Source organism: Schistocerca cancellata, chromosome 1 (assembly GCF_023864275.1).
Source record: "Schistocerca cancellata isolate TAMUIC-IGC-003103 chromosome 1, iqSchCanc2.1, whole genome shotgun sequence".
In the NCBI taxonomy this organism is placed as follows: Eukaryota; Metazoa; Arthropoda; class Insecta; order Orthoptera; family Acrididae; genus Schistocerca; species Schistocerca cancellata.
Window position 1 is genome coordinate 575,301,261 of NC_064626.1, and position 144,179 is coordinate 575,445,439.

Genomic DNA, 144,179 nt, shown 5'->3' on the forward strand with positions numbered 1-144,179 from the left:
TCCACAGTACATCGATGTTGTCGCCAGTGGTCGGCGGAAGGTGCACGTGCCCGTCGACCTGGGACCGGACCGCAGCGACGCATGGATGCACGCCAAGACCGTAGGATCCTACGCAGTGCCGTAGGGGACCGCACCGCCAGTTCCCAGCAAATTAGGGACACTGTTGCTCCTGGGGTATCGGCGAGGACCATTCGCAACCGTCTCCATGAAGCTGGGCTACGGTCCCGCACACCGTTAGGCCGTCTTCCGCTCACGCCCCAACATCGTGCAGCCCGCCTCCAGTGGTGTCGCGACAGGCGTGAGTGGAGGGACGAATGGAGACGTGTCGTCTTCAGCGATGAGAGTCGCTTCTGCCTTGGTGCCAATGATGGTCGTATGCGTGTTTGGCGCCGTGCAGGTGAGCGCCACAATCAGGACTGCATACGACCGAGGCACACAGGGCCAACACCCGGCATCATGGTGTGGGGAGCGATCTCCTACACTGGCCGTACACCACTGGTGATCGTCGAGGGGACACTGAATAGTGCACGGTACATCCAAACCGTCATCGAACCCATCGTTCTACCATTCCTAGACCGGCAAGGGAACTTGCTGTTCCAACAGGACAATGCACGTCCGCATGTATCCCGTGCCACCCAACGTGCTCTAGAAGGTGTAAGTCAACTACCCTGGCCAGCAAGATCTCCGGATCTGTCCCCCATTGAGCATGTTTGGGACTGGATGAAGCGTCGTCTCACGCGGTCTGCACGTCCAGCACGAACGCTGGTCCAACTGAGGCGCCAGGTGGAAATGGCATGGCAAGCCGTTCCACAGGACTACATCCAGCATCTCTACGATCGTCTCCATGGGAGAATAGCAGCCTGCATTGCTGCGAAAGGTGGATATACACTGTACTAGTGCCGACATTGTGCATGCTCTGTTGCCTGTGTCTATGTGCCTGTGGTTCTGTCAGTGTGATCATGTGATGTATCTGACCCCAGGAATGTGTCAATAAAGTTTCCCCTTCCTGGGACAGTGAATTCACGGTGTTCTTATTTCAATTTCCAGGAGTGTATTTTCTTCAAGTTGGGGGCGAGGTAACACTTGAGGAAGCAGGATGTTCGTGACGTAAATTTGTGCCGTCAGTGTTGCTTCAACCACTACCAACCCTGACACCTGGAGTAACACTGCTGTGCGGCACCAAAACATTGGAAGAATGGGACATCCTGCCAGGTCGTAGCCATTCTCGCCGACGATGACCATCCTGCGTAGTGCAGAACTCATTGCTGAACGCTGGGCGACGCATTCATCAACAATCCATGCTTTCCGCTCATAGAACCACTTCAAACACATATTAGCGATTGTGATGCAAATTGCAGTCTTCTCAAAGGACGGTAATTCTCTAGTTCGGCAGCTGTTAGTCTCTGACCAAAGATGGGGGTGGCACAGAATGTTACAGGAGTCCATTTTATGGGATGGCAGGTGCAGAAATGAAGGGTTTCGGTGTGTTTTCGGGCATAATGCAGCGATCCTTTTGTGAACGCATCCCCGCTATCGCCTATTACTGCTCAGTGTTGGTATGCTGATAAATTTAATTTTTCCATAAAGTACGGATAGTGCTGATATAGTACACTGATGAATGTACTTTCATTTTGTGTATTTGGTGGGTGTAGAACTGGCTTGATAAATAAATTATTCGGAACGAATGTTTAAAAAGGAGCACTGATTATGTATCACAATCTGTTCCATCCCTAATATGTTCATAAAATAATAAGTTCAAGTTTCTGTGAGTGAGATCAGAAGTGGTATCTGAAGCTTTGGTTAATTGATTTAAATGAAATAAAGTTATTCATTACATTTTATAAAAGCCATCATGAGGTTCATATTTTAAGTAGACCGGTCAATTATATAGATAATCAAAGAAAGAAATAACGAAATTATGGGCCTGTTTTCTATAGCGATAAAGTAATGTGAAGTATTTCGTATTGTGACCCATGCCAAAATTAAGGATAGAATCACGTAGGGCCATTTCAACTGTTCGGCCCTGTTTGCATGTATCCCCTTTTTATTACGATTGGAATCCTTCAGTTGGCTACCCAGCCTAGAATAATAGAGAGAATAGTAACAGTTGTCTTTCCAGTTTCCTATTCGAGCCGTGGCGCCATTGGGTTAGTAGACTGTTCTGTCTGGCGCGACTGGCTCAGGTGTAGTATCGACTATCCCTCTTGCAGCTCCATTGCCAATACCACTATGAGGAAAAATTGGTATCTGTGGGTTGTGCCCTTAGAAGGTCTTTGATTTCCGATATATATGCGGGGTTCGCTGGCCCGAGAGAGAAGCTCGAAGTTTGGGGATTGGCGGTAGCGTCGCGACAAGAAAAGGCCACAAGGTCCGAGCGGCCAAAGCCACGAGCTGCACAAGGAGGGCCTGCACAGAACGAAGATACCGGAGTACTTCACTGGGGTCAGCGTCGATTACAAGCAGCAGGCCGACATTTCGTTGGTTGGTTGGTAACATTCGTGTCGGACGACCGCTCGTGGCCCGGCTGCCCACTTCTACCTGGCTTTCATCGGCACCACTAAGTAACCGCTGCGACGCACCGTGGATCCATGCTTGCTGGTAAAGGGGAGTAAGATTCTGTAATCCTTGTGGAAATTTGCTTCTTTGTCTACCTGCCCTCCTTATTATTTTCTGGTTTGTACCCGACCCTTAGATTTTTACTCGGTCGGCACTTTGGTCGTAAATATAGGCAGTAGTACAGTACTAAGACATTGTCACTTGAAAATTTGTCCCGCTATTATATTGCCTTTCCTTACTGGTTTGTACTCGATCATTAATGTTCTAATTAATTATATTTTGGTCGTAAATACAGTCGGAACAATTGTACTAAGGCACAGGTTGCCGTTAAACAAAAGAGGGACCTTGTGGTTAGATTTAGCTGTTAACCGGTTCAATTCTTTGATTGTAATAGCATTTCTCAATCATTAGTCGTAATCTGAACAACCTGTTGTACTAAGCTGTTCGTTTCTGTGTTCGAAAGAGCGGGTCATTATTGGTGTATTTTAGCTTGAATGAGTTCTCTTATAAGTGTTCACAAGTAATGTTTTAAGACTTTCCTTCGGAGCGATCTTAATAACTGTCAAGCAGTTTAACCCTGAAAATATTAACAGCCAACTGTCATCAGGGGTTTAGTCAGTTGTCAGAAGGGATGGGTTGGGGTCCAGTCTCACCTCGGTTGCCGATTAAAATTAAGAGGTGGGTTGCTTTGAAGTAAGCCATATCATTGTCATATTGTTTGCTAATCTGCTTAGCCTTTAAGCATAGGTGCGCATCTTAACCCCGAACCTTTCGACAAACAGGTTTCAAATTAAAAGTTAAGTGATTTGTTTTGAGTAACTGAATCTTGTCATCAATGGACTTATATAGTTTTCATGTGTTGCAGAAGGGCATTTGATATGACAGACTGTCTACCGCGGTACTAAACACCGCTGATAACGGGCGGAGTGCAAGTCCGGACGTCTTGTAATCATTGCCATATTGTTTGCTGTTATGCAATACAGCACTTCAGATTTCTTTTGCAAAGATTAAAAGCTTATTCAACTTAGGGTTTAAGGTCAAAAGAATTTCACAAAATTGTTCATTTTGTTAAAGAATATTTTATGGTTAAATGCTTCGATTATCTGTAAAACACAGTTTATATGTTGTTAAATAAACAGGTTGTGTGAAAAGAAAGTTATATTGATGGGACCTCCCTTCCACGTTTTCCTTAAATCCAGTAAGTACCACGTATCACAGTTTCAGCAGTATCCGCATTCGGCTTATGGAAAACTTTTGAAGCAAATCATTGATTAGCAATTCCTAGTAGGGTGCCAAACTTTAGGGCGGACTACGTTCTCGGAGAGCTGATTGACTTTTGATGGGTTCGCGTTACTTTAAAGTAATGCCTTTAACGTATTGGGGTGTAAGTAGTGAATAATTCTGTGTGATGGTGTTTATTTTGTCTGTTGCGTATCAACGAGCGAGAGCAGAATATAGTAGGGACGCATACTTTCTTTGTGACTGGTCGCGGAATAAATTCCGTATAACGTCCAGCCCACAGGAGAAGATGCGTTTGGACTACTCTGCGTTGCTGATATTTGAGTATCTTACACTATTAAAGAAAAAAGAAATGTACTGTTCTAAATGTATGAATTGTTGTGAGATTGTAAATCAACTATGATGTATTCATCTGCTGAAGTGTAAATTTAACGGCATTGAAAGTATTACATTTGACTATGGTAAAAAGTTTTGTTATATATTGCGTGGTATTACTTACATCTACATACACTTCTGCATCTATTCTTCACCGATCACTATGAACTACATGGCAGACGGGACTTCCGTATTGTGCCAGTTATTAGAGCTTCTTTCCGTTCCAGTCACGTATGGAGCAGTATTCTAGAATGTGTAGAAAGAGTGATTTGTAAGCAATCTCGTTTGTAGACTGACTGCATTTCACCAGTATTCTACCAATAAGCCGAAGTTTACTGAGCCTATGTGATCGTTCCATTTCATATCCGTTCAAAGTCTTACAGCCAGATATTTGTCTGAGTTGACCGAATCCATCAGTGGTTCGTTGGTATTGTTGCCATAGGGTACTAATATTTTTTTTAAGTTTAAAATTTTAGATTTCAGAGCATTTAAAGCTTGTCTTCAATATTTGCACCGCTCTGAAATCCTACCAAGATCTGACTGAATATTTGCGCAGTTTTTTTTCAGACAGTACTTACATCTGCAAAAAGTCTCAGCTCCTTACTATTATTATTATTATTGTTGTTGTTGTCTTAACTGTCAATAATACACAACAAGAACAGCCATTTCCAACACACTTGTCTGGAACGCATCCGAAGTTAGTTCTACATTTGTCGATGACTCTCCATCCAAGATGACATGTTTCTCTACCAAAAAAGTCCTCAACCCAGTCATAAATTTCCCTTGATAGTCCATGAAATCGTACTTCTGATAATAAGCGTAGCTACTATTCCGTATCCCTTACTCAACCTCTTAAAAATGTTTCAAATGGCTCTGAGCACTATGGGACTTAACTTCTGAGGTCATCAGTCCCCTAGAACTTAGAACTACTTAAACCTAACTAACCTAAGGACATCACACACATCCATGCCCGAGTCAGGATTCAAACCTGCGACCGTAGCGGTCGCGCGGTTCCACACTGTAGCGCCTAGAACGGCTCGGCCACCCCGGCCGGCTCCACCTCTCACTTTTTTACTTCTGGAGTTAATTTTATTCGGCTTGTGGTTATGGAGTGGGAGAGGGAATAAGCACTTTTATCGTAAATGTGGCACACCGTGGATCAAATTATTGCTTTTCCACATCTGCTCTGGATAAACATGTAGGGAACATTCACTTGCTACTGTAACGTAATCAAGAAAGAAAGAAAAACTGTATCTGAACTCACTACCTTGCATCGTATTCAGGAAAGAGAGTAATGAAATTCAAATGATCGTTACAGCACTGAATGTTGTTTACGTTATGCAGTGGATTTTTGAATACTGTTAATTAGAATAGGCGCGCGGCTAGCCCGCGTTCTCTTAATCTCAGGGAAAAAATGTAAAATATTGCTTTAGTTTCACAGAGCACACCCTGTCGCAAAATGTGAAAACGATATAATCATAACAGTTATTCGTTATAATTTATGCGGCCGCATAGAACACGTCGCACAGCACCTTCGAAATCAAACTGAGAAATGCACTGAATAATGTGATACCGTCTGCCGACACTACTGTAAGCTGTAAGAAAAGGTTAAATATTATGTTACTTCGCTTTACCGGCGAGGCGACTGCGATGCCTGAAATAAATATTTTTTAAATGTGCCGCGTCTGCGGCCGTTGCCCTCGCAGATTGGTATAGCGCCTTCCGATAAATTAAATGCTGAAAATGTCTAAATTATTTACGGGACGAATGGCTGGCAACTTTACAAATTATTTTATTTTAAAAACATATTTGCTCAAACTATGTATATTTAAACAAAAATGCATTAATTTTACACACCTTTTTACAACAACTCGCCTAATCGCGGTTCTCAAGCTTCATGAACAAAAGTCTCACGGCTAGCATATACATTTCCTTAACACGCGAGTGTTACTCGTAACGAACCCCAAAGAGAACAGAGAGATTATTACAATGCTTTTTACTATTTATACATGTACTGAATTGTCCTGAGACACAGATCATAATCACTAATTCATTTAACAAGATTTTCAAAGATATGTCATGGATTCAAAGTTAAAAAATGCATAAAACGTCAAGTAATTATGAATGTTCTACATACACACATAGTACATTCGTGAAATGTTTACACAGTCTTGCTTTATTGCTTCACTTGGTCGTGTTTAAATTATTTCTCTTTCGCCGTGTGCGTGGCACTATATCGATACATGTTAACTGGTGTTACACACACGGAAAAAATTCTATCACACGCTTTTTATGACGACTGGCCAGGAGACGCTACACTACATTACAGAGCCAAATGCTTCTCAGAAATCGAAAAATACTGCATCTACCTGATTAACTTGAGTCATGGTTTTCAGGATATCATGTGAGAAAAGTGTGAGTTGGATTTAACAAGATCAGTGTTATCGGAATCAATGCTCGTTGGCACGGAGGAGCTCGCTCTGTTCGAGATACCTCATAAGGTTAATTCACAAGATTTTTACTATAAATACCCATACACCAATATACATTATCGGTGAAAGAAGGATCCGAGGTTATTTAAAAATTTGTTAGAGTAAAAGTCAGAAGACAATAGACATCTCCAGATAATTTATTTTACGTAAACTGACATGAGCAGTGAAGTAATTTTGAAGCGATTGAAGTAATTGTTACCAAATATAGGAATTTAATAGTACAGGTTATACATCCTTATCCATGATTTTTAAGAAGATGCAGGACCAAAGATTATTATCAAGCTTAATTCAGTAATAGCACAGTGGATGAAATATATGATCTATGGAATATCTTTGGAGCAACAGAATCAGAGTGGCCCCGTACATTTTCATAACTGTAGGAACTCAATATGACGAAAAGAAAATTTTTAACAATAAGAAGTTTTCTCCTTGCATTAGCTTATTATGAGAGACTAAGTAGAACCTGTAATAATGGATGAAGAGAATAAGTCACAAATATAGGTATGAAGAAATGTTACGGAAAAAAATCTGTAAATGGTGGGCACTCTGACCTAACGAAGTGAGATGTGACTAGGTTTAGCATCCGCTCCCGTTGCATTTACCGGCTTATTGCTAACGCAATGAAGAACATAACACCACACTCGGCGAGCTGCACTTTAATCAGTCAGCAGTGCAATATCTGGTGAACGCATCAGATAGCAGATAACTTTCATTGCACCCTTGGTGACTTAAACGTATTCTGTTGCTGGTTGCTGGGTAATGTATTCCTATGTGAAAATAACACTCTGACACGCTAACAGCCGTCACAAATCGAAGCACGTGCAACATTGTCATGCTTTAACGACTGATTCTCCTTGTAAGCTGCTCTACAGACTACAAGGATCTGCGGAGGACGATCGTTCGCCTCCTTAGAACATCGCCTTATAACTCACAGACACATGTGATAAAGTACCACGTAAACAAATTGGCCGAATAGTAAACAATCTAGTGCATTGTGTGAAGTTTGCACGCACCACGGAGACAGTCAGTTAAAAAGTTAATATAGACATTAAGCAGTATTGATGAGCTACTGTGCCATATCACTGTACGAGCGCCCACCAAGGTGAGTAGCCTCAGGGTGTGATACCTGGGATCCCGACCTGCACAACCATATCGGTGGTTTCAAGAAGGCTACGCCACAACTGGGGACCTTTATTTGCTGGTAAACATAAAGCTTTGACGTGTCCTTTATTATTCGGGTAGAAATCAACCTGTTCAAGAAAATCCAAGAAGAACCACAGTCAACAGTTGTTGGTGACAAATAGGCAGCTAATCATCCATTTGTCTTATATGTAATAAGATAATGAACGTAGGGTAAGGAGGCGGAAGGGTGTAAATAAAAGATTTTTTACTATTGTCGCAAATTTTACTGGCTTATGCTTTCCCTGTTATTACTAAAACACTTTCAGAGCACTTCACATAGCTATTATGCAACAGCAAAAAATGACAGCAGTGTTAACAGTGACACATTTCATCATTTAGCTTTTTCTGCAATGATAATACTTCGTTTACAAAAAGCTATTTACACTGGCGTTAGATAAACACAGTTTTACAAAAATCTCATTCTACATTGGTGTAGTGGCGTACCTCAGCGTTAACCCAACAAACTTTTTTGTAATACTTCCATACCTGTATTGCTGCTTCCTCTGTTTTCGGTGTTATTTGATTAACTTATGGACCTACAGGACCCCACTCTTTGCACGTAGCTGCCGGTTCCCCACTCCAATTTTCTTAATGGAATTTTGTCGCGTGCGAAAGCAAATTGAATGCGTTGCTTTTTGAGGTACATATAGAAATTTTTAGTGGTTGATTACAGACATTATATTCCCCCAGAGAGAGAGAGAGAGAGAGAGAGAGAGAGAGGTAGTGATTATTATTGTCCCAGTTGATAAACGGGATATTTTGCCAATGGGTTTTCGGCATGTAAGCTGGCTTCTCTGTATTGAATTCAATACTGAAATGCATGAATTTGCGCGGTAGGCGTCAATCTAACAATAAGCTTGGTGTTCCTATCAACACAACTGCTGCTTTACGAGTTATATTTCTTTCGGATCTCTGTATAATTCGACTCCTATCCCAATTCCTGAACTCTGGAGATATTTTCACGTGTCTTACTCAATTAATCGCAAGATTTCCAAAGTTGATGATTTCATCGATTTCCACGAAGGGCGCGGCTCTCGGTTTTAACGGAAATTGCATGTTCCTCAAAAGCAAATGCGTTTAATGTTCTCCTTTTCTTTGCTACTTGGCTTCCCATCCCCAGTCGGCAGAAATCGGAAGACTTCGGCAAAATATCACATCAGCATCAGCTATAGTCAACCCTTGTAAATAACAGATTAATCCAGTGTCAACCATTGCTGACTGTATGTGCTTCACGTATTTTTGCAGGAACTGTTGTTTACATTGTAACAATGTATAATGTTATAATAGGCTTATATTCATTTACAGAGAAATTTCAGCTTCAGTTATGGGGGTGCAAATTTGTACGATAAACCTGCTCAAAGCACAAAATTTCTACATTGCAGCACTACATGACAGAGGTAGAACTCTCACTTACCAAAACCTCCACAGCAAGGAACAAAGGTTAGACTTTAACGTCCTGTCGACGACGCGGTGTTCAGAGATTAAGCAGAAGCTCGGAGAGGAGAAGAATAGGGAAGGACCCACCAAAAGACCATGCAATCTGACGGGCTCTAGATCAGTGGGTTTACAGATCTCTTTTGCATGAGCTGGGAATGGTGTTACAGAATGATATTTGAGTTTATCCTGAGTGTAACTTTTTTGGATCGGTAAATTTTGGTGGTGAACAAATTCAGAAATGGGATTGACTTTTAAGAATCAATCGAGGACATTTCTATCTAGCGTTGGATAGGACATTACCCATCGTTAAACGATATAATGAGGCAAGGGTTATCTTGGTATAGAAAATGTGTGCTTGGTGTGAACGATTTCTACGTATACAACTCTGTTTGGCAGGTATGGAGAGGTGTAGTATCAACACGCAACAATTTAACCTCGATGAATTTTACGTTTCTGAGGTTGATATTTCCAGCCAATAACGAAATTTCGGTTCCTTATGTTATCATTGAAGGAAGAACTACTGATAAGATGTTCGATTTAGCGCATCTTCTTTAAGCAGTAGACAAATTTTATGCAGTATTTTTAATGTTATTTTTTAATGCATAATTTGACATGATGTACTACGCTTTATTTCTAAGATAGGTTTGTTCCATTTGTAACGACTTCTATGTCTTGATTAATTCTTTTATTGATGGTTAGGATGGCTTGGTATTAGTTGACGTGTATCATAAATTATCCATTACTGGATGTTGTTTTCTAGACGTTCTTGTAATTTTCGAGTCATATATTTTACCTGCGAACTTCTTCCGTGAAGAGTTCTGTCATCAGCAAACAATCTATAGATGTCGAAGTTGTTGCAGAATGTCATTAGCACAATTTGAGTTCGGTATGGCCCTCTATATCTACATGGCAGTGTTAGACCTCTACCAAAACGAGAAGCAGTATCGTGAAATGATAAACTGCAGTCTAGGTAGGCCTTGATTCTGACGTAGGTGAATTCCGACACTTGCTGGTAGATGTTTTTCAATCTTACACGACACATAACACGATCTTCTCACAAAAACCAACACTGAAATGCGATTTCTGAGCGAGAAACCCACTATATGACTTTTCCTTATATACGTAGTGTAGGTCATTGCGCTACATATTCGCATATCCAAACATGTAATACACGTGATACCCATTTGCCAATTTCACATCTGTCGTAAACCGCCTGCATGGTATTGCTATTTTAAAGGCCAAATTATACTTTTTGTTAAGTTTTTAATAATGTCATATTTACTAAAACGGTACACCGTGACGTTTTTAAACTGGTCTGGAGGAGAGGAAGTGTATTAGTAAAAAAATGTAGAGTGCTATTTAAAAAGACATACTATTGTTCATATCTTACTAACGAACGAAGAGCGAGAAAGGCAATCATGCAAGTTAGTGTCCCCCTGATAGCGAAACAACGTTTCCATGATATATTTTTATTTTGCTTCTGGACAAAAAGTTATTTAGTATGGTAAAGATAAGTAGGACAAACTATAAATGTTCAACTAATACAACCTTTACGAAGTGTAACCTCTTTAATCTTAAACTAAGAAATGGTACTATTCCATGCCTCACTATCTACTGCTGCCCATGACAGGTAAAGCCTGCAGCTTTCATGGTTCTTTTACCCCAGTGGTCGGTCGGTCTTCCTTGTGAGTTTCGTCCTTCTCACGGAGTCCACTCTAGTACTGCCCCCGTCCATCTTCCGTCGTTTCCTCGTGCGGTATGTCCTGCCAAGTTCCATTTTAGAGCTTTTACCCTTTCACAGCATCCTGAAATGCTAGTATTTCACTTATTTTCCGACCTTTCATAGTGATACCTAAGAGTTTCACAGCCATATGGTAGTATAGGAAAACACACAGTTTGAAAATTACCAGTTGTAACTTTGTTGGCATATTAGATTTAAAAACTGTTGTGTTTTTTCCATAAACTCTCAGCCTAACTTGATTCGGCGGAAAATTTCAGGTTTTTATGTTTCCTTGGACATCAACTAACTTTGTCAGATAAATATATCCGATAGCACTTTTAGAGAGTTATTGGTATTTGTTTTGGACACATTTATCTCGAGGCCCACTTTTTCGCAGATAGCTGATAAATCCTTTATAGAGGATTGCAAATCTTCTCACATTGTTGGTTAGGACTAGTATATCATCTACAAATTTCAAGATAGTAGCTGTTTTTCTCTTTTATTCTAAGTCCTCTTTTTTCTCAAATAATTTTGAACACAGCCATCCCAAGGCGTGCTGTAAGTGATTTTGGGGACATAAAGTTAACCTGTTTTACTCCTCTTCTAAAGGGAAATTCCCTCATCTGTTTTCCTATGATGACAGAAGCCATCATGGTATCATAGACGTTATATACTATGTCTACATACCTTGTTCCCACACCTTGTTTGGTCAGAGCCTTTGTAACTGCAGTGTGGCTGACAGAATTAACAGCCTTTTCAAAATCTAAAAAAAACTGATATGCGCTGATATGAAACTTCCGGGCAGATTAAAACTGTGTGCTGGGCCGAGACTCGAACTCGGGACCTTTGCCTTTCGCGGGCAAGTGCTCTACCAACTGAGCTACCCAAGTCGTGGGTAGCTCAGTTGGTAGAGCACTTGCCCGCGAAAGGCAAAGGTCCCGAGTTCGAGTCTCGGCCCGGCACACAGTTTTAATCTGCCAGGAAGTTTCAATAGGGAGTAAACTCATGGGATGGTAATCCTTCAAATTGTGAATGCTTCCTTTTTATGTAGAAAGACTGTCTTTACTTTGCTGTGTTTTTACATACAATCACTCACCTACCCACCCATACCTACCACTCATACCTACGCACCACACCTATCACTCTAACAACATCCACATATCCACCAATAGCCACACACCACATATATCCACTCATGTTCAGAAAGAAACAGAACACCTTCATTAACTAGAGATAGGACACTCATATTCACAAGACCTATACATTAGTATGTTCTGCGGAAATGATTAGCATTTGAACCATGTCAGCCTGTGGGTTCAGGTTCAATGTCCATACCGTTGCACAACACCACCCACCGGTAAAATACGCCTGTGGATCTAGTTGTCGCTATTAACCGAAAGTAATGGACTGGAGTGTCTTGAGCAGATGTGGAGGATACCTCGCAGACATATGCTCAAACTGTACCGTCAATCAGTGATTTTGAAAGAGTGTGCATTATTGGCATGAGACAATGTGATGCATCCATCCAGGAAATTGCTGCAAATGTTGTACCAAGTGTTTCGGCAGTGCAACGGGTGGATGATTCACGGCAGACCGTAGAACACGACGAGATGGGTCAGGTTGCAACACTGCATCACCCAGGCCACTCTGATTAGATCGACACCTCATCCGAATGGCATTTCAGGACAGATGTGCGTCCTTCTCAGCTCTGACGTAAGAGTGGAACAGCATAACACATACTATCAAGGGTCACAGTCCGTCGCCGTTTATTATGGCACGGGTTACATGTGCACCGTCCGTCCACTTCTCCGCCTGCCTTTGACGAATGTTTTTGGACGAAAACAGGTTACGATCATTTGAAAATGATGGCCACATTTTGGTTTGCTGCAGACATGGGGAGTTGCATCACAGTGACTGCATTCACGTAAGACATACAGCGCTGACTCGAGGCCTTAAGGTGTGGGGTGCTATTGGGTACGAACATAAATCATCCTGCGACCTGTATCCATATCCTTTCTGCACAAAACCCTAGACACCATTTTTCACCTAGCCAATGCACGACCACTTGTTGCTGCACGAACATGTGCCTTCTTGATGTCACAGGATGTCAGTCTTTTGCTCTGGCCCGCCGGATCACCAAACTTGTCACCAATCGAAAATTTGTGAGATATGGTGAAATGACAGATGCAGCACTATGATCCAATGCCGGCTACCACACATGAACTTTGGAACCCAGTGAATGCAACATGGATGGCTCTACCATAGGATGCCATTCGCGCCTGATATGCGCTAATGCCATCTCGATGGAACAAATTATCAGCCTACTAGGCAACAGGATGACGATCAGTTTGGCTTTTGGAAAAGTAAAGGTAGAGTGGACGACCAAGAACGAAGTGCTCGTATTAAAAAGGGTGTAAGACAAGGATGAAGCCTTTCGCTCCTACAGTTCACTCTGTACATCGAGGAAAGAATGACGGAAATAAAAGAAAGGTTCAGGACTGAAATTAAAATTCAAGGTGAAAGGATACCAATGACACGATTCGCTGATGACATTGTTATCCTGAGTGAAAGTGAGGAAGTATTACATGATCTGCTGAACGGAATGAACAGTCTAATGAATACACAGTATGGACTGAGAGTAAATCGAAGAAAGATGAAGGTAATGAGAAGTAGTGAGAACAGTGAGAAACGTAACATCAGTATTTCATGAAATGGATGAACTTTGTGGTGCTACAGACGAATATTGAAAATTAGGTGGACTGATAAGGTAAGGAATGAGGAGGTTCTACGCAGAATCGGAGAGGAAAGGAATATTTGGGAAACATTGATAAGGAAAAGGGACAGGATGATAGAACATCTGTTAAGAAATGTGGGAATGACTTCCATGGTACTCTAGAGGGAGCTGTAAAGGGCAATAACTGTAGATGAAGAGAGAGATTCAAATACATCCAGCAAATAATTGAGGACGTAGGGTGCAAGGGCTCTGAGATGAAGAGGTTATCACATGAGAGGAATTCGTGGCGGGCCGCATCAAACCAGTCAGATGACTGCAACGATACTCACTTCTGCAGAATGCACTAATATACATATTCTGTGAATATAAATGTCCTGTCTCTAGTCGATCAATGTGTTCTGTTTTTTCTGAACAGTGTATCATTTCTCCTCTCACCCTGTCCATCTCCTTTCCTCCTCTATCATTTCCCCTTTCTCTGTCCATCACCTTTTCCCCCATCACTTTGTACTTCTCCTGCTCTTGCTTCTCTTTGTCCATCTATAACTCCTTTTTCTGTCCTTCTCCTCTCCCCTTTCCCTGTTTTCTCCTCCTCCGTCTCTCTTTCTGTGTCGTCCTACCTCTTCTCTCTGTCCATCACCTCGTCTCACCTGTATTTATCTGTCATCTCCTTCCCATCTTTTTGGCCATCACCTATTCCCTCTTCTTCTTTCCACCTCCTCTTCTTACCCCACATCTCTGTTCATCCCTGTCTTCTACTTCCCTTGTTCACCTATTTCTCCTCTCTCTCTGTTCATCTCCTCCTTCCTCTGTCCATCTCATTCTCCCCACCCCCACTCTCCGCCCATCTTCTCTTTCCTCTGTCTGTCCATCCTCTCCTACTCCTCTCTCTGTCCACCTTCTATGTTATCCTCACTACAGTGGAACACGTGGTTATTACCCCCATAGTGCTTCTTGCTGGACAATAGGAGTTATCTGTACCAAGTTCAGTTGAAATCGATCAAGGGGTTTAGGAGGAGGTGTTTAACACCCACTCACGCACATACACACACACGTCTTGAGGGACATCAGTTTTATGTCGTTGTAATCTGTTGACTGGTATGCATACAAGGCAGCACTGACCATTCGGTACAAACGGTATTTTAAAAGAAACGGTACAGCGTCGGAAATGAAAGAATTGGGTCAAGAGTGCGTGAGGGAAAGTTCTAGTCGGTAGCACGGCGGCGTATGGGCGGGGTTTCCCCGCCTTCAGCGCGGATGTTGGCGGTGGCGGCGGCCGTGGCGTGCCTCATGCAACGAGTGCGCAGCAGCGACCCCCGGCGGCCTGCCCGGAAACTATCCGTTTAGCTTCCCGGAGATTAACCGCGCTCCGGCGATCAATCTTAATGAAAAATCCCGCCGCTTATCGGCGCTCCAGGATGGGAGCAGCCGGGCAGCCTGCTTAGTATACTGGCGCGGCCACGCCTCGGCGCCGATCCGCTGTGGGCAGCGATGCTTATCTGGTGTGCGGCTTGAAGAGTCCTCACTTTTCAGATTCTCTTTTGCGTGCATCTGAGTGTGATGAACTTTTTATGTGCTAATTCTTTTATTTTTTGTCACCACATATTCAACAGTTTTGGTGTAATCCTCATCTGTTCTTGTACTAATATATTTTAATGATTATTTACTTATTTATTCATTCAAGGATCATCTCACAATGAGATAGTATTTGTGAACATAATGCAGTAAAAGTAAATAGTTCACAGTACATACACATATAATCCATAAAGATGGTTTTGCGAGGACATCACAGACGGACAGCTGTGCCCTTGCTAAAAGGAACCATACTGACATTTTCCTGAAGTGATTTAGGAAAATCACAGAGTACTTAAATCTTCTTTCCAAGAAACTGAGAGATAAGAAATGGCCGAGAAGATGATCTGATTTAAGGTAGGTAAATGACATCAAAATGCTCGTACATGCAAGCACAGCATGGATGCACGTTATTGGATATACGAACGCAAGAGGCCTCTGTCCAACACGGGACGTTGGATGGCTGATAATGCTGAATCGTCACTGCCAGTTACACTAGACATTAGTTCCAGTCCTATACAGACATCTTGCATTTCTCGATTCCAAGTGTAGCCAGTTCACTGTGGTTATTGTTCACAAAGTACTTCATGGGAGCGATCTTACATACAGAAATCTCTCAGCTCTGAATCTGAAGTACCTGTATCCTCTAGTATTGATAACGTCACTATCAGTTGTGGACAACTGAAACGTTAACCACGACTGGTTAATGGTTACAATCAGCGCCAACTCGGTTTAGCTGCTCCAAAATTTTGGAAAAGACGCGAAGCATTGCTTGACAGCAGAGTTTTGTGAATTTCTACCTGCGGAGCATTGGACATTACGATGCTATGTCACGGTAAAACAGATACGGATGCATCCTTAGAAGACGTTTGAGGAGAGAAGGAAGGAGCATGAGCCAACGCTGCACAAAGGCGGGTCAGAAAATCGGACGTGGTGTTTTTTAAAAGAACTAATCTGGCATTCGCCTGAAATTATTTAGGGAGACCACGAAAGACATGAATCTCTATGGACGTCTAAGATTTGAACTCTGTTCCTTCGCTTGCCTGTTTAGTGCGTTTACAGCTGTGATACATCGGTCAGTAGTAGCGGAAGACTGCAAACAGAGAGTTTTTGTAAGTCCGTCCTTATGACTGGAGGTTTGGGGGAACTACGGCCGTTCACTATTGTAAGAAACCGAAACACCTACAGCCGTCCTTATGATATCATTTATTGTGTACCTGCCAGTTGGGCTCTTCAATGCATCACCTTCAGGCCTTAGTTGATGCTGAAGGGGTTGACATCAGCCGTATACACGATGCGTCAGTGGCCAACATAACTGATTTACGCAGACTGCCTGCAACTGTGATGTCGTCTCTCCAACCATCAACTGTCAGATGGTTGGAGAGACGACATAAGTTACCGGTAGTCTGCGTAAATAAGTTATGTTAGTCACTGACGCATGGTGTATGCGGATGGTGTTAACCCCTTCAGCATCAACTAAGGCCTGAAAATGGTGCGTTGAAGCGCCAAAAATGGCAGCTACACAATAAATGACGTCATAAGGACGGCTGTATGTGTTGTCAACAGAGAACTTCTCAAAAGTTTTCTCCGAGTCAATGATCATATTCGTGAACAGCACAGATCTAAATAAATACGAAACGTGTAGACAGCATTGCACCTGAACATATCTCCGTAAGTTTTTTTGCCATATCTTTATTGTTTTGCTTACAGACGTTATTTGAGGTAGCCGTAAAATGGTGTTTGAATAAGTGGAGAACTTATAAAAAATACTGGCGAGATCTCTAATAAGTTCACCTAAAGACTACTGAAACGGTATGACTGGAAGTTATTATGCAGAAGGATGTAGCCGTTTGTTAGACAGTTTTGCTACGTGTTGAAGCACTTAGTTGAACTAAGAGTGTACCTGTAAAACATCAAACAATGAATTCATGTGTCTCATCAGTTTTCCGCTGAAAGTTGGACGGATGAAGAGCCAATAGCACTTTTTCAGCTCCATTTCCTCCAAGCAGCGAACTTGCTCCATAAGACACTGGTTTCGCATTCGGTACTATGACGGCTTCAATTTCCGTTCAGCCATCCAGTTCTAGGTTTCTCACCGCTTTTTTTCAGATGCTAAAGTCAGATTCTGGGATGATTCCTTTGAAAAGGACGCGGCCTTTTTCCTTCGATACAGAGATGTAGTCTTTCGCCCCTACAGTTCAAACTGTACATCGAAGAAGCAATGATGGAATTAAAAGTTCAGGAATGGAACTAAAATTCAAGGTGAAAAGATATCAGTGATACGATTCGCTGTTGATATTGCTATTCTGGGTGAAAATGAAGAAGTATTACATGATCTGCTGAATGGAATGAACAATCTAACGAGTACGGAATACGGACTGAGAGTAAATCGTAGTAAGACGAAAAGTAATGAGAAGTAGCAGAAATGAGAAGAGCGAGAGACTTAACATCAGGATTGACGGTCACGAAGTAGAGGAAGTTAAGGAATTCTGCTAACTAGGCAGTAAAATAACCAGTGACCGACGGAGCATGGAGGACATCAAAAGCAGACTAGCAATGGCAAAAACGGCGTTCCTGGCCAAGACAAATCTACTAGTATCAAATATAGGCCTTAATTTGAGGAAGAAATTTCTGAGAAGGTACGTCTAGACTACAGCATTGTATGTTAGTGAAACATGGAATGTGGGAAAACCAGAACAGAAGAGAATCGAAGCATTTGAAATGTGGTGCTACAGACGAATGATGAAAATTAGGGCCGGCCGAAGTGGCCGAGCGGTTCTAGGCACTTCAGTCTGGAACCGCGCGGCCGCTACTGTCGCAGGTTCGAATCCTGCCTCGGCCATGGATGTGTGTGATGTCCTTAGGTTAGTTAGGTTTAAGTAGTTCTAAGTTCTAGGGGACTGATGATCTCAGATGTTAAGTCCCATAGTGCTCAGAGCCATTTTTTGAAAATTAGGTCGACTGATAAGGGAAGGAATGAGGAAGTTCTGCGCAGAATCGTCGGGGACAGGAATATGTGGAAAGCACTGACCATGAGAAGGGATAGGATGATTGGATATCTGTTAAGACATGAGGGATTGACTTCCATGGTATTAGAGGGAGTTGTAGAGGGCAAAAACTGTGGAGGAAGACAGAGTTGGGAATACATCCAGCAAATAACTGAGGACGTAGGCTGCAAGTGCTACTCTGAAATGAAGAGGTTGGCACAGGAGAGGAATTCGTGGTGGGCCGCATATCACACCAGTCAGAAAACTGATTACCCCCGCTCCTTCCCCCCAAAAAAGAAAAAAAAACTGTCCTGCAGTAGGCTAGAAAGATTACGATGGGAGAGGTGTAAGTAGGTTTCCATCGTACAAGAGTATTGTTACTATAGTCTCGACACTCTACTGTACACTGTGCAGGATGCCATATGAATCATCGGTAATGTGTGCTGTTTGTAAACTGTTCCAAGTTCTTAAGAATTTTTGTCATGAGTGTGATATATATGGGATGGTCCATTGATCGTGACCGGGCCAAATATCTCACGAAATTAGCATCAAACGAAAACACTACAAAGAACGAAACTTGTCTAGCTTGAAGGGGGAAACCGGATGGCGCTATGGATGGCCCGCTAGATGGCGCTGCCATAGGTCAAACGGATATCAAATGCGTTTTTTTTTAAAAATAGGAACCCCCATTTTTATTACATATTCGTGTAGTACGTAAAGAAATATGAATGTTTTAGTTCGACCACTTTTTTCGCTGTAATAGTCACAAACATATGGCTCACAATTTTAGACGAACAGTTCGTAACAGGTAGGTTTTTTAAATTACAATACAGAACGTAGGTATGTTTGAACATTTTATTTCGGTTGTTCCAATGTGATACATGTACCTTTGTGAACTTATCATTTCTGAGAATGCATGCTGTTACAGCGTGATTACCTGTAAATACTACATTAATGCAATAAATGCTCAAAATAATGTCCGTCAACCTCAATGCATTTGGCAATACGTGTAACGACATTCCTCTCAACAGTGAGTAGTTCGCCTTCCGTAATGTTAGCACATGCATTGACAATGCACTGACGCATGTTGTCAGGCGTTTTCGGTGGATCACGATAGCAAATATCCTTCAACTTTCCCCACAGAAAGAAATCCGGGGACGTCAGATCCGGTGAACGTGCGGGACATGATATGGTGCTTCGACGACCAATCCACCTGTCGTGAAATATGCTATTTAATACCGCTTCAACCGCACGCGAGCCATGTGCCGGACATCCATCTTGTTGGAAGTACATCGCCATTCTGTCATGCAGTGAAACATCTTGTAGTAACATCGGTAGAAAATTTCGTAGGAAATCAGCATACATTGCACCATTTAGATTGCCATCGATAAAATGGGGGCCAATTATCCTTCCTCCCATAATGCCGCACCATACATTAACCCGCCAAGGTCGCTGATGTCCCACTTGTTGCAGCCATCGTGGATTTTCCGTTGCCCAATAGTGCATATTATGTCGGTTTACGTTACTGCTGTTGGCGAATGACGCTTCGTCGCTAAATAGAACGCGTGCAAAAAATCTGTCATCGTCCCGTAATTTCTCTTGTGCCCAGTAGCAGAACTGTACACGACGTTTCTAAGTCGTCGCCATGCAATTCCTGGTGCATAGAAATATGATACGGGTGCAATATATGTTGATGTAGCATTCTCAACACCGACGTGTTTGAGATTACCGATTCTCGCGCAATTTGTCCGCTACTGCTGTGCGAATTAGCCGCGACAGCAGCTAAAACATCTACTTGGCCATCATCATTTGTTGCAAGTTGTGGTTGACGTTTCGCACGTGGCTGAACACTTCATGTTTCCTTAAATAACGTAACTATCCGGCGAACGGTCCGGACACTTGGATGATGTCGTCCAGGATACCGAGCAGCATACATAGCTCACGCCTGTTGGGCATTTTGATCACAATAGCCATACATCAACACGATATCGACCTTTTCCGCAAATGGTAAACGGTCTATTTTAACACGGGTAATGTATCACGAAGCAAATACCGTCTGCACTGGCGGAATGTTACGTGATACCACGTACTTATATGTTTGTGACAATTACCGCGCCATCTGTCACGAAGCGAAAAAAGTGGTCGAACTAAAACGTACGTATTTCTTTAAGTACTACACGAATGTGTAATAAAAATGGGGGTCCCAATTTAAAAAAATCGCAGTTGATATCCCTTTGACCTATGGCAGCGCCATCTAGCAGGCCAACCATAGCACCATCTGGTTTCCGCCTTCAAGCTAGACGAGTTTCGTTCTTTGTAGGTTTTTCGTTTGATGCTTATTTCGTGAGATATTTGGACCGGTTACTATCAACGGACCCCCTGTATAAACGAGAAAAATCCTTCGGGTTTGAGCGAAAAAACTTTCATTTTAATGTTACGTCAGAACTTTAATTTCTGTATTCTGAAAATATGTTGTCTCACGTCAATCGTTTTAGTAAAAGACCAGAAATTAACTTTAGACGGTAGAATAATTTCTATGGCCGTCCTATCGCCCTCACTCCCACCCTTAAGTACCTTGGCGTCGCCCTCGACCGTCGCCTCTCCTGGACCCCCCCATCTGCGGACAATCCAAGCCAAGGCACGCTCCCGACTCCGTCTCCTCAAGCTCCTTTCCAGCCGTACGTGGGGTCTGGGCCCCTCCACCATCCTCCACACCTATAAATCCCTCATCCGCCATATCCTTTGTTACGCCCATCCGGCCAGGATCTCCGCCCCCCCCTAACTTTTATAAATCCCTTCAAATCCTTGAACGCCATGCTCTCCGCCTCGCCTATCGCATCCGTCTCCCCTCCCCCGCGCGGATCCTGTACGATCTCATTCCGTTCCCCCACCTCCTCCTTTTCCTTGAAAGGATACAGATCCTGTACACCTCCCATAAACTCGATCCTCCTCACCCGCTTGTGTCGCCCATCCTCTCCCACCCCCGCCCGCTGCCGCGCCTGTATTCCCATGTCCCACTCGGTCTCCATTCTCCACCCTCCTTACCCTCTCCCAAGGTGGCTTCCGCCAGCTCCTCCTCCCCTCCATCTACTCCTCCTATCAACTTTGATCCTCCCCCCCACACACTGCTCTCCCCTCTCCCTCTCCCCCCCCCCCCCACCCCTCCGCCTCTCTTGGCTGGTCCCCGGACTCGTACACGCACAGTGGACTTTCGCGCGCCGGAGATCATCGCCATCAGTGTCTCGTTTGTGTGCCTTCGTTTTGTGTTTAGTGTTCTTTCGCCGTCACGCCACCACTGTTCACGTGTGCCGTCGCAGTCATCCGTATTATGTGCGCCGTGTCAACAAGTCTTAGTGTTTTTTCTTGTCCAGCATGAACGGCTTCATGTTTGTTGTTTTTTGTATCTACATTTTTTTGCCCGCCGTTTTTATTGTATTGTCTGTGCCACCTATACGTCATATTATTATACCACTCAAGGCTGAAGAGCAGCGTAGTACGCTGCTGACAGCCTGCCTTGTATGAGGTGATTAAAAAAAAAAAGTAGAATAATTGTTTTGTTATTTTTGGCACAGGTAAGCTTCAAATATGTAGAGACAGAGGGAGAGCGACAGAGGGAGAGAGAGAGAAACGATATTCTACAAATAAGAAATGAAGTTTGTGGTGGGATGAAATTCACGCTAGTATTCCATCCGTGATTGAAGATAAATATTTAAGTATCCTCGTTTAGTTATTGAAACAATTTACACTATCTGCAAGCAAAATCTTGCATGTATTGAAGCTTTTAATTTTTAATCAATGAACTACACCGCTGAATTTATCACTTTATAAAGAAATCATTCTGGGAGAGTAAAATCATATCAGAAATGATTATAAATGTCATAGCTTTCGACTAAAATTATATGTAACTCCCAAATGATCGCTACCACGTAGCCCGTAGACGAGAGATTTCTGATAAAAATAATCGTATTGTAAAGTGGTTCGCAACAGAATTACTGGACGCTATATAATATCTCCTGAATTACAGTTAAACGGACAGACTGGCTTATGCCATCCGGTTTTATAGTTGTTACTGGTGACCTCACATCTGATTAGGATCACAAAAATCCTGGATATTGTCTGTTAATGACTGAAATTTGTCATGTAACAAACTGGCCAATACAGCAGTGTGGAACCATGATTTTTTAACAATTTTAACAAGTTGAAATACCGACGTCTCCTAAAAAGAATATAAGTAATGGTCTCCTTGCAACTTTCCGTGTCATCCCCCACCATTGGTCGGAGAGTACCTGCAATCGCACTAGAGAATTACCGGTCCAGGCGAATGCTGTCGTTGACGCTACGACACAAACGGCTATGTTTGGATTGGCTCCGTGACCGGGAAGCATAAACTGCTGTTGAATGTCGTCGTATTGTGTTCAGCAATGAAACGTGGTTCTCCTGTACCCCGAATGATCATCGTCGGCGAGTACTGTGGCGACCTGGGAGGCGGTCCCATTCTTCCACTCTTTTGTTGCAGCTGTCGCAGCTGTAAGTGATTGAGGCAACTCTGACGCCACAATGGTACGTCCTTACGTGTCTCTCGTGCGACAGTATCGTGATGCCATTTTTTAACAGGACAGTGCTCGCCCACACATGGCACATGGTATTGAGGTACTCCCTTGACTAGTAAGATCCCCAGATCTGTCCCACATCGCGCATGTTTGGGACTAGCGCGGACGTCAACTCCGCCCAAGTGATACACTGAAGCTCCAAAGAAACTGCTACACCTGCCTAATACCGAATAGCCCCCCCTCCTCCCCTCCCGAGCACGCAGAAGTGCCGCAACACGACTTGGAAAGGGATCGACTAACGTCTGAAGTAATTGAAGTGTTGCTGGAGGGAATAGACATCATGAATCCTGCAGGGCTGTCCATAAATCCGTAAGAATACGAGGGAGTGGAGATCTCTTCCGAACAGCACGTTGCAAGGCATTCCAGATAAGCTCAATAATGTTCAAGTTTGGCGGACTGCGGAAGAATTTAAACTCAGAAGAGTGTTATTGGAGTAATTCTGGACGTCTGGGGTGTCGCATTGTCCTGCTGGAATTGTCCAAGTCCTTCGGATTGCGCAATGGGCATGAATGGATATAGGTCATGAGACAGGATGCTTACTTACGTGTCACCTGTAATAGTCGTGTCTACACGTATCAGGGGTCCTATATCACTCCAACTGCACACGCCCCACACCATTACAGAGCCTCCATCAGCTTGACGGTCCCCTACTGGCATATAGTGTCTATGGATTCAAGAGGTAATCTCCGTACCAGTACACGTCCATACGCTCGATGTAATTTGAAGCGAGACTCGTCCGACCAGGCAACATGTTTCCAGCCATCAACAGCCCAGTGTCTGTGTCGACGGGCCTACGTGAGGCGCAAAGTTTTGCGTCGTGCAGTCATCAAGGGTACATGAGTGAGCCTTCCGCTTCGAAAGCCCATATCGATGATGTTTCGTTGAATAGCTCGCACGCTGACACTTTCTGATGACCCAGCATTGAAATAAGCAACAATTTGCGAAAGGGTTGCATTTCTGTCACGTTGAACGGTTCTCTTCAGTCGTCGTTGGTCCCGTTCCTGCAAGATCTTTTTCCGGCCGCAGAAATGCCGAAGATTTGTTTTAGCACATTCCTGATATTCACGCTACACTCGTGAAATGGTCCTACGAGAAAATCCCCACTTCATCCCTACCTCGGAGATAGTGTGTCCCCCGTCGCTCGTGCGCCGACTGTAACACCAGGTTCAAACTCACTCACATCTCGATAACCTGCCATTGTTGCAGCAGTAGCCGACCAAACAACTACGCCAGACACTTGTCTCATTTTGGCGTCGCCAACCGCAGCAGCGTATTCTGCCTAATTACATATCTCTGTACTTGAATACGCATGCCTACACCAGTTTCTTTGGCGCTTCAGTGCACTATCCACAATATAAATGACCAGTCACATTAACTGTGGGTCAGCTTGCTTCAGGAAATTATGCAATTGGTTTATGACGCACTTCTCAACCGTATCAGTGCATGCATCCAGTCCAGACAGGGTGCAATGTCGTGCTGATTCGTGAGCTCATTGTACGTTCCTATTTTCATTCTCTAATTTTGCTCCATGCTGTAATTATTACAGTAACATCATATACACTCTCACCCAGTGATGTTTCATTTCGTTTACTCTACGCCTCCTTTTTGGAGGTTCGCTGTCTTTGTCAGCCAGTGTAATTCATTACGAATCAATCGGCTTACAAAACACTCCTTCTGTCGATTCTTGAACGTGTAATTTGTTAGTCAGGAGCCCTTGTCAGACTGCATCGATAGAAGAGATCGTGACGATTCAACGAAGAGCGACGCTTTTTGTAACGGGTTGGTTCATTAAGTGTGAGGGCTTACGGACATGCCAATCAGTCTCAAGTGGCACACGCTACACGAAAAAGTTTTTGCATCACGGAGAAGTTTACGCTAAAATTCCGAAAACGGCCGTGCCAAGAAGAGCCACTCAACGTATTACTTCCTCACAGGTACATATCGTGAAATGGACATGACGCGAAATTGAGAGAAATCGGATGTCATGGGAAGCTTATCGGCGGTCGTTCCTCTGACGCATCATTCGCGAATGGAACAGGAAATGAAGGAAATGGAAGTACCCTCCATTACCCACTGTAATTTGGCTTATAGAGTACATATATAAATTAAAATTTTGAGTAAAATTCTCACAGATGACACCGCTTGATAGTAGTGCGTGACTGAGCAAAAAGCAATTAACAGATAGCGCCCCTTTCGTCATGTTGACATCAAACTGACGTTAATCAAACGAGACTAATCTCCTGTTTACGAGTTTAATTTTGAAGTATAGCAAGATCGTCAGCTGAGCACAAAATGAACTAATTGCAAAATTAGCGCCTGGTTATACGACTCTTCGAAGTGAATCGTGATCACGTGCATTAACAACAGCGATAGCAATTGATTGTGAGCGCTAGAGCCTTTGTCAAATGGAAAGAAATGTTGAAAGCGCACTAGTAAACAACTGTTTCATAGATGCCACCCATATCCAACGTACAGCCATTACACGTGAGAAAGAGAGCACTTAGAATAACCATACTGTCTTGGGCATACCTGAAATTAGGTATTAAATATTAGTACAACAAGGATGGGGCGGGGGGGGGGGGGGGGGCAGGATAGGCAGCAGGTTTCCGAAGGGAAAATTCAGGAAGTTCTATAAGATTTTACTGCCTTCGAAAATGTGATTGCTTAGCACATAGCGTATGTTAAACAACTATAAAATAACAATTGAACCGGGTAATCTCATGTAGAGGAACCAGACAGCAACATTGGATAATACGGGTTCAGAAAGAACATTAGGGACTGCCCCAGGCCTGTTATCACAGGTACTGTGCGCACTGAGTTGCAATAGATAAGAAATGGAATATGGGGCATTATCGTTCCGACTTCCGTCCGGTCTAACTGTGAAGTGGCGTTAATAGCGTTGAAGACAGTAATAATCTGGTAGCTACGACTGCATGATGTGCCAACATGTTCAAGTGTACATGAGTAAACAATTTACACAGTCTTCAGGCAATCATAAAATGGCCGACGTGGAAATACACTTTCTTTTTAAAGAAGTTTTTTTTAGTGGTGAATGTTGTAATGTTAATATAACTGTGATGCAGTGAGGGAAGATGCAGCTGTTGTACTAAAAAACAGTCCGAAACGTACTATTAATACGAAAAAAGACTGATTATTTTAAAAGCAGATATTTTCCGTTTAAGCTGCTAATTACAATGAAATTCATTTGCTATTGGTCAGTTTGTACGTCAACGCCATATTCAAGTATCAGTACACAGCCACAGGTACTGGCAGTAGTGCTATAAAACATCTTAATAAAATTAGCAAGCATAAACGAAAAATGACTACTTCTAAATGTTTTAAGTCATTTTCAAGTAGTAAGATGCAAGCAACATATACACTGAAGTTAGACATTCTACTGACAAAAAGCATACGTGTGTCACAGTAAATCTATGAATAAAAAAAATTGAAAGGGAGGTGGGCCAATGTTTTTTGAAATAATTTCTCTAAGAACAAGAAGCAAAGCAGATTAGAGGAAAATTTGACGTGCCTTTGAATGACACTCGAAATCATTTACAGCAAATAACTTGCCGATTGAGAATTTAAAATATATTAGTAAAGAGTACATGATTCCTAGCATTATTCAAAGGTGTGTCACATATTTTTCTAATCTATTCATTTCCTTTTTTAAGACAAGTCATTTCACAAATCATTTGGCCACCCTGAAAAAAAAATTTTCTAGTTTTGTTCAGAAGCCATGAAATACAGTGTGTCCGTATTAGGTATAAATAATATAGAATGTAACGACTAGGGTAGTAATTGAGATATTTATTGACGGTGTGTTTATATAAGTACGGCAACTCAAAATATTTATTTATACTTCTAATATATCTCGATATGTCCCATTTCATTCTGAGTTATCGTACTTATGGAAGCATACCATCAACAAATATCTCAAACACTTCTCAAGTTATATATTGAAGATGTCGCCGAGAGAAGAGTCATTGACTGAATGCAAAATGAGTCTATTGATCCAGTACTACGCGTTTTGGCGTCTGCCATCATCATACGTCCTGAGAAAGCAGACTGCTCACGTGTGTCAATGACTTTTCTCTCAGCGACCTACTCAGTATTACGCAGACTACATACATTTTTCAACATGGTCGCATGCTTCCTTCGTGACTTAATGTCACGGCTATGTTACGTGTCAAGTTATTACATTTTATTTTATTATATGCTGTATTTACCACAGAGACTCTGTATAAGATTGTGCCGCGTGTCGAATCCTTCCGCTAAGTTTTGGTATTGTTCGACTTTGTGCCCGTCTGGTGGAATCGCTCGTTGTGTAGAATCTCTTTACCAGAGAGGCTTTTGGTGCGAACGCGGTCGCCGATGCGGCGTGGCTCGGGCAGCGAAGCAGTCTTGAGTTAGCAGCGGCATGAGGAAGGTGGCGAGGTGGGCACAGTGTATGTCATAACGGGATATCCTCCTCTATCATTACTTTCCCTCAGCGGTAGTTGTCGATACCAGTATTATTTTTCAAATTTTGGACAGGTCAATATTACCTCAGCTGCTTTTCTGAAAATTTCCATATAATTTTACACTCAAAATGTTATATTCCAAGCTAAAGTTAATGAAAAGGAATTACTTTATTTTCGGTGTTACAACCGATAAATACTAGCTCTGAATGTACAGTAAAAATTATTTTTTAGAATCATTTAAAATTACGAATTATTTGGCACAATTAAAAATTTATATTATTAATTACGCAATCTAGTACTGTTTATTTCTGGATTCATTTATGAAATAATAATCGAAATTAATAGAAATTCATTTGTCAAGAAAAATTGTAAACCCTTTGGAATATGGTTATTACCGCAGAGTGAAGTAGTATTAAGCATGCCTCTGATGTGATCGGACATGTTTTTGTTTTTTGGGCGAACAATGTAATCTCGGCTTTGTTAATGTGAAAATTCAAAAGACTGTATGATATACTAAAATGTGTCAAAATACAATAACGTAACAACAAAAATTCTGCAACAACAATCTTAAAATTTATTTAGATCAGTTCAACCATGAGGACCTATGTGAGAATTTCAGCTTCAAGAATCAGACCTCTAGAGAAGAAGAACTGGAGCCAACTCTACACGAAAAGCTAAGTAAACCAGAAAGTTTATTGTGATCTTCGCTCCTATTTAATTGTTCATAAAAGACTTTGCTTATTGTGGACAACATCTGGAATCAGGAAAGAGGGGGGAGATTGGAGTGTGCCAGAAAACGACTTGGCCGCACCTGGAGTGATAGCGCGGCCTGGTTGTAGCAGAAAGTCGTTGTTTGGAGAGCTTTATCTGGAAAGGAGCTCCCCTTTTGCATGCAAAAGCGCTTCGGTTGCACAATTCTGGTGTTGCCCGAAGGAGATCGGCGGTTAAAGCAACGGCTGGAGGTCTGTACAGCCGTCACTATACTCTCGCTGCATTTACACACTAGTACTGGATAACTCTGCGTGAAGCTTTTACTAACGAGTACTTGCCCATCTGTGTGCTTTAGTTGTTCGTCTTGCATAGCTGTAATTCAGTCTGCACTTGTGGGGCGTCATTAGTTCCACTATATCGTGACTGGCCATTTGTTTGTTTTAACATTTCATGTTACTAAGTTGTAATTGAATTTGCCCTGATGGGGGCTATTATTTGGTATGGTTGTGTCGGACCAGTGGTAACTGAAATTTTTCAGGTCTTACCGCGCCAGTTTAATAATGTGCGTAACGTATTGTCAGGAAGTGTGCGCAAGACTGACGTGTGAAATAAAATAAGATTGCAAGATTGCGGCTCTGTAAGCTCACTGAGGTAGCAGCGGATGAATTCTAATGCTGCAGATTTGTTTGTGACTTATGTAATTACCTTTTGTAACTGAACAGTTTACGTTTCTTAATTTGGCGTTCACCTGAAAGTGTTTTGCACCTAAACGTGTTTAGACATTTTTTAGTATTCCTGTAGAGTAAATGAGCAAATTTTAAATTTTGTACGAGAAAAACTGTTGGTTACAAAACTTGTGATAATGAGGCGCGGCTGTAATTTGTTGTTGAGTATTTAAGTGCTTTTGTTAAAATGGATTTATCTGAATATTGTGATTCTTCAGTTTCTCCACGCGTCTTTCTTGCTCGAACAGTCCACGGGTGTACTGTCTGTCCATAGTGTCCAACGGGCACAATATTTCGGCGATCACACATGTCGCCATTGTCAGGTGCGCTGACGAACTGAGCTCCTTGCTTTGTGTCATCTCGAAGCCGGCTTGAAGGGTTAGCAGGTCTAGCTGCTTTTCCTTCTTCTTCCCTGGTTTGATTTTCTGTTCATCGCGTCTTGGTTTGTTTCTTCTGGTTTAACACGCTTTTTTTTCCTTCCTCTTGCAGCCTGAGCAGCGTTGCTACTCTCGTAGCAAGTCCGGCTGTCTTGTTGTCTCTCGCCAGTTATTCTGGTTTCCCAGATTCCTTAAGAGAGGATTCGTAGATCTTCCCGTGTCGGCATAGAAGTGTCTCGCCGACTGCTTGAAGCGGTCCGTCAGCATCGGCACTCCCGTTAGCCGATGTAGTTCGGCCGTGCTGAAATCACGCGGAAGCTGTAGTGCCAGTCTCAGGCACCTGTTCTGCATCTTCTGAAGACTGCTGATGTGCGTCTCGGCGGCATTCCCCCTCACCACGGCGGCGTATTCCAGCACGGGCCTGATAAGTGCCAGATACAGCGTCTTTCCGCAGTGTGGAGACAGTGTGGTCGTGGAATTGCGGAAGGGGTATAGGAAGCGCATTCTACCACGCGCCTTACATCGTATTTCGGCGTTGTGCGTCTTCCACGTAAGGCGCCATCCAGTGTGACGCCCAGGCAGCGGCCGGTATCCAACCATGGGATGGGGCCTCCCATGATGCGGATCGGTATACAGGTATACGTTTCTTCGTGAAGATCACAGCCTGGCTCTTCGTCGCATTGAACTTGAGCCGCCACTTGTTGGCACAAGCTCCGAGCTCGTTGCAGGCTATTTGTAATCTTCCTCGCATCAGATGTGGGTTGATGCTCTTGGTGTACAGGGCTGTATCATTGGCATATAGCCCCGTCTGCAGCCTTTGCGTTCGCAGCATGTCTGCCTTGAATAGGGTATACAAGAGGGGCCCCAATACTGAGCCCTGTGGGACTCCGGCGGCTATTTCCCGTGCTGTTGAGGTCCCGTCTTCTATCTTCACGTGGAAGGTACGTGCCGCCAGGTAGGAGTGGATCAGGCGGGCGTGTGACACCGGAACTCCCTGTACTAGTAACTTGCAAACTAGTCCGTTGTGCCACACGCTGTCGAAGGCGCGGGAGACGTGTACTCCCTCCTCTGCTCCAGTAGTCGCAGCAGTTAGTGTGCTGTCCCATGCCCCCTCCGGAAGCCGAACTGTTCGTCGGGAAGCAGGCCTTCCTCTCCGACGCGGCGGTGCAGTCTACTGACATATATTCGCTCAAATGCCTTTGAAACTGTAGGTAGCAGTGTGATAGGTCGGTAATTTTGCCCCAGACTGTTATCTTTTCCAGCCTTAGGGAACGCCACCACCTCCGCATTTTTCCTGGCGGGGGGGTAGTGGCATTGAATATTTTGGTGAGCAGTTTCAAGGCCTCTGGGGGAGACCTCCTTCAGGATTGCGCCACCGACGTTATCGTACTCACCCTCTTTTCGCTAGTCGAGGTACCGTAGCTGCTGCTGAGCCTCTTCTTCCGTTGTGGGTTCGATGGAGTCCTCAGGGTCTTCTGCCGCGAGGTATACACGGAGCCTATCTTCCACCATTCGGATGAGGTCGTTATCTACATCTTCTTCAACTAGCCTGAAATTGGCCGCGAAGGTATCGGCCAGTACCCCAACTTTGGCGTCAGGCTCGGCCACTGCATGCTGTCCGACGTGTAGCGGCCGGACTCGTTGCCTCCTGCGAATTAACTGCTTAGTTGCTTGCCAAGCAGTGGCGTCTGCGATGTTCAGGGTCGCTATCCTCCCAGCCCAGTCCCTGTTCCTGTGTACCGCGACCGTGTACTGTATGGCGCGGCGCATTCGGTTGATCCGATTTTTCGTCGCCGCCTGGAGGGTGATGTGACAATCTCGAACCAGTTGGTTCTTCTCCCGGATCGTCTGCAGGATATCCGGCGGTAGCTGACGGGAGATATCCCGCGGCTTCTGACGCCTGTGCTGCGTTGCTGCATCAGCCACTCTGATCGCGAGATGTGAGAACGCTGCGAGTGTGGCATTCACGCCATCAACATCAGGATCCGGTACTGCTGCGAGCGCCTCTGCTAGGTGCACCCGGAAGTGTTCCCAGTCGTTTATTGAAGTAGGTCTTGCGTCCTTCAGGTGGTGCGGCTCCGTACGTGCTCAGATCGAATATCTGTGACAGGTGATCTGAGGACGGGCACATGTGTCGTTGCGACTGCGTCCTGGGTCACCCCTTTGATGATCGCGATGTCCAGGAGATCCGGGCGTCCTGTCTTGGGATAGTGTGTAGGGTGGTAAGGCCCCAACACTATCGCGTCATTATCTGTGGCCACCTTAAGAAGCCTCCTGCCGCTGATTGTGGTGACCCTGGAGTTCCACACCGGTTGCTTGGCGTTGAAGTCGCCGCCGATAAAGATGTTGCCACGCATTGACAACAGCGTCTCGAAGTCCTGTTGTCGTAGTAGTACTCTAGGCTTCCTGTACGCGGCAATGAAGGTCACTGGACCCACTGAGGCGTTGACTCCGACGCCTGTTGCTTCTAGATGACTCACTTATAGTTAGGTGCCCTCGCATTTACGCCGGGCTTTAGTCATGTCTCACACACGAGGCACACATCCACGGCGTCGTCGCGTAAAAACTCCTAAATTCGCCCTCCTGCTGCCTTATGCTGTTTGTGTTCCATACGCAGACGGTGAGACCTATGATGTGATTTAGGCATCATGGGTGTTGTTGGCTTCTCTTGAGGTGGCCGCAATCAGTGCAGACACGATCATCTACGGTAGTTGGAGTAGCAGCTGTTTGAAATCCCGCAGCATCTCTCGTAGTTCTGCGGCCTCGGTGGTTACAGTGGTGGGGCGGTGGTGATGGTGGTGGGGCGTAGGTGGCGACCTCACTTCTTCGCGCCCACACGTCTGGCCGCCCCTGCTCGGAGTCTCGTGCTCATTCTCTCGATTGTCTGGGAACGCCTTCCGCTGCGCGGGTAGGCCGCTCCGCCTGCCGCGTCTGCTCGGCGTGTCGCTTTGCCCGTCTTGCAGGCGTTTCCCTTGAGCCACTGCCGCTGTCGCCGCTGTTGCTGCAGTAGCTCCGACGACGGCCCCATCCGACCCTTTGCTTACGACGGACCGGCCAATGAAGGTCCAGGGGGAGGAAGGAAGGGAGATGAAACGGCGTTATGCTGCCAATGCCTCGGCGGAGGCCGCAAGTTGTGGGGGAAGTCGACGGCCGGCGGATACGCTACCTACGACGTCTCGCTCTGGGAAGACGACGGAAGAAGAAGACGCAAAAGCACGAGACAACGCTGATGGATCGGGTACCTGCTATGCGACTTCGACCTCGGTCGAGGAAGCTAGTTGTGGGGGAGTCGCCGACCGGGGGATAACACATTACCGGCTGCCACACCCTGTCCGCAACCTACAGCAACCCGTTCCCAGAAAGGGAACGAGAAGAAGCAGAAGCGCACCATTACTATGGCGGGAGGCAGGTCCTCATACGCAGTAACGCGTGCACTCGAGTTGGGCGGACCAAAGAACGCCACTGCCAAGATCAAGATACACGAAAGGATAATTTCGCCCACTGAAGACCCAGTCTCCTGGCCTGAAGTCGGGTCACGAAAGCTGATAGTCTTCGCGGACACCGTTCAAAGGACGGCCCAGTTCATGCTGGGGAACGACGGAGAGGAAGCTGAAGACATGGAGGACGTGGAGGTGGAGGAAAGTCGCACTAAGAAGCACCCGGCGGAAACGCGTCCGGAAAGCTACCGGAAACGTGTGACAACTGCCGCTCCCACCACCGTACCGACGCTGCAAACAGGTAGAAAGGTATCGTCGAAAGGTGCAAAGCCCTTAAGACAATCACTGACGCCATTTTATTTCAAATACCCAAACGCAAGAAGATTCGAAGAGCTGTGCAGATGGCCACTGCTGCAGGCATGGTCGTCAAAATCCGGTTTGCTGAGCTCGAAGGGAAGGAGGAGGAGGAGACAGCAGACCAGCCCAGCAAGAGAAGCCGCCATCCATCATGGTGAAATGGCCGGGTTCCTTTAAAAAAGTAGAACAGGGGATCCTCGCGGTCTTCAAGAACAACTTTACTACGAAGACAGCAAGTCACGATATGTACAGAATCGTGACACGAACCGCGGAGGACTACAAAAGCGTTACTAACCTAATTGACAGCCGTGGTCTAAACTGCTTCACGTACTCGTCGGAACCTACAAAGACGCTCAAAGTAGTCTCCCGACGCCTGCCCTTCAGTATGGACCCACAGTACCTCAAGGCCCACTATAAGGATAGTATTCCGGATGAAGTCACCGAAAGACAACGCAGACATACTGCTCTTCCAGTCCATACTGAACGACACACAAGAGCATAGGATGATCTTCCAAAAAACGAGAGTGGGAAGTGTCATCGGGGTCACAGTTGAAAAACTGAGGAGGCGGAGAGGCCCTCTTCGATGCCTCAACTGCCAGGGAATCGACCACTTGGCAAAATACTCCAAAATGTCCCCACGCTGCGTAAAGTGTACTGGTGAGCACCTGAACCGGGAATGTTCGTTCCCGATCGAGAAGACACCCACGTGCTGCGACCGTAATGAAGAACCCGTCGCCAGCGTCCGCGGCTGCAAAGCCTTCAAACAAGTAGCTGCAAAAGGGCGGCAGACACCAGCGAGGAGAGTTCAGCCGGGACGAATTGAGCTCCTGAGGGTGGGCGGCCGTCTTAAATCCCCTCCCCTCGTAAGGTGTTCTCTCCGCGGCCCACGCCCGCGCGTCAGCGGTTGCTGAGAGGCTGGCGTCGGCGTCTGTGGTGGCGTCGGTGTAATTGCCTCGGCCGCCATAGTCGCCCGTTCGTTTCCTTTGCTGAGCGTCTTTTTAATTAGACTCAGTACTGGTTCCCATGCCCTGCTGAGGTTGTAGCCGCAATCTCGGTTGATGAGTCCGTCCCTGGTACGAATTTCGAGAGCCTCTCTAACGACGTTGTCCCAGTATTTCGATGTCTGTGCCAGGACCCTGGTATTTTGGCAATCCATTTCGTGATTTTCGGACAAACAGTGCTCTGCGACCGACGACTTGTTGGGGTATCCAAATCGAGTGTGCCTCTGATGTTCTTGGCAACGATCTTCGATGGTGCGCACTGTCTGTCCAATATAAGTCTTCCCACATTGTCACAGAAAACGGTATACGCCGGCCTTCCGCAAACCGGCTTATACCAGATTCCTCCTCGTCTAACGACTCTCTGGGGATTAGTTGACTGATAGGTCTCCACAGAAATTCTGCAAGCACCTATGAATATCTGCAATGCTCTGGTTCTCCTCCAAAAGAAACTCAATTACAGCTGTCTGCTGGAACCATTCTCCGTCGTTACAGACACCATTTTCAGGGCTACGTATGATGCCGCTACCTATCGGAACTTCATAAAACTATAGACATTGAAGCACGAATATTCCACGATGCCCCACACCAAATCCTGTACTTTTTCAACTGAAGTTGGCCGAGGAAAAATGTATTTCATTACTTATTGAACACCCCTCATACTTGTTCTTGTTGTTGTGGTCTTCAGTCCAGAGGCTGGTTTGATGCAACTCTACATGCTACTCTATCCTGTGGAAGCTTCTTCATCTCCCAGTACCTACTGCAACCTACATCGTTCTAAATCTGTTTAGTGTATTCACCTCTAGGTCTTCCTCTACGATTTTTACCCTCCAATCTGCCCTCCAATACTAAATTGGTGATCCCTTGAAGCCTCAGAGTATGTCCTACCAAGCAATCCCTTCTTCTAGTCAAGTTGTGCCACAAATTTCTCTTCTTCCCAATTCTATTCAGTACCTCCACATTAGTTATGTGATCTACCCATCTAATCTTCAATATTCTTCTGTAGCACCACATTTCGAAAGCTTCTATTCTCTTCTTGTCCACACTATTTATCGTCCATGTTTCACTTCCATACATGGCTACACTCCATATAAATACTTTCAGAAACGACTTCCTGACACTTAAATCTATACTCGATGTTAACAAATATCTCTTCTTCAGCCATTGCCAGTCTACATTTTATATCCTCTCTACTTCGACCATCATCAGTTATTTTGCTCCCCAAATAGCAAAACTCATTTACTACTTTCAGCGTCTCATTTCCTAATCTAATTCCCTCAGCATCACCCGATTTAATTCGACTACTTTCCACTATCCTCGTTTTGCTTTTGTTGATGTTCATCTTATAGCCTCCTTTCAAGACACTGCCCATTCAGTTCAGCTGCTCTCCCAGGTCCTTTGCTGTTTCTGACAGAATTACAATGTCATCGTCAAACCTCAAAGTCTTTATTTCTTCTCCATGGATTTTAATACCCACTCCGAATTCTTCTTTTGTTTACTTCACTGCTTGCTCAATATACAGATTGAACAACATCGGGGAGAGGCTACAAACCTGTCTCACTCCCTTCCCAATCACTGCTTCTCTTTCGTGTCCCTCGACTCTTATAACTGCCATCTGTTTTCTGTACAAACTGTAAATAGCCTTTCGCTCCTTGTATTTTACCCCTGCCACCTTCAGAATTTGAAAGAGAGTATTCCAGTCAACATTGTCAAAAGCTTTCTCTATGTCTACTATTACAGAACATCTGTTGGATCAGCTGAGAAGAGGGATATGCTACATGATATTCAGTCCCCTTAATCTCCAGACTTAATACACATCCCAGTGCTTGATTACTTGCATCAAAAGACAGAATAATTTGTAATTGATAATCTGGGAAGGCCAACATAGGTTGTTGTTAGCAACGCTTTAGCTGCTTGAAAGCTGTGTTACAGTCAGTGGTTCAAATGAATTTTACTCCCTTGTTGTGTAAGTATGTGAGTGGACATACTACGTTAGTGAACTGACAAACGAAATTTCTACTACTGTTTACTATATCCAGGAAAGAGTGCAATGCCTCCTGTGTGCGTGTTGATGGGAAATTCTGTACAGCCTCTAAAGTAATGGAGTTTCTCCAAAACGTTCTTAGCTGACCACATGTCTCAAACATATATTTTGTGGTATGAAATAGCATTTCTTCAAATACAACGTTAGGTTATTTAGACACTTTCTTTAATCATACCACATTTTCCTGTGGATCTTTACAAAACTTGATAATGTCATCAAGGTAATCATGCATTGTTTTAGTTTTAACCCTCACAACAGTCCACCTAACAAACGCTTAAATCTGGCTGGTACATTCTTAAATCGAAATGGCATACACTAATATTTGATAGTGTGGTAAATGCAGTCTTAAGACGATCTCCTGGAGCTACTTTCAACTGACGGTAGTCACACCATAACTTTATGATATTGAAGTTCCAGTAGTGTCTCAAGTTGTGCAACTTTTCTATGGTGTTCAGAGTTGGGTAAAATTCCATAATTGTGCATTTATTCAGGTACCTGTAATTACAACACTTCAATTAGGCTTTTAATCTGTTAGTACTCTATTTTGGTAAAATCATTGCTGGTGCTTCCCAAGAGCTAGTGATTTCTTCAATGATCCCATTCCACAGCTAGCGATTAATAAATCCCTTTCCCACAGTGGTGACAGGGTATCAAACGAGAATTTTGATAAATGGCAATTCATTCCCAGTTGGGATTCCGTGCCGTCTTACAGGAGTCACCAGTAAAACCTAGAGTTGATTAAATAGGTATTTTTATTCTACCAGCAGTTATTCAATGTCTTTTCAAGCTGTTGTCACAAAATGTACTGCTTTTCCTTGTAATATTGTGAAATTAGTGGTTGGTTCTGCTTAGATTCCGAATCACCTCTGTCCAAATCTTCATTCTGTGAACTCCACGTTGTTGTTGTTGTTGTCTTCAGTCCTGAGACTGGTTTGATGCAGCTCTCCATGCTACCCTATCCTGTGCAAGCTTCTTCATCTCCCAGTACTTACTGCACCCCACATCCTTCTGAATCTGCTTAGTGTCTTCATCTCTTGGTCTCCCTCTACGATTTTTACCCTCCACTCTGCCCTCCAATGCTAAATTTGTGATCTCTTGATGCCTCAGAACATGTCCTACTAACCAGTCCCTTCTTTTTGTCAAGTTGTGCCACATACTCCTCTTCTCCCCAATTCTATTCAATACTTCATCATTAGTTATGTGATCTACCCATCTAATCTTCAGCATTGATGACTCGAAAACTATCTACTCTGACGACAACTCCCGTCTAACTCCTGTATGGATACCATGCTCCAGTACACAAAATAACATTTCTCACTTTGTTCCTCATTATTCTCTTGTGAATCCACTATACATAATGTATCCGCAGCTAAACTGGCTCCTGTGCCTATCCAGACTAAGTTCAGCTTACCTTGCGATACTGTAACCCACGAATCGACGTACAGTGCTTGTGCTTGCGGTATAAACGTGTCGCCTTGGCCCTAGGGTAAACCTTGTAGCAGTCCAGCGCCTTCGTTAGCTTACCAAAAACAGGAAGATGTCCTATTGAACTCCATATGTGCCATCTGAGCTCGATTTCAGCCTGATGTTTAAGCAAAAATCCTGTCACAGTATCGTGCAAGACAAGACTTTCACGTCAGCTTGGACTTTTCTCTACTCTACTCAAAAATTCAAAACCACAAATTCCAGTATATCTACACTCCTGGAAATGGAAAAAAGAACACATTGACACCGGTGTGTCAGATCCACCATACTTGCTCCGGACACTGCGAGAGGGCTGTACAAGCAATGATCACACGCACGGCACAGCGGACACACAAGGAACCGCGGTGTTGGCCGTCGAATGGCGCTACCTGCGCAGCATTTGTGCACCGCCGCCGTCAGTGTCAGCCAGTTTGCCGTGGCATACGGAGCTCCATCGCAGTCTTTAACACTGGTAGCATGCCGCGACAGCGTGGACGTGAACCGTATGTGCAGTTGACGGACTTTGAGCGAGGGCGTATAGTGGGCATGCGGGAGGCCGGGTGGACGTACCGCCGAATTGCTCAACACGTGGGGCGTGAGGTCTCCACAGTACATTGATGTTATCGCCAGTGGTCGGCGGAAGGTGCACGTGCCCGTCGACCTGGGACCGGACCGCAGCGACGCACGGATGCACGCCAAGACCGTAGGATCCTACGCAGTGCCGTAGGGGACCGCACCGCCACTTCCCAGCAAATTAGGGACACTGTTGCTCCTGGGGTATTGGCGAGGACCATTCGCAACCGTCTCCATGAAGCTGGGCTACGGTCTCGCACACCGTTAGGCCGTCTTCCGCTCACGCCCCAACATCGTGCAGCCCGCCTCCAGTGGTGTCGCGACAGGCGTGAATGGAGGGACGAATGGAGACGTGTCGTCTTCAGCGATGAGAGTCGCTTCTGCCTTGGTGCCAATGATGGTCGTATGCGTGTTTGGCGCCGTGCAGGTGAGCGCCACAATCAGGACTGCATACGACCGAGGCACACAGGGCCAACACCCGGCATCTTGGTGTGGGGAGCGATCTCCTACACTGGCCGTACACCACTGGTGATCGTCGAGGGGACACTGAATAGTGCACGGTACATCCAAACCGTCATCGAACCCATCGTTCTACCATTCCTAGACCGGCAAGGGAACTTGCTGTTCCAACAGGACAATGCACGTCCGCATGTATCCCGTGCCACCCAACGTGCTCTAGAAGGTGTAAGTCAACTACCCTGGCCAGCAAGATCTCCGGATCTGTCCCCCATTGAGCATGTTTGGGACTGGATGAAGCGTCGTCTCACGCGGTCTGCACGTCCAGCACGAACGCTGGTCCAACTGAGGCGCCAGGTGGAAATGGCATGGCAAGCCGTTCCACAGGACTACATCCAGCATCTCTACGATCGTCTCCATGGGAGAATAGCAGCCTGCATTGCTGCGAAAGGTGGATATACACTGTACTAATGCCGACATTGTGCATGCTCTGTTGCCTGTGTCTATGTGCCTGTGGTTCTGTCAGTGTGATCATGTGATGTATCTGACCCCAGGAATGTGTCAATAAAGTTTCCCCTTCCTGGGACAATGAATTCACGGTGTTCTTATTTCAATTTCCAGGAGTGTATATTACTGCTGCCTCCACCACTCAACCTGCAACATGGCAGGTTGAACTATTTAGTGTCCATGATATCCAAACTTGCCTTTGACATCTATGGTATCATTTCCAACAGAAACTTACGCTTTCTTTTCCCCATTAAGCCGTTTAAGCAAAATTATGCCACTGTTGTTGCACATAGTTTAATCATGTTCACATCTATGAGAATGCCACAGAGCGTGCGTTTAATGGCGGGATGTCGTTAGCACCCGTATCCACATATATCTGCCTCTCACAGATACTTGATGACATTCATGTTCCAGGTGTCCTATCCATCAACACTTCTTGCACTGTAGGTCGTGCATTCCTGCCATATATGATCCAGTTGACCACACCGAAAGCACGTGGCTGCTGTGTCGAAAACGACCGTTTTATCCCATGTTCAGGTCATCACATCAGTTTTTGCTAATATCAAAACAGTTGTTAAGCTTTGTCTAGCTTCTTCAGAAACTCTGTTTTACATTCCTTGATCTTGGGCCAGTAACGAAACAGGAAAGTCTCCAGAGTGAGATTTTCACTCTGAAACGGAGTGTGCGCTGATATAAAACTTCCTGGCAGATTAAAACTGTGTGCCCAACCGAGACTCGGACTCGGGACCTTTGCTTTCTTTCAGGAGTGCTAGTTCTGCAAGGTTCGCAGGAGAGCTTCTGTAAAGTTTGGAAGGTAGGAGACGAGATACTGGCAGAAGTAAATCTGTGAGGAGCGGGCGTGAGTCGTGCTTCGGTAACTCAGATGCTAGAGCACTTGTCCGCAGAAGGCAAAGGTCCCGAGTTCGAGTCTCGGTCGGGCACAAAGTTTTAATCTGCCAGGAAGTTTCATATCGGCGCATACTCCGCTGCAGAGAAAAATCTCTTTCTGGAAACATCCCCCAGGCTGTGGCTAAGCCATGTCTCCGCAGTATCCTTTCTTTCAGGAGGGCTAGTTCTGCAAGGTTCGCAAGAGAGCTTCTGTGAAGTTTGGAAGGTAGGAGACGAGATACTGGCAGAAGTAAAGCTGTGAGGACCGGGCGTGAGTCGTGCTTCTGGAGCTCAGATGGTAGAGCACTTGCCTGCGAAAGGCAAAGGACCCGACTTCGAGTATCGGTCGGGCACACAGTTTTAATCTGCCAGGAAGTTTCATAAACAGGAAAGTGTCCAGTGACCTTTGCTTTGCCTCATGCAAGAGAGCCTTATTAGCACTACATTTTCCTTTAACTCATTGGTGTTAGCTTTGTGCTGTCTACGAAACTTTCTTTGGATTTCCCTTGTCTCTGGAATAACACATCCAGCTGTTCCCTATACTACCTATGAGTATCAGTGTGCTCCCTGCCGCCGTTGGATAAGCAGCTGCCAGCAGCAAGTCGTATACTCTTAGCTCACTTATTTGTTACATAGTTTAATTCTTAATTTCTTTGCGTGTTTTTGGTACTTGCATTGTTTAATTCATAAATTTCGGGCGTATTATAGTATTTGAGAGTTGTAGCATCGCGTTTTAGTACCTGAATAGTGTAAGGTCGCGTAGTCTCCTTCCGCCGCCCAGCAGTGTGTCAGCAGTGCGCAAGTATCAGCATTACTGCATTTACTAGGCAATCTTGTATTTTAATAACCGTTTAAATTTTGTGTCGAATTGTTTGTGCTCTCTGTAGATTAGTTCAGACGTTCTTTGCACAACAGTTTTTAGCATGGATAGGAACTGCAACTGCTGTGTTCGGATGCAGGCTCAGTTGGCATCCCTTCGCTCCCAGGTTCAGGCAGAGTTGGCTTCGGTCACACAGCTTGAGGCTGTTGCCAATGGGCATTACTGTGGGGGTCCGGATGGGGGTTTGTCGGGGACGGCCAGCTCGTCCCACACATCCCCCGATCGGTCTACGACTGTGGCTGCCCGGGATACTGCCCACATTGAGGCTGATCCCTCACCTGTGGTAGAGTGGGAGGTCGAGGTGTGGCAGGGGGCGAAAGACATTCCGGTGGGCTGAACGGAAGGCCTCTCCAGTTTGTCTGACGAACCGGTTTCAGGGTCTGTCTCAGGCTGATACTGATCTTCGGCCGGACATAGCTGCTTGTCCTGTTCCAGGGGTTGCCCCTCAGTCTGCAAGATCCGGGCGGTCGCAGAGGGTGGGCTTACTGTTAGTTGGGAGCTCCAACGTCAGGCGCGTAATGGGGCCCCTTAGGGATATGGCAGCAAGAGAGGGGAAGAAAACCAATCTGCACTCCGTGTGCATACCGGGGGGAGTCATTCCAGATGTGGAAAGGGTCCTTCCGGGTGCCATGAAGGGTACAGGGTGCATCCATCTGCAGGTGGTAGCTCATGTCGGCACCAATGACGTGTGTCGCTATGGATCGGAGGAAATCCTCTCTGGCTTCCGGCGGCTATCTGATTTGGTGAAGACTGCCAGACCCGCTAGCGGGATGAAAGCATCGTCGACAGGACTGACTGCGGACCTTTGGTACAGAGCCGAGTGGAGGATCTGAATCAGAGGCTGAGACGGTTCTGCGACCGTGTGGGCTGCAGATTCCTCGACTTGCGCCATAGGGTGGTGGGGTTTCGGGTTCCGCTGGATAGGTCAGACGCCCACTATACGCAGCGAGCGGCTATACGGGTAGCAGGGGTTGTGTGGCGTGGACTGGGCGGTTTTTTAGGTTAGATGGCCTTGGGCAAGTACAGAAATGGCAACAGCCTCAAAGGGTGCGGGCAAAGTCAGGACATGAGGGGACCAAGCAGGAATCGGTATTGTAATTGTAAACTGTCGAAGCTGCATTGGTAAAGTACCGGAACTTCAAGCGCTGATAGAAAGCACCGAAGCTGAAATCGTTATAGGTACAGAAAGTTGGCTGTAGCCAGAGATAAATTCTGCCGAAATTTTTACAAAGGCACAGACGGTGTTTAGAAAGGATAGATTGCATGCAACCGGTGGTGGCGTGTTTGTCGCTGTTAGTAGTAGTTAATCCTGTAGTGAAGTAGAAGTGGATAGTGCCTGTGAATTATTATGGGTGGAGGTTACATTCAACAACGAGCTAGTTTAATAATTGGCTCCTTTTACCGACCTCCCGACTCAGCAGCATTAGTGGCAGAACAACTGAGAGAAAATTTGAAATACATTTCACATAAATTTACTCAGCATCTTATAGTCTTAGGTGAAGATTTCAATTTGCCAGATATAGACTGGGTCACTCAGATGTTTAGGACGGGTGGCAGGGACAGAGCATCGAGTGACATTATATTGAGTGCACTATCCGAAAATTACCTCGAACAATTAAACAGAGAACCGACTCGTGGAGATAACATCATGGACCTACTGATAACAAACAGACCCAAACTTTTCGACTCTGTAAGTGCAAAACATGGAACCAGTGAACATAAGGCCGTTGCAGCATCCCTGAATATGGAAGTTAATAGGAATATAAAAAAAGGAAAGAAGGTTTATCTGTTTAGCAAGAGTAATAGAGGGCAGATTTCAGACTACCTAACAGATCAAAACGAAAATTTCTGTTCCGACACTGACAATGTTGAGTGTTTATGGAGAAAGTTCAAGGCAATCGTAAAACGCGTTTTATGCAGGTACGTACCGAGTAAAACTGTGAGGACGGGAAAAACCCACCGTGGTTCAACAACAAAGTTAGGAAACTACTGCGAAAGCAAAGAGATTTTCACTCCAAGTTTAAACGCAGCCAAAACCTCTCAGACAAACAGAAGCTAAACGATGTCAAAGTTAGCCTAAGGAGGGCTATGCGTGAAGCGTTCAGTGAATTCGAAAGTAAAATTCTATGTACCGACTTGACAGAAAATCCTAGGAAGTTCTGGTCTTACGTTAAATCAATAAGTGGCTAGAAACAGCATATCCAGACACTCCGGGATGATGACGGCATTGAAACAGAGGATGACACGCGTAAAGCTGAAATACTAAACACCTTTTTCCAAAGCTGTTTCACAGAGGAAGACCGCACTGCAGTTCCTTCTCTAAATCCTCGCACAAACGAGAAAATGGCTGACATCGAAATAAGATTCCAAGGAATAGAAAAGCAACTGGAATCACTAAACAGAGGAATGTTCACTGGACCTACTTATACCTCCCGAAGAGATCACGAATGTTAAATGAGAGAGATTCGAGCGCGGACGGAGGCTCTCAGACAGTCGTTCTTCCCGCGAACCATACGCGACTGGAACAGAAAAGGGAGGTAATGACAGTGGCACGTGAAGTGCCCCCCGCCACACACCGTTGGGTGGCTTGCGGAGTATAAATGTTGATGTAAATGTAGATGTATTAATTTTCTTGTAATGTTCCGACAGACATTTCTGTAAGTCCTCGAACTTCTCTCATCTTCTCGTGATACACGACATAAGTTTTAGCATCGCCTTTCAAGTTAAACAGATCATTTAGAGCAGTTTCTTGGTCGACCAGCCCCTCCAGCTTCGTAAATGCCAGCAGGGTTGTCTACGAATGTCAGAAAGTTTTTTCCGATTTTTTGTGAAAAGGAATGACTAGGATGATAGTACTGCCGTATGGGATGGCCAATGAAAGTAGCGGAGGATTTGCCCAACCTCCCTTCCCTTAAAGCACACTATTGCTTCCTCAGCTTAAAATTAACCAAACATAAGCCACTTAATCTAGCAAACACTGGAATGCCTCCTGTGTATCATCCTCAAAAGCGCTCTACCGGTAATTGCAAAACCTATGCACTAGGACACAGGAAAACAGATTGGAAACGGGTAAGTAATACTCAAAGCTGTTTGTGTAATCATATCACTTTCGCTTTCACCTTGCTGTTAAGCAGTCAAGTCCCCAGTCAGTCTCCTTTCAATTATCAAAAAAAAATTGCTGGTATGACCAACGTACATTTAAATCTCATAATTGTGCCCCATATTTGCGTTACTTGTTGTGATGAATCTTGTGCCACATGCAATTTCATTATCTTTGCAGTTATCCCGTGAGGTCTTGCAGTTGCTGTGAAGTTGCGCCCCTCATTCCCGCACAAGGTGACGTCCAGCGACGTGATTAGCCATGTCACAGCAAAGTTCCAGTAGATCCCCTGGCTCCAGTGTAGCATCTTACTATTTCTCCTGACCCCAAAGTGTAGCACCGTGGGAAGGTGGAGGGTGGGAGTGGAATTGTAGGCTTGTCATGGTGGCTATTCCGACATCCCCACTGCGAGCGTGCATTTATTAGACTTGGTCATGGTACGCCAATGCCCCAGATCCATGTCCAGCAGCCAAGAGGGAGTTCGCATCCATAGTGTTTGGTGGCAGTGCACTGTCACGGTTTCGGCCACAACTGTTGTTATCTGTGCAGCATGGCTCGGAATGAATGTTCTTGCTGGGCAGACAACTGACGCCAGCTCACTGCTGGGTCAGCGCTGGGAATGCAGCTGTGCTTCATGGCCACATGGCAAGTGGATGGTGTACCTAGCCAGTTCATAGCGGCTTGCAGCAAAGGCAGTGTCATCTAGGGAGCGTGCTTCAGCAGCAACATCTGGCTGACAGAGTCCCTAAGCAGGCAGTGGCTAGTAGGGTCCCACTTCAGTCATCAAGCCATGACTGACAGAAAGAGAACTATATGACAAGTAGCCTGACTGAATAACGCTGACTGACGCAGATGGTTGTACCAACGGACGGTGATTGAACGACAATGCTTCTCTGGAAACCATAGCAGTTGCCCATTCAGCGGCTCTCGTCGATTCAATTCCGTTAACGAGCTTATTGGGATCTACATGTAAAGGCCCAGACATGATGTGTTGTTCCCTGTGGTAAATGGATTGTCAGACCATGATGCACAACTGATTAACTTACAAAACCTAACAGTGTATACAGTTCAGAAACCATTAAGTAAAAGTGTGAGGTCGCTCAATCCGGTATCTATACAGCACTTCAGAGAAAGCTCAAGAAATGTTAAGTGGGGAGATGTTTATAACGAGCCAAATGCTAATGATAAGTGCGACATATTTCTTGATAAATTTATATCCCTCTTTGCACATTCTTTCCCAAAGAAAATTACTAAATGTAACACCACACACTTTTCAAAGAAACCTTGGATTACTACAGGTATTTAAGTGTCTTAGAAAGAAAAAGAAAGCTGTATGAGACAGCAAGAACTAGTAAAGATCCTGAAGTAGTTTTACACTATAAAAATTATTGTAACTTACTGAGAAAAGTTGTAAGGAAATCAAGCAATATGTATGTCAGAGAAGAAATTAACAACTCTGGCAATAAAATCAAATCAGTATGGAATATTGTTAGAAGGGAGACAGGAGAAGTAACCATTGGGGTAGGTAGTATTACTGTTAAAGAGAACGATACCATCCTAACCAATAATACACATGTAGCTAATGTATTTAACAACCATTTCCTAAGTGTAAGAGAAAAAATTGGTAAGAACAGTTCAAAAGAAAAAGCTAGGCAGTACATGGAAGAGAGTGTTTTGAAAAAAAAATTTGTCAGATTAAGTTTCACCTAACAACCTCTTGTGAAATAAGTAAAATTATTAAATCTCTGAAAAATAAATGTTCTGTTGGAGTAGATTTCATCTCTAATAAGATATTAAAACAATGTGGAGCAATTACAGCTGATGTTCTGAGTCACATATGTAATGCATCGCTAACTCAAGGTATCTTCCCAGACAGGTTAAAATATGCCGCTGTCAGGCCTCTCTACAAAAAGGGGGACATCACAGATGTCAGTAATTATCGGCCAGTATCCCTGCTTACAGCATTCTCAAAAATCTTCGAGAAAGTAATGTACTCAAGAGTGGTTAGCGATCTCAACAGTAATGGGATACTTAGTAAATCACAGTTCGAATTTCAAAAATGCTGTTGCACTGAGACAGCAATATACACTTTCACTGTACATATAATAGAGTCTTTAATAGTAAAATGTCAGCAATATGAATTTTCTGTGGCTTGTCCAAAGAATTTGATTGTGTGAACCATGACATTATGTTACAGAAATTACCATTCTATGGTATAAATGGAATAGCATATGAGTGGTTTAAGTCATACCTACATAACAGAAAGGAAAAAGTTTCCTTATATGGGTCAAGTGATTTAAATAAGTTTGTCACTTCATCTAACTGGGCTGAAATTACAGTAGGTGTCCCACAGGGTTCAATTATGGGTCCCATTCCGTTCTTGATATATGTGAACGACCTCCCTTCCTATCTGAAAGAGGAAGCTGAACTGACACTATTTGCTGATGATGTTACAACATCATTATTAATCCAGTAAAAGAAAGTCCAATTGAAAATGATACAAATAAGGTCTTTGGAAAAGTCATTAATTGGTTTTCTGCAAGTGGGCTTGCTCTAAACTTCGAAAAAACACAGTACATCCAATTTTCTGCTGCAAAAAGTACAGTTCCTTCAATAAATATAACACATCAACAGAAGCCAGTAGACACAGTAGAGCATACTACGTTTTTGGGTGTACATATAGATGAGAATCTTAACTGGAAATTTCATATTTTGGATCTCCTAAAACGTCTAAGTTCAGCAACTTTTGCGATCAGAATAATTGCCAATTTTGAGGATATATAAATTAGTAAGCTAACATACTTTGCATACTTTCACTGTCTGATGTCATATGGAATAATATTTTGGGGTAACTCAACATTTAGAGAAAAAGTATTCATTGCTCAGAAGAAAGTGGTTAGAATAGTGTGTGGGAATCATAGTTGCGCATCTTGTAGGCATCTTTTTAAAAGATTGGGAATTCTTACAACAGCCTTACAATACATCTACTCACTAATGAAATTTGTTCTCAACAATATGGACCAGTTTAAAAACAACAGTGACATTCATGATTATAATACCAGAAAAAAGAAAGACTTACACTATCCTTTGCTCAACCTATCTTTGGCACAGAAAGGGGTAAAATATGCCGAAAAAATTTTTTTTGACAAATTACCCGATGAAATAAGGTGTCTGACAGACAGTAGTAACAGCTTCAAAAATAAATTGAAATCATATCTCCTTGACAACTCCTTCTATACCATAGATGAATTCTTGAATAAGAATAAATAAATCTATAAATATAGTATATGCGTTTTGTGCCATTTAAGGGAATGGGGTAAATAATAGAAATATTAATCTTTAAGTTTGTATTCTAATATATATATATAAATTGTTTCATATGTGCATTTCTTGTGCACTTGACACGTTCCACATCATAATAGCTACCATACCGTGTGATTGATCAATGGAACACGCAGCCAACTAACTAACTTAAGTGGACGTCCAAAGTGTGACGTGGTGCCTCTGTTATAATGCTGAAGTGTCTTCGTGGATTATGTTAACACCGCTGGTCATATCGACTTGGTAGGGCCTGATGGTTGATGTAATGGGTAATGTTTAAGCACCGGCTTTGCAGCAGTCGGCGAGTAGCTATTAGGTCATCAGCAGATGACGTGTAAACGTTAGCTGGTGGTGTCAAGAGGACCTTGCCTGAGGGTGTTTTGTACAACTACCTTTCAGCTGTCTGGATTTGTTGCAGCCCAACTGCTTCTGCTGTTTTTAACGTGGGATTTCATGAAGTTATAAAATTCAGTGAGGGGTAATTATACACTCCTGGAAATTGAAATAAGAACACCGTGAATTCATTGTCCCAGGAAGGGGAAACTTTATTGACACATTCCTGGGGTCAGATACATCACATGATCTCACTGACAGAACCACAGGCACATAGACACAAACAACAGAGCATGCACAATATCGGCACTAGTACAGTGTATATCCACCTTTCGCAGCAATGCAGGCTGCTATTCTCCCATGGAGACGATCGTAGAGATGCTGGATGTAGTCCTGTGGAACGGCTTGCCATGCCATTTCCACCTGGCGCCTCAGTTGGACCAGCGTTCGTGCTGGACGTGCAGACCGCGTGAGACGACGCTTCATCCAGTCCCAAACATGCTCAATGGGGGACAGATCCGGAGATCTTGCTGGCCAGAGTAGTTGACTTACACCTTCTAGAGCACGTTGGGTGGCACGGGATACATGCGGACGTGCATTGTCCTGTTGGAACAGCAAGTTCCCTTGCCGGTCTAGGAATGGTAGAACGATGGGTTCGATGACGGTTTGGATGTACCGTGCACTATTCAGTGTCCCCTCGACGATCACCAGTGGTGTTCGGCCAGTGTAGGAGATCGCTCCCCCACACCATGATGCCGGGTGTTGGCCCTGTGTGCCTCGGTGGTATGCAGTCCTGATTGTGGCGCTCACCTGCACGGCGCCAAACACGCATACGACCATCATTGGCACCAAGGCAGAAGCGACTCTCATCGCGAAGACGACACGTCTCCATTCGTCCCTCCAATCACGCCTGTCGCGACACCACTGGAGGCGGGCTGCACGATGTTGGGGCGTGAGCGGAAGACGGCCTAACGGTGTGCGGGACCGTAGCCCAGCTTCATGGAGACGGTTGCGAATGGTCCTCGCCGATACCCCAGGAGCAACAGTGTCCCTAATTTGCTGGGAAGTGGCGGTGCGGTTCCCTACGGCACTGCGTAGGATCCTACGGTCTTGGCGTGCATCCGTGCGTCGCTGCGGTCCGGTCCCAGGTCGACGGGCACGTGCACCTTCCGCCGACCACTGGCGACAACATCGATGTACTGTGGAGACCTCACGCCCCACGTGTTGAGCAATTCGGCGGTACGTCCACCCGGCCTCCCGCATGCCCACTATATGCCCTCGCTCAAAGTCCGTCAACTGCGCATACGGTTCACGTCCACGCTGTCGCGGCATGCTACCAGTGTTAAAGACTGCGATGGAGCTCCGTATGCCACGGCAAACTGGCTGACACTGACGGCGGCGGTGCACAAATGCTGCGCAGCTAGCGCCATTCGACGGCCAACACCGCGGTTCCTGGTGTGTCCGCTGTGCCGTGCGTGTGATCATTGCTTGTACAGCCCTCTCGCAGTGTCCGGAGCAAGTATGGTGGGTCTGACACACTGGTGTCAATGTGTTCTTTTTTCCATTTCCAGGAGTGTATATCTAGAAGTGTTTCTTTTAAATTGGTCTCCTTCATTAGTATGTCTGCTTACTCGTCGTATATTTCTTTACTCGTGATTTGAGGCATGAAATGTATTCGCAGTTGTGAACACAGAGAACCATCATCTGTGTAATGGAATGACGACAGTGAAAATTTGTACCGGACCGGAATTCGAACCCGGATTTTCTGCTGATCGCGAGCAGTCGCCTTACCATTAGGCTATACGAACATGACTCACAGCCAGACCCAAACTTCCATATGCTATCGACCTATACTCGTACATCCTTTATGTATATAGAGGGGAGACCGTTTACTTGAAAGTTGCTTGCCCGGTGTCGGCAGACAAATACGATTTAGCAGTGCCCGTGTTATTCCGAATTACGACGCAGTATTTCATGGGACATGCACGAATCGTGTTTGGATAGCATAATGGTAAGGCGACTGTTCGCAATAAAAGGGAAATTCTGGTTTGAGTCCAGGTCCGGCACAAATTTTCATTGTCGTTATTTCTTTATACAGCTGATGGTTTTCCATATTCCCAACTACGAATACATTTTATATGTTTCATGACGGTTGTAATCGCGGCAGTGCTTGTTCCTTCAAACATGCATGCATGTCCGAAGGAGCATTGCATCGTAATTCGGAATAACAGGCACTACGATTTAGTATGTGCTTTGAGCCTGGACATATTACGTTGAATGCTCTTGCACTATTTTGCTTGTGCCATTATTCAACGTTATTCCTCAGTTTTTTGTTGGCTTTGACTTCAATATGTACAATCTGTAAGTTTTAACGTTATTTCAGTGTCCCCGTCCATTGAGTACTTCTGTAATTCGAGCATAGCTGCTGTACATAGCTAACTGTACATTTGTAATGAGCCTAGCACAATACAAATTGAGGTCTAGTTTGGTACCTGATATTTTCGGCATTTCCCTTACTGGGGAAATGAAAGTCACATGCTGCACGTGCTGACAAGTGGTGTCGTTATTATAGATGCAAAAATACTCGGCTATTATTGTGTATCTCATACGAACTAGATTTGCTGACATGAACCGAATGGAAGAAAGGGATAAAATAAATGAAGATACAGTAACACCAAATGTTACCAACGAAAACAGCACAGAAATGCTTAACCCACATTGTAATGAGTATGTCGTGACCAACGAAAATTTGTGTCAGATATGGTCTCGAACATGGATCGCGTGCTCATCGTAGTTGCCGTTGTCATTATGCATTCGAACATGCATCCCGGCCGGACTCAAATTTTCATTTAACTGATGTTTCCGAATGCTACCGGCGGTTCTCCCGTGTGGGATAAATGGAAATAACACTACTGTGCTGCTGTTATCAAATATATACAATATAAATTAGTTGACACATAACAATTATACAATGCAAATATTTACAATCTTCCATCTTACTTAAAAAATTATAACTATGTGTATTTATTCTGTTTCAACTATTAGACAACACAAAAAACCAAACAGATGGTGCAAACAAATCAAAAACAAAACTAAATACTAATGCTGGAAAAATATATCATTAATCCCTTTATTCACAGTTTCAGAATGTTGAGTGTTCCATTCTGCTATATTATGTGCCGGCACTGCTCTTTAGAACCATCTCTACAATGGCACATAGAAGCTGACATGACGCAATGATTCGTTTTCTCGATCACCACCACTCGATGGCCAAAAGAAAAAGAGCTCGTGTTAATGCATTCCAAAACTTCCCATCACCGTAATTGATATTTGCTCTTACTGACACGCTGATATATCCTTGAGTTCGCTGGCCCGTTGGGATATCGCCATAACAACTGCGTCATTCTTGACATTTTTCACGAAATGTCTGCCTTATGACCCATGATACGCAATACAAACGACCTTAACCGAACTAGGCTGTATCTTACATTTCATCCGTCAAAGTCTTTGTCTCGTTTCTTTCTTATCTTCTGCTTACATTTAATTTTTATGTCACCTGTATTATCCCTATTATCTTCGCATCTCTTCTACTTGTTTTCTTCGTCTTCCTTTGAATTTTTTTCTCTTAATGTTTATCGCTGCTTCTCTCTGTATCTTCTTCTTCTTTCCTCGCTAGTTCTTGCTACTTCCTAGTCTTCCTTTCTAACTTTTTTTCTTTTCTTGCTTCTTCTGCGATTCGTTTTCTTCTTGTAATTATGTGATTCGTTCTTTGTTTCGCGATCTGTAGTGCTGCAAGAAATTCCCTTAAAGTCGTCGGCAGTTGTCACAGTCTTCTGTAATTTTACGTCCGGTATATGTGTCTCTTCCTATTAGTCTTCTGTGATGTAGTCTACTTTCCTCTTCTTGCTTCACAAATTTGCGAAGGGAATGCCAAATTGCTTTACAAATTAGAAAACGTTTCTATAGACAAGTTGGCATAAATGCTTATTTATTTTTGACTGCCAGTGTCGATAGGCTCTGCCGTCATCTTCTCGTCTTAAAAAATGTTTGTTATGAAACGTGTTCATTGTGAGTTGGAACCTCATGCCAAGTTGTCATATTAGTGGATATAATGTAGCACAGTATGCAAATATTCGTCAGAAATAAAACGTTTACAATCAGTAGCGAGTCGAAGCTTATGAAAAGTCGCTCGCACTACTTCTGCTGCCAAGCACATGCACAACGGAATTAATGATAGATTTTTCTTCAGACTTGAAAATACGACGACTTGTGATTCCAACTCACAATGAACACGTTTAGTAACAAACATTTTTGATACCAGAAGATGACATCAAAGTCTGTCGAAACCAGCTGTCGAAAATAAATAAGTGTTTATGTGATCTTGGCTACGGAAAATTTTTTAGCGAGTAAAACAGATCGCTCCTTCTCATTTCTCAACATGAGAAATTTCAATCTTCTTTTTCAGATGTTACGTAGTGAATACTATCTGACGACTTGAATCGCATCCCGTTGACGACGCTGAGAATACTTTTATCTCTTCAATAATGGTGCCTCTTACTCCTAGTAACATGTCATCACGATTCCAGAGTAGTTATTCGGTGTTCAAAACAGTCATCGCGCACTGTGTGTAGCATTATTATATGGAAATTGCCGTAATTCTACAGCAAATGCCTTAGAACGAAAACAAAGTTATGTTACCATTCTTATGACAGAGTTACTGCTTTAGAGCAAGAAAGTGCTGATGTCTCTTCTTGAATACAATTTGGTACTGCGCCATTCGTAATCTGCGAGGACATTCGTTCCAGAAACAGATAGCGACAATAGAAGAACAGGTCAAGAACGTTTTTCTTACGCAAAAGTACGAGTCGCTACATTATGTTGACATTCATAAAAAACATCTTCCTGCGCCACAGGAGATCAAATCGCCTACTCTTTAGCAACTCATGAGGTATCTGCAGGAAGTTCTCAAAGCATGTGAGTACCTCTCCAAAAACAACGCAGTCGTTTATTTACTCCTTTTCGCCATGTTGCAGTACGTAGCTCAAGTATCACGATCGCTCTGTGAGTAAGCTGGAAAATATACAATGCAGCTACTCCGCCCACTGTCGGAGATTACTGCTGTGTTTTATGACATGTGTGCGTTTGCAAATACCATGTTTTGTTAATGTGTTCACAAACGCCTCTCTGTTGGAAAGCAAGCAAAAAATCCGGCACTGAGGTATATGTGTTTGGGGACTATTTAATGAGCATTTATTGCAGCAGGAAGAGGCTCCTAGGAATCTATCGATTCTCATGAGAGCGATATGCTGTCATTCTTTATTTGTGAATTTGGAGGGCTAAGTATAAAACATGGGAGAGGTGAACTGTAATGAAGTGTAAATATTATATGCTGCCTATCTGATATCGTGTAGGATAGCCTTTAGGCCGTTAGAATTGGATGTAGCATTGATTGTAACAAATGGCAGAGGCTCGGAGGATATGTTCAGCCACGACATCTTGAGTGTCGTGACGAATGAATCTTTGGGAAATCCATAGAATTTAGACCACGAACGGGCAGTCGAACCTACACCAAAGGAGTCCTATTACCGTGATGTCCACTGATACCAGAAAGTCTTAGTAAACCTTTACTGGTGCACTACGTAATAATATCTTACTTCATTCTGCAGAAATTTTTACAAAGGCGCAGACGGTGTTTAGAAAGGATAGATTGCATGCAACCGGTGTTGGCGTGTTTGTCGCTGTTAGTAGTTGTTTATCCTGTAGTGAAGTAGAAGTAGATAGTTCCTGTGAATTATTATGGGTGGAGGTTACACTCAACAACCGAGCTAGGTTAATAATTGGCTCCTTTTACCGACCTCCCGACTCAGTAGCATTAGTGGCAGAACAACTGTGAGAAAATTTAGAATACATTTCACATAAATTTTCTCAGCAGGTGGAGACTTCAATTTACCAGATATAGACTGGGACAATCAGACGTTTAGGACGGGTGGTAGGGACAGAACATCGAGTGACATTATACTGAGTGCATCAGTGAATCCGAAAGTAAAATTCTATGTACCGACTTGACAGAAAATCCTAGGAAGTTCTTGTCTTACGTTAAATCAGTAAGTGGCTCGAAACAGCATATCCAGACACTCCGGGATGATGATGGCATTGAAACAGAGGACGACACGCGTAAAGCTGAAATACTAAACACCTTTTTCCAAAGCTGTTTCATAGAGGAAGACCGCACTGCAGTTCCTTCTCTAAATCCTCGCACAAACGAAAAAATGGCTGACATCGAAATAAGTGTCTAAGGAATAGAAAAGCAACTGGAATCACTCAATAGAGGAAAGTCCACTGGACTTGACGGGATACCAATTCGATTCTACATAGAGTACGCCAAAGAACTTGCCCCCCTTCTAACAGCCGTGTACCGCAAGTCTCTAGAGGAACGGAAGGTTCCAAATGATTGGAAAAGAGCACAGGTAGTCCCAGTCTTCAAGAAGGGTCGTCGAGCAGATGCGCAAAACTATAGACCTATATCTCTGACGTCGATCTGTTGTAGAAACTTAGAACATGTTTTTTGCTCGAGTATCATGTCGTTTTTGGAAAACCCAGAATCTATTCTGTAGGAATCAACATGGATTCCGGAAACAGCGATCGTGTGTGACCGAACTCTCTTTATTTGTTCATGAGACCCAGAAAATATTAGATACAGGCTCCCAGGTAGATGCTATTTTCCTTGACTTCCGGAAGGCGTTCGATACAGTTCCGCACTTTCGCCTGATAAAGTAAGAGCCTACGGAATATCAGACCAGCTGTGTGGCTGGATTGAAGAGTTTTTAGCAAACAGAACACAGCATTTTGTTATCGATGGAGAGACGTCTACAGACGTTAAAGTAACCTCTGGCGTGCCACAGGGGAGTGTTATGGGACCATTGCTTTTCACAATATATATAAATGACCTAGTGGATAGTGTCGGAAGTTCCATGCGGCTTTTCGCGGATGATGCTGTAGTATACAGAGAAGTTGTTAGAAAATTGTAGAGAAATGCAGGAAGATCTGCAGCGGATAGGCACTTGGTGCAGGGAATGGCAACTGAGCCTCAACATAGACAAATGTAATGTATTGCGAATACATAGAAAGAAGGATCCTTTATTGTATGATTATATGATAGCGGAACAAACACTGGTAGCAGTTACTTCTGTAAAATATATGGGAGTATGCGCGCGGAACGATTTGCAGTGGAATGATAATATAAAATTAATTGTTGGTAAGGCGGGTACCGGGTTGAGATTCATGGGGAGAGTCCTTAGAAAATGTAGGCCATCAACAAAGGAGGTGGCTTACAAAGCACTCGTTCGAGCTATACTTGAGTATCCGTACCAGATCGGGTTGACGGAGGAGATAGAGAAGATCCAAAGAAGAGTGGCGCGTTTCGTCACAGGGTTATTTGGTAACCGTGATAGCGTTACGGAGAAGTTTAGCAAACTCAAGTGGCAAACTCTGCAAGAGTGGCGCTCTGCATCGCGGTGTAGTATTCTGTCCAGGTTTCGAGAAGGTGCGTTTCTGGATGAGGTATCGAATATATTGCTTCCCCCTACTTATACCTACCGAGGAGATCACGAATGTAAAATAAGAGAGATTCGAGCGCGCACGGAGGCTTTCAGACAGTCGTTCTTCCCGCGAACCATACGCGACTGGAGCAGAAAAGGGAGGTAATGACAGTGGCACGTGAAGTGCCGTCCGCCACACACCGTTGGGTGGCTTGCGGAGTATAAATGTAGATGTGGATGTACACTGAACTACATAATACAAAATACAAAATTTTATGCAATGTGACTTATTTTTTAAGTCATTCAATGGCATTGTCCGTGAGGTTATGTATATCCTCCAGTTCACCATTAAAACCATGCACAGTACACTCGATCAAGTGGGCGATTGGTTGGTTGAGTCTACATTCGCACTGAAGGTCGTTCGCGAGGCCCCATGTTGTCATCATCCCCTTGCATCTTCCGACACTCGGTTCAGTGTAGTTCACACTCTTCTGGAAAGTTTAAAGCCCTCTATCGGTATGCCTGGGTCAGTAACCAGTTTACTGTTCTTTACTGTCCTTCTACTCCATAAACTTTTCCATTCATTTTCTAGGTCGAAGGGAAACACCTCTTCACTTGTTTGCCATAGAGGTGACGTTGATCTCAGGCCGTTTCTTGGTGTCAGGTCCTGGTGTATGGAAAGGTTTGAGTTTGGCAATATTTTGCTATATTCTCTTGATTGTAGCTGATTTCTACTGATTTCAGCTGTTGCTATGTTAGGCAGTACGGGCAGCCAACCTATGGGTGTAGGTGTAAGTGTTCCTGCTATTATTCTAATTGGTTCTCTTAGCTGTATATCGATTTTTGATATATGCACATTTCTGGCCCATACAGGTGCACAATACTCGGCCACGCTGTGTCCGGTGCCAAGGTAGAACTTGTCAAGGTATTTGCATCACATCCCTAGGTGCTTCCGGTGAGTATGGCTAGAACGGTATTTCTAGTTTTCAGTTTTTGTTTTGAATCCTCTAGATGGGCTCTGTACGTTAGTGACCAGTCGCGCTTTACTCTAAGGTACCGAGGATTGTCTTCATGTTTAATGGTCTGGTTATGCGTGCAGATGTTCAGCTTCCTCTTGGATTCTCTGTTATTGAGATGCGTGTCTACACTTACTGTCTTGTCTGGATTCGATTGTAGATGCCAGTTGGTGTAGTATAGTGCAACAGGTTTAGGCCTTCGTTCGATTTCCGCTCTATTTTTTTAAAAACATTTGCTTTGATAAGCTATTGCCATAACGTCTGGGTGTATAACTTACAGGACGTTGTTTCTGGAATATCGGCAGTGTAAAAGTTAAAACAATAAGGAGGCCACTACCGAGCCCTGTGGGAGTCCGTTGCTGAGTGCTACGCGTCTGCTGATTTTTCCATTAAGGGTTACTCTAATTTTTATTCCGGTTAAAATGTTCTTCATAAGTTTATAGGTCTGGCTGCTCTCAGGTTAGATCCAACAGGACGACGCCAGTTTCGTTCTTATCCCGATAGCCCTTTTCGATAAAGGTTGTGAGGACAAGGACTTGATCACAACAATTTATTTTAGGCCTAAAACCTGCTTGCTCCATTATTAGGGAGGGTTCTACATATGGGGAGCGTCTGGTCATCAGAATTCTCTCAAATAATTTATACACAGCGCATAAAAGAGAAATTGGTCTAAAATGTTCGGAGTTTTCCCCAGTCTTGCCTGGTTTCAGGACAGCGACTACCTTGGCTTCTTTCCATGTAGTAGGTATTTTGTTCTGCTTGATGCTCTCAGTTTTGCTAGCCAGTTTCTTCCTGCTGGTCCTAGATTTTTAAGGAATTCTGGTGTGATTCTATCTACTCCTGCTGACTTTGCCGGCCTTTACTCCCGTCTGTGCGTTACTGATCTCTTGAAATTCTACATACTTTATCAGGTCTTTGTTGTCCTGTTTGTTCTTCATTACTCTTTTATCATATGATCGAAGCCTTTATTTTCAGATGTTCTTAGATGGATTTTCGAGTTTTGTTTTACGTGCAACGCTATCTGGGCGGGTGTCATTTTCGTCTCTGGTCTGTGTAGGGTTGTAGTTCCTCCTAATCTTCTTATCAGACTCCAGCTCTTGCGGCTACCATGGGTGAAATCCATGCTCTCCATCGTTTCCATCCATCTACACCTGCGTTCTTCGTCCATTGCTTGAACCAGTTGATCCGTAACCTGGTATTCTTCCAATAATGATTCAAAAATGATTCAAATGGCTCTAAGCACTATGGGACTTAACATCTGAAGTCATCAGTACCCTAGACTTAGAACTAATTAAACCTAACTAATCTAAGGACATCACACACATCCATGCCCGAGGCAGGATTCGAACCTGCGACCGTAGCAACAGCGCGGTTCCGGAGTGAAGCGCCTAGAACCACTCGTTCACAGCGGCCGGCAATAATTATTCACATTCTCTCGTCCAGCACGGAGTATATTCTTTCCTCGCACCGTGCGGAATACTTTTCAGTGCAGATTTATATGTCAGAGTAGTGAACCGCTCATAGTTCTCTGGTGGTGGAGGAATACGGTTCACTGTTCTCTCCGAAATACCTCCCAGTCAGCCTGTTTTAGGTTCCATCGCGGGATTGGAGGGCTTTGTATGACAGGAACTGACAGTCCCACTTCGACGATCACAGGTCGATGTTGGCTTCTAGAGAACTTCGGTAATACCCTTCTTTCCGTTTGAAGCACGTCACGTGTCGCTCACCTTGTAACGAAGGTCAAGTCAGGTGTTTTTTGTGGTCCCCAAAATTTCAGATGGAGGTTTGCACACATTGAAGAGTTAGTTCTTTCAATTCGATTCCTATTCTATGTTCCGATTTTTCTAGGTCTGTATTCACACTTCCTGTAAGATTTTGTTGGACCAGGGTCGCTAGGCCATGTTTGTCACGTCCCTTATATTCAACCAAAGTAAAAACAGGGATTTTAAGTGTCGAAATCGTTTCCTTCGTCAGATGGGTTTCTTGTAAAAACATGACATTTACTCCTCCGCTTACTAAGGTTTTTCCCAGGATTTCTCCTTTCGTTTTCGTATATCCTTCTATATTGAGATGGCATATACATAATCTCTTAATGTCCCGCATGTTCCCGGGGCTGGCTCTCCTACTTCTCGTCCGCTTTTGCTTGGACCGGGAGGCACTCGTGTGTTCGGTCGCCGTTTATGTGTAGATTCTTCGTCGCTGAGTCATGGCGCAGCGTTGCCCAGGGTGCACCATCGGAGAGGTGGTCTACACTTCGCACCCCGTTTCCGAGTAGTATTGGCTATTCATTGTACGCTGCTCTTCGAGATAATCACAAAAAACTGGGCCTTCAGCCTCCCAAAACACCGTCAACATGACTTTTTTTTCTTGACAGGTGAGTTGATGTGCTTCCACTCCATACTTGGTCTTTTCGATTCGACGAGTATTTAGAAAAGTACATAATAATAGTGAACCCAAGTTTCATCACAAGTTAAAAATTTGTTGAGGAGGTGCTCACCTTCTCTTTCATAACGTTCCTTTAGCTCTGCGCACACTCTCAACCTTTTTTCCTTGTGTGGCCGCGTCAACTCGTTTTGGACCCATCTTGCATAGGATTTGCGGTGTTTCAGCTTGTTACAGATAATTTTATGAACTGTACCAGTACTGACTTGAACCTTATCAACTATCATTTCCACAGTCACACGGCGGTCAGCACGAATAATGTCATCAATCCGACTTTCAAGTGAGGGAGTTGAAACTACAACTGCTCGGCCAGAACGGTATTCGTCAGTCACTGAGTCGCGACCATTTTTAAACTGCTCTACCCACTTGTAAAAATTTGCACGATTCATACAACCTTCGCCATAAACTTTAGACATTCTACAGTATATATTCACTGGTTTCTAGTCTTCAGCAAGTAAAAAACGAATAACAGAACGTTCAACTAATGTGGACGTTTTAAGCGGACACGCCATCTTGAAATGTATTTCTGAGGTTATAAACAAAACAATGTGCTCCCTGCAGCCGTTGGATAAGCAGCTGCCAGCAGCAAGTCGTATACTCTTAGCTCACTTATTTGTTACATAGTTTAATTCTTAATTTCTTTGCGTGTTTTTGGTACTTGCATTGTTTAATTCATAAATTTCGGGCGTATTATAGTATTTGAGACTTGTAGCATCGCGTTTTAGTACCTGAATAGTGTAAAATCGCGAAGTCTCCTTCCGCCGCCCAGCAGTGTGTCAGCAGTGCGCAAGTATCAGCATTACTGCATTTACTAGGCAATCTTGTATTTTAATAACTGTTTAAATTTTGTGTCGAATTGTTTGTGCTCTCTGTAGATTAGTTCAGACGTTCTTTGCACAACAGTTTTTAGCATGGATAGGAACTGCAACTGCTGTGTTCGGATGCAGGCTGAGTTGGCATCCCTTCGCTCCCAGGTTCAGGCAGAGTTGGCTTCGGTCACACAGCTTGAGGCTGTTGCCAATGGGCATCACTGTGGGGGTCCGGATGGGGGTTTGTCGGGGACGGCCAGCTCGTCCCACACATCCCCCGATTGGTCTACGACTGTGGCTGCCCGGGATACTGCCCACATTGAGGCTGATCCCTCACCTGTGGTAGAGTGGGAGGTCGTCTCGAGGTGTGGCAGGGGGCGAAAGACATTCCGGAGGGCTGAATGGAAGGCCTTTCCAGTTTGTCGGACGAACAGGTTTCAGGCTCTATCTCCGGCTGATGCTGATCTTCGGCCTGACATGGCTGCTTGTCCTGTTCCAGAGGTTGCCCCTCAGTCTGCAAGATCCGGGCCGTCGCAGAGGGTGGGCTTACTGTTAATTGGGAGCTCCAACGTCAGGCGCGTAATGGGGCCCCTTAGGGATATGGCAGCATGAGAGGGGAAAAAACCAATGTGCACTCCGTGTGCATACCGGGGGGAGTCATTCCAGATGTGGAAAGGGTCCTTCCGGATGCCATGAAGGTGGTAGCTCATGTCGGCACCAATGATGTGTGTCGCTTTGGATCGGAGGAAATCCTCTCTGGCATCCGGCGGCTATCTGATTTGGTGAAGACTGCCAGTCTCGCTAGCAGGATGAAAGTAGAGCTCACCATCTTCAGCATCGTCGAGAGGACTGACTGTGGACCTTTGATACAGAGCCGAGTGGAGGGTCTGAATCTGAGGCTGAGACAGTTCTGCGACCGTGTGGGCTGCAGATTCCTCGACTTGCGCCATAGGGTGGTGTGGTTTCGGGTTCCGCTGGATAGGTCAGGAGTCCACTACACGCAGCAAGCGGCTACACGGGTAGCAGTGGTTGTGTGGCGTGTACTGGGCGGTTTTTTTAGGTTAGATGGCCTCGGGGAAGTACACAAAGGGCAACAGCCTCAAAGGGTGTGGGGCGAAGTCAGGACATGAGGGGATCAAGCAGCAATCGGTATTGTAATTGTAAACTGTCGAAGCTGCATTGGTAAAGTACCGGAACTTCAAGCGTTGATAGAAAGCACTGAAGCTGAAATCGTTATAGATACAGAAAGCTGGCTGTAGCCAGAGATAAATTCTGCCGAAATTTTTACAAAGGCACAGACGGTGTTTAGAAAGGACAGATTGCATGCGACCGGTGGTGGCGTGTTTGTCGCTGTTAGTAGTAGTTTATCCTGTAGTGAAGTAGAAGTGGATAGTTGCTGCGAATTATTATGGGTGGAGGTTACACTCAACAACCGAGCTAGGTTAATAATTGGCTCCTTTTACCGACCTCCCGACTCAGCAGCATTAGTGGCAGAACAACTGAGAGAAATTTGGAATATATTTCACATAAATTTTCTCAGCATGTTATAGTCTTAGGTGGAGAATTCAATTTACCAGATATAGACTGAGACAATCAGATGTTTAGGACGGGTGGTAGGGACAGAGCATCGAGTGACATTATACTGAGTGCACTATCCGAAAATTTCCTCGAGGAATTAAACAGAGAACCGACTCGTGGAGATAACATCTTGGACCTACTGATAACAAACAGACCCGAACTTTTCGACTCTGTAAGTGCAAAACAGGGAATCAGTGATCATAAGGCCGTTGCAGCATCCCTGAATATGGAAGTTAATAGGAATATAGAAAAAGGGAGGAAGGTTTATCTGTTTAGCAAGAGTAATAGAAGGCAGATTTCAGACTACCTAACAGATCAAAAGGAACATTTCTGTTCCGACACTGACATGTTGAGTGTTTATGGAAAAAGTTCAAGGCAATCGTAAAAAGGGTTTTAGATAGGTACGTGCCGAGTAAAACTGTGAGGGACGGTAAAAACACACCGTGGTTCAACAACAAAGTTAGAATACTACTGTGAAAGCAAAGAGAGCTTCACTCCAAGTTTAAACGCAGCCAGAACCTCTCAGACAAACAGAAGCTAAACGATGTCAAAGTTAGCGTAAGGAGGGCTATGCGTGAAGCGTTCAATGAATCCGAAAGTAAAATTCTATGTACCGACTTGACAGAAAATCCTAGGAAGTTCTGGTCTTACGTTAAATCAGTAAGTGGCTCGAAACAGCATATCCAGACACTCCAGGATGATGATGGCAGTGAAACAGAGGATGACACGCGTAAAGCTAAAGTACTAAACACATTTTTCCAAAGCTGTTTCACAGAGGAAGACCGCACTGCAGTTCCTTCTCTAGATCCTCGCACAAACGAAAAAATGGCTGACATCGAAATAAGTGTCCAAAGAATAGAAAAGCAACTGAAATCACTCAACAGAGGAACGTCCACTGGATCTGACGGGATACCAATTCGATTCTACACAGCGTACGCGAAAGAACGTGCCCCCCTTCTAACAGCCGTGTACCGCAAGTCTCTAGAGGAACGGAAGGTTCCAAATGATTGGAAAAGAGCACAGGTAGTCACAGTCTTCAAGAAGGATCGTCGAGCAGATGCGCAAAACTATAGACCTATATCTCTGACGTCGATCTGTTGTAGAATTTTAGAACATGTTTTTTGCTCGAGTATCATGTCGTTTTTGGAAAACCCAGAATCTACTCTGTAGGAATCAACATGGATTCCGGAAACAGCGATCGTGTGAGACCGAACTCGCTTTATTTGTTCATGAGACCCAGAAAATATTAGATACAGGCTCCCAGGTAGATGCTATTTTCCTTGACTTCCGGAAGGCGTTCGATACAGTTCCGCACTGTCGCCTGATAAACAAAGTAAGAGCTTACGGAATATCAGACCAGCTGTGTGGCTGGATTGAAGAGTTTTTAGCAAACAGAACACAGCATGTTGTTATCAATGGAGAGACGTCTACAGACGTTAAAGTAACCTCTGGCGTGCCACAGGGGAGTGTTATGGGGCCATTGCTTTTCACAATTTATATAAATGACCTAGTGGACAGTGTCGGAAGTTTCATGCGGCTTTTCGCGGATGATGCTGTAGTATACAGAGAAGTTGCAGCATTAGAAAATTGTAGAGAAATGCAGGATGATCTGCAGCGGATAGGCACTTAGTGCAGGGAGTGGCAACTGAGCCTTAACATAGACAAATGTAATGTATTGCGAATACATAGAAAGAAGGATCCTTTATTGTATGGTTATATAATAGAGGAACAAATACTGGTAGCAGTTACTTCTGTAAAATATATGGGAGTATGCGTGCGGAACGATTTGAAGTGGAATGATCATATAAAATTAATTGTTGGTAAGGCGGGTACCGGGTTGAGATTCATGGGGAGAGTCCTTAGAAAATGTAGGCCATCAACAAAGGAGGTGGCTTACAAAACACTCGTTCGAGCTATACTTGAGTATTGCTCATCAGTGTGGGATCCGTACCAGATCGGGTTGACGGAGGAGTTAGAGAAGAGCCAAAGAAGAGCGGCGCGTTTCGTCACAGGGTTATTTGGTAACCGTGATAGCGTTACGGAGAAGTTTAGCAAACTCAAGTGGCAGACCCTGCAAGAGAGGCGCTCTGCATCGCGGTGTAGCATGCTGTTCAGGTTTCGAGAAGGTGCGTTTCTGGATGAGGAATCGAATATATTGCTTCCCCCTACTTATACCTACCGAGGAGATCACGAATGTAAAATAAGAGAGATTCGAGCGCTCACGGAGGCTTTCAGACAGTCGTTCTTCCCGCGAACCATACGCGACTGAAACAGAAAAGGGAGGTAATGACAGTGGCACGTAAAGTGCCCTCCGCCACACAGCGTTGGGTGGCTTGTGGAGTATAAATGTTGATGTAGAGGTGTTGATACATTTGCTGATCAGGGCTCATCCCAGTGACGCGAACTTAAAGCCATAAAAGTTAGAAACTTGCCCTACTAACAGTTTTTTTCCCCAGGCCTATTTGTCTCTTTAATCATTGAATGACCCTTGTATTTCGACGACGAGTATTTAGAAAAGTTTATTTTGGTGTTTCAAGGATCAGAAAGAGTTTTAAATGGCATGTTAAAGAAAACACCTCTGGCTGATAACATGGGAAATGACTGTGTGATCAATGTTGGAAAATTTTAGTTTGAAGTATAACTGGTTGTGTAGAAACCAATGTTTCACCGATTTTGTTGAATGCCTTTTTGAACTTCATGACTGGTTGTCTCGGAAACTGAGAAAATCAACAATTGAATTTTACGTCAGTTTCTGATAGTGAGCAAAGAAAAGAATTTCCCTTTCTTTACTACTTTCTTCCTCAAATGACGCTAACATGCAAATATTGAAAAACTTAAATACATACGGTCGATTTGTATCAAGTATCAGAGGAAATCGTCGTGGTGATGGGACAGCACCTGGCTGTAACATTATAAACGACATTGTTTTTCACTGTTTTGTGAGCAAAAGCGACCCGTTTCGCTACAAATTTCAGCAGAAGCTTTCATGAAAATATCTGCTCTTAAATACTGAATCTCATTGTTCTCACGTTGAAAATGTTTCTTGATTTGCCCTCTATGCCCTAAGAGATGGTTTCTGGAGAATGTCGATAATGTGATCTGTTTTACCTGTATCATGGTGGCAAACTCTGATTGAATACGTCGTTACTATTACAGTGATGGCACTATAAACTTTTCACGTGACACTGGTGGAGAGATGATTATGCTAAATGAGGAACCACAATGGGCTTTTTAGTAACACTGAGATTCTCAGCACCAGCTGTTAATGAGCAGAGCTAGTACTGCTTACACCGTCTTGCACAAACGTTCGTTCAACGGCCAACCTGTTTAGACGAAGGCTTCACCGTCCGCTACATATCGGTCCACACCCACGCCTATAGCATACACATATCACCAGTTAGTTTCTATGCGGATAATAATAAGGATGATTCACCAAAAAGATGAACGCATAACCAAGTGACACACCATAGCCTGCATATACATAAGGGGTAGCGTACAAGAATTTGCTAGCAATAAATCAGCGCGCAAATATACACATTTGTATATGAACAGACATCCACAAATAAGGAAAAAACTATTTTGACTGCTGCGCTTATAAGTAATCGATAACATTTTTACACTTATTTTAAAACTATCAGCGGGACTTGCACAAGTAACTTTTAGACAGTAGAACCAATTTAAATGTCCTTGGAACAAGTGAGGTAAGTACGAATCAGTGACTAAAACAAATTTCTGATTACAGCTCAACTAAAAGTAGGTTAGCCTATAATACACGAGTAAAATATTCCTCATATGTAAGACAGGGTACAGGCCACGGTTTGATAACCTGTAACAACTTGAAACTCAAACTTAACAAAACTGATTTGCCATTAACACTGAGAGGTTGAGCCAGTACCGGATCACCAAAGTGACAAGCCTGACTCAAACAGATAATTACTGAGCTTAATTGCTAATTGATTTCATTCAGAACCGCCAAGGACGGCCGTGAGCAGCAATACAATACCAGCGGTCTGTTTTGGACGGAAACGCTCAGTCAATATCCCGAGTTACATGCTTTACGTCCTCGGCTGATAACCACTTCGGATAGAGTTAGCAACCTCGGCGAGTCGTGTAGAACTGCCCGTCCTCCAGCATAAGGCGGTGAGTTAACACCACACAGCCGCAACTCGGTGCGGAAACCCGGCAAGCTTCCACGAGTGGCACTCAACGGCTGCCAACTTGGTACACTCTTCACACGCTTGTTGCCCACCGTCCAAGCGTTCGCTCCCCATTCCTTCTCTCGCCGATATCAAAACCAAATCCGGCCAAGAAGGCAAAAGCGTGAAGTTAGGACGACACAAAAGGTATCAAAATAAGAATCGACCGCAAGATGCGAGCCGCACCGGACAATTACTTTCAGGAAATGTCATTCACGATGCCAGTCTTAAACATCTCTCGCAGCCAGGTGCATTGGAAACAATAATATTAACAGCAAAGTTTTCAATGATTCACTGTTTACTCGACAGTCAAACTCAAATCAAACTTCCATTAGCTACATACGTATTTACTCGAAAAATTAACATTCAAACGAAAATTAAAGGAATACAAGATAACTCAAATCAAACTTCCATTAGCTAGATACTTATTTACTCGAAAAATTAACATTGAAACGAAAATTAAAGGAATACAAGATTTTAACGTGAGCGTGTTCATAACTACTAGTGTGTAAGTTGGGAATATTTCCTCGTGATGTCGGTGCTACGATGGATTGATTCATGTAGGACACCTATTCAGTGTGCGTAAATCACATTTATAAACACATCTGGTGTGGGAAGATGGTCGTTGAACAGCTTGATGGGTGATTACCGGTGTGGTTGCTGACTTTATTCAACGCTGGTCTTTAGTCTACGATTAGGATGTTCACCAAGGTTTGTTTATATTTTGGTGTTTACCTTGTCGTTTCCTGGTTACGAGTTAGAAATTTTAATTTCTCGGTGTGTCGCTGGTGGAAGATGGCGTGCACTTTGTGGGCGATTGTCCATATGGTGGTTGATCTCTTTCATGCAGGGAATGGCTTCAACTGTGATGCTGAAACTGTTGTTGTTATTGTTGGTTCGGATCATTTCCGTTGATCAGCCTGACTATCTCTTATTAGGTTGCAAAACAGCTGTGATGGTTTGACATAAAATACTGTGCTCCAGAGTGTCTGGTTAACTACACAAACGGGGCAGTGCGCTACTGCAGCACACACGAGTGGGAGTTTCGATTACCAGAGAGTCACACGATACCTCGGAGCCCAATTGGATGAAAAGCGTAATTTCTCACAACACATTCAGACAGTGGCACACAAAGCAATCCATACTATGCACAAAACTGTCTGCCGCCACCAGCTAACAAGTTACCGCTGAAACACTGAAGATTTATCACGATGCCGTCCTCACGTCCGTCGTAGACTTCACAGCAAGTATCTGGGCGTACAGACATGGGTGCTCGCAGAACAGCCAAATCCTACAAACGGCACAGAGCCATGTGCTCCTCAGACTCACAGGGGTCTTTCGCACTATGCCAAGGGAAGCTTTTCTGGTGATCCTCGGAGTCTAACAAGTAGACATTACCGTAAGACATCATCCAGCTTCCTACTTGATACGTAAGATGTGGTGCATTCTCCTAATGGTTATGTAAAGGTGATTTGACAAGTCCAACAACTCTTACATCAAAGGATAACAACTAACGCCCAACTTCTGAACTGGAAAGTATATATATATGTAGCAGAACGTCTGGGATAATAGTGAATCAGGCCCATGTGTTTACCAGCTTATTCAGAGCATTCGAGAACGCCTAGCCCTTGCCATGTAAACCCTATCAGGGTATGGTGCTTTAGTTAAGAATATATGGTTCATATCATTTTTACTTGTACACGTTCAACAGGAAGGTAATGACATACATCAGTGTGCTCATATGGGAACACCCGACCACGCTATAACAAATTTAGAGAACCAGTGGAGACTAACCAATAATTATACGAACTTTTAACAAATTAAGAATGATGGAAAATAATAAATAACGTTGCTAACGCTATTTACCGGCATGAAAATGAAAATTTTGCTACAATGCTCCCACTCCGCTCAGCATCCCCATAGCAGCGTGAATGTTAATAACGAAGAGCTGGCGAGCATATCTAGTGTTGTGGGAATTGCGGATGCAGCTGTTGCGTTACGGAATGTACGTGTGCAACCAAGATCACAGAGCCTCACGAGGCAGAATCCGCAGTACAGTACATGAATCCTGATAACGCCACTCCTTCTTTATTCAAGCAGCTCCTCATTTCATCTCAAGAGCTGATGGGACCCCTTTCCTGACCACCCTGCCCTAGCACAAAAAAAAAAAAAGACTGAGGAGACACCAGGAATAAAATCCGGGTACTTCCACACCAAAGACAGCGACACTAACCATTAATACTTAGGAACAGCTATCCTGAATTAATAAAACAGGTATGGTGTTAAACTTTTAGAATGCTGATTTATCAAGAGAATGTTACAAAATAGTACCATATTACTGTGTCCAAAATTGCGAAATAGTTAGAAATAGTAAAATATAACTCAAAGAAACAGTATCGGTAGCAATTGAGAGATTTATACCGAATAAATTAACAAACGACGGAGCTGATCCTCCTTGGTACACAAACCGGGTTAGAACACTGTTGCAGAGACAACGACACAAACATGCCACATTTAAACAGACGCACAATCCCCAAGATTGGTGACCTTTTACAGAAGCTTGAAATTTATCGCGGACCTCAATGCGAGATACTTATAAAGGTTTCCACAGCGAAACTTTGTCTCTAAACCTGGCAGAGAATCCAGAGATATTCTGGTCGTATGTGAATGAAGTATGTTAACGGCAAGAAACAATCAGTGCCTTCTCTGCGCGATAGCAATGGAGATACTATCGAAGACAGTGCTACCAAAGCAGAGTTACTAAACACAGCCTTCCGAAATGCCTTCACAAAAGAAGACGAAGTAAATACTCCAGAATTACAATCGAGAACAGGTGCTAACATGAGTAATGTAGCAGTAAATATCCTCGGAGTAGTGAAGCAACTTAAATCACTTAATAAAAGCAAGTCTTCTGGTCCAGACTGTATACCAATTAGGTTCCTTTCGGAGTCTGCTGATGCATTAGCTCGTTACTTAACAGTCATATACAACCGTTCGCTCGACGAAAGATCCGTACCCAAAGACTGGAAAGTTGCACAGGTCACACCAATATTCAAGAAAGGTAGTAGGAGTAATCCACTAAATTACAGTCCCATATCGTTAACGTCGATATGCAGCAGGATTTTAGAACATATATTGTGTTCGTACATAATGAATTACCTCGAAGGAAACGGTCTACTGGCACAGTCAACATGGGTTTAGAAAACACCGTTCATGTGAAACACAACTAGCTCTTTATTCAGATGAAGTGCTGAGTACTATTGACAAGGGATTTCAGATCGATTCCGTTTTTCTGGATTTCCGGAAGGCTTTTGACACTGCACCACACAAACGGCTTATAGTTAAATTGTGTGCTTATGGAATATCGTCTCAGTTGTGTGAGTGTATCTGTGATTTCCTGTGCCACGCGGGATTAGCCGAGCGGTCTTACGCGCTGCAGTCATGGACTGTGCGTCTGGCCCCGGCGGAGGTTCGAGTCCTCCCTCGGGTATGGGTGTGCGTGTTTGTCCTTAGGATAATTTAGGTTAAGTAGTGTATAAGCTTAGGGACTGATGACCTTAGCAGTTAAGTCCCATAAGATTTCACACACTTTTGAACATTTTTGATTTCCTGTCAGAGAGGTCACAGTTCGTAATAATTGACGGAAAGTCATCGAGTGAAACAGAAGTGATTTCTGGCATTCCCCAAGGTAGTGTTATAGGCCCTTTGCTGTTCCTTATCTATATAAACGATTTGGGAGACAATCTGAGCAGCCGTCTTAGGTTGTTTGCAGATGACGCTGTCGTTTATCGACTAATAAGGTCATCAGAAGATCAAAACAAATTGCAAGACGATTTAAAAAAGATATCTGAATGGTGCGAAAATTGGCAGTTAACACTAAATAACTAAAAGTGTGAGGTCATCCACGTGAGTACTAAAAGAAACTCGTTAAACTTCGGTTACACGATAAATCAGTCTAATCTAAAAGCCGTAAATTCAATTAAATACCTAGATATTACAATTACGAACAACTTAAATTGGAACACATAGAAAACGTTGTGGGGAAGGCTAACCAAAGACTGCGTTTTCTTGGCAGGACACTTGGCAAATGTAACAGATCTACTAAGGAGACTGCCTACACTACGCTTATCCGTCCTCTTGTAGAATACTGCTGAGCGGTGTGGGATCCTTACCAGACAGGACTGACGGAGTACATCGAAAAAGTTCAAAGAAGAGCAGCAAGTTTTGTATTATCGCGAAATATGGGAGAGAGTGTCACAGATATGACACAGGATTTGGGCTGAACATTATGAAAAGAAAGGCGTTTTTCGTTGCGACGGAATCTTCTCACAAAATTCCAATCACCAACTTTCTCCTTCGAATGCGAAAATATTTTGTTGACAACGCTCTACATAGGGAGAAACGATCACGACGATAAAATAAGGGAAATCAGAACTCGTACGGGAATATATAGTTGTTCATTCTTTCCGCGCGCTATACGAGACTGGAATAATAGAGAATTGTGAAGGTGGTTCGATGAATCCTGTGCCAGGCACTTAAATGTGATTTGTAAAGTATCCATGCAGAAGTAGATGTACATGATTCTCTGGAATTAAAAGTAGTTACGTGTACTTGTATTCCATACCTACAAATGTCAGTCACCGCCATCGTGTACAGGGTGCAACAAAAAATATTGAAAAACTTTCAGGCCACATTCCTCACAGGCAGTTAAAGAAAATAGGTTACGAGAGCGTGCTGAAAAGTAATGCCTCCTAATTTGCTTTACTATTCTCAATATTGGTTAAGGTATTATGTCACGCATTTCATTCGGTCAACTTTCCAGCTTTGTTGGCGCAAGTAACAACTCTCCGCCGATAGAGGGCTCCGGATTGTAGCGTGTAACATGGCGGTGTAAACTAACTATGTCGGTGCGTGAGAAACAGGTGCCGTAATCGAATTTCTAACCGCAGAAAAAGTGCCTCAAACTGAAATCCATAGAAGAATGAAAGCTGCGTACGGTGAATATTGTATCGACATCAGTAGTTTGCGACCTCGGGTTGTAATGAAGGAAACAGTCCATACAGTCCTCATCCGATTTTCATCTGTTTCCAAAACTTAAAGAAGACCTTCGAGAACTTCACTTTCATAGTGATAAAGCAGTGCAAGCAGAGGTAAGGTTGTGACTCCGTCAACAAAGCTGAACATTCTACAGTGACGATATCAAGAAACTGGTCTCTCGCGGGGAGAAATGTGTTCGTAGCTAGGGTAACTACATTGAGAAATAAATATGTAGACATCAGCAGCAGGTTAGTAAAATTTGTTCTATTTATAGAAGGTTTAAGAGTTTTCACATAAAGAATTGGGAAGCATTGTTTCCGGCACGCCTTCGTATATATGGATACGGACATTTAATGCATTATTTACATGTTTAAACTCATTTTCAACAACCTTTCATATTACGTTGATCATGAGAAACACACACAAACAGAAAGTAGCATCATACCACACAAACTCTTTCTTACAAAAAAATGTTCAAACTGCTTCTTATTTACGTTTGGTAACACGGACTGAGCACGTCCTTATCGCCGCTTTGGGTCGCTAATAACAAGTGTCCACTTGTTGTTAAAGCAGTTTTAACAACGCATTTTAGCAATAAGAACACATGTCATTACCGACCTAAAATGGTGATAATGACGTGCTCAGTTATTCATATAATGATCGTAGGCCTCATTCACTTCAAGTCGCAAGTTAAATCGGTCTAGATGTAATTGTTAAGGTTCACAACCAGAAACAGGAAGGAGTGGACAAATTTCCCGACCTCCACGCTCTTCAGATCTAAATCCAACGACCTATTATTTGTTGGGGTATTTGAGAGCTCTCATGTATCGAAAGCTGGCGCAGAATGTCTGGTAGTCTGTATTGCGGAATACTGCGATACAACACTCTATACTCGTGGCGTATATCAGCGAATTCTCGTGCAAGAATCTGGGTTTGTTAGACACGCTAGTTTCTGCACGCGAATTCTCTGGACTGAAACAAGTAAATACACTTCGTGGCGACAGTTCCGACATTATCAACACGATAACTTTCGTACAAACATGTAAATCGAAAGCTCTCAAAGGCAACTTGAGTGAAGTGATTAAGTGATAAAATACATCTGTAATATAAAAAAAAATCACGCGTTAAATAGTAATCCGTTAGATGACTAACTCTACGATATATTACATCACAAGCAGTTCTAGACGTCTGGCGTAGCTGATAACGTGTGCCACAGCGACTGACTTATGGTTTGTTTATCTGATGAGCGTTTAGACAGTAAGAGATGCCTCCACGTCCACCTATTTGACTGGGTTTGTCTGGATTGCTGTAAATGTCTCCGAGTCACCTGCCAACTTGTCTGTTCGTAGTAGATTATTTTAAACGTAAAGAGACAAGCGGTTGCGAAAGTAGAGCCGCGTATGGCGATCGATGTTTGGACGCCTTCAGCAGACCAAATGGAAAGGTCGCTGATAATTGCAAGAACAGGTGGATCAATCAGAGATGCAACACAGCTGGTGTCAATAACTATCGCAGGACAGCTAACGGGCCACTGCTGGCGAACACGACAGAAGGGTGACCACAGCGGAAGTGCAGCGGCTGGACCACCTCTCGCCACACAGGGAGCCAGGACGGAGGTGATGTGTGCCGGCACGCGGCACCGTTCCTTACCGGCAACAGTGATACACCGCTGGGAAGACGCAGACTCAATCACTATACCCCGTGCAGCGTCCAGCGAAGCAGCAAAGTGTACTTATGGACCGGAGAGTGATGGAATGTCTTGTGAATTCTCTCATAAAAAGAATAATTTTTAATGCTTAGAATTACATCTCAATGAGATATAGTGTCGAATAGTAGTTGCGGTATAATAGCCTGCTGTGAAAAATTAAGTTGGAAAGTAGCTTTCGCATGATGTGTTACTGCCAAGTAATGTAGCTCGTTGAAACTCTCGTAGATAGAAAGGATAATGTAGTACATCAGGTAACTAAAAGAAATTCTCAATGAGGGGAACGGAAATGATACTTTGTAGTGTTTTCGATAATTATGGTAAACACTGATATTGCGAGCTAACATCCCAAAGATGTTCCGGTTCACATGCGGTTCCTCTTTATCGAAATGTCTTGGCTCAAACTCGTCTAGGGATTGAACCGCATGTGTCGCATTACACGCCCTAAATTAGACACTTGTGACCCCATAGTTACGAGGGGTTCTAGGCGCTACAATCTGGAACCGCGCGACCATTAAGGTCGCAGGTTCAAATCCTGCCTCGAGCATGGATGTGTGTGATGTCGCTAGGTTAGTTAGGTTTAAGTAGTTCTACGTTATAAGGGACTGATGACCTCAGAAGTTAAGTCCCATAGTACTCAGAGCCATTTGAACCCTTGAGTTAAATTGTCTCGCTGATGGCAAGTTTGCGAAATACAAAGGTAACATAACATATAATAACAGTAATAATAATATTGGGAACTAAATTAACGACCCATAAATGATGTAAGCCACACAGTTACGTTTTGTTTAGAATCATGTTTATTCAGAAAGCAAAGTAATAGCGAAAGTGGCCGTATTTAGAGTTACTGTTACACTCGAACGCATATCCTTTTGAAACAGTTCGATCATTCACAATCACATCGCGTAATACAAGTTATCTACGCGAAAAGTTAGGGTTCACACCAGGCACGTGGCTGCTCACCGCTCAGAGACTAAGTCTCGCGATGCCACACAACGCGAAATTTTCTTAGTCGTTTCACTTCCTAGCTGCCTAAAGACCGACTGTCCGCTTTCGCATCTCAATCTGTACTGTACCCTCTGGTGTCTCCAGCCGAACTGTCCGCTTTCACGTCTGCACGAACACTGTCCCTCTGCCCGTCGCCGGCCGCCCTTCCCGCGCAACGAACATCTTCGCTCAACTGACTAGCGCAGTTCCCTTTACTGAAGTCGTCCATCTGATCGGCTACAGCTTGTTTTAAATTACTTTATATTTTAAATAATCAAAGCTTGACCACTTTCACGTTCTGAATTAAGTAACAATAATATCCATTGTTAAATTTTTTTTATATAAAACCAATACAATTTCCTTCTTAACTTTGAATGTCACAGCCAGTAGCCTCGCACCAATGTGCTTTCTGATAAATAAATAAAGAACAAAAGTAAATATTATGCACTAAACTTTACAACAAATATTCTATTACCTAATGATTCAATAAAGTGTCATGCTGTCATAGTTCAATGTGTTTCGTATGGAGGAAATGGTGATCTGATGTTTAACTGAAAATACTGATAATTTAAATTTTCTATATCCTTTAAACAAATAAAGTTACAGGTTTGATATTTACATTGTTTGTCATTTTAATGATGCGTTTTTATATGAAATGTCAATCGTTAAGATCGACAAAAGCGTTCAGATTTCAGCATTCAGGTCTTTGTTACAAAACTTGTGAATTTCACTTTAACAGTAAATCCTAAACTACTATAGATATGATCAATATTCAAGTTTTATTGGGATCACCATGAAAATTTATGAAGGATGGCAGATTGAAATTACTGCGGTTTCATCCTGTGAATTGCTACAGAATTAAATTGTTTTCATAAATGCTTCCCTTTATAGCCAGTCTTAGGTCCGCCATATTTAACACTGCTACGTCTCCTTCGTCACAAACAGCTTCTGCTGGGTTTCCCTATGACGTAGGTTCTCGTCTGTCTCCCTCGGACACTACAGACGCCTGTGAGCTTCCCCATCTCGTGGTGAATCTGCGCCCTATGTGGCACACGGTCCTGGATGATAGGGTTCATTTCACAATTTCTGAAGGTTTATAACACTGCTGTCTGCTACTTCTGTATCATAACCTCAAAGCTGGAGGCAGTTCGTATAGTGAAATTATTTTTACTAAAGGAATTACAGTATAAAGAAGCAGAGCAGTGTTACTAGCCTGTGAAAGGAATTTTGTTATGTTGACCGTGATATACCTAACGGAGGTGGCTTATCGGAAGTGAAAGTCAGAGTTACTTAAATAATTAAACAGTAATGAACAATATTTTACCTATCTACACTGTTCAAAGAATAAAGCAAACGGTCGCCAGCCTAATTAGGCAAGAGAATGATTAACATTTCTGTTCAAGAAACAGGTATGAGTAACTTTAATGGACAAACACCACCTATACTTTATCATAAGAGAGTGCAATGAACTCTGTCACTAGCAGATGTTGATGTTAAAGAAAGTGCTAACAGTTATAGGAGAACAAGACTATTTGCATAAGGACAACATACAACGCTACACACTATTACTTTGAGGACTTAGTCAAACTGAATTGTCTCAATGATGTTACTATTATTATTCACTGCAGAATCGTAAATTGGACATAGGTTCAATATTACTTTTCAAACATATTCCTATCTGACATGAAACATGGATATGGTTCACAGCAAAATTAATTATTATACATTGATTAAGTTCCTCACTACTAAACACCTCTCTGCTTAGAATGAAAATTAAATGGAGTTCACTAACGAATTACTTCTCACTGTCTTTTGAATAAAGAAATTACTGTTTTCATAGATACTGGTCTTTCTATTAATCGTTATCTAGCATGAGCACAATAGACAAACTGTTGATCCTATTACACCATTAATATGCACTTTTAATACACAACAGGAGCCCAATATTCTACAGAATTTCACTTGAATAGCAAGAGTAATTGAAACTTGCTATAATTAAGTAACTTTTGTGCATTTGAACTACTTTCAATGGAGGGGGGACCTTAATCTTGACCACTGTAGCAGAGCATACTAAACACAATTTCAATACACTAAAGAAACAAGCCCTTAACAAGTAAGTAGGAACATGTAACCTTCAACAGTATTAGTTCTCAACTTTTGCTGCAGTAGAACACAACTTGATGTGGTTGTAAGACAATAGCTCACCTTCGGTTGATTTTCCTCAGACTGCACTGTGATCATTTACTAAGCAAAACTTTATAAGCCACAGTTTAGAGAACTTTCAGTGATTGCGCATCGCTGTGGCGAGTGCATATCGATGGGCGGATTTGCAGGCGGAAATGCTGGACCCCGTCATTTCTTGGTGGCGATGATAGGTATCAATTCCAGAATAGTTTCCGCCCTTTATCCATCCATCCAAGGCATTGGGAAGCGGCACGGAAAACCTCTCTGGGCACCAGCACAAGACACAACTTTTACATGAGCAGTTGACAGTTTGGTAGCTCGTCCCCGACTGTCTCTTGGTTCCACCTTTCTATCCATGCTCACCACATTTTGCGCGCGCTACACAGTTCCGTTCCCGAGGGCAACCACACCACCTTTTACATAAAAAATAACTAAGAACCCTAAGTGAAGGTCAGCAGTTAACATAACAGCAACCAAACATATTAAATAAAAAAAAACATTTGCACATATTGACACTTCTACAAAAAAATATTCACACATAAATTACAATTATATACAGTAAGTTTTGTCTCACTCGAAATGAGACAAAGAATTTAAACGACAGATATACTACATTGCATTGAATCAAACCATGACATCAAAGTTTTTACAAAGAAAGTAGTATACAATTTTGTGTTATCGATTCAATCAAACAACATTTACAGAAACTCAATAATGTAAAATTAAATAAAATAAAAGGCAAAATAAATCAGTAGAGCATTAGAGCTATGGTGTTACAGGCTGACTCTTTCGGCCATAGATTTAAATGAGAGCGCAATGCACAGGAAAGTATAAACATTTTTCATAATATTGTATTAAAAATTAAAATGAATTGTTGTATTATCCTTGGCGCAGGTGGATAGGGAGGACCAAAACAGAGTTACGTTAATAAGTCGCGAACACGGCCAGTGACTGCTTAAGTTGCTAGCTAAGTGTAGAAGGTACACAGAAAAGTAGGGCTGAACACCGTTAGATTGCTGAGCGCTGAGAGCAACAATCTGGATGTGTGAATTTAATGTCGCGGACTCACCAAGTGAAGGGAGTGAGTTTGATTCGTTTCTAAACTGCATCGGCGGGAGCGACGATATGCCTCCTTACTAATCGGTCAGTTCGTGCGTAAACAGGCTGGCGGCAGCAACGGCTAAATGATGTGATTTCAGTCCTCCTGTAGTACTTAGAGGTGATGCACAAACATCATCCCAGTGGTAGCATAACTCTTCTCAACAGTCTTCTCTCCTGTCCAAAGCCCAAAGCAAGGTCATCAGACCGGCCGCGGTGGTCTAGCGGTTCTGGCGCTGCAGTCGGGAACCGCGGGACTGCTACGGTCGCAGGTTCGAATCCTGCCTCGGGCATGGGTGTGTGTGGTGTCCTTAGGTTAGTTAGGTTTAAGTAGTTCTAAGTTCTAGGGGACTTATGACCTAAGATGTTGAGTCCCATAGTGCTCAGAGCCATTTGAACCATTTTTGAAGGTCATCAGCGACTGAACGAAATTTACTGGGCGCACCTGGACATTAGAAAAAATTGGGACACGGTTCTTAATAGGGTGTGTGATCAACACGAACAGTGATGCATACTCTGCAACATTATAACGTGCTCCCATGCTGGCCACGAGTTTGGTAAAGAGGTTTTGTGGTAGGGCGTTCCATACCTTTATCAGTGCTGGTGACAACTGCTGTGTGGTCTTTCCTGCTTGTGGACGTGTCCCCAGCGCATCCCACACGTGCTCGACACGACTGACGTCGGGGGAACGGGCAGATCAGCCCTTTTGCCGAACATGCTCTCGTTCCAAAAGCTTCTAAGGTCCCGCGTTTTTATCGATAACAATGAAATCAGGGTGGAATGTCTACTGAAAAGACGTCCATTGCGAAGGAGTACAGCGTCATAATAACGTTCACAGGTGAGTGTACCGTGATGAAACATTTAGTCAGTAAGCCCGTACAATATTATGCCTCCCCATACCATAAAACCTGGACCACCAAAACGATCATGTTCGGAAATATTCCTAGGCGCATTACGTGTTCCCAAAATGGCTCTGAGCGCTATGGGACTTAACTGCTGAGGTCATCAGGCCCCTACAACGTAGAGCTACTTAAACCTAACTAACCTAAGGACATCACACACATCCATGCCCGAGGCAGGATTCGAACCTACGACCGTGGCGGTCGCGCGGTTTCAGACTGAAGCGCCTAGAACCGCTCGGCCTCACCGGCCGGCAACAGCAGTCCTCCAGCCGTGATAAAGTTTAAATGTGAATACTCACATTCGACAAAAATGTAATAAGGAAATTGCTTAAGGTTAGTAAGCATGTCATTTCTTAAATTATTCATGTTCAGTTCAATACATACTATCATAATTCTATATTGCATTTATCCTAGATACACTGTCTGATTAAAGGCATGCGGACACTTATTAGTGGAGGTGTGTTCACCCTTCGCCTTTCTAACAGCTTGTGAGTGTGTGTGAAGGAGTGCCAGCTCACTCGTCCTCAAGAATCTAAACGAGAGAAAGTAGTATTGATATTGGACATTGTTCTTTGGAACGGAGTTGAAGTTGTAACCCATCTCACAGGTGTTCAGGTCGGGGGCTGGGCAGAAGACTCCATTTCAGGAATATTACTGTCCACAAACCATCGACTCACAGATGCTGCTTTACGATAGGGTGCATTGTCATGCTGATACAAACATCATTGTCTCCGAACTGTTCCTCGACTGTACACAGCACGAAGTTCTGTAAAATAAACTTCCGCATTTAGCGTTTTCTTAACTTATTTTTAGCGAATTATGCCTCCTTAGCCTGTACTATTCTGCTTCATAAATCTGCTTTGCTTTGTCCGTCACACGTTATTTTGTTTGCAAGGTAGCAGAACTTAGTCTTTTACATGGTCTCCAGATTTAACGTTAATTGCATTGGTGAACTCATTTCTGCTACTTCTCATTGCTCTCAGTTTTCTTTAGTGTACTTTCGCACCATATTCTGTGCTCATTAGACTGTTTATTCCATTCAACAGTTCCTGTAACTCTTCCTCACATTCCCTGATGATAGAAAAGTCATCAGCGAATTTTAAATTTGATAAGCGTCTCATTCTGAATTTTAATGGTATCACACGTTACAAATTGGACAGCATAACAGTAACCAGGAATTACTATTTGACGTAACGATAAATGCATAATTTCGAATTCACGCTAGGGACATCGCAGACTCGACCAGCGATGTTTCTTTACGCTGAATCGCACGCTTCTCAGCAGCTGTGGAGCATGTTTTTTTGGGAAGATCAGAAGAAGAATCTTTTTCCACTATCTATTTTAATCAGCCCACGAGTGGACAATGAGCGGCTACTTATTATATTACCTGAATACCACTTTCAACAATGAGATCGATATTTTTTTCTCCGCGTTTAATACGCTGAATTACTTTTTTCAGTAAAATAATAACCGACGCTTTTCTTTATCCGTGCTCAAGCTTTGCCATTACTTCGGTTGTATTACAGTCTTTGTTGGTGGAGCGTTGACTCCCTTAGGTTTAAATTGTTCTTTCTTGCCTGTATCGCTGTAGCATCACGATCTTTGTGGCTCACTTCATGCACGCAAAACAAAAGACTACCCGATTGCCTTGTTCGTTGTCTTGCGTACTTGCCGTTATTTTTCTGGGCCACTTTGACTCCACGGGTTGTGCTCTTCTCTCTCCTTCTGCTGAATAGCTAGACAGCAAAGATATATGAGGTAACTTCTTGGCGTAGTTTGCTGGCAAGAGATATGTGTTCCGCATGAAATACAAGGGTACATCCAAAGTGTAAAGCGCACTACGTCATAAATGTGCGGACGTTGTATTTCTCAATAATGCGCGCTGTGAGAGTACACGAACAGCCTAACCAATAGACTGATTTCACAAAAAAATTACCAACGTCAGCTCCCTGCACAAATAATGTTATTTTTATTGATTGTAGGAATAATTTCTTTACACTTATTTGTTGAATACTGCCGAGAAACTTTAGCGGTATTGTTTTACAACCCACTCACTCACACAGCAATTCCTACATGATGAAACACGTTATTTTCAACCAATCTGTTTCCTTCAAATTCAGGTGTTCTTTAGACAGTATATAAAAATATAATAAACAGTTTTTCACTTATTTCGGGATCGACTGAGGTTCTTCAAACACAAAAAACGGATTGAACAACGATTATCAAATGGAAAGACCGAATCCAACTCACTCAATTTCGTTAAAAAGTGTTCAACTTATTAATGTACAAAATCCTCCATTACCACTTTGTGATGCATTTTTCTATAGTAAAAGCAGTTTGGTAACTGAGCTTTTAGCCAAATTTTTATACCGAGATACGGGCGGAAAAGTAGCTGGCTTGAAGTGATCTCTTGAATTCTCTCAGTCGACTTCTCCAGACATTCTTCACCCAGCCCGGAATAGCGACTTCCCAGTAACTGTCAGGTGAGAGCAGGTCCCCCGCAACTCTGGCGGGCTAGGCTGCGGCTGGTTTGGCGAGCTGTGCTCACGGCAGTTTGAGGCTAGGCCTAACTGCTACCAAGTCTCAGAGTCTGGTGTCGACAAGAGCGATTGCTATACTGATCGCATGCCAACAAAACTCTCAAATCAGTGAGTGATGTCATTTAGAGAGTTGTAGACATTCACTCCCTTTTGGGGTGATGGTGGTGGTGGTGGCGGGGGGGGGGGGGGGGGCAGATCACCGATATTAGCTTCTCTCGAAAGTATCCAAAAGGATTATTGTCTTATGGTGCGTAACAGCTACACGGCGGGAACGTATGGATTAGACTTTGAGCTCTACTCTGATCATCACTAAGATGTTGAAAGCCGTTCACTGTTTGGTAACTGATACTTCGGTGGGAGTACTTTTTCGATGCAACATGGTATTTTCATAGCTGTGAGCTTTCTATCGATCCAAAACATAGCTTATCATTTTCTAACTTCCACTGAATGCCAAGCCATCTGAAGTCACACAATCATTAATTCAGTTTAGCTCTGTCACAAAGAAAACGCGCAATGGAAATTGGCTAACAGATTTCAGATCGTCTGAACAGGAATTGAACTTTACCGAATGCTTGCTAGTATCTTTTTCTGACAGGATACGTGAGCTTAGTGAGATGGCAAGGCGTATTTGTGTGACTATTGGTTTAACGAAGTAAGTTGAATCCACAGTGACATTATTCATTCACCGAATGGAGCGTACTCCTGAACTTCATTAAACATTTAACACGTATAAAATACAAATACTACGGCTACCTGGGGGAAAACAGGTTACCAATGTTTTAATCATCATTTTTCAGCGAGGATTATACTGGGTAAGGAAGGCAACTGCACACTCAGGTGCTCACACACAAAGACTCAAACATGCACAGAATACCCGAAGGCAAAGTTCACCATAATCTAATAAAGGTTGAGTCGTTAAAACTGGCTTGCGACTCCAAGATGAAGGAAGCACGAAACTTAGTCGCTATCAATCTGCATGGGGTGAGTCGTGGTTGAATGAAGAACGCAGTCGGCCCCATGTGAATATAGCTAAATGATGGCAAAGTTATCATTCACGAGCACCTCATAATGCATCTAACGACTTTAAAAATTATAGAAAATTCCTAACACTAAAAACAAAATCACATCCCAAGTGATCAAATGGCTCTGAGCACTACGGGACTTAACATCTGAGGTCATCAGTCCCCTAGAATCCCGTAGAAGTCAGAACTACTTAAACCTAACTAAGCTAAGCACATCACACACATCCATGCCCGAGGCAGGATTAGAACCTGCGACCGTAGCAGTCGCGCGGTCCGTACTGAAGAGCCTAGAACCGCTCGGCCACAGCGGCCGGTATCCCAAGTGATCACCCCCCCCCCCCCCCCCCCAGTCTGGTACAAGAGCACACACATGAAGAAAATACACGTCCAGCTTAATACCACCAGTCTCAGTAACTCTGCAATCAACTCCACTTCCCTGGCTTCATGCCCTTTGTAATATAGCTCCTCCCTCCCTCAGAAGGCAACAAGCAGCTATCCGAGAATGGAAGAAAATTAATGACTCCTCTGTCTCTGAAGATATACCTATTCGAAAATGATTGGATCATCTACCAACTACCCGCCTAAAATCCAGGAAACCTATACGCGAAGACGAAGTCCTCAAATTCCCAGAAAGGTACGACATAGCAAAGGAATGGAGGCAATAGTGGTCGCTGAATAATCGCCATCCTCTCATCACTGATTCTGATCCTTCGATACCGGTGGAAGGAATCCAAATGCCCAGAAGAACTTGGTGCAGACTTAACCGTGTGAGGATTAACTACGGCGGGTGTAAGGCCATTCTCCACAAATGGAAGCTCACTGATGACCCACGATGCGACTGTGGTGCTGAAGAACAACAATCCCTCACCTGATCTTCGAATGTCCTGCGAGGAGGTTTGAAGGAAAATGGAGGGATATCATGAATGCTACTCCACGTGCTCTTCAGTGGGTGACGTGCTTAGATGTGAACTTGTAATAGCTGCAGCGGCTGTCTCCCTAATCTTTCGCATATTGTTGTTTGCAATCAGTCATTTAATAATACACTACTGGCCGTTAAAATTGCTGCATCACGAAGATGACGTGCTACAGACGCGAAATTTAACCGACAGGAAGAAGATGCAGTGATATGCAAATGACTAGCTTTTCAGAGCATTCACAAAAGGTTGGCGCCGTTGGCGACACCTACAACGTGCTGACATGAGGAAAGTTTCCATCCGATTTCTCATACACAAACAGCAGTTGACCAGCGTTGCCTGATGAAACGTTGTTGTGATGCCTCGTGTAAGGAGGAGAAATGCGTACCATCACGTTTCCGACTTTGATAAAGGGCAGATTTTAGCCTATCGCGATTGCGGTTTATCGAATCGCGACATTGCTGCTCGCATTGGTCGAGATACAATGACTGTTAGCAGAATATGGAATCGGTGGGTTCAGGAGGGTAATACGGAACCCTCGCTGGATCCCAACGGCCTCATGTCACTAGCAGTCGAGATGACATGCATCTTATCCGCATGGCTGTAACGGATCATGCTGCCGCGTCTCGATCCCTGAGTCAACACATGGGGACGTTTGCAAGACAACAACCATCAGAACGAACAGTTCGACGACTTTCGCAGCAGCATGGACTATCACCTCGGAGATCATGACTTTCGGTAACTCTTGACGCCGCATCACAGACAGGAGCGCCTGCGATGTTGGACTCAACGACAAACCTGGGTGCACGAATGGCAAAACGTCATTTTTTCGGATGAATCCAGGTTCTGTTTACAGCATCATGATAGTCGCATCCGGGTTTGGCGACATCGCGGTGAATGCACATTGGAAGCGTGTATTCATCATCGCCATACTGGCGTATCACGCGGCTTGATGGTATGGGGTGCCATTGGTTACATGTCTCGGTCACCTCTTGTTCGCATTGGCGGCACTTTGAACTGTGGACGTTACATTCAGATGTGGTACGACCCGTGGCTCTACCCTTCATTCGATCCCTGTGAAACCCTACATTTCAGCAGGATAATGCACGACAGCTGCCCTGGCCAGAACATTCTCCAGATCTCTCACCAATTGAAAACGTCTGGTCAATGGTGGCCGAGCAACTGGCTCGACACAATACGCCAGTCATTACTCTCGATGGACTGTGGTATCGTGTTGAAGCTACATGGGCAGCTGTACCTGCACACGCCATCCAAGCTCTGTTTGACTCAATGCCCAGGGGTATCAAAGCCGTTATTACGGCCAGAGGTGGTTGTTCTGGGTACTGATTTCTCAGGATCTATGCACCCAAATTGCGTGAAAATGTAATCACATGTCAGTTCTAGTATAATATATTTGTCCAATGAATACCCGTGCATCATTTATATTTATTCTTGGTGTAGCAATTTTAATGGGCAGTAGTGTATATTTGTAATTCATTTATTATATTAATTCATATTTTGTGTGAAATTTTACTCCGTAGATGCCACACGCTAAATAAATAAAAGCAGCTCACCATACTCCCAAGACACCAGCACAACGACTACCCAGCGTCCAACTCTTCACAAAATAGAGACCTCCTCGCCTCCGTGCACAGAGATCGAAAAATGTGGAAGGGCCGAACTTATCAATCGACTAGCCGAATTTTCGAGTGGTACCAGTCGTCTTCTCCTGTCGGAAGGTAGGAGACAACGTCTTTTTCCATTGCTCAAAATTTTCAATAGGTTCAACGTCTAAAATCTGAACTAATGCTTTCCTTGCACATGGGTCTGAGGTAACCAAAAGCGAGGCCGCACGCTGGGTAAGCCCGGCCAAGTAAGTGCCCCGGTACTCTGGCCAGCTTCGACAGTTGAACTCACCGCCCGTTCCCAGGCCCTGCTACAAAGATGAATCATGAAACTCCATCTGAATTCACAAATGTACATGCGTTTATTATAACTACACCTACATACAGCAATCATCCATGCTTAAGTAAACTGGGTAGATGTACATGGTGAGCGCAACATCAATCGCAACAAACGAAGAAAGAAACTCACTCAGTTCGGTTCCCAGCATGATCTTCCCCATCTAGGCACGGAAAGCGTAGACGGACGGGAAAAAAATCGCACTACTGAGAAGGAGTTGTACGACATAAACGAAAGTTTGTAGCCTGTTTCTCCATCTGAAAGAAGACGTCTGTACAAATTCCACAATGCCACTATGAGGGTGAAAATCAGGTTTGCTTTAAATACAGCCTGTAACGGTCCTGGGCATTACTTGCTTTTGGATGTGGTGAGTTGATGTTTGTCAAGAATGCCTTTAAGGCGATAAAGAAGCCATTATCAGAACCACACTGAGTTTGAACGAGGTTGTGTTCGTTCTGCGATATTACAGAAAGACTTGGCAGGTATGTGGCCGCTGTACATGACTACTGGCAGCGGTGGTCACGAATGTACGATCGCAAGAAGACTGGACGTCCACATGCCACTACCAAGGGGGAAGACAGTCGTGTTTGGCGTATGGCCCTGGCACGTCGTACGGCATATGCAGCAGCAATTTGTGCAGCAGATGGCACCATAGTCACACAATGAACTACCACAAATCGGTTACACCAAGGTTAGCTCCCACCCACATGCCCCATAGTGTGCATTCCACTGACTATAAACGCCCGCCAAGTGTGACTTCTGTGGTGTCAAAGGAGAGCTCATTGAAGGGCAGGGTGGATCTATGTTGTGCTTTCTGATGTAGGCTGCGAGCTAGACACACTGGACGTACCCCCGTAGTTATGGTTTGGGGTGTGATTTCATATGACAGCAGGAACAGTCTCGTGGTTATCGCGCGAAGCCTGACTGCAGATTTGTACGTCAGTCTTGTAATTCGACCTATTGTACTGCCATTAATCAACAGCATTTAAGAGGTGTTTTACAACAGAATAACGCTCTCCCACATACGGCTGTTGTAACCCAGCATGTACTACAGAGCGTCGACATGTTACCTTGCCCTGCTCGATCAGATTTGTCTCCAATCGAGCACATATGGGGCATCATTGGACGAGAACTCCAGTGTCATCCACAGTCAACAAAAAGTGCAAGAGGCATGGAGCTCCATCCCACAAGCTGACTTGCGGCGACTGCGCAACACAATGCGTGCATGTTTGCATGCTTGCATTCAATATTATGGCAGTCACACTGGTTATAAATGTATTAGTATTTCATATTCCCAACAGCCAGTCTCGTTCTTGTATAAACCTATGGTCTTGCAACGTTAATCACTGAAACATGTTACCTAGGAGAATGTATTCCCGAAATTTCATTACTCTACATTAATTAACTTTTGTGATCCGATTTTTTCCGTCAGATATACGAGAAAACACTGGCAAAGAAGAGACAGGCAGAGAAAAGACTCTATGCAGAATTTGATAAAACCACGTGAATGGTGAACTGAGTGCTGCCTTTCAGTGTAATTTAGAGCTCCATCCTAATTCCTGCTAGCGTCATCTTTACAGGCGGTTGCATCGTACTACGGTTTGAATGGCTGTTGTGTTAAGTGTTGGTAGAAAATGTAATTAATGAAACATGAATATTAAAGGATAAAAGTAGTATTCTCATATTATACAGCTTATAATCTATGTATAAATACCAGGCCATTGAAATTGCATTACCACTAGGGCGTCATCCAACAAACGGCAAATAAGCATGACAAGTACTTGCCTGTTCTTTGCCGATATTAATGGCTTTTTGCTTGGACGCCGGCTATGAAGATTAGACCCTCCGGAGATCCGTTTTGAGGCACTGTTCGATATTTGCACGTTGTGGAATTCAGGCATCTCTCTGTTTATGTCAACAGCAGTCTTCTTTGGGTTGCCATTTAACATCCTTACGAGATTCTTCGTTCGGAGTGTGACTTTACTGGGCATAACCGTTCTTTATTTATTATCTGTGATCCCTGTAAACCGTTTCTTCTTATTTCAAAAACTCGCAATTTGTCTGGACAAACCAAAATCTCGTGTAACGTCTGCGTGAGACTTGCCTCACTGTAGGGCATTGATTACCGGATTTTTGAGGTCTGCTGAATACTCTTGGACCTTCTGCGTGTTGCGAACGGCGTAAAATGAAAACAAAAGCTAATGTAAACCAAAGGTATTCGACGTAGTACTGGCGTAGGCATTTATTTTCCGACAGTAACCCACAGTGTCAAAATACTTTAGGACCGTCCACAACATTCTCTCGGTTATACTTACCACCACTGCGCTAAATCCTGTTGCATGTGTTTATAAGGGCGCGTGCTGCTGAACAGTGAGCCAAAATGCACTAGCTACGCAGGGATGCCCGCGACGCACACTCTATAGGCGAAATTGTGTTTGTCATGCGAATACGGAAACGATGCGTTCAGTACAGCAATATCCAATGTCATGGAGGGCCTCAACGGCCCTAGACAAGCGCCCGAGAGGGCAGATATCTTATTGTTTATTTGGCTGTGGAAGATTGTTCAACCACGTCACGTACCTTGAGACAGGAACTGACAGGATCTGGTTTATTAGCAGCATGACAAGTGTAAATGCATACCTTTTTACTTTTCATTAACGCCACGGAATCCCCCACTGCCAAAATAACTACGATGGGTAGTGTGCTACTAAATCTGGTAGCAACATGCAGCATGCAGCATGTAGCAGCATGATTGGTCTCTATATATGTCGCAGTTCATCTAGATGTTTGGTAGCTCCTTCCTCAGTCTGCCTTGCCCGTCCCTAGTCATGAGGAGGTGGACCACTGTCTGTCTTTGTTTGCTGTAGATTTTGCTGACTTTTGTTCAGTATTACGAGTTCATTTATTGTTTACATTTGTTAACAATAATTTGCATTGAAATTGTAATAATAGGTATTGGAAAATTGAAAATAACGATGATTTATATTTCTTAAAAGAAATTGAAAGATGACAGGAAAATGTGAACAGAAATTGAGATGTCCCATTTTCTATTTCAGGTAATAGGGTCTCGGTGTAGTTTCGAGTCTATCTCATCTGAAAGAATACGTGTACTTGAACTTGCTAGTGGCGAGTATGTGTTGTGTGTAAATGTTACTACTATTAATCTCTAATACAAATTGGTTGCAGGTTTCAGTGCATTTCATAGCATTCAGCTTTTGTATAAGCAATGTATTATGTATTTATACTAGTTTCTACTTGATAAAGTATGCTGTTTGTGTCGTGATGACTGTAATAGCGCTAAAACTATCGCGTACGCTACGGGAGAGAGAGGAGCCTCGGAAACAATTCCTCGAGCTCATCTGCCCGCGTGGCGCACTCTTTAACTCCTATGTCTGTTCTGCAATGGAAAAGAATGGTTGCGTAGCGTTATTTCACATACAACTTTATAATAAACTTTAAAATATTGGCAGCCACAGCCGTTGAAATTCTTGGTAAATTGAACTTGAATAATATCGCAAACAGCTATTAGGTGATGATTTATTAAAGACCCATTTTACTGCATTAGAGCAGCGTCTTCAGGTAGTTTAATATAGAAAACACACACACACACACACACACACACACACACACACACACAACGCGCGCGCGGTGTTCATTTTAACTAAAGATATTGAAATATCTCGAAAACTACACATCAGATCAAAAAAGTTATAATTTCAATTTGTTTGTCACGGAGGGGGACACCCAATGATACCAAACTCGACCCTCGCTGTGAACCTCCGTTTTTTGTTGCAGGTTACGATTCTACGGAAAAATCTACATTAGTTTTGTCTGAAGCATTTTCTTCAGATGGCGCTGTAATCGGAGTAATAGACATGAGGACACAATCGTAATTTACGACATGTTACTCAATTGCCCTTGAATATCCAATTGAATGTCCAATGGCACGCGGGACCCCACCTCCACGCTGCTAGGGTAGGACACGCCATTATTTCATAACTTCTTATTGGAAACTCCATTCGCTATGTTGTATTCCTCCGACATATCGAGCGGGCGATTCCCCACCGTGACTGAGTAGCGAACTATGACGTATCATAACAGGGAGTTCTCTGCGATCGGGGCTCACGTATCGTTCAGAAGTGGAACAGATAGCGGCTTCAAACATTTCCTTTTACCGGTCAGCACTCTGTCATCAGACATAAAGGCGTTCACATCCTTGTAAAAGAACTAACGAGAGTGACCATCCTCTGGGAAACGCCCGGCATACGAGATAACAGCAGCCTCAGTATTTCTCGTACTTTAGATAAATGTTGGAATGTAGTTACTTGGAACTCACGACTTATGTATTAACTTTTCGTACCTTATTCCCTCACTATTTATATTTCTGCCACTCCCATTAATAGAATTAGTATCCTGATGATGGTCACGTCTTTGTTTTTACTGTATTCTTTGGTTCCCAGACACGATGTTCTACTGTTAAGGCGCTCCATGAATTACCTCGCCTCCCGCCTATCTCGTGTTACGGTCTTCCAGTGCTTTACCCTCTCGACAACCGACTCAAGGGTGCGTAAATTTTGTGTACTGGTAATTGTGGATATTGAAGTAATGTTAGGCGGTTCTTCTCCTTCCTGGGTTTGCCTTTATAATTGGGGTCCCTGATATCTAATGTTGATTCTCCGTTCTTACTAATTTTTGATGTTTTGCATAAAGTTTTTGACCTTACAAGGTTTTTAATACGGTTAATCCTTCTTCTACATTCAATTTGTACATGGATGCAGATGAATTCCGAGCAACTTAATTAAATTTTTCTTTCTCGATTATTAATCTTGCGTAAATTTATCCTTCTGGGGGTTACGTTTCTCAGACAGACGCTGCACTGATGATATTTTATGTTTCGTGTTACATTCTAAGCATATTTATTTTAATAACTACGTATTTTGTCCATTGTGCCTCATCCCCTGCACTATCCACCACAATGCTCTTGCGTGAGCCAGCCGCTGTGGCCGAGCGGTTCTAGGCGCTTCGCCCCGAACCGCGCTGCTGCTACGGTCACAAGTTCGAATCCTGCCTCGGGAATGGATGTGTGTGATGTCCTTAGTTAGGTTTAAGTAGTTCTAAGTCTAGGGGACTGATGACCTCAGATGTTAACTCCCATAGTGCTTAGAGCTATTTGAACAATTTTTTTTAGTTGCGGTTATTATCTGCTGGCATCATCCCCTCTTCGTGGGGTTGGATTCTTTGGCTAGGAATTTTGGGGCTGTCTCCATGTGCTTATGTATGTGACACTACTGTAAGTCATTTTCTTTGGATTTTCTAGTATTGGCTGGCCTTAACCAATTTTTTAACATGTAGATTACAAGGATACTTTCCTTTCTATGTAGAATCACCTGAAGATGCTGCTTTAACGCAGCGAAACCTGTCATTAATAAATTATCACTTAACAACTATGTATAATTTTCAAGTTCAATTTACATTGATGTTATGTGTTTAAGGGGTCCCGCTTTCTCTGGAAGTGCATGCCTCGTTTTTAGGGGACTGATAACCTCAGATGTTAAGTCCCATAGTGCTAAGAGCCATTTGAGCCATTTTTTGCATGCCTCGCTCTGAGACCCAAGTGGTTTATAACTAATGGGTAAGAGCCGTGGTCGGTCAAGAAGTGGACCATGCCACGGATCCACACGTACCAGCTGTAACCGTTTCTGTGTGTCAGGGAAGTGGAGCTTCTGGGAGACAGTGGCGACTCACCACGGCGACCGTTGCTGCTGCTTCGCTAGATGCAGCAGCAGCGGACAGACGCGCTCGCTGTGGCGCACCCAACCACAACACTGGAGACGGCAGTGGCTCCACCGAGTGGCCTCTGAATGCCATTCCTGTGTACAGCTTCTTGGTTGACTGATCCACATATGGAGACCCTGCGATGACGTTCCTTGCCAGATTACATTCGTCATCATAATACCATTTTTGTACTTGGCGTGGTGATGTGCAGGTGCCATTAGCTACCTAACACGACCAGCTCTTGTTCGTACAGACAATAATTTGGTCGCCCGCCGTTATATTTCTGACTTGAGGTCTCCGTGACGCAGGACTACATGTTGCCCGTGCTGTCCTGACCAACCTCGAAACAGAGTGTGTTCAACTGTTGCCCTTTCCAAAAAATTCTCCAGGTATGTCACACAATGAAAACATCTAGTCATGCTTAACCGAAAGCCTGGAACGCCACTCTTTGTTAAACTCGGGCAGAGAGTTAAAACAGCATAGAATTACGTGTGGCTTATCTGTCACCCAAATTCACGATGGTGCCCAGTGAGGTTAAAGCCATTGTTCGCTACTAGAGGCGGCTGCTCTGTGTACTAAATTTCGAACTTTTGTGTTTCCCAAATCACCTATAAATGTACAGGGTGACTATAATTAAAGTTAAACTTCCAAACCGATGCAGAAATCACACCATTAGTCAGAATGACGTCAAATTGCAACTGAATATTATCGGGGGCCGCCCGAAGTGGCCGAGCGGTTCTAGGCGCTTCAGTCTGGAACCGCGCGACCGCTACTGTCGCAGGTTCGAATCCTGCCTCGGGCATGGATGTGTGTGATGTCCTTTGGTTCGTTAGGTTTAAGTAGTTCTAAGTTTTAGGGGACTGATGACCTCAGAAGTTAAGTCCCATAGTGCTCAGAGCCATTTGATATTATCGGGGAAGGGGGAAAACATATGGAAGAAGGAAAATAAGTAGCTACAAAATGTAGCAATAGATGGCCCTGTAAGCATTATAATATAGTAGTGGTTGACTACAATTGACAAATAAATCATACAACAATGCCTAAGGTGTGAGTTTGACATTAAAGCAACTGTACTACTCGGTGTTCGTGGGTGCACAGGTGTGATAATGTTAGTTACATAGACTCATCCGCCACGGCAAGATCATATCACATCGGATGGGAAAAATCGGTTTTTAATCGTCCTGAGACCAAATTCCGCATAAAAAGCATTAATCAAAATCAAATCGGATTATAAATTTCCGTGGGGCGCAAAACATGTCCAATATGCTGTCCACCGTTTTCTGCAACAAGTTGAAATCGAGAAACAGCATGTTCCACAACTGATGGAAGTGTTTCCGGGATCACGTTCAGAATGTGTTGCGCAATACGTGCCTTCAATGGTTTGCAATCGGAACACTGAATAGACCATCTTTCAGATAGCCCCACAGCCAGAAGTCGCACGGATTAAGATCAGGGACGGCCAGGCTGTAAGGAAATGGCGGTTGATAATTCTAGCATTTCCGAAGTAGCGCTTCACCAGGTGCTTAACTGGATTTGAAATGTGTGGTGGTACGCCAACCTGTATAAAAATGATCCCATGCACACATCCACGCTGTTGGAGAGCTGGAATGACATGGTTCCGCAAAAGATACTCATAGCACTTACCAGTGACGGTACAGGTAACAGGACCGGAAGCAACTGTCCCTTCGAAAAAATGTGGCCCTGTGGTAAACGACGCCGTGTACCCGCACCACACAGTGACAATTTCAGGATGAAGTGGTACTGGTTGACTTACGTGTGGATTTTCCGTTGTCCATAGTCGACACTTCTGTGTATTGACTTATCCTGTCAGATGGAAGTGGGCTTCATCTGCCCACAAAATCTTCTACGGGCAATCATTGTCCACTTCCATGAAAGCAAGAAATTCTAAAGCAAAGGTCTCTCTTGGTGGCAGGTCAACAGGAAGCAACTCGTGCACATGGGTAATTTTGAATGGATATCAAAGAAAGATGTCAATTCTCTGAGCACTACACATTTGCACGCCACCATTCGTCTCCTCCTGCATTGACGTGGCCACTACTTCCACTGACGTCGAATCAGTTCATTTCCTCCCTCTACGAGGTTGCACACTAAAAGAACCCGTCTTTTCGAATTTCCGAATCATTTTCTCCAGAGCCACGACAGTCATCGGACCAACGACATTTTTCAAATCCTTCAGTGTCTGGAACTTCTGATGAGCGACGTGTGCATAGTCATCATTCTTGTAATACAGATATACAAGCAAAGCGCGATCCTGCATTGAGACAGTCGTGGCGAACGTTGCAGACGCGAAAGGGGGAAAAGCAGTGTACCCGGCGTGTTTTTACCAACTTCAGTAGGTCGTGCACATGACAGGTGTTTTCATTTAGATATTCTGACTCATACAGCGCCATCTATTGATCAAATTTCACACTATTTTCTTTCTTCTACCATACGTTTCCCCCTTCTCCGATAACATTCCGTTGCAATTTGACGTCATTCTGACCAGTGGTGTTATTTCTACAGCGTTTTGAAACTTTAATTATAATCACCCTGTACATTGAAACTAAAACTGTCACAGCTACACAGTTACTTTTGTTTAAAAATAACGCGCTTAGCCGTTGTTGGCATCGTTAGATTATTTAAAAGAAAAAAAGGAGCTAATTAAATAACTATCCTATAAACTTTACAGGGCGTGGTTCGAAGTTGCGCCAATAATTTAATTCGAACTGTTAACAACACTCACGTAAAACTGTCAAATGTATGTAGAATGAAATTTTCACTCTACAGCGGAGTGTGCGCTGATATGAAACTTCCTGGCAGATTAAAACTGTATGCCGGACCGAGGCTCGAACTCGGGACCTTTGCCTTTCGCGGGCAAGTGCTCTAGTGGTAGAGCACTTGCCCGCGAAAGGTAAAGGTCCCGAGTTCGAGTCTCGGTCCGGCACACAGTTTTAATCTGCCAGGAAGTTTCTGTCAAATGTAGTCCACTGCGCCGGCTACCAAATCCCTGTGTTAATCACGAGTCGTAAAACTAACTGGATGAAAATCCGTTCGTCAGAATAACTAAAAGGAACTGTGGGAACCTGGAAGGAAAAATTTCGGAAATCAGACTACACCCACAACGGAAACGGGGTCAGAAAAATTGGTGAAGGAAACCAACGAAGAATTATAAATACCTTTGAACTACTATAGCAGCTAACAGAGTACAGCATGGAGCCTAGCGTACATCATATTGGTATGGATACCAAACTTCTGGATTGTCTAAACAGCAGCGGCACCAGCATTACAAAAAGGCGGATTACCGCTTCTAGCAGCGTTAATACATCGAAAGCACGACAGATGGTAGCAGTGTCTTAAGATGTGGACGAGTCTAATATTGAACTGATAACCTACACTTGATAAGGAGGATTAAATCAAATTAAATTAAAATTAAAACGCAATGAAAGTTACAATTATTTAACAGGTAATCTGTGCCATCCAAATATCCTACAGTACTATGATGCTTATTGTAAATATTAGGTAAACGGTATTGTGGTAAACGGCAATAATATTGAAAGTTAGCCAGGAAGTACAACTGGATAAAGAACACAAAAGTAGCGTCCATGAACAATTAAATGAATAAAGCAACTATAAAATTGCAGTAAAACTTTTACAAATCTTAAAACCGTTAAAAATTACTCGTGTCTGTGTGACGGTCAGAATAGTGTGGCGCTGCACTATTATTTTCACGGTCAAAAACCACCTAATTAAAATGAATGTTCATACAGGTGAATAAAAATCTTAGCTTTTGTTACATAGTAGCCATGGGATTAAAATATATAGTTATTTAATTAGCCTCCTCTTCCATTTTAGATATTCTGATGGTGCCTAACCACGGTCAAACGCATTACTTTTAAATTAAAATAACTTTGCAAACGTAACTGTTTTATTTTCGACATAGTAACGAAAACCGGATGCTGTATCAGTCGCCTAATGATTGAGTGGAGTGAATATTACAAACAAATTTAATCATTCCTACTACTCCACATATGCCGAACAGGTAGGTAGAGCGTTGAATGCAGTTGGACGCAATGTGACTGGCTGCCTAAGACCAACTCCTGTCACCAAAATTTATCATATTATTGTTGTAGCTCCACCTGACATCTGCAAAAGAACAACTGCAGAAATGGAGGAAATGAAAGCAGGAAGCAGTAAATCGGGAAATCAGTCCCAGATATCCCCCTCCCCCCTCTCCACCAACCCCCCTCCCCTTGTTTGTACATCAACCTCAAAATGTAAGCTGAGGTGAAGGAGGAGCTTCATGCGCACATCAGCAATTCTATCAGTACTCCGAACTCGCCGAACAGAGCCGAAGCTATATTCAATAACTGAAAGTCTTGGAGAGCATATTAAAAACGAACCAAATGTGAGCTTCATCCGCCGTATGCGACATGGAATACAATATATAAAAATAAAATGCAGTCATACAAAACAATAACGAAAATTTTGCAACACACTACTGGTTTTCTATTAGACTTACAGTAATCTCCAGAATTCCTCTCTTGATGGCCTGATCACTTGCTACACATAGGTTTTTTCTGAGGTGCAAGAATCATTGAGGTTTCTGCAGACCAGCAGATGTTGTGGGCCCTGCAGGTCACCACTCTCGCAGAACTCGTCTTCATTGTTGAAATCCCCTTCCTAAGCTTCACCTTGCATCGAGACACTCCTGTCCTCAATGGGCGTGCGTGACACCAAGATCTGCATAACGCGTTCCCGTTCACAGGGAACTCGCTCCTGTGAACGGAAACGCGTTATGCAGATCTTGGTGTCACGCACGCCCATCTAGGTAAGTTTTTACTGAGTTTAACGAAGGCGATATTGGCCTGATATATTCGACGATGCCCTTTTGGCTACACTGCCTAAAGGATTCTTCTAAGAAATACCAAATTAAGATAACCTGAAGATGCCTAAATAAGGAGAAACGCGTCGTTAAAAAATAAAAAAGCTAAAATTGCAACCAAGAATGTTTTTAACCAATACTGTTAAGCACTGGTTTGCTGTATGCCACATATGGATTGGAAGAATTACTTTGATTGATGCTTTTTATGCAGTTTTTGGCCTCAGGACAATTAAAAACAGATGTGATTGATGCTTTTTATGCGGTTTTCGGCCTCAAGACTATTAAAACCTGATGTGAGTGATGATTTTCATGAAGTTTTTGGCGTCAGGAGAATTAAAAATCGATTTTTCCCATTCGATGTGACATGACCTTGCTGTGGTGGATGGGCTTCTTAACTAACAGTATCACAACTGTACACCCATGCACACTGCGTAGTACAGTTTATTTACATCCACATCTACATCTACATCCATACTCCGCAAGCCACCTGACGGTGTGTGGCGTAGGGCACCCTGAGTACCTCTATCGATTCCCCCTTCTATTCGAGTCTCGTATTGTTCGTGGAAAGAAGGATTGTCGGTGTGCTTCTGCGTGGGCTCTAATCTCTCTGATTTTATCCTCATGGTCTCTTCGCGAGATATACGTAGGAGGGAGCAATATAATGCTTGACTCTTCGGTGAAGGTATGTTCTCGAAACTATAACACAAGCCCGTACCGAGCTACTGAGCGTCTCTCCCGCAGTCTTCCACTGGAGTTTATCTGTCATCTCCGTAACGCTTTCGCGATTACTAAATGATCCTGTAAACAAGCGCGCTGCTCTCCGTTGGATCTTCTCTATCTCTTGTATCAACCCTATCTGGTACGGATCCCACACTGCTGAGCAGTATTCAAGCAGTGGGCGAACAAGCGTACTGTAACCTACTTCCTTTGTTTTCGGATTGCATTTCCTTAGGATTCTTCCAATGAATCTCAGTCTGGCATCTGCTTTACCGACGATCAACTTTATATGATCATTCCATTTTAAATCACTCCTAATGCGTACTCCCAGATAATTTATGGAATTAACTTCTTCCAGTAGCTGACCTGCTATTTTGTAGCTAAATGATAAGGGTGCTATGTATTCGCAGCACATTACACTTGTCTACATTGAGATTCAATTGCCATTCCCTGCACCATGCGTCAATTCGCTGCAGATCCTCCTGCATTTCAGTACAATTTTCCATTGTTACAACCTCTCGATACACCACTGCATCATCTGCAAAAAGCCTCAGTGAACTTCCGATGTCATCCACAAGGTCATTTATGTATATTGTGAATAGCAACGGTCCTATGACACTCCCCTGCGGCACACCTGAAATCACTCTTACTTCGGAAGACTCCTCTCCATTGAGAATAACATGCTGCGTTCTGTTATCTAGGAACTCTTCAATCCAATCACACAATTGGTCTGATAGTTCATATGCTCTTACTTTGTTCAATAAACGACTGTGGGGAACTGTATCGAACGCCTTGCGGAAGTCAAGAAACACGGCATCTACCTGTGTACCCGTGTCTATAGCCCTCTGGGTCTCGTGGACGAATAGCGCGAGCTGGGTTTCACACGACCGTCTTTTTCGAAACCCATGCTGATTCCTACAGAGTAGATTTCTAGTCTCCAGAAAAGTCATTATAGTCGAACGTAATACGTGTTCCAAAATTCTACAACTGATCGACGTTAGAGATATACGTCTGTAGTTCTGCAAATCTGTTCGACGTCCCTTCTTGAAAACGGGGATGACCTGTGCCCTTTTCCAATCCTTTGGAACGCTACGCTCTTCTAGAGACCTACGGTACACCGCTGCAAGAAGGGGAGGCAAGTTCCTTCGCGTACTCTGTGTAAAATCGAACTGGTATCCCATCAGGTCCAGCGGTCTTTCCTCTTTTGAGCGATTTTGTTTCTCTATCCCTCTGTCGTCTATTTCGATATCCACCATTTTCTCATCTGTACGACAATCTAGAGAAGGAACTACAGCGCAGTTTTCCTCTGTGAAACAGCTTTGGAAAAAGACATTTAGTATTTCGGCCTTTAGTCTGTTATCCTCTGTTTCAGTACCATTTGGTCACAGAGTGTCTGGACATTTTGTTTTGATCCACCTACCGCTTTGACATAAGACCAAAATTTGTTAGGATTTTCTGCAAAGTCAGTACATAGAACTTTACTTTCGAATTCATTGAACGCCTCTCGCATAGCCCTCCTCACACTACATTTCGCTTCGCGTAATTTTTGTTTGTCTGCAAGGCTTCGGCTATGTTTATGTTTGCTGTGAAGTTGCCTTTGCTTCCGCAGCAGTTTTCTAACTCGTTTGTTGTACCACGGTGGCTCTTTTCCATCTCTTACGATCTTGCTTGGTACATACGTCAAACGTACACCTTATGCATTGTTGTATGATTCGTTTGTCATTTGTAGTCAACCACTACTAAATTATGATGCTTACAGCGCTATCTATTGCTACATTTTGTAACTATTTGTTTTTGTTCTGCCATACGTTTTCTCCATTCTCCGATAATATTCCGTCGCAGTTTGACGTCATTCTGAGCAGTGGTGTTATTTCTACATCGGTTTGAAAGTTTAACTTGAATTATAATCACTCTATTTTTGTAAGTACATTCAGCGGAAAAAGGGGATACTCTCTGTGAAAAGTGTTGCGAATACAGTTAGGAGCAACGAAGAAATAAATTTAAAAGTGATGCATGATGCGGTAGTCCTTCATGCATTGAGTGGTAATGAGATCGTACTTTTGAACTATTTGTCGCACAAAGACGTAATTTTTCTGGAACATTCTGTGGGATATGTGTATACTGTCTGCAAAATATGTCACGGGTATAGTTAGTAATAAGGAAGTAATAAATCAAAACGTCAATCTTCACGTTGCAGTTTTACTGCAGGAACAGGGAAAATGTAGTAGCCGACAAACTTTTTCCCTTTCATCATTTTATGGGGATCGTGAGCGACATAAAGTTTCAAATAGGTTTGAAATGATGTGTGAAGTATGTTGCAAGTCTGAATGTGTTCTTATTCTCGAATACTGGATGCCTAACTACGGGAATTGTTGCGTCGTGGGCTAGACTGCTTTTTCACCCACGCCCCTTTGACAGGAGTGTGGTTCTTGTCCCAAAAGTGATTCTTTCCAGACACTAATTGCTGTGTGTACCAAGTTTCATTGAAATCGGTCCATTGGCTTAGTATAAGACGTGGACATTTATTCATACTACATACATATGTATATACATCAGTTTTTGTAATTTGTATGGATTTGGATGTTCCTAGACGATTTGGATAGATCATAACTTTTACAATGAAATAGTGGGCAGCTCAAGTCATGTATACATAGTTTTAAATTCTTGATATTTCTTAAGGTTTTAACGTGAAGTGATTGATTGTTTTGGAGGTGTGTTTTGAAGATTCTAATTTTCCATTTTTCTGCGTTCTTTGGCCGTTCATTAAGAAATGTGATGCCGCTTGGTTGGGTCTCACAGAATTAAAAATTAGTGGGATACAGATAACATAGCCACTGAAGGTCTTCGAAGTCCATCATTATCATCTACTATTTTTCTTTATGTCAAAATTCTGCTCAATCGATATCTATTCCTGTTTAATGAACTCAGAAAATAAGTCTATGAACGCTGCTCCTTCTTAAATTATCAGTGAAAGGATAAAATCATATAACTAACGAAACTTACTCATTTCCAGTGTAAGAATGTATTTCTTCATAATAAAGTCACCATATCTTTGTGAACTAGATGGAATGATAAGAACAGTCTACATCAGTTTTAAGGGTAACCTTTCTCGCCTTTTTAAAAATTAAAGTGAAGTGTACTTTCCTGAGCTGTCAACGAAGTCTGTAATATGACGGTATTATGGTTAGTGACTGGCTCACTTCCTATATGCTCTGTACGGCTACGCCTTCAGATGTGACCATGTTGTTGCAGTTATCCTCTCATCCATCCTGTTTAAGGGAGGCGATTATTTCAGACTATGCATTACTTTGACATGGTTTATCTCTGTCCATACGCTGAGCGATTCACTACTCTCACTAGTTACCTCATGTGTAGAGCAGCCACTTCGGCTCTTTAAATTGGCCTTCACTACCCGTTTCTAGAAATATCAATTTCTGGAGTCACAGCTAGAGTTCTTGTACATGTCATCCAGTAAGCTTTTCTGCAGGATGTATAACCCTTCTATACTGACAGATTTTATTTTGAAAGCTGGACCTGAGAAGAAACTACCTATTTTAGAATAACCAGTGGAATAAGGATTGGCGGCGGATACATGAACAGTGTTGTCCAGGTTACGCCAATTTCTGGTTCGCTGTTTTGCAGTTGACGTGGAAGTTTTTGCAGGGAACTCCAAGCCAACTTCTTCTCCCTTTTCTCTTATTAGTTATGCTAAACGATGTTTTTATAGTTCCCTGTGGACTATTTTTTCTTAACTTACAAGGGAACTCTCTCGGCTCGAACTGGAATTCCGTGTTCCAATTGTAAGTAGAAGCTTTACTTTCCACTGTGATTAGAATTTGAAACTATTTGATTGTGTTAATCCTAATCTGACCAATAACGGGCTTTAAAGATATGCATGAAGTCCCTCATGAAAATTCATGTATGTATTTGGTATATGCAAGAGGTCCCTCAATCAAATGCATATATGGATTTGATTGTTTTTGGCGGAACTATAGTGCATTCAGTGTGTTTACACGCAAATGAATCAAATGGTTCAAATGGCTCTGAGCACTATGGGACTCAACATCTTAGGTCATAAGTCCCCTAGAACTTAGAATTACTTAAACCTAACTAACCTAAGGACAGCACACACACCCATGCCCGAGGCAGGATTCGAACCTGCGACCGTAGCAGTCCCGCGGTTCCGGACTGCAGCGCCACAACCGCTAGACCACCGCGGCCGGCGCAAATGAATCATTTACTATTATTGTGTCCTTGTGAGCACTCCAGGAGTTACAAAGAAGTATACACTTCTGGTTATTTGTGACATTGTCATTAACAACATTCACAAAAAAGGATTTTAAATGGTCTTTTGACGTTTTACCAAATGCATGTTTGCTGGAAGATTCTCTTCAAATAGTCTTTTTAACTTACCGACAGAAATCTTTTGCCGAATACAAATACAGAGTTTGCTTCTTAGGTATTCGCTGATTGAAAGTTCGACATCTACTGTATAACTATGAGTGGTATTGTGTGCAGACTGGACCAAGGCAACCGTTGATTTTCACCTTGTTTTAGATAGTGACGCACCAGAAATTAGTTATTGATTCTTGAGACGTGGTATGAAAGCCGCGGAACGTTTAAACTTTTTGTGCTCTATTTCTCTTGCTATTTGCATTGTCCACAATTTTAGTTGCCAGTAATTGACACATTGTCCTTGCTATGTCAAACTGGGACAGAATATGTTGTTTTATCTCCAGTTCTTTGATTGCCTTGTTTCCTCGAAATGGCTGTCCATTATGTCTTTTCTTCATCGTATAATTAAGTATTACTTTGATGTTCGACGTGATTTTTATGGATGGATGTCTCTTATGTAACGTGTTTTAAAACGCAACTAAACGCGGACATGTATAGTAACCATTATGCACTGTAGTGCCAAAGAAAATGGTATAGTCATGCGTATTCAAATACAGAGACATGTAAACAGGCAGAATACAGGGTTGTGGTCGGCAACGCCTATATATATAAGACAACAAGTGTCTGGCGCAGTCGTTATATCGGTTACTACTGCTACAGTGGCAGGTTATCAAGATTTAAATGAATTTGAACGTGGTGTTATAGTGTACCGTGAATCCGTGAAGATCAGCAATCCGGTAAAACATCAAATCTCTCCCGTACGACCATTTCAGGAGTATACCGTGAATATGAGGAATCCGGTAAAATATCAAATCTCCGACATCACTGCTACCCGAAAAATATCCTGGAAGAACGGGACCAACGACGACTGAAGAGAATCGAACAACGTGACAGAAGTGCAACCCTTCCGCAGATTGCTGCAGATTTCAGTGCTGGGGCATCAACAAGTGTCAGCGTGCGAACTAAGCAACGAAACATCATCGATATGGGCTTTCGGAGCCGAAGGTCCACTTGTGTACCCTTGATGACTACACAAAGCTTTACGCCTCGCTTGTGCCCGTCAACAGCGAAATTGGACTGTTGATGACTCGGAACATGTTGCCTGGTCGGACGCATCTCGTTTCAAATTGTATCGAGCCGATGGACGTGTACGGGTATGGAGACCTCCTCATGAATCCATGGACCTTCCATGTCAGCAGGATACTGTTCAAGCTGGTGGAGGCTCTGTAATGGTTTGGGGCATATGCAGTTGGAGTAATATGGGACCCCTGATAAGTCTAGATACGACTCTGACAGGAAACACGTACGTAAGCACCCTGTCTGATCACCTGCATCCATTGATGTCCATTGTGCATTTCGACGGACTTGGACAATTCCAGCGGGACAATGAGATATCCCACACGTCTGAAATTGATGTAGAGTGGCTCCAAGAACACGCTTCTAAGTTTAAAAACTTCCGCTGGTCACAAAACTCTCCAGACATGAACATTATTGAGCATATTCGGGATGCCTTGCAAAGTGCTGTTCGGCAGAGATCTCCACTCCCTCGTATATTACGGATTTATGGACAGCCCTGCAGGAATCATGGTGTCAGTTCCCTCCAGCACTACTGCAGACGTTAGTCGAGTCCATGCCACGTCGTGTTGCGGCATTTATGAGTGTTCGCGGTGGCCCTACACGATATTAGGCAGGTGTACCAGTTTCGTTGGCTGTCCTGTGTAAATATGTTCAAGACACTCTTCCGAAAATTTTGTTAAAATACTAAGAGTACTGGATTCATTTTCTGGTGAAGATGCATAGGCACCAGAACTGTTAACTTGTCTCTGAGGAGTATTGTTTCCGCCACCCCCACTAGCACTACAATCAACACTATTCTTCGCTTTATTTTCTGAAAAGTCGTTTTCTTCATCCACTGTCCTATACAACGTAACTTCAGTTGAGCAGTCAAATAAATTTTCGTGTTTCTGAATAATCGGATCCATGAAAAACTTTGTGTATCATCATCTCGTTCTACACCCTCTTCCCTTGAACAACACTTTCTTAAGCTGAATGCCACAATATTTAAAACATCCCAGACAATAATGATTTCGTTCATTTTTGGTGTACATTTATGACAATACACGTATACTAAACGCGTCAACTGCTTGGGGCGGTAACTGACTGGCTTGTTAACTTCCAAGACTGCAAGCGCTGTAGTGTAGTAAGGAACGTAGTCAATAATAACACAATCACACGCAATCGCAGGTGTCATTAGGAATGTAGAATGTGAGATGGATACAACGTTGAAATTGAAATTCCTGTTCGAACCGTGAGATTTCCCTTGTTTGGACGCTTGAATTTTTCACAGTAACTGTGCTAAAGATATAATTTAGAGCAAATAATTGTATAGATTTATCACCCTAGAGTGTATTAATTTCCCACAGATATGAAAGTAGCTCTGTTGACAGATAATCTCTTGACTGATCAAGGGAAATAGTATCTGTGTTTTCCTTTTATCTTTTTCCTAAAATGAGGAACGTTAAATGTTTATATGTTACTGAAACGTAAAATGTGAAGGTACTTTCAAATTCTCGTTTCCTATACTGTTGCTATGGCTAACTGTACTAGCATTCATAAATTTCGGTAGTTAGCACCTGCGATGCTTGGTACGCTCTTAGATCTGAATATAGGGTCGGCGGCGGGGCTATTAAAGCGTATTAGCCTAGTTAAAGGTCGGAGAAAAGGCGCACCCATTTTAAAGGGATACGATGAGTTTTACGCAGCAGCTTTAAGGTAATCCGTATTTTACGGGAAGGGAATCTCGGTCACAAATAATGACCTCGACCACCATTTACTGAAGGAAGTCATTAGACAGGAGAGCTAACTCGTTTAGACGAACACATGGTAAGCGATCGATTGCAGCCTAACTAAAGTAATCGTTCCGAAATTCACCAGAAGTGGCTTAGGGAAAACGTGGAAATAAAAAAACTACCTGGCTGGTCGGATATTTCTTAGGAAGAGTCTTAATCGTGGTCTCTTTGCCTGGTGACTGTTACGAAGTGTGAAACCAGATTATAGCCTTCAAATAATAACACTGTACCACTTAAATAGTAACTTCTTCTTTCTGCATGGATTCGGCGTTTGCCTGTTATCCGTTTTTTCTTGAAATTATTGATTTTTCAATCTTTTACTCGGACTTCCGAAGCATCTTTCGCCCACTTGGCAATAATTTGTCATTAGTTTTGGTATTCTGTCCCCTTCCATTCTTGCGACATGGTCCTTCTGGTTGTTCGTGTCTTGCTTAATTCTCAATTAAGCATTTAATTCCCAGTTCTTCTCTTCTGTCAGCATTCTTCCTCCTGTCGGATAGTCTGTATCCAACTACTCTTCTTAGGAATAGCAGCTCCGATGTTTGTATTCTTTGTTCATTTATTTTAGTTACAGTCCACGACTCATTTCCGTATGTAAAGGTTATTACTGATATGGTTTATTAGATTTAAGTAATTTTCTTTCTTATTTTAGTTCTGAGGGTTCTATAGATGTTCCTTAATGTAATTAAATCTTTCTACTTTATTTTATATGTTTATTTCTCTCACGAATGAGATAGTATTTCCTAAGAGGTTGAACGAGTTTATTCTTTCTATAGTCTTATCACTGATTATTATTTTGCTAGGAATTGGCTTCTGGCCTTTGAAAACAGTAATTTTCTTTGAAGATACTAATATTTTACTTAACTGTACTGATTACATGCATAGCAATTGTGGATAAAATACGTGCAGCTGTTTGCAGTGTTTTCTCGCAATCAGAAATCACAGTTTCATCACCAGCAAAAAGTAATGTCATAGAATAATTAATTTCGATGAAGTCGTGAGAATAAAAACTTAATTTACTTATCGATTACCTCAGCACCTCGTAAATTTAATACCGAAAAAGAGGCGGGCAGAAACTGCTTTGTTGTCTTACTACCGGAGATATTTCCAACATACCTTTACAGTTAAAATATCCAAAGATGGAAGAATGTATGGTTAGGTTTGATCGAATCGTCGTCGAAGACGTCATTAGAGACGTAGCACAACCACAGCTTGTACAAAGAAGGGAAGCAAATCGTATGCGACCTGTTCTAAGTAACCAAACGAGCACTGATCTCAGATGATTTCGCGAGACCACAGAAAACTCAAGTCTGGCCAATAAGATTAATGTACAACTTGTATGACATAGTGTTACTAATACGGGGTTCATCTCATTAACAATGTCAATCCTTACACTACTGGTAAAAAACTTTCATACCGGAAACTTCTTCTCAAGCCCAGCTTTCAGCCGGCCGGTGTGGCCGTGCGGTCTACTGTGCTTCAGGATGGAACCGCGTGACCGCTCCGGTCGCAGGTTCGAGACCTGCCTCGGGCATGGATGTGTGTGATGTCCTTGGGTTGGTTGGGTTTAGGTAGTTCTAAGTTCTAGGGGACTAATGATCACAGATGTTAAGTCCCATAGTGCTCAGAGCCATTTTGAACCCAGCTTTCAAAATAAAATCTTTCAGTATGGAGGGGGATATACAGCCTGAAAAAAAAAACTTACTGAATAAGCCATACAAGAAGCCTATCTGTGATTTCAGAAATTGAAACTTCCAGAACCGATTGTAATGACAAACTTAAAGAACCGTAGTGCCTGCTGCACATGGGGTAACTAGTGAGAATAACGAATTACTCAGTGTATGGACAGAAATAAACCATGTCAAACTAATTCATGGTCTGAAATAATCACACCCTTAAACAGCGGGAAATGGATGAGAGGATAACTGCAACAACATGGTCACATCTGAAGGCGTGGTTATACAGAGCAAATACGAAGTGATCCACCCAATCACCAACCATAACACGTCATATTACAGAATTCGTTAAAGCTAAATGACAACAGCTCAAGAAAGTACATTTCAATGTAATTTTTATAAAGGCGAGAAATAGTACCTTTAAAACTGAGTTGGACTGTGCTTATCAATCCACATCGTCCAGATAGGTACGCTAACCTACATCTCTAGACTGATCCAGAGTAAGCTTCGTTAGTCCTATGTTCTTATCATTTCACCGATAATCTGTGCAATAGTAGCATCATAGACTTATTTGCTAAGTTCAGTAAACAGAAATAGGTATCGATTGTGCAAAATTTTGATATAAAGATAAATAGCAGATGATGGTGATGGACATTGAAGAACTTTGGTGGTTATCTTATGCTGTGACACCTAACCAAGTGGCATCACATCTCTTAACGAATAAATCTATATAAATTATAAAAATGGATGTACGTTTGTATCTAGTATCTATGATTGTTCCACATCTCCTCCTAAACCACTGAAACGATTTCAACCAAACTTGCTTCAGATGTCATTTACTGTTTGGAAAGAATTACTTCTGGGATAAGAAGCACCCACTTGGCAAAGGGCTTGCGGTGAAAAAGCAGTGTAGCCCACGACGCAAGAATATCCATAATTTAGTTATCCAGTATCCTAGAATTAGAGCACTTACATACTTGTAACAAACTTCACACATAAATTAAAATTTTTACAAAACATTTTCTCGCTGACGACCCCGACAAAATGACGGAGGGAAAGACATTTTCGTTGTTCATTCAGTAAAACTTTCACAAGAAGCCTAACGTTTTGATTTATTACTTCTTTATTACTAATTATATTGATGACACATTTTGCGGACAATATACACATATATAACACAATGGACCAGAAATATTACATCATTGTACGACAGTTAATTCAGGAAGAACGACGCCATTAATGTGTGAAAGCTACCGCATTATGTAAGACGTTTAAATTTATTACTTCTTTGCTGCAAACTCTGTTCACAACACTCGTCATAGAAAGTATTCCCATTTGCCGCCGTACGTACTTACAAAAATATGTCATTGTACGACACATAGTTCAGAAGATATGACGTCAAATACTGAGATGCGTAAAAAAGTGCCACGTCGTGCATGACGTTTTATTATTTCTTTGGTACCAATTCTATTCGCGAAACATTTCGCAGACAGCATCCACATAAGATGCTGAATGGACCTAGGAAAATATATCGTTTTAAGACACATAGTTCGGGATATATAACTTCATAAACACTGAGTTGCGTAAAAACTGTCGCATCTCGCACGACATTTCAGTTTATTACTCGTCTACTACTAACTCTATTCGCAACAAATTTCGCAGACATTATCCATATACGCCGTGGATTGCACCTAGAGGAATACATTATTGTAGGAGAAATAGTTCAGGAGATATGATTTTCATAAGCACTGAGATGAGTGAGAAACTGCCCCTTCATGCATGACATTTTAATTTATCAGTTCTTCACTACAAACTCTATTCACGCACATTTCACATACAGTAGACACATATACCACGGGGTGTACCTGCAAAATTATGTCATTGTAAGCATATTTTTCAGGAGATATGACGCCATAAATTAAGCTACGGGAAAATGAAACTGCAGGACGAAATTAATTAGAATTACGGGTGAAATATGCGTACAAATACGAGTGAAATATGTTAAATATGCGTGAAACATATTTTACGTCTGTGTATGCGACCAAGGCCACGAAAATAAGCTCATCCTGAACCCCTGGAACACTTTCAATCAAGTTTGGTACAGATATTATTTACAATGGGAAAAGAAAGGGCTATTGTGGTGAGCGTGATAAAGCGGAGAGAGAAGAGAGGATAAGGAGATGTACAGACAGCGAGGGGGAAGGAGGAGATGAACAGAGAAAAGAAACAGTTGAAGATGGACAGGGAGAGTGGGACGAAGAGACAGACAGAGAGATGGGGCAGGAGGAGGTGGATAGACAGAAGAGGAGGAGGGAATGAAGAGAAGAGAAGACAGTCAGAGTGAGGAGCAGGGGGAGATGGACAGAGAGGGAGGGGGGTGGACAAGGTGGACAGAGAGAAGAGGGATGAGATGTTGACTTGTAGAAGACTGGAATAAATAATTACCTGGGCAACACCAGGTCTCCCAACTAGTTGGTAGTGAAGTGGAGTTGGGGGTAAAAATGGGAGTAATAACCCAAATCTTGACTGCAGCAAGTGGGTTCTGATGTATGTAGGTCTCACTAGTTGCGCAGACTTGCACATAATAGACTTGCGTGGAGCGTTGCATCTATCAAGTCTTCTGACCAGCAACTGCAACAAAAGTTGTACCACTATAATACCTAACCTATGGAAACGGTTACATATCGTTATATTACTGAAACCTGGAAAGCAAGCCGATCAGATAGAGAATTTCTGTTCATGTTGTCTGCTCTATCAGACTTGTAAGCTATGGTGCGCAAGATTCTGGACGGAATCTCAGGGACAACCAATGAAAAACAAGTCCAGAGTAAGGAAGAAAAAAGAAGGAATGATGAATCGGGCTTAACGTCCCGTAGACATCGAGATCATTATAGACGGAGCACAGACTCGGATCGTGTCAAGGATGGGGAAGGAAATTATCCGTGCCTTTTCAAAGGGAACTGCAGTCGTTTGCGGGGAGAGATTTGGGGAAATCACGTAAAACCTAAATTGGAACTGCGAGACGCGGGTTTGAACCGTCTTCCTCGCGAACCGAGTCCAGTGTGCTAACCATTGCGCTACTTCGCTTGGAAGTGAGGAAGTCCTGAGGTGCGAAAAGATTAAACCAAGTTTTACACTTTGAGGGAAGAAACGTCACTGATGATACTTTTCATTATCTATGTACTGTCTTTTATACAGTGAAACGCGACAAACTGTTGTAAAAATTTTAATAGCTGAAGGATTTCTGCGCTATGTCTGTTGTTGCAGACTTCTCCTTCTGGATGAAAGATTCCGCAGCAGCTCTCCTGGTAAGTATCTCAGAAGACAAATGCAAAAGAACAGACTTCCTCAAAACAGTGTTGTTAATAAGGTCTTACTTTGCATGTGTTTGTAAGACCAGTCTATTAGTGGACTGGAGAGGCATTTGTTTACAGACAGCACAAGAAGGGGTCTAAGTGTGTTCGAAGAGAAGGAACAGTGTGGCAACGGGCCTAGATAAACTTTAGGAATGATTCCATGAGAACTTCTTGTAGCCTAACCCAGCAAAGACTCAAATGTGATATGCACATTACATCTGCGAAATCTTGAAACAAATAGAACGCTGAATATTTTTCACGCCATCAGGACCTACAATACAACTTTAATGCGAAATATATTCTGCGGAAAAGGCTTCTGACAGTCCAGAAGCAATAGGTCTAGATACTATTCCTCTAAAAGATACCGGAAAATGGGTTAAATATAAACAGTTTTCAACTTTAAAAGAAAAAAATTGATAATTTTACAAATAAAAATAAAAACCAAGCTCGTGCGGTATTTTGGGGCTTGTGCCTAACTAAAACTTGTAATTGGCTTTGGAACGAAGCTGATGATTTTCGAAACACAAAACAATAAAAACTTGGTGTTTCTCCTCACCCACAAACAGTGTGAATAGAGATCGCAATGTTAATCCTTTTATTGTTTCTATCTGTTGGTCTTATGGATGAACAAGCAGATACCAAAATCTGTTTTGGGTCTACTGATCTTCTGTCGCAAAACTCTGTCAGCACCAAAACAATACGAAGAGATCTCCATGAGCAGGGGACTGCAGGGCGAGCTGGAATACCAAAACGACGCATCGGTGTTGCAGATGTCCATAACAGCAAAACGTGATACCGAAGACAGGCAACTTGGACTATGGAGCAATGGAATAAATTGGTTTTGTCAGATGAATCTTGTTTCGGGCTGTTTCCAACTTATGGCCGAGTTTACGCCCCAACAGCGACACATGGCGAGGGATCGGTGATGATTTGTGCAGCTGTATTGTGGTATTCCCTGAGCCCCATGGTTACTCTTCAAGATTGCATTACTGTCAAGGATTTTGTGAGCATATTGGCTCATCAAGTCCATCCAGTGATGCAATGTTTTTCCCCAATGGTGATGTCGTGTTCAAAGAGGAGAGGACACTATCTCATGCAGCCAGCATCGCCCAGGACTAGTGTTATGAGCACGACGACGAATTTTCGCATCTCCCCTGACACCTCAGTCACGATCTCTATATTCTTAAGCCTTTGTGGTCTACTTCCAAGACAAGGGTGCATGATCGCTATCCACCTCCATCATCGTTACGTGAACTTACCACTATTTTGAGAGAAGAATGCTATAAGATTACCTTGACAACCGTACGGGACCTGTATTTTTATCTGTTCCGAGACAACTGGTAGCTGTTTTGAATGTTAAAGGGGTTTTCTGCATCGTTTTATGCACGGTAATTGAAATCTGGTTTTGCACTATAGAGTGGATCAGATTATGGTTGTGGAGGGTGCTGTAATCAGTTACTGTTAGTTGCACAAAACACACAAACTTTACTTTCCTAAGAACCACTTAATTACACATTGCCTTAAAAGGATCAAATTAAAACAATACGGCTGAAGGTCTAGTTAAGAAAACTTGCGATACCTCCTGTGCTGAAGGCCGAAAACAACAACAAAAACAAGAACAGCTGAAGGCTTGAACACAAGTTATAAAAATTGCTTTAAAGAATACATGTGGCTGAAGGCCTTACTTTAAAAAAAATATTTCACGTAAATATTCCTCTGAAGGCCACACACAAGACACTGAACAACTCGGGGCTTAGGGCCGGGATAACAAGAATTTCAGATAGAGCAAATTTAAAAAAAATAGTTTCAAACAAATTAATTTTCAAAATTTTAATTTAAGACGGCTGAAGGCCTTATTTAAAAATTACAACAAACTAAATTAATAGAAGGCTGAAGGTCGTTAGTACCCTCATCGGGCGCCTCCCCAGGTGGCGGATAGGGGAAGGCCTCCTAGATATAGGTGGTACTGGGGAAATCAAATACCCAGGGCGGACCAAAAACTAACGAAATGTAGCGTCTGAACTCCTAGGGGAGCGGCTACAAACAGCGTCTGTTCTCCATGTTAGGAGCGGCTGAACACACACTCTGGAACTTACAATCCCAGTTTTAACCTCGGAATAGCCCAAAAAGCCATCTCCCCCCTGAATTTCAAACAACTATGCATGATGTCAATTTCTCTAGATAGAACTACTCCAGGAGGTAACCAATCCTCCGCCGCTAACAGCAGCGCAATCAGGCCTAAGGATTCTGGAGAGCCTGAAGCACCATGTCGTTCAAGAAATTCAAAATCCTCTAAACTGAAGAAAAACAACGTACATTTCTTTGGAACACTAAATATTAACTCGCTCTTGAAGCCGGGAAAACTGAAGCAGCTCACCAAAGTCTTGAAGGTATATAAAATCCAAATATGTGCGCTGCAGGAAACCAGATTTACAGATGAAGATTTAATGGATTATGAAGGATACAGGATATTTAAAGGAAAGAAAGGCTGGAACCCATGTGGAAGAGGCCTTCCCCACCTTGGAACAGGCTCCATCGTGAAATCTAACTGGGTAAACTCAATAACCGACTTCCAGTCACCTAATGAACGCTTGTCTTTTCTCACATTCCGCGCCCTAAATAAAACCTATACACTTATTAATTGCCACGCACCCATCAACAATGACAATAAGAAAAACCCTCAGAAAGTAGATACGTATTGGGAATCTCTAGACCACGAACTTTCTAAAATCCCAACATTAAATGTGAAAATACTGTTTGGGGACTTCAATGCACAAATAGGCCAAGAAAAAAAAAATACAAAAAAACAGTAGGAAACTACCCGGCTCACAAAAGGACAAACAGAAATGGAGAAAGATTAATAAAACTATGCAAGGGTCATAACTTAAAATTAATGTCTACAAATTTCAAAAAACCTCCTAAGAAATAGAAAACATGGAAATCACCAAACACAAGTATTGGAGAGTTCCAGATAGATCACATAGCCATCACACACTATAATCAAAAAGAATTAATGAATGTGAGAGTTCGGAAAGGGGCAAACATTGTAACTGACCATTACTTATCGACAATCAAATTAAATTTCATACCACAAAGAAAGAAACAAATACAAAACAGGAAAACTCAAATGATAGACGCAAACATCTTGAATGAGAAAAGAGAAGAATTCTGTCAAAACATAGTTATATGTTCGGATAAATGGGAAGATATAAAAGAAGGAATGATAAGATCTGCTCAAGAAGTCGCAAAAATGAAAAAGAGAAAGAAACACGAATGGTGGGATGAGATATGTGAGGAAGCAATAGAACAAAGGATGAAGGCATGGAAGAAATGGCACTCAACCAAAAGTGACAAGGACTACCTGGAGTTCAAACAGCAAAGATCTTCTACAGCAAAACTCATTAGATCAGTAAAAAGACTATTTGAAAAGAACCAACTTATACAAATGGATAAAGATTTTAAGAGAAACAATAACAGATCCTTTTACAGCACATTCAGACAGAAACTACAAAAATATGTAGCACCAAATCTGTGTTTTAAAGATACCAGTGGAAAACCGGCAATGAATAATGAAGAAAATTATGAAATATTAGCAAAATATTTTGAACAACTCCTAAACTGTCAGGAACCTATTGAAAAATTACCAGCCAACACCCCAAACACAGTAAACAATAATACTGAACCCCCATGCCTCATAGAAATCAGAGAAATCATTAAAAACCTTAAGAACAATAAAGCACCAGGGGAAGACATGATAATTGCAGAAATGTGGATAAATGTGGATAATACAACTCAAGAAAAACTACTGGGAGTAATCAATGAGATTTGGAGAACGGAACGTATAACGAAAGAATGGAAAACTGCATTAATCCACCCCATCTTCAAGAAAGGGGATAAAACCGATGCAAATAACTACAGAGGGATATCTTTACTTCCGGTAACGTATAAAATTCTATCTAAGGCCCTACAAAACAGATTGGAGAATCAACTTGATCAAGAAATTGGTGAATACCAAGCAGGCTTTAGGAAGGGAAGATCTTGTGTGGAGCAAATTTTAAACTTGAAGTTAATTATTAAATATAGACGATTAAGAGGAAAAGACATCTTTATCACGTTTGTTGACTTCAAGAAGGCGTACGACTCCGTTGACAGAACAACCTTGGTTAACATCCTTAGGGAGTTTGGAGCAGACAAGAAAACAGTCGCAATCGTCAAAGAAACAGTTACGGATACCAATGCAAAAGTAAAGTTCCGTGGTGAGGTATCCAGACCATTCAAAATCAGAACAGGATTAAGACAAGGAGATGGGTTGTCACCTACCCTATTCAACTGTGTGTTAGAAAAAGTTATTAGAGAGTGGAGGAAGAAAACGACTGAAGAAGGAATACAAAAATTCAGATTAGGAAGAATAAGGGATGGATTAGAAGTAGATTACCTCGCTTTTGCTGATGACTTAGCGATTCTGGCAGGAAGTTTGGAAGAAGCAGTCAAACAGATCAATATTCTGAATGAAACAGCAGAAAAAGCAGGACTGAAAATCTCTTTTGAAAAGACAGAGTACCTAACCAATGTAAAAGAGGCACCGAACAATATGATTACAAAGTATGGCCAGATAAAGAAGGTTTCTAATTTCAAATATTTAGGGGAAATCATCCAGCCCAATGCTTCAGATAAAGAAGGAAATAAAACAAGAACAAGAAAAATGGAAATGGCATTCCAGCTAACAAAGAATGTGTACAACAAGAAGTCAGTATCAATTAACGCAAAAATAAGACACTACAACACTGTGATTAAGCCAGAGAGTCTGTATGCATCTGAATGTTTAGCAATGAACACTAACAATGAAATGGAAGCTATAGCAAAAAAGGAGCGAAAAATCATTAGAAGAGTACTTGGGCCGAGGTTTGAGAATGGGACTTGGAAGCTTAGAAGTAATAGAGAAGTGTATGACAAAATTGAGAAAGTGGGTGATACTATGAGGAAGAGAAGAGTAAGCTTTTACGCCCATGTGAAAAGAATGAATGATGAAAGGCTGACAAAGAAAATATTCATGTTTTTTGACAAGAACCCCAGAACCCAAATTACCTGGTTCAAAGAAGTCAAAGCAGACTTAGAGGAGATGGGTATAGGAGAAGATGATATAACCAACAGAGACTTAATGAGAGACAAAATTCAACATTTTGAAGGATTTGAAGTGAAGAAGAGAAGAACTGGAGGAACAGTGTGGACAGAAGACCGAAGGGAGCAGCACAGAGAGAGGATGAAGACATATTGGCAGAAGAGAAAAGAGGAGGAGCACAATAGGAGAAATGTACATTGAAAAATAGTTGTTTAACGCGGTCCCTAGACGGCCAAAATCGGAATTAAAAAAAAAAAGAAGGCTGAAGGCCTCGCACAGTCCATCAGACTAAAATGAAAATCACAATCTAAAACCAACAGAACAGTGGTGCTTAGAAGTGTTCCAAGGGTCAGCCTGAGAAGGTAGCTCTAACGTAAGGTGAGATGAGACAAGACAGCCAAGAGTAAGGTTAAATAACAGGATGGCAACCCAACCCACGGACGGCTGATGGACCGACCGACAACCTACTTCCGCCTGACCAACGATACGACAACAGAAAATATCAGCCGAGGACGAAGATACCAGCAGCACTACGTCTTCAAAATTGGCGTCTAAAAACAGCCAAGGCACAATAACCACTCGTAAGAAAAAAATAAGAACAAACAACTAAAATGCAAAAATGGTTCAAGTGGCTCTGAGCACTATGCGACTTAACTTCTGAGGTCATCAGTCGCCTAGAACGTAGAGCTAATTAAACCTAACTAATCTAAGGACATCACACACATCCATGCCCGAGGCAGGATTCGAACCTGCGACCGTAGCGGTCGTTCGATTCCATAACTGTAGCGCCTAGAACCGCATGGCCACTCCGGCCGGCAACTAAAATGCAGTCGAACTACATGTCGTGCTGGACAGCAACAACACGGCGAGGAAAAACACACTACCGGAAAACTACGCTAACGACCAGGGCAGGTAACTGGAGCGTTAACGGCCACGAGGCAGAAAATACCGCCGGTGCACTTCACTGATAAGTAACAACCAATTTAATAGTTAAAGACCATACAGGAAGACAGCTGCAAAATTTCGCTGACTCCAAGTTACGAGCAGTTCTAGGCACTTCAAATGGTTCAAATGGCTCTGAGCACTATGGGACTTAACAGCTGTGGTCATCAGTCCTCTAGAACTTAGAACTACTTAAACCTAACTAACCTAAGGACTACACACATCCACGCCCGAGGAGGATTCGAACCTGCGACCGTAGCAGTCGCACGGTTCCGGACTGAGCGCCTAGAACCGCTCGGCCACCACGACCGGCTCTAGGCACTTCAGTCCGGAACCGCACTGCTGCTATGGTAGCAGGTTCGAATTCTGCCTCGGGCATGAATGTGTGTGATGTCCTTAGATTAGTTAGGTTTACGCAGTTGTAAGTCTAGGGGGCTGATGACCTCAGATGTTAAGTCTCATAGTGCTCAGAGCCATTTGAACCAGAACTGCCCAGGAAGGAACAATTGGCAATGAACAAAGAGACATCACAGCTGCTGAGGTTTCATAACAGGCTAACTGATCACTCAACTTCAGTGTCCAGGTTCGGCGGGCAACGAACTTTGTAGCTCTAGCAACTAGTGCTTCACAATACGACCGCTCATACACGCCGCCAGTGGTCCTGGCCTGATCTCAGGATGCGGAGACTTCCTCACTGCTCTGTCTCAACTGACTGACTGTCACACACACCACCACACGGAAATATAGGGGTCACAGCAAAGATGGTACAGCAGTACTAGTATCGATAAGCGCTGCTGCTGCCACTGACAGAGGCAAGTTAGCAACTCGTTATGGTAGTATCTCAGGGAAAAATAAGACGCCACTCGATTGTGACAAAATGTCAAAGAACAAGCGACATCAACGCGAGCCGGCCACGGCTCAGTAATGTTTGGTGTTTCTGTATTTTTGTCCAAACTCAGCACCTCAAACCTAACAAACACTAAGATGCGGAGGTAGTAATGGGTGCAACCCGTCAATATTATAGGCCAGTTTCTTTTGACAATACATTTAAGATGAACAGCAAACATTTTACGAGCTGATAGTATGGTCTGAGTCGAATACAATGTAACGTTGTTGGTTTAATTTGCTATGAAAGCGGTGCTGATAGACAATAAAAGCCGGTTAAAAGCTGTGAGCTGTCTGGGGAAGTTAACCTTGCATTACTGCGCAACTGTTTCACCGGGTATCCAGTCTAGCTTACCAAATTCCCAACCAGACTAACATTAATTATAATCTTTTAATAGTCATACGACAACCGGTGATATATACATATAAAAGAGAATTTAAATAAAAAGAAATAAATCAGTTTATATTTGGAAATTTATTTTAACATTGATCATTGAAATTTCAGCATATTGAACTTGATTCATAACTAAACTGGTGCCTTATTTAGGATTGTGAAAATGTGAGATTGTAATCTTACGGAACACATCAAATATGGAGCCAAGATTGGGAGACTGCATACAACACTGCATTCATAAAATAACACACGAAGAATGTTGAAACATATGCAAGAGGAAATTAACCACAACTAACCGATTCAATTTTCACCTAAAGAAGTTACGTTCGTAGCACAATCCTGTCCGTCATGTAATTACCACACACTGGTATACTAAATTCATACTAACTCTCTGTGAAATCTTCCCGAAAAGAATAGCTGAGGGCTACTTTGATGATTACACCAAATGCTTCACGTGGTCAACTTGGTTTACACAAAGAGTGTAACTCCACAATAATTTTGATAATTAAAATAAATTAGATCGAAAAGCAATTTACAAAAGAAAAACCTCGGACTGGTTACTATCGTCTTACTATTAACCTGATGGGTCAAACAATTACATAAGCACGTGGTACTGGTCTCACAAAGTACACCCCACGTGGGTTGAACATAAAGAAAAGTTGCTGTATTGAAAAATATTGTCAAGACGAGACGTTATAATCTCACGCACATTCGCATGAAAGATTGATGATTCTAGTTAGAGTTACTGATCAACACGTGGTTCCACTTTACTCATAAAGTAGTGACAAAGCAGCTACCGGAATATGTTCTGAACTTCACACTCGAATTACACTGCGTTGCAATTTAAGATAACATTAGATATTTTAGAGCTAAACCTGAAATAAAGGTGATTAAATTTTCAGTTAGGCTGAACTTAAGAAATCCATTGTCCTACGGACTTAGCAGACACGCGCTTAGCCAGAGATCTTACCACTTCAGACGCTCGCCACGGACAGACTGACCTGGTCCCTTCCTGAGGGTGGCTCACAAATACAAACGGAAGTGGCCAGAGAGGCAGCTTCCTATACCAACATGACAAAGGACGGACAGGACCATACTAAGGATAGAAACCTCTTTGATTTTAGAAAGCGTAGCTACCTGTTCCAACGTTGGTCCTACTGTGCTCTAGCAGACAGGCTTGTCTGCTACCATCCAGCATGCAACTAGAAATACATTTGCTCATTCATCCTCTCACATCGAAGGGAAGGGGGATGACAGTATCTTATCATATACAGTATATAAAAGAAAGCGGATGTAAGTTCCGTATGAGACTGTGTGACATGAATTACATATAAACTGTGTTTTAATGTGTAGTAGTGTGACAGATCGTTCTTGTTTATGCGTAAAAGTAACACGTTTCACTGCTCAGTCTTCTCCCAGATAGTCAGAAACACCACAGTAAATTTAGAAGAGGAATTTATGCCGTAAATGACAACAGATTTAAGAAATTAACATGAAAGGAATCCAACAGAGACCTTTGAACAACATTTCTTATAACATGTGTCCAAATGTTTTTGGTTATAGAGCTACAAGTGTTAGAATGTAACCCAAACAAATACTCATGAAAGGTGTCAATCAAAGGCGTATGATTAAGTTTAAAGTAGATTTTCATAAACTCCGTCTCCATGTGCGTTCTGCCAACACAGTAATGTCTTCTACTTCGTCCACACTCTGTGTACCGTCACCGTCTGTCGTATTGTCTATATGTGGTAGCAGCGTTTCCAAAACGAAAACAGTCGATAAATGAAACCATAGTATCTGGAGTACCAACCCGCGAAATGAAAACTTATCCCTGTTACCAACTGTATCTCGGTAACCAGTAAAAACTGGGCGCATAGTCCATCTCATTAAAGTGAGCACCGCCTATGTGTGACGTCAACTGCAATAACCACTCACACTAGCAGTGGAGGGTATGAAAGCGTTTTGGGGAGACACGGAAAATGGTGTAGTCGTTGTAATGCGGAAACAAAGCGATGTATCTGACGTCCAAAAGTGCATTATCATTGGCTTTCGGGCCAAGGGTGGATGCATTTCAGAAACGGCTCGGTTTGTTCGCGTGCCGCCATGGTTAAAGTATACCTTGCATGGCAAAATGGCCCCATCCATAACCGGCGCCGCGGTAACTGTGGTGCACCGCACGATGTAGGTGACAGGGATATATGACAGTTGCGGAGATGTGCACGGGTCAATAGACGTCCAACATTGAGCAGCTGACCGCCCAGATGAACCAAGGGCCTACCGACAGTGTCTCCTGCACGACCGTTCAGCGAAAGTTGCTGCGTATGGGCCTCCGCAGCAGGCGCCTGATCCATGCGTCCATGCTAACTGTTGTTCATCAGCGAAAAAGGCTCGATCTGGCACGCCAGTACGGCAACTGGACGTCTACTGACTGGCGTCAGGTGGCCTTTACAGATGAAACACATTTTTTGCTCTGTCGGACAGATGTCCGTTGGCGTATACTGCGTGAAACGTCTGAAAGCAAACACCTATTGTGTTCTGCCCACTCGTCTAATATAGGGTGCCTAGGAAGTTATTTTCTCGGATCACTAGACGACAGTTCAAGCAAGTCGTATTAATGGAGTTTATTAGAGTAAGTTAAATTGACAGTAAAAGGTGTGTTTCGCGAGAAAATAGCGACAACAAATAATCAATATCCTTCAGTATATACAATTTCAACGGAAGCAAAACAACATAGTTCATAAATCACTGCTGTAGCGTTTGTATGCCGGCTCGTCTTCCATTCTCCCGCGGCTATTTTCTTTCCTTTACTGTTCTTTTAAAACCCTGTACAAAATATAGGCCGCAGCGGCCTATCTACGCCGCTCTTTGCCATAGAAAACCAGAGAACAGATAACATGTAGACAGTTATACAGAAAAATATGAATATGAAAAAACAGGTGACACACATAATGATAATAACGAAGACGTTCGAACTGAAGACTCTGAATTGCATAAGCAAGTGCAACCATACATGAAGGCACACTGTCGGACGATGGAGGCCACTGAAGAGACACAGTTGCACTGGAACGGAGAAACACTGCACAGAAAACAATGGCGATGACCTTCGACGCACTGTACACACTATTACACAAAGAAAAGGGGGGGGGGCGGCCGCAGGGAATAGGGGAAGATTGGAGGGAGGTGAGGAGGACGCCAGCAGGAGAGAAGAAGTGAGGGGGAGGGGAGAGGGGAGGGTTGGGTGCGGAAGGGGGGTGGGAGGAGAGAGGAGGGGGAAGGAAGTTTGGTGGAAGAGAAGGGAAAGAGGGAGCCCTGGAGGAGAAATTCATGAAGAGGAAGGGGAGGATCAAATCTGGTAGGAGGGGTAGATGGAGGGGAGGAGGGAATCATCTGGGAGGGGGAGTTGGCGGAAGCCACCTTGGACAAGGGTATGGAGGGTGGTAAGATGGAGAGCTGGTGGGATGCAGGAGTACAGGTGCGGCAGCAGATTGGGTGGGGAAAGACGGGAGAGACAAGCGGGTAAGGGGGATCAAGTTTACAGGAGGTATAAAGGATCCGTATCGGTTCAAGGAAGAGGAGGAGGTGTGGGAAAGGGATTAAGTCGTAGAGGAGCTGCGTGGGGGATGGGATCCTGCAGCTAGGCTGCTCGGCGCTTATATTCTCTTCGTGTAGAGGCCTCTCCTGTTATGGTGTCGTCCTAGAGAGGGGTTCATCAGCATACAATTGGCTGACGTCGTCTCACAGCCCTCTCTACTCTTCCGTTCTTGATCGTCGTGCCGTCGTTTGTCGTTACGCCAGAACAGTACCCTGTGCAAATCGTCGGAAGGGTCCAGGATGGTGGGCAGTCCCTGGGTGATCTCTTCATTCTGGAAGGCACAATAGATAAAAAAAATGTAAGCATATATCTTCGGGGACCATGCGCATCCTCGGGGACCGTGTGCACCCCTACATGCACTTCCTTGTTTCTTCATGCGATGGCATCTACCGCCAGGACAATGCACAATGTCACACAGCTCGCAGTGTACGAGCGTGGCTCGAAGAGCACTAGAATAAGATTACCGCACCCCTCTGGCCACCAAATTCCGCAGATTTAAACGCAGCCTAGAATGTGCGGGCCATTGACGCTGAACCGAGAAAACTAGTTCCACAGCTGGTCATTGCAGTGCTGTTGACATAGCTCCACATTCCTGTCGGTAACTTCGAGTACGTCATTGACTCTCTTCCTGCACGTCTTGCAGCGGTCCGTGCTACAAAAGCTGGTAGCGTCAATGTGACTGGACAGTGTATTACACCAAACTGCAAGTGCATGCAAACCCACCATAATCCGGGTAGCTCGTGACATGAGAATGGACAGCTTCCAAAAGGAAGCTCCATCACCCCTCGTCCATAAGTAGACGGTAGCAGGAACAGAATACAGCGCAAGAGAGAGTGCCTCATCTTCCGTTCAGCAGGGCACACTAGCACGAGACTCTGTCTGCACAGAACGCTGAATAAATAGTACACTATGCCTCCAGTGTGTGGCCTAGTAGACATACCTGACTTTACCAGTCAAGGACTGTAGGACGTTAAGCAGTCGATAACCCAGACACATGACACTGTAGCAGACTAGCGACTTATGACTCACGTAAGAATGAATAGCTTGAAAGTTTAGTAAATTGTACGTACTGCAGTTTACCTAAGTAAGAGTGAGCCCAGCAATGCAGCAGAGTTCCATCATAACCTTGTAATGCAGATGCCAAACAGTAACAAGGGGTTGACCCATTTTGTTAGAGAACACGTCGTTGTAATCCAAGTAGCCCTGCAGCCAGTAATAATTCTCACGCAGTTAAACTAATGAGGGGGCGGGCCGTGGGCCGTGGGCCGTTACTGTAACCGCGACAGCCAACCGGAAGGCCAGCGACACGAACTTCGCTCTCCCATTTCTCTGCTGTCACCTGCGGTGAACTCGAGTCTCCTGCAGCTGGGCTGTTTCCATCAGTTTCTCATTTGATGGGTATCCAGAGGTACTGCACTTGTGTCTGTTACCTGCAAGACATCATTCTCGGAAAAGGTGAACTTCATGACAGAGGAGTTGTTTCAAAGATTCTTCTATTCCCGCAGTTCCAGGAATACGCTTTCGGGCTCTGGAACAATATATTGATAAGCAATTCTGCGCGTTTTCTACACTTTTTTTATGAACAGGAGTAGCTTATGGCCTTCTGTAGTGGACGTAATCGCAGCATAAAGCAGTCTCGATAAACATGAATTATGGAAGAGAATGGTTTCATATCGTATTCAGTGACAAATATGATTCAAACTCTGATTGGAGTAAATACCACGTTCATTTTCCGAGGTTTTCGCTTCAAAAAATGGTTCAAATGGCTCTGAGCACTATGGGACTCAACTTCTGAGGTCATCAGTCCCCTAGAACTTAGAACTACTTAAACCTAACTAACCTAAGGACGTCACACACATCCATACCCGAGGCAGGATTCGAACCTGCGACCGTAGCGGTCGCGCGGTTCCTGACTGTAGCGCCTAGAACCGCTCGGACACAATGGCAGGCGTTTTCGCTTCCTCTGTATACTGGAGATGCTTCTTTCAACATCACTACAGAAAGGTCCCAGAACTGCTCTCATTAATAAACGGTCACAACGCCCATATAGTACTAGGGACAGAAAGTTGGCTGAAACCAGACGTAAACAGTAATGAAATCCTAAACTCAGATTGGAATGTATACCGCAGAGACAGGCTGGACAGTGAAGGGGGAGGCGTGTTTATAGCGATAAGAAGTGCAATAGTATCGAAGGAAATTGACGGAGATCCGAAATGTGAAACGATTTGGGTGAAGGTCACGGTTAAAGCAGGCTCAGACATGGTAATTGGATGTCTCTATAGGCCCCCTGGCTCAGCAGCTGTTGTGGCTGAGCACCTGAAGGATAATTTGGAAAATATTTCGAGTAGATTTCCCCATCATGTTATAGTTCTGGGTGGAGATTTTAATTAGCCGGATATAGACTGGGAGACTCAGATGTTCATAACGGGTGGCAGGGACAAAGAATCCAGTGAAATTTTTTTAAGTGCTTTATCTGAAAACTACCTTGAGCAGTTAAACAGAGAACCGACCCCTGGCGATAACATATTAGACCTTCTGGTGACAAACAGACCCGAACTATTTGAAAAAGTTAACGCAGAACAGGGAATCAGCGATCATAAAGCGGTTACGGCATCGATGATTTCAGCCGTAAATAGGAATATTAAAAAGGGTAGTAAGATTTTTCTGTTTAGAAAAAGTGACAAAAAGCAGACTTCAGAGTACCTGTTGGCTCAACACAAAAGTTTTGTCTCAAGTACAGATAGTGTTGAGGATCAGTGGACAAAGTTCAAAACCGTCGTACAATATGCGTTAGATGAGTATGTGCCAAGCAAGATCGTAAGAGATGGAAAAGAGCCACCGTGGTACAACAACCGAGTTAGAAAACTGCTGCGGAAGCAAAGGGAACTTCACGGCAAACATAAACATAGCCAAAGCCTTGCAGACAAACAAAAATTACGCGAAGCGAAATGTAGTGTGAGGAGGGCTATGCGAGAGGCGTTTAATGAATTCGAAAGTAAAGTTCTATGTACTGACTTGGCAGAGAATCCTAAGAAATTTTGTTCTTCTATCAAAGCGGTAGATGGATCAAAACAAAACGTCCAGACACTCTGTGACCAAAATGGTACTGAAACAGAGGATGACAGACTAAAGGCCGAAATACTAAATGTCTTTTTCCAAAGTTGTTTCACAGAGGAAGATTGCACTGTAGTTCCTTCTCTAGATTGTCACACAGATGACAAAATGGTAGATATCGAAATAGACGACAGAGGGATAGAGAAACAATTAAAATCGCTCAAAAGAGGAAAGGCCTCTGGACCTGATGGGATACCAGTTCAATTTTACACAGAGTACGCGAAGGAACTTGCCCCCCTTCTTGCAGCGGTGTACCGTAGGTCTCTAGAAGAGCGTAGCGTTCCAAAGGATTGGAAAAGGGCACAGGTCATCCCCGTTTTCAAGAAGGGACGTCGAACAGATGTGCAGAACTATAGACCTATATCTCTAACGTCGATCAGTTGTAAAATTTTGGAACACGTATTGTGTTTGAGTATAATGACTTTTCTGGAGACTAGAAATCTACTCTGTAGGAATCAGCATGGGTTTCGAAAAAGACGGTCATGTGAAACCCAGCTCGCGCTATTCGTCCACGAGACTCAGAGGGCCATAGAAACGGGTTCACAGGTAGATGCCGTGTTTCTTGACTTCCGCAAGGCGTTCGATGCAGTTCCCCACAGTCGTTTAATGAACAAAGTAAGAGCATATGGACTATCAGACCAATTGTGTGATTGGATTGAGGAGTTCCTAGATAACAGGACGCAGCATGTCATTCTCAATGGAGAGAAGTCCTCCGAAGTAAGAGTGATTTCAGGTGTGCCGCAGAGGAGTGTCATAGGACCGTTGCTATTCACAATATACATAAATGACCTTGTGGATGACATCGGAAGTTCACTGAGGCTTTTTGCAGATGATGCTGTGGTGTATCGAGAGGTTGTAACAATGGAAAATTGTACTGAAATGCAGGAGGATCTGCAGCGAATTAACACATGCTGCAGGGAATGGCAATTGAATCTCAATGTAGACAAGTGTAATGTGCTGCGATTACACAGAAAGATAGATCCTTTATCATTTAGCTACAAAATAGCAGGTCAGCAACTGGAAGCAGTTAATACCATAAATTATCTGGGAGTACGCATTGGGAGTGATTTAAAATGGAATGATCATATAATGTTGATCGTTGGTAAAGCAGATGCCAGACTGAGATTCATTGGAAGAATCCTAAGGAAATGCAATCCGAAAACAAAGGAAGTAGGTTACAGTACGCTTGTTCGCCCACTGCTTGAATACTGCTCAGCAGTGTGGGATCCGTACCAGATAGGGTTGATAGAAGAGATAGAGAAGATCCAATGGAGAGCAGCGCTCTTGGTTACAGGATCATTTAGTAATCGCGAAAGCGTTACGGAGATGATAGATAAACTCCAGTGGAAGACTCTGCAGGAGAGACGCTCAGTAGCTCGGTACGGGCTTTTGTCAAAGTTTCGAGAACATACCTTCACCGAAGAGTCAAGCAGTATATTGCTCCCTCCTACGTATATCTCGCGAAGAGACTATGAGGATAAAATCAGAGAGATTAGAGCCCACACAGAGGCATACCGACAATCCTTCTTTCCACGAACAATACGAGACTGGAATAGAAGGGAGAACCAATAGAGGTACTCAAGGTACCCTCCGCCACACACCGTCAGGTGGCTTGCGGAGTATGGATGTAGATGTAGATGTAGATCAGTCCCAAGTCAAATACGCATGGATACATTTTTATTCACAGATTTTAATATTTTTGTTTTCTGTCGGTTGTATACATTTTCAAAACGTAGACTAATCCACGAGTATATGAAGATGGTATCTGTTCCTTCGGACTTGCCTTTTGTTCGATATAGTTCGCTGCGTTTGGTCTGGGCAGACGTCACAAGACATCCGTTCAAGTTGATCGTTGATTCCTTGACTCAGTTTTTTTATTACAGAGAGCACGCAGCCCTCTGCCCAAATACGCTGAGCTACCGTGCTGGCGTCCATCTGAGACACCGAGGACACAAAGGATAATGCGACTGCAGGGACTTATCTCTGGCACGCCTCCCGTGAGACCCACATTCCCAACTTTTTGTCCCGCACTATATTCATATTGCCTCTGCCCTTTATCCCCACAGAAGAAGATGGTCAAATGGCCGGTGAGCCATATATGTGCTATATACAGCGTGTTACAAAAAGGTACAGCCAAACTTTCAGGAAACATTCCACACACACAAATAAAGAAAAGATGTTATGTGGACATGTGTCCGGAAACGCTTAATTTCCATGTTAGAGCTCATTTTAGTTTCTTCCACTTACGCTCAATGGAGTACGTTATCATGGTTTCATACGGGATACTCTACCTGTGTTGCTAGAACGTGTGCCTTTACAAGTACGACACAACATGCGGTTCATGCACGATGGAGCTCCTGCACATTTCAGTCGAAGTGTTCGTACGCTTCTCAACAACAGATTCGGTGACCGATGGATTGGTAGAGGCGGACCAATTCCATGGCCTCCACGCTCTCCTGACCTCAACCCTCTTGACTTTCATTTATGGGGGCATTTGAAAGCTCTTGTCTACGCAACACCGGTACCAAATGTAGAGACTCTTCGTGCTCGTATTGTGGACGGCTGTGATACAATACGCCATTCTCCAAGGCTGCATCAGAGCATCAGGGATTCCATGCGACGGAGGGTGGATGCATGTATCCTCGCTAACGGAGGACATTTTGAACATTTCCTGTAACAAAGTGTTTGAAGTCACGCTGGTACGTTCTGTTACTGTGTGTTTCAAAAAAATGGTTCAAATGGCTCTGAGCACTATGGGACTCAACTGCTGAGGTCATTAGTCCCCTAGAACTTAGAACTAGTTAAACCTAACTAACCTAAGGACATCACAAACATCCATGCCCGAGGCAGGATTCGAACCTGCGACCGTAGCGGCCTTGCGGTTCCAGACTGCAGCGCCTTTAACCGCACGGCCACTTCGGCCGGCCTGTGTGTTTCCATTCCATGATTAATGAGATTTGAAGAGAAGTAATAAAATGAGGTCTAACATGGAAAGTAAGCGTTTCCAGACACATGTCTATATAACATATTTTCTTTCTTTGTGTGTGAGGAATATTTCCTGAAAGTTTGGCCGTACCTTTTTGTAACACCCTGTATATATGAAGATGGTATCTGTTCCTTTGGACATGTCCGAAAGAACAGATACCATCGGTGACCATGCAGCTCGTTAGAATGGAATTACAATGAAATGAATACCCCTAGCTGTATCAACGCATGTATGCAGCTAGGGGTATTCATTTCATTGTAATTTAATTCTAACGAGCTGCATGGTCACCGATGGTATCTGTTCTTTCGGACATGTCCAAAGGAACAGATACCATCTTCATATGTATATATAATATGGCTCACCGGCCATTTGACCATCTTATTCTGTGCGGAAGCACAAACAGTGCCCGAACTCTTACGGGAATCGGCAAAAAGCCGCGAGTAATGAATATAATGAGCAGAGGCAATATGAATATAGTTGGGAATGTGGGTCTCACGGGAGGCGTGCCAGAGATAGGTCCCTGCAGTCACAATATCCTCTGTGTCCTCGATGGCTCAGAGGATAGAGCGTCTGCCAGGTATGCAGGAGATCCCGGGTTTGAATCCCGGTCGGGGAACAGATTTTCAACTGTCCCCGTTGACTTATATCAACGCCAGTATGCAGCTACGGGTATTCATTTCATTTTAATTTAATCCATGAGTAAATGAAAGAAAAGTTGAGGTACAAAAGTGTAAGTCCGGACATCGGATCTGCATCTAAATCCGCAGGCTGCAAGCCACAACAAAATTTGAGGTGCACGATACGAAATGTATTGTAATTATTTTTTCCCACTTGTACCATTCTCGGGTAATTAGCGAGAATATCTATCGTTAGTAACCCTCCATAGAAGCCCAAAAATCTATCACTTTATACTCGTGGTCGTTACGCAGCATGTATACTGGCTCGTATTGTAACATGGGCTCTCGGAAATCTGCTATAGCATGCCCTGTTGAAGTTTGTTAACCATTTCTGAACCCCTCTTGCGCTGGATAAACGCACACATGACAGATTGTGGAACACGCCTTTGTGTCTTCTCGGTATCTTTAATAAATCCAACGTAAGAAGAGCCTTAGAGAGGCTAGCCTTATTCAAGAACTAGGCGAATTACAGTTAGTTTGGATACTTTCGATAAGCCAGTCTAGACTGCTGTTATTGTTATGGCCTTCACTGCGAAGCTCGATTTAGTGCAGATCTGTACGCTGTGTAAGCCTCTTGAGTACTGAATACTTATGGCAACCTCCATGCATTTGAACCTACTTACTGCATTCGTCTAGATCTCACTCTACAGTTCTCCCCTACCACCCCACCCTCCCTCCCATCTCAGCATCTGACTGAGTGGCCGGCGAGAGAGCAAATTTGGCTCTTTTCAAATTATGCGAGGCATCGAGAGTATTAAAGGCTCAATGATGCTTAACGCGCCATGTATTTAGGTTGTAGTTCTGGCCTGAGGTGGTCTTGTGACGTTTGGAGATATTTTCAGTAGCATGACTTGGGATCACTGATAGAGGTTACCACTGAACATGAACCAGAATCTCTATTTAAATATTCCCTGTGATGTTCGTTTTATATATTCACGATGTGCAGAGCCAGTAAACACGCATGCATTCATGCAGCATCGTATCATTAAACATGCACAGTAATGCAGAAAAACGATAAAAACATTCGTGATCAAAATTTAGTTCTATATTTATTTCTGTTTGGTTCCAAAACAGTAGACAATAAACAATTTCTTGAAATTTTCTTCACTTAGTCACGCTTTTATCAGACAGAACATTTTTATCATAGAAAATGAATGACCTTTCTACGTCACAAGAAGTAAGACGCGTATACTTAAATGAAGAATTTCGGACAACCTCAGATCAAGTTGAAAGGCTTTTACATTTTCGCCACAAAATATTTTTTTGTCAGTTTCATAAATTCGGTATCAGAATTGGTGGAATAACTTCATCTTAAAAGCTACGACATCGAATTCTACGTAGGATGATTGCAAAGATCTTTCAACGTCTTCAATAACTGTCAGAGATTCTGCCAGTTACCTGTGGCTTCCAACTTCTTTACCGCCACAGAAAAATCCGCAAAATTTGATTTGATGTAAATCAAGTGTTGCCTCAAATCTGTTTTGTTGAGTGTCCTTTGCGCGTCTTTAATGCAAGCTGCATTAGTAGATTCGAAAATGTCAGCGATCCAAAAACGAAAAATAACAATGAAAAAATATTACGGGTCAGTAACCTTAGGCTGTTCAATATAATGAAGCAGACAGACGTTAAATTCAATAACTTTGTAGGAATTTACGATCTCTTACTGCCTTAACTTCATCAAAATTATGACAGTATTTTTCATGTAACCTATTTAATTAAAATAAGTTCTGGTCGCAAAGCTACATCTGGAAGTATATCTCTAAATGCTTCACGTGGCTTAGTGTTTTTCCTCAGCTATCAGTTTTCTCACTGGTTTAATGCGCCCGCCACATTTCCTCTCCTGTGCTAACGTCTTCACCTCAGAGTAGCACTTGCAACTTACGTCCTCAATTGTTTGCTGAATGTATTCCAAACTCTGTCTTCCTCTACAGTTTTTTCCCTCTACAGTTCCTCTAGTACCCTGGAAGTCTTTCCATTGATGTCTTAACAGATATGCGATCATCCTGTCCCTTCTCCTTGTCAGTGTTTTCCACATATTCCGATTCTGCGCAGAACCTTCTTATTACTTACCTTATCAGTCCACCTAATTTTCAACATACGTTTGTTGCATCACATCTCAAATACTTCGACTCTCTTCTGTTCCGGTTTTTCAACAATCCATGTTTCACTGCCATACAATCTGCGCTCCAAACGTACATTCTCAGAAATTTCTTCCTCAAATTAAGGCCTATATGTGACAATAGTAGAACTCTCTTGGCCAGGAATGCCCTTTTTGCCAGTACTAGTCTCCTTTTGCTGCCCTCCTAGGTCTGTACGTCATTGGTTAATTTGCTGCCTAGATAGTAGAATTCCTTAACTTCATCTACTTCATAATCCCCAATTACGATGTTAAGTTTCTCGATATTCTCATTTTTGCATTACTTTAGTGTTTCTTCGATTTAGTCTCAATCTGCATTTTATACTCATTAGACTGTTTATTCCAGTCAACAGATCCTGCAATTTTTCTTCACTTTTAGCGTGTATAGCAATGTCATCAGCGAATCATGTTATTGATATGCTTCCACCTTGAATTTTAATCCAACTTTAAAACCTTTCTTTTGTTTCCGTCATTGCTTCTTCGATGTATAGGATAAACAGTAGAGGCAAAACACTACATCCCTGTCTTACACCCCTTCTAATCAGACCACTTCGTTTTTGGTCTTCCAGTCTTATTTTTTCTCTTGGTTTTTGTGCATGTTGCGTGTTACCCGTCTTTCTCGATAGTTTACCCGTATTTTTCTCAGAATTTCGAACATCTTGCACTATTTTACATTGTCAAACGGTTTTTCCAGGTCTAACCAATGATTTTCTTTCAGTCTTGTTTCCATTATCAACCAGAAAGTCAGAGCTGCCTTTCTGGTGCCGTAATGCCATCATAATTATTCAGGTCTTGTATTTTGTTCGTCTTTTTACGTTGTTTGTGGAGTACATCAGCATTTTTACAATGTCATATTTTAGGCGTACAGTTTCAGCAACGCTATGCAGCGCATTGGCTAAACTTGTAACGTGCTTAAGGTTAGGATAAAATATTTTAATTTCGTTCCTGGCCTTGATGTTATACGCGATAGCATAGCTTAGCAATAATAGGACCGTTTTTTATTTAAATTTATTGGCATGAAGTATACTGACTTCTACCGACATCCACTGAGCTGAACTAGTGCGCATGGTTCAAATGGCTCTGAGCACTATGGGACTTAACATCTGAGGTCATCAGTCATCTAGAACTTAGAACTACTTAATCCTAACTAACCTAAGGACATTACACACAGCCATGCCCGAGGCAGGATTCGAACCTGTGACCGTAGCGGTCGCTCAGTTCCAGACTGAAGCGCAACTGCGGCCGGCTTGTGCGCATGAGCTCAGTACGAAGCTTATAGATTCTAACAAATTTCGTGATATTCTTCATGTTCTGCACTTACAGCGTAATTCGTTTGAAGAAATGACCAGTAAAAGGTTTTATCATCCAAGTTATAGCAATACAACGTGGATCTTCTAAAACTTGAAACACAAATATTGCGGAATGGAAAGTTCTATTGATGTGCGATTTTCACACTTCCTTTAAATCTTTCCAGTGTTTACTGCACGAGGTGCCTGTCAGTCAACAGACAGTAAACCTCTCGCATACATATTAATCAGACGTATACGCCTACTATCGACTGGCCCTCGCGCTAGTTATCGCAAGCTGCCTTTCTCTGCCGGATGAAAATGGCGATGCAAAACTTCCAGTATTAAATAAGTAACTTTTACGTGCTACCATTCTTATCTCCAATACAACTTATCCAGGTAGGAGATCGAGTCATCATGTTGTTGTATGGAACAATGTTTTGGAGACGTCCAACTTGCCTTCTTCGGAGTGGTGTATTTACAACCAAGCACACCATCGTACTGAAGGCCATATCCCGGCGCAGTTGCTACGCTGGTCTTTGGAAGACATGACTAAAGGTCACTAACCAGGAAAAGGTTTAATTGAAGGCTGCCTTTATAACTCTGATAAGTTATGACACAGCAGGTTGATTCTTCCCATCTGTTATGTTTTTATACTCGTATAAATAACTTAATTTTTTTGACAGTTTTTATCTCGTTTGCAGTAAATTTACCTGTTTACTTATAGTAAAACTCTAAATCCTATTTAAACAGAATTTCACTGGAATTTATTGTTCAAATTATTATTTTGGCTGTTCTCATTCCATTGGCGTAATTAGTTATCTCTAGGGTACTGTTAATTGCAGGTTACAGTTAATTGAATTTAGCACTACAGTTCGCTACATGCAAAGAACCTATGAGCTAACACTTACATCTGGACAAATTGCGCTACACCATTCGAAAGTTAACCATGACGACTTTTCAGTTAAGTATTTTAAATTACCTGGAATTAATTATCTCCTGAAATAATTGAACTTCAAGCTCAGGGCCACTGCCAATATTTCCATCGCAGTTTTCGCCACAACCGCTGTTAGATTTCGAACTTTCACTGCATAATTCTGTTAAATTATTTTTTCTTTGCAAAAGTGACACACACTATTGTTTGAATAATTCACAAATTAGTAATTTCATGTAATTTAATATGATTTACAATATGTCTCTCATTCGCAGAAACGTGGGGATTCACAATGCGTAACGATAATAGTTCCTGTAAATTTTTCTAAATTTCTGACCTACAGCATTTTTTATAAAGCAAGCTCACATTACTTCTTGTAGTTAATTAAGAAAAGTAAAAGCGATCAGAGTCGATGTTAAAAGCATAATGTACTTTTAAAAGTAACAACTTGTTCTTACGCCTGACTATAAATGGTTCATTTCAATTCAATTCAATTTATTGCTACGAGTTTTTGACCTGCTATCTAGAAACTCTAAACAGGTCGTACATATTCGTTAATCATGGTGACATACTATGTTTGATATTATGTATGTAATAGTAAATCATGTTAACAGCAACCATGGGTGAGATTGGTGTAGAAATAAAACATCTGAAAATAAGAAGCAGTTTAAAAAAAGAAAATAAGGGAAATTAACTCGAGTTCCAGCTTATACACTTGTTCCATCGTACATTAGTAGATATATTACTGGCAGCCTCGAAAAAACTCGAGGTTTGCCGACTAACTGCAACTATACCTACATCTAAACCTATTCTTGCGATACTGTTCTACGTCACCCACAGTAGTACGTGCATGCCTCGGCTATCCTCGAGTCTACGCATACACATCTGGGTGGACAGTGCATTCTTTCTTTTCTTTTCATTTTTTTCTTATATACGCTGCTTGTGACCCCTCGACATTATTTTGATATTCAGAGCGTCCACTTGATCTTATACGGTGAAAGTTAAGTAGTTGCCCTTTAGATATTCGATGTGATATCATATTGATTTTGAATCACTTACAATTGTTTGCAGATAGCAGTCTAATTGTCCGCAGTCTCCCTCTACCTGAAAAAAGTGGGCATTTGGGAACGACATTATCAGCAGTACCTTCCTCTCCAGCTTCAGAGATTGGCGTGTCCTACATCCCACCCGATGCAGATATTTGATATTTGAGATATATGAGGTACACCATACTTTAGTAGGAACAATGTCGCGCTGTTTGAGCCTGTTCCTAATTCTTGGGAATATGCCATAGACAAGCCTTACACTGCTCCTAGCGTCCCAGTCACACTGCCATTCATTTAACTTCCTGACTCCTAAATGGATTATATCAGTAATATGCGTTCCTCCGCTCTTGTACACAACCAATACAGTGGTGCCCTGTAACGTACCACAATATCCATCGGACATATCCCGAGGATTACCAGTAAAACCTCAAAAAGTATAGTACGAAAGGCACCGGCGAGCCTCAGACGTACGCTACGCTGAATTCGTAATAGTATTGTTTTGTAGGTGTCCAGTCTAAGGCAACATGCTGTCAGTGAAGCCCACAATGGCATTGAAGATAGCTTTGTGATATGACTGCACGACATGCAACGGTGATTTTTAGCCAGCAGTGCCAGCACGAGCAGTCTTACTCATAATTTTGGACCCTTTTTGAGTAACAGATTTTACGCGTTTTAGAAAGTTTTTCTCGTCTAGAAGAACGCCTAAATACTACAAACAGTGCTGTGTTTTACAGGTATTCCGTCAAGCCTCAGGGAAGGATTTCTAGCAAGAGAAAGACTTCCCTTCAGAAGTATGTATGTGGTTTTATGAAAAGCTATAGTCAGTTTGTTGCTCTTGCACCAATGCTGCACATGAGCAAGCACACCATTTGCTTTTGCCTCAAGCGTCGCCCTGGAATCCGCAAATACAACTACTAGGATGTGATTTGCGTATGCGACGACACCTTCAATAGCATTTGCCCCATCTAACAGATGTAGTAGGGACTCAATACAAAGATCCCAGAACAGTGGACCAGTTATGGAGCCTTGAGGATAGCCCTTGGTAACCTTTACGATTACGTTACTCTGCGTCGCAAGACACTGGACACAATAATCTACAAAGTTCTCACACAGACGTTTGAAAACCCTGAGATCTCGAAGGAGTGCAAACATCGCAGGCCACGAAAGATTGTCGAATGCGCCCGCCATGTCAGTCATGAGCGCGACTGCATACTTCGCTGTCGAATTTTCTACAATCTGAAGAACTCTATTGACCGCATCATCTATAGGCTTGCCTTTTCTGGATCCATATTGGCATTGGTTTAGACGCAAGAGCTCCCTTTGCACCTACAACCGATTACAGAGCAGACGTTCCTGAACAATGGCAAAGACGTTTAATAAGCAATAGGTCTATAGCTTTTCGGTGATACGGGGTCTTTAGCCTTTCACTTTTCAATCTCTTGTTGTTTTCCGTATTTTCGGGATCCTACCTATTCGCAACGCCAGTTTCAGTAATTCTGTCAAATATGACACTATCAGTTGTTCTGCTATCCGCACGACATCTGGGCAGAAGCCTTCTGGACCTGTTTCGAGCTTTGAAATTACGACAGCAATTTCTTTTTGAGTGATAGGTATCACCAACGTCTGTTTGTTGTATTCCTTATCTAGTTTACTTCTAAGTTATTCATGTATTTTAGTACGTGTGTCTGTGGTATCAACAGGAAGTAGGGCGGTTAGCAGATATTCTATTGACTCCCTCCATCCTGCCGCCATTGAGCCACCCTCCTTACGAATTGAGGACGTTACTCTTTTTAGTCAATAATTTATACGGTCTTCCCCATATGTCAACTTGCAGCTGCCTTTGCAGAAATTTCTCTCGGTGTCTTCTTTTAGTTTCCTGAAGGAATGCTTTGTAGCACATCTTAATTGTCTTGTATACATGGAGCCTAGCAGTGTGCTCTGATTGCCCTAGAGCACGTTGCTAACCTTCTGGATCTTACCCTTCGCCTCAGTGTGGAAAGTTCTGGGCTCCAAGGGATTGTAGCCTGACTGTTTACCTTTTTCTTGTGAATGTAAATGTCCTGTGCTCTTTGAAAGCGTTCATTTAATAGATGTGCCCCCAAATCTACATGTATCATAAGCGATTTCATTGGAAATGCTATAAGGTAGGAAATTAAGCTATCCCAATCTGTTTATCTGATGTCTAACCCAATCCTGTTTTCTTCTTCTTGTCTCCCTGTGTTATTGTCATTTTACCCTTCGATGACAATTGCATTATGTTCCTTGGATGTTACGTACTGGAGCACTTGCCATTTATTAACCTTAGCTGCTGCAATGCGGTTTGCTGAAGTCAGCAGGGAACATGGGGAGAGAGCGGTAGTGGTGGGGGTTAGGGCAGACGCTGTAGGAGAAATTCCGGGTGTTGGAGGGGAAGTGTCTCTCTAAACTGAAGCTTATGCTGACATTTTTTGTAAATATTAAATGGAGCCCCTCCATACCTACAATTGCATGGTGACCATTCAAAAAGATCTGTCATCTCTGCTTTGATTAGTATCTAAAAAGAATTCCACTGAGAATCCAGTGATTTATTTTCGCTTGGCTTGTTACCCATTTGTAACGTCCAGAGAAATATCATGAGTGGCGAATTTTGAGTAAAACTGACACATTTCTCTCGTTTCCATGTTAAAATTTGCTTCTTTTGCCAAAACATAGTGGAGTTTGGACAGTGCAGCTCTCTAACATGTTGTGCAGACACATTTGCGAGAGAATTCTGAAACAGTGGTTTATTATGCGAGGGACCGAGGAAAAGTAAGGTCAGTAGTTTATTAAAAAAAGCACATCCTAGGCATAAAATAAACGTGTAATTTCTTCACTTATGTTGTTCCAAAACCCACAGCATTTCTCGTTTCACCAGCTATTGATGCTCCCTAAAAATTAGATTCTTCCATCGAAAAAATCTGTACTTAGAGTAAGCCCAGTGGCGGATACAGAAAAACTTTCAAGGAGGGGGCACTAAAGATATTTTGAGGTACCTTTACTTTCACCGTAATAAAAAATAATCAAGTCACATGCAAAGTTTAATGAAGTTTTATTTAAACTGATAATACATGTATACAAGACAATGCCATCTTATGATATAAAAAAGTTACAATTGCGGTTCTCGTCCTTAAATGATGAATTCTATACGCCTATTCTTCCTGGAAAATTGGTTACTTACATCATCAATAGGACAATCAATATCAGGCTGAGTGTTCAACCGAACTAAGCCATTAAGTCAATCCTCCTTCATTGTCGCTCTCTGCCATGCCTTTGTACGCCGCAATGTTGAAAAACTTCTTACTACTGTAGCAATAGATGCAGGTAGACAAGAAAATATTTTGTATAGCGTGTACAAAGTAGGATAGTCAGATCTAGAACAAATACACAACGCTTACATAACGGAATCACTATCATTAAGGGCGTTTATTCTCGTTTGCTTGTGTTGTAGAATCTCTCCCATTAGTCTCTCTTTAATCACAAAAAAGTGGAATATTCGCGGCTTTTCCCAAACAAATGCCAGACAGAATAACGTGTCTAGATCACTAGAATGGGCGCAACTTTTCCCGTAGGTACGTTTTAGCTATACAGGATTATTACAAATGATTGAAGCGATTTCACAGCTCTACAATAACTTTATTATTTGAGATATTTTCACAATGCTTTGCACACACATACAAAAACTCAAAAAGTTTTTTTAGGTATTCACAAATGTTCGATATGTTCCCCTTTAGTGATTCGGCAGACATCAAGCCGATAATCAAGTTCCTCCCACACTCGGCGCAGCATGTCCCCATCAATGAGTTCGAAAGCATCGTTGATGCGAGCTCACAGTTCTGGCACATTTCTTGGTAGAGGAGGTTTAAACACTGAATCTTTCACATAACCCCACAGAAAGAAATCGCATGTGGTTAAGTCGGGAGAGCGTGGAGGCCTTGACATGAACTGCTGATCATGATCTCCACCACGACTGATCCATCGGTTTTCCAATCTCCTGTTTAAGAAATGCCGAACATCATGATGGAAGTGCGGTGGAGCACCATCCTGTTGAAACATGAAGTCGGCGCTGTCGGTCTCCAGTTGTGGCATGAGCCAATTTTCCAGCATGTCCAGATACACGTGTCCTGTAACGTTTTTTTCGCAGAAGAAAAAGGGGCCGTAAACTTTAAACCGTGAGATTGCACAAAACACGTTAACTTGTGGTGAATTGCGAATTGGCTGCACGAATGCGTGAGGATTCTCTACCGCCCAGATTCGCACATTGTGTCTGTTCACTTCACCATTAAGAAAAAATGTTGCTTTATCACTGAAAACAAGTTTCGCACTGAACGCATCCTCTTCCATGAGCTGTGGCAACCGCGCCGAAAATTCAAAGCGTTTGACTTTGTCATCGGGTGTCAGGGCTTGTAGCAATTGTAAACGGTAAGGCTTCTGCTTTAGCCTTTTCCGTAAGATTTTCCAAACCGTCGGCTGTGGTACGTTTAACTCCCTGCTTGCTGTATTCGTCGACTTCCGCGGGCTACGCGTGAAACTTGCCCGCACGCGTTCAACCGTTTCTTCGCTCACTGCAGGCCGACCCGTTGATTTCCCCTTACAGAGGCATCCAGAAGCTTTAAACTGCGCATACCATCGCCGAATGGAGTTAGCAGTTGGTGGATCTTTGTTGAACTTCGTCCTGAAGTGTCGTTGCACTGTTATGACTGACTGATGTGAGTGCATTTCAAGCACGACATACGCTTTCTCGGCTCCTGTCGCCATTTTGTATCACTGCGCTCTCGAGCGCTCTGGAGGCAGAAACCTGAAGTGCGGCTTCAGCCGAACAAAACTTTATGAGTTTTTCTACGTATCTGTAGTGTGTCGTGACCATATGTCAATGAATGGAGCTACAGTGAATTTATGAAATCGCTTCAATCATTTGTAATAGCCCTGTATATGTGCCAGACAGAAACGTGTAAAATACATGACGCGGACGCACGTGATACATAGAGAAGTACAACTACTCGATAACTCTATTCAGTCGAGTCGACTGACGAAAGAAACGAACGAATAGCGTGCGGACTGACTGGCGGGGGCGGCATGGGTGGCAATGCGGGCGGCCCCGCAAGGAGGGGGCTCGCGCCCGCGCCCCGCCCTTATGTATCCGCCGCTGCATGAGCCACAGCCAGATTCAATGCAGGCTTCGAACCAGCTGCCTCCTGTCTACCTAGATTTCCCCTATTGTCACTTGGGTGCTGCAATTAAGGCAGAAACTAAGTAATGCAGTAAAACCTCTAGAAGGATGCCTAAATGGCATCTGTGCCATTACAAACAGGACATAATCCAATGTTGATAATAATGGAGGAAAGTAAAGTTCATCAACTTCTTTATGGAATTATTCACCTGAAGTGGGCTACGAAACCCACAGAAGCCTTGCAGAACAGTCGTCACACTGTCATTTGAGCGACGAAAATATCGCTGGAGATAATGAAGGTTTGCAGAATAACCATATGGCAAAATAATGTCCTCTTTGTGTATTACCATTTGCCGATATCTCAAATCGTTTATGAAATATGAGGAGTGTTGTGGATATTTCATTCCGGCTTTATCACTGGCGCGGTGCGATTGCAAGTGACTGTGCTACATCACATCAATTTCCTCGAGATTGGTGACAGATAGAGACCTCTACCAAAGTCTAAATAAAAATCCTATATGTTAGCTAAGTTTCATACGCAGCAACATATTATGTAATATCCACCACCACAAAATCATAGTGAACCACATTTTTTCATTGCAAAAATCTTCGAATTTTGTTCTTCCATGTAAGTTTCACAATAATTCTGACCATTAACGAAATAATGGGCACTTCATCATGAATCTGACATATAAAGTTACAAGTAAAACAAAAATGAATTTTACTATCGAATAGTTTCTGTAAAATCGTTTGAGAAAGATCGCAGGGCTTGCGGCTCAATTCTGTCATCGCCGAACGGCCAGAAGGTGGCCAACACTGTAGCCCTCCCTTACGAACTAACGAATGCACTCGTCAGCGCTATGGACAAAAATTGGTCACTGCACGTCTGCCGGCAGGCACTCTATACTACCTCGATTCTCAATTTGCCTACTGTGCCACAGAGAGGATTTTTCTTTGGCATCTGTTGCCACAAGGAGACACGTACCTCGCCCATACGCAACAACGGCCGTAAATTACATAAGGTACGGTGGGATGAGAATATTGCATGTATATGCCAACTACAACCCTCTTTGTCTGCGCTTCCTTCACTTCTACTACGACCATGTGATTGTCACACGGCGGTGACACATTTGTCACAGCGAATTTCCTACTTATAATGACAATGGCAGACGCTGCTCCACAGTGACCAGTAACTGTTACTATATACTGAGGGAAATAGCTTATTGTTTTTGTAGTATGGTACCTGCAAAAAGACTAGCGCGTCAACCAATTTTCGTATTTCAGTCATTGCTGGTTTACTTCGAACAGATTTATCCTTAGGATCTTTCTCCTTTTACTCGTTTTGAATGTAAACGAAGCACTTTGGAGATAGGGAGGGCTGGGACCAAGAAAACGCTTCCATACGCTTTTACAAAATCCACGTATAAATGCTCAATGTCGAGTGGTTGTTTTTTCTCTTGAAAGACTGCTTAAGGAGGTCACATAATGGTTCAAACTCTGCTGGAAAATTATTTACTTTCAAAAGAATCCTGTTGATTGACTCGGAGGAGGGGTACTGCGGGGGGAACCAAACAGCGACCTCATCGGTCCCTTCGGATTAAGGAGGGACGGAGAAGGAAGTCGGCCGTGCCCTTTCGAAGGAGCATCCTGGCATTTGCCTGAAGCGATTTAGGGAAATCACGGAAAACCTAAATCAGGATGGCCGGACGCGGGTTTAAACCGTCGGTCTCCCGAATGGAGTCCAGTGTGCTGACCACTGCGCCACCTCGCTCTTTAAGAATCCTATCTACTGCCGTGGGTGTAGGATACTTAATACATTTTCCATTAGGATGCCCAACTCTAATAACATGTCTGAGGGAAACCTGCAGTACACTGGGATCCTCCGAAGGACTTAACTGGACATTAACTTCTAAATAATTCTAAATTTTGTCTATGTGCAATTGGAAATCTAAATACTCGATATATTTTTTTTCTATTTTATAAAAGGACTTCATTTTCACTGTACTTCATTGTTTTGTGATCCTTGTGCTCATCAGTATTATCACTGTCACGACACTGCACTTCACACTGTAACAGGGGAGACTCTGCAGATCATGTCGAAGTTGCATGGGTATCTGCAGCTACTGCAGATGCGGTGTCGATATTATGACGATCATCACCATCTTTATGAAAGCCTTTGGCAGGAGGTCCACATAGATGCGACATCGGATTAGACAGAGCTCTGATTTCCCTTATTTAATCATGGTGATAATTTCTCCCTATATAGTCAGTGTCAACAAAATATTTTCACATTCTGAGGAGAAAGTTGGTGACAGGAACTTCGTGAGAAGATACCGCCACAACAAAAAACGCCATTGTTTTAATGATGTCCACCCCAAATCCCGTATCATTTTAATGACACTCTCTCCCCTATTTCGCGATAATACAAAATGTGCTGCTCTACTTTGAACTTTTTCTATGTACTTAGTCAGTCGTATCTGGTAAGGATCCCACACCACGCAGCAGTATTCTAAGAGAGGACGGGCAAGGGTAGTGTAGATAGCCTCCTTAATAGATCCGTTGGTGCGCGGGGTACCCGCACGGTCTTGGGCGTCTTGTCACGGTGCGCGCGGCTACCCCAGTCGGAGGCTCGTGTCCTTCCCCGGGCTTGGGTATGTGTGTCGTCCTTAGCCTAAGTTAAAGTTAGATTAAATAGTGTGTAAGCTTAGGGACCGATGACCTCAGCAGTTTGGTCCCATAAGACCTTACCACAAATTTCCAAATTTTAATATATCCGTTACATCTTCTAAGTGTCCTGCAATAAAACGCAGTCTTTGGTTAGCCTTCCCCACAACAATTCCTAGGTATTTAGTTGAATTTACGGCCTTTAGATTTGTCTGATTTATCGTGTAACCGAATTTTAACGGATTCCTTTTAGCACTCATGTGGATGACATCACACTTTTCGTTATTTAGGATCAATTGCCAATTTTCGCACCGTACAAATATATTTTCTAAATCGTTTTGCAATTTGTTTTGATCTTCTGATGACTTTATTAGTCGACAAACGACAGCGTCATCTACAAACAACATAAGACGGTTGCTCCGATTGTCTCAAAATCGTTTATATAGTTCAGGAACGCTAGTTTCTGGCTACTGTCGACGAGGACGTGTGCATCCGTTTCCTGTGCAACTTAGCATCTGTTTCTTGATTTACGTGGATTTTATATGGAGCTGACCACTCTACGTTTTGATGAGCAAGAAAAATGTTCGAGTGCGATCTCATTGTTGACTCCCTCCACAAATCTGTTCGTTCTGTACTTGAAACTTTACTCACTGGCCGGAGCGAAAGTCGAGAACTTCAATCTTTAATAACTTTCAAGTGATTTCTGAAACCTAAGTTAATGAATTTTTGAAGCGAAGTACATTGTAATAGCAAGAGTCTGGAAGATAATTGTCAGCTGAGCGAACCATTCTTGGACTAAGTGCTTCGTGTTATGGACCGATTTGAGTGAACTACTTAAGCGTAATTGTCTTTCGTATAAATGTAAACTATTTATTTTTTGTATGCAGACTGAAGAGACAAATCAAAATTTGTATCAAGGCGGAATTCGAACCCAGTCTCCTGCTCACTGGACAGACGTGCTAACCACTACACCACCCTGGCACAATGGCTCTGCACAAGTGCATGGGCTACCCTAGCATGCTTCTCTCCTCAACTCAGATCCTGCTTGGTATTCCTCCTAACTTCAAACAGCTTGGCTCTGCGAAAGGTCTCTGGAACCATATAACTTCATTTGTTTGTTTTATGACACAACAGAAAAAATAACTTCTGGATGTTGATTCAGGATAGCTTAGCTAAAAATGTTTTGTAGCATACAAACTAGTCACTGCAACTAACAACTTTGAAAGGAATAAAAGTGTTTGTTGATGTCTAAAGCATGATTTTGTGCGCATCCTTGAGCAAACAAGGTCACTCACTCATTTAAGCTTTCAGCTTCTAGGTGATCAAGATTGGTGCTACTTAGGACGAGACTATGAAATCCAGATCAGTTCCGTAACAAAGTGACATACGACGACCCGTCGCCTCGCAGTGGTCGATGAAATGTACAACATTATCTTCCGTGTGGACTTCCACTTGCCCGTCATTTTGTGCGATATACACTCCTGGAAATTAAAATAAGAACACCGTGAATTCATTGTCCCAGGAAGGAGAAACTTTATTGACACATTCCTGGGGTCAGATACATCACATGATCACACTGACAGAACCACAGGCACATAGACACAGGCAACAGAGCATGCACAATGTCGGCACTAGTACAGTGTATATCCACCTTTCGCAGCAATGCAGGCTGCTATTCTCCCATGGAGACGATCGTAGAGATGCTGGATGTAGTCCTGTGGAACGGCTTGCCATGCCATTTCCACCTGGCGCCTCAGTTGGACCAGCGTTCGTGCTGGACGTGCAGACCGCGTGAGACGACGCTTCATCCAGTCCCAAACATGCTCAATGGGGGACAGATCCGGAGATCTTGCTGGCCAGGGTAGTTGACTTACACCTTCTAGAGCACGTTGGGTGGCACGGGATACATGCGGACGTGCATTGTCCTGTTGGAACAGCAAGTTCCCTTGCCGGTCTAGGAATGGTAGAACGATGGGTTCGAAGACGGTTTGGATGTACCGCGCACTATTCAGTGTCCTCTCGACGATCACCAGTGGTGTACGGCCAGTGTAGGAGATCGCTCCCCACACCATGATGCCGGGTGTTGGCCCTGTGTGCCTCGGTCGTATGCAGTCCTGCTTGTGGCGCTCACCTGCACGGCGCCAAACACGCATACGACCATCATTGGCACCAAGGCAGAAGCGACTCGCATCGCTGAAGACGACACGTCTCCATTCGTCCCTCCATTCACGCCTGTCGCGACACCACTGGAGGCGGGCTGCACGATGTTGGGGCGTGAGCGGAAGACGGCCTAACGGTGTGCGGGACCGTAGCCCAGCTTCATGGAGACGGTTGCGAATGGTCCTCGCCGATACCCCAGGAGCAACAGTGTCCCTAATTTGCTGGGAAGTGGCGGTGCGGTCCCCTACGGCACTGCGTAGGATCCTACGGTCTTGGCGTGCATCCGTGCGTCGCTGCGGTCCGGTCCCAGGTCGACGGGCACGTGCACCTTCCGCCGACCACTGGCGACAACATCGATGTACTGTGGAGACTTCACGCCCCACGTGTTGAGCAATTCGGCGGTACGTCCACCCGGCCTCCCGCATGCTCACTATACGCCCTCGCTCAAAGTCCGTCAACTGCACATACGGTTCACGTCCACGCTGTCGCGGCATGCTACCAGTGTTAAAGACTGCGATGGAGCTCCGTATGCCACGGCAAACTGGCTGACACTGACGGCGGCGGTGCACAAATGCTGCGCAGCTAGCGCCATTCGATGGCCAACACCGCGGTTCCTGGTGTGTCCGCTGTGCCGTGCGTGTGATCATTGCTTGTACAGCCCTCTCGCAGTGTCCGGAGCAAGTATGGTGGGTCTGACACACCGGTGTCAATGTGTTCTTTTTTCCATTTCCAGGAGTGTAAGTCGGGAGCAGTTCTTCAGCCTACCAACATTTTTTTGTGAGTGGTATCATTAGTACTCTTCTTGCTTATTTCTGATTCTTGTGATATTAACCTGACAGACAGTTGCTGACAGTTTTGCTAACGTCTGACATCAGTAATATACTGAGATGGCAAAAATCGTGGGATCCCTCCTAATATCGTGTCGGACCTCCTTTTACCCGGCGCAGTGCAGTAACTTGACGAGGCATGGACTCAACATGTTGCTGGAAGTCTCTGCTGAAATATTGAGCCATACTGCATAAATAGCCATGCATAATTACGAGAGTGTTGCCGATGCGGGGTTTTGTACACGAACTGACCTCTCGACTGTGTTCCATAAATGTTCGATAGTATCCATGTCGGGCGATCTGACTGTCCAAATCATCCGCTCAAATTGTCCAGAATGTTCTTCAAACCAATCGCGAACAGTTAGGGCCCAGTGACACGGCACATCATCATCCATAACAATTGGCTGCAAATGCTCTCCAAGTAGCCTAAAATAACCGTTTCTAGTCAATGATCGGCTTAGTTGGTCCAGAGGACCCAGTCCATTCCATTTAAACACAGCCCACACCAGCTTGCACAGTGCCCTGTTGACAGCCTGGGTCCATGGATTCGTGGGGTCTGCGCAACACTCTAACTCTACCATCAACGCTTACAAACTGAAATCGAGATTCACATGACCAGGCCACAGTTTTACAGTCGGCTAGGGTCTTATCGATATAGTCACGTGTCCAGGAGAGAAACTGCAGGCGCTGTCATGCTGTTAGCAAAGGCACGAGCGTAGGTCGTCCGCTGTCATAGCCCTTTAACGCCAAATTTCGCCGATCTTTCGTAATGGATACGTTTGTCGTCCGTCTCACCATGATATCTGCGGTTATTCGATGCAGTGTTGCTTGTCTGTTGGTACTGATATCTCCACGTCAACGCCGCTGCTCTCGGTCGCTAAGTGAAGGCCGTTGACAATTACACTCCTGGAAATGGAAAAAAGAACACATTGACACCGGTGTGTCAGACCCACCATACTTGCTCCGGACACTGCGAGAGGGCTGTACAAGCAATGATCACACGTACGGCACAGCGGACACACCAGGAACCGCGGTGTTGGCCGTCGAATGGCGCTAGCTGCGCAGCATTTGTGCACCGCCGCCGTCAGTGTCAGCCAGTTTGCCGTGGCATACGGAGCTCCATCGCAGTCTTTAACACTGGTAGCATGCCGCGACAGCGTGGACGTGAACCGTATGTGCAGCTGACGGACTTTGAGCGAGGGCGTATAGTGGGCATGCGGGAGGCCGGGTGGACGTACCGCCGAATTGCTCAACACGTGGGGCGTGAGGTCTCCACAGTACATCGATGTTGTCGCCAGTGGTTGGCGGAAGGTGCACGTGCCCGTCGACCTGGGACCGGACCGCAGCGACGCACGGATGCACGCCAAGACCGTAGGATCCTACGCAGTGCCGTAGGGGACCGCACCGCCACTTCCCAGCAAATGAGGGACACTGTTGCTCCTGGGGTATCGGCGAGGACCATTCGCAACCGTCTCCATGAAGCTGGGCTACGGTCCCGCACACCGTTAGGCCGTCTTCCGCTCACGCCCCAACATCGTGCAGCCCGCCTCCAGTGGTGTCGCGACAGGCGTGAATGGAGGGACGAATGGAGACGTGTCGTCTTCAGCGATGAGAGTCGCTTCTGCCTTGGTGCCAATGATGGTCGTATGCGTGTTTGGCGCCGTGCAGGTGAGCGCCACAATCAGGACTGCATACGACCGACGCACACAGGGCCAACACCCGGCATCATGGTGTGGGGAGCGATCTCCTACACTGGCCGTACACCACTGGTGATCGTCGAGGGGACACTGAATAGTGCACGGTACATCCAAACCGTCATCGAACCCATCGTTCTACCATTCCTAGACCGGCAAGAGAACTTGCTGTTCCAACCAGGAAAATGCACGTCCGCATGTATCCCGTGCCACCCAACGTGCTCTAGAAGGTGTAAGTCAACTACCCTGGCCAGCAAGATCTCCGGATCTGTCCCCCATTGAGCATGTTTGGGACTGGATGAAGCGTCGTCTCACGCGGTCTGCACGTCCAGCACGAACGCTGGTCCAACAGAGGCGCCAGGTGGAAATGGCACGGCAAGCCGTTCCACAGGACTACATCCAGCATCTCTACGATCGTCTCCATGGGAGAATAGCAGCCTGCATTGCTGCGAAAGGTGGATATACACTGTACTAGTGCCGACATTGTGCATGCTCTGTTGCCTGTGTCTATGTGCCTGTGGTTCTGTCAGTGTGATCATGTGATGTATCTGACCCCAGGAATGTGTCAATAAAGTTTCCCCTTCCTGGGACAATGAATTCACGGTGTTCTTATTTCAATTTCCAGGAGTGTACATTTGTCCGTGGTGAGAAGTGATGCCTGAAATTTGATATTGTAGGCTCTCCCGTGACACTGGATCTCGGAATATTGAATTCCCTGACGATTTCCGATATGGACTGTCCTATGCGTCTAGCTCCAACTACCGTTCCGCGTTCAAGGTCTCTTACTCCCCACTGCGTGACCTCAACGGCGTCGGCGACGTTTTCATGTAAGCAGCTCCACCGACGCACATCTCTTTCACTCAGGAACTACGCGATGCTACAGGCAGTCTGCATGTGTACAATACAAGCTGTGTTGTGTTGTGAAAACGTTCGATTTCGTTTTCTTTCTCGCTGTCAATTTTCATTACGACACCAGGACATTTAACTCATTAGAGCAGTCGTTCTCAAACTGTTTGAGCCTCGGGCGCATTCAAAAGGCCGTAAATAATTGTGGGTGCACTATATACCCATTTCTGAGGAACATTTTACAACAGTCAATACAGGAAATAAATACTGTGATAAAATAACAATTAAGTCTTTTCGTTTTGAATTTTGCGTCCAGACTACAGAAGTTACAACTTACATTAATAAAAACATACATTATCACAATATGAACAAACAAGTTTTGTAAAAAATGTGAGAGATTCATAAAGCAGGATTGTCACCCAAATGCGACGGTCGAGCGCCATGTTACCTCCTACCCTGCCAAAGCGAAAGGCAAAAGAAACTATTAAGTAAAACGTATGGAAATGAAAGAATGGAATAAAGCTAACGATTAATTCAAATTGAAGGGAAAAGTAATAATGCAGTACAAATGAAACGTAC

The 144,179-nt window shown here is 43.3% G+C and overlaps 1 non-coding gene across 1 annotated transcript; it reads left to right on the forward strand.

The window, feature by feature from the left end:
* Positions 1-124,687: 124,687 nt before the first annotated feature.
* On the forward strand, positions 124,688-124,760 carry Trnat-ggu (transfer RNA threonine (anticodon GGU)). The gene has a single exon. It is a non-coding gene; the product is annotated as a tRNA-Thr (tRNA).
* Positions 124,761-144,179: the final 19,419 nt, after the last annotated feature.